Source organism: Haliotis rubra, unplaced genomic scaffold, assembly GCF_003918875.1.
Source record: "Haliotis rubra isolate DU_JTF1 unplaced genomic scaffold, ASM391887v1 Scf567, whole genome shotgun sequence".
NCBI classification, from domain to species: domain Eukaryota; kingdom Metazoa; phylum Mollusca; class Gastropoda; order Lepetellida; family Haliotidae; genus Haliotis; species Haliotis rubra.
This window is the reverse complement of record NW_025767265.1, coordinates 384,213-510,000: the sequence shown is the minus strand read 5'-3', so window position 1 is coordinate 510,000 and position 125,788 is coordinate 384,213. Positions and strand designations below refer to the sequence as shown.

At 42.8% G+C, this 125,788-nt stretch overlaps 4 protein-coding genes and 1 long non-coding RNA gene across 5 annotated transcripts in view; 3 read left to right on the top strand and 2 right to left on the bottom strand.

Annotated features, from left to right (window-relative positions):
- Nucleotides 1-5,857, top strand: part of LOC124254153 (clustered mitochondria protein homolog) — a 47,114-nt gene extending 41,257 nt beyond the window's left edge. The window contains 10 exon segments of the mRNA XM_046688028.1: nt 1-6; nt 595-708; nt 711-788; nt 1,184-1,264; nt 2,157-2,282; nt 2,562-2,647; nt 3,162-3,291; nt 3,567-3,679; nt 3,681-3,773; nt 4,042-5,857. The exon segment at nt 1-6 is cut by the window's left edge and continues 181 nt beyond it. Coding sequence (XP_046543984.1) covers nt 1-6; nt 595-708; nt 711-788; nt 1,184-1,264; nt 2,157-2,282; nt 2,562-2,647; nt 3,162-3,291; nt 3,567-3,679; nt 3,681-3,773; nt 4,042-4,300 — 1,086 coding nt within the window. The 3' untranslated portion in view covers nt 4,301-5,857.
- Nucleotides 5,858-6,352: 495 nt separating this feature from the next.
- LOC124254154 lies at nt 6,353-7,052 on the bottom strand. Its single transcript, XR_006892406.1, has 2 exons — nt 6,713-7,052; nt 6,353-6,664 (listed from the first exon to the last, which is right to left on the bottom strand). It is a non-coding gene; the product is annotated as an uncharacterized LOC124254154 (long non-coding RNA).
- A 40,646-nt stretch (nt 7,053-47,698) lies between these two features.
- On the bottom strand, nt 47,699-57,643 carry LOC124254187 (RNA N6-adenosine-methyltransferase mettl16-like). Its single transcript, XM_046688073.1, is given in 9 exon segments — nt 47,699-49,277; nt 49,279-49,792; nt 50,430-50,561; nt 51,715-51,804; nt 53,952-54,021; nt 54,535-54,799; nt 55,279-55,419; nt 56,045-56,360; nt 57,472-57,643. Coding segments are annotated over 8 exon segments (1,761 nt in total). The 5' UTR covers nt 57,472-57,643; the 3' UTR covers nt 47,699-49,044.
- Nucleotides 57,644-57,689: 46 nt separating this feature from the next.
- LOC124254186 (lissencephaly-1 homolog) lies at nt 57,690-107,657 on the top strand. Its single transcript, XM_046688072.1, is given in 14 exon segments — nt 57,690-57,817; nt 68,635-68,762; nt 89,900-89,978; nt 94,310-94,384; nt 95,441-95,647; nt 96,419-96,515; nt 97,172-97,243; nt 97,911-98,013; nt 99,968-100,064; nt 100,965-101,096; nt 101,251-101,349; nt 102,006-102,107; nt 102,110-102,173; nt 103,476-107,657. Coding segments are annotated over 13 exon segments (1,233 nt in total). The 5' UTR covers nt 57,690-57,817; nt 68,635-68,730; the 3' UTR covers nt 103,550-107,657.
- A 4,082-nt stretch (nt 107,658-111,739) lies between these two features.
- Nucleotides 111,740-122,876, top strand: LOC124254192 (uncharacterized protein CXorf65 homolog). The gene is made up of 5 exons (XM_046688078.1): nt 111,740-112,093; nt 117,558-117,644; nt 118,165-118,281; nt 121,078-121,152; nt 121,371-122,876. The coding sequence occupies exons 1-5, from the start codon at nt 112,021-112,023 to the stop codon at nt 121,517-121,519; spliced, it is 501 nt and encodes a 166-aa protein (XP_046544034.1). The 5' UTR covers nt 111,740-112,020; the 3' UTR covers nt 121,520-122,876.
- Nucleotides 122,877-125,788: the final 2,912 nt, after the last annotated feature.

Here is a 125,788-nt window from a genome sequence, read left to right as displayed (position 1 = left end):
CCCAAGGTACGAACACGTCGGTCTTTTATATTAAATTCATGAAAATCAAAGGCATCCTGTCTCACATATGGGGTATTTTTTAGGCCAGCTGGTGTGGAAGCATTCAGTTGCCCAGGACAACAAATGAGTGAAACTGGTGTGTCTAATATGTATCAGTATTCAAGTAGATCGTACCAAGTTGACAGTAATTAAGCAGTTAATATTGAACAATTTGTGACTTTGAATGACACTAGCTCATGCTGATATGTTTCCAAGCATGTGTTAAGATGTTAAGAACCTGTGAAAATCTGGGTTAAAAACGGTTTTCAGCAACCCAGGCATGTCATCCATGAACATTCGTGTTAAAATTGGTCTTCCGCAGTCAGTGCTAGTTGTAAGAGGCAACTAATGGGATCGGGTGGTCTGGCTTGCAGACTTGGTTGACATATGTTATCATGTCCCAACTGGGTAGATCAGTGCTCATGATGTTTATCACTGGATTGTCTGGTCCAGACTTGAGTATTTACAGACCGCCACCATACAGCTGAAATGTCACTGAGTCCGACGTTAAACAGTAACCAATAACTAGATGCCAAACTGATGTTTTCCCCACAGGCTACTGATGCCTACCACTTCTTCACGAGCGGCCAGAACAAGATCCAGCAGGGCTTGTTACGAGAAGGGTATGAGCTGATCAGCGAAGCCCTCAACCTTCTCAACAACGTTTACACGGAGCCATGCACCCTGAGATCGCCGCCTGTCTCCGTCTCCTGGCACGACTCAACTACATCATGGGCGAGTACGGGGAGGTCAGTGACTCCACCCACTACATCAGTACACTTGCAGTACTTCAATGAATAGAACTAGAATCTGTACGAGCTCCCAAGTTAAGCTGGTGCTGCTTCCCACTTTATGTAGATCAAGGAGAATGGACAGGGTATAGGAGTGTTTGTTGGTTGATCTTGAAAGAAGAGGAGGTAGTTGGCTCTTGTAATTACTTGCAAATATTTGATTGATAATAATAAATGTCCTTCGGAACCCTGAACATTGTGACAAGTCTGAATGTAAGACCCAGGGGGGCCAGCAGTACTTGATTAATCCAGTAGTTGACACAAGCCGAGTGGGGATGTGTAATTTGAAACGTGCATTTGCAATATGTGAAGTGTTGTATATCCTACATGTGACTACCGTTGTTTGTCTCCAGGCACTGTCATTCCAACAGAGAGCTGTGCTGATGAGTGAGAGGGTGCTGGGGATTGATCATCCGAACACAATCACAGAATATGTAAGTCGGCCACATTGGGGAACTGGCCAGTGTTTTGGTGATTGTCAGGTGTGTTTTGGTGATTGTCAGGTGTGTCGTCAGTGATTGTCAGGTGTGTGTTGATGATTGTCAGGTTTGTGTTGGTGATTGTCAGATGTGTCGTCGGTGATTGTCAGGTGTGTGTTAGTGATTATCAGGTGTCAGTTGGTGATTGTCAGGTGTGTGTCGGTAATTGTCAGGTGTGAGTTGGTGATTATCAGGTGTGTGTTAGTGATTGTCAGGTGTGTGTTGGTGATTGTCAGGTGTGTGTTGGTGATTGTCAGGTGTGTGTTGGTAATTGTCAGGTGTGTGTCAGTGATTGTCAGGTGTGTGTCGGTCATTGTCAGGTGTGTGTCGGTAATTGTCAGGTGTGTGTCAGTGATTGTCAGGTGTGTGTTGGTGATTGTCAGGTGTGTGTTGGTGATTGTCATGTGTGTGTCGGTCATTGTCAGGTGTGTGTCGGTCATTGTCAGGTTTGTGTCAATGATGGTCAGGTGTGTGTTGGTGATTGTCAGGTGTGTGTCAGTGATTGTCAGGTGTGTGTTAGTGATTGTCAAGTGTGTGTTGGTGATTGTCAGGTGTGTGTTTGTGTGTTGGTGATTGTCAGGTGTGTGTTGGTGATTGTCAGGCGTGTGTTGGTGATTGTCAGGTGTGTGTTGGTGATTGTCAAGTCTGTGTTGGTGATTGTCAGGTGTTTTGTCAATGATTGTCAGGTGTGTGTTGGTGATTGTCAGGTGTGTCGTCAATGATTGTCAGGTGTGTGTCGTCTGTGATTGTTTTGTGTGGGTCAGTGATTGTGATGTATGTGTATCTATGACTTACCTGTAACTGATTGTATATGGCTGTAACTGACTGGCACGTATGTATGTTACAGGCACACTTAGCACTGTACTGCTTCGCCAACAACCAGGTCTCCAGCTCGCTTAAGCTGATGTACCGCGCACGCTACCTGGCCCTGCTGTGTTTCGGCGAGGAGCATCCAGAAGTCGCCCTCATAGACGTAAGTGGACAATATGCTCCGTATAGTTCGACAAAAGAGAATTGTCTTCACATCTATTGTTTCTGTACGTTATGGAATATTATCCTTATGTGTGTAACCCATTTCATGTCCAGGTATAAACATTGTCTTTAGTCACATGGAAGTGAATATTTATTGAATAATAACTTTCTTACTTGAATATTTGTTCAGTTTCCTAATATAATGTTAAACAAGTCGATGTGCTCTATCTGGGTGATATGGTGATGCAGATAACCTATTGTGTTTTCTGATCTTCTTCAGAGTAACATTGGCCTGATCCTACACGCTGTCGAGGAGTACGAGTTGTCCCTCCGCTTCTTGGAGCAGGCATTACAGCTAAATACAAAGTATGTGCTCCATAATGTGCTTTAGACATTCCAGGATCCTGTGGTTGTTTGTTCAGTTTGACATGATGAAGCTTTATTTGTACAGCCTCAGATATAGCACTTTTACCACATATGCCTTGACTCCATGAAAGAACGTCCAGAGTAAGTGGGTAGCCACTTGTCTAAAGCAGTGTATTCCAATATGCAGGGTTGCCTCCCTTTGGTGGTTCAGACTGACACTGTGTTGTAATAATATTTTTGGCGTTTCCATGGCAACAAATTTGACTTAGACTGAAATTGGTGGTAATGCTCTTTTCTGGAGCAGAACTTTAAAAACCTTTCAATACTCTCCTTCCACTTTTCTATATACACACCTAAATATTTGACATAATCATAACTCATAGACATAATCATGAAGAGTATTTTGCCATTGCGGGGGGGATGTTGATGACTTTGTCTTCTTGTTCTAACTGGCTTTGTACGACACAATTACTTGCTTACTTTAATTCAGTCCATGTTTGCTGTGTGTGTGCAGGTATTTTGGTGTGAAGAGTTTGAAAGTGGCGATGAGCTATCACCTGGTAGCCCGCACGCACTCTTGTCGTGGAGACTTCCGAGCCGCACTGCTCAGTGAAAAGGAGGCTTTCGCCATCTACAGGCAGACGGTAGGTCACTCGTACAACATGTCACTGGTGAAGACAGGCAGGTGCTTGCGAGCATCTTGGTGTACAGTAGCAGGCTCACTATTGGCCACTATGAAAATGAGTCAATGAGTGGTGACGTTTCGTTGCCATAATTGCAATTATTCGTGCCGACTTCAATCTTAATCACAATATCATTTTCTTCCTTTTGTTTTTTTTATATTTATTTTGATTGTTTTACTCTCCTTCATGTGTATTTATGTAACTAATTACACTCTCGTTATCGTGTGCTTCGACAGCTGGGCGAGGACCATGAGCGTACCAAGGAGTCGTCGGAGTGCTTAAAGCACCTCACACAGCAGGCAGTCGTGTTCCAGAAGAAGATGAACGAAATCTACAAGGGGAGAAGAGCATCACGTTCCCCCCATCCAGATCCAGACCCCCTCCCTCTCCAGCGTACTTGACACCCTCAATGTCATCAACGGCATCGTCTTTGTCCAGATCAGGTGAGGTCTTCATTGTGGTCACATGATCAGGTGAAGTAATTGTTGTCAAGGTTACATGATCAGGTAGAGTCATGGTTACATATGTGAAGCCATTGTTGTCATAGTTACATAATCAGGTGAAGTCATGGTTACATGATCAGGTGAGTATGGAATCCTGTCAGGGTAACCAGTATTGGAGCAATCTTGCACACTCACCATCCTCATTTCTTATGTTTAAACTTTTGCATATTCTGGTGATACAATTAAGATGATCCTGTTGTTGTTGTAGTCATGACGACATCGAGAAGTTCAAGCAGGAGATGACCAAGAGGACAACAGATCAAAAGGAGCTCCCGGAAATTACAGCGTGTGGTGACGCAAAGACCTCAAACTCTGACAATGCAAACACAAGCGCAATTGATTGCGCACCTTCATGTCAGGACTGTGCTGGAGATAACAAACTGTCCAGTGAGTCTGCTCAACTAGTCAATGGGGACGTGAAGCTCCAGGACCCCCTTCCGGAGGTTACTGTGACAGAGGGGCGATAAACTGGGAGACGTGTGCTGAACAATGGGGAACCTTTTCAAGGGAGACAACTCCAGGCAGCAACGTTACGGTCAAAGTTGAATAGACAGACTGTAGGCGATGTAGCTGTGTGTATTGTGAGAATTGAATACGGGACCCTGACTAGCTGTGGGTTGTCTCCCTTTGTATATAATATGGAGCCCAACAGGGCATTGCATATCATCTGCAGATGCAAATAGCAGACGCACCAGTCTTCCTTCATCGTCCATTCACCTGCATATGTGGTCGTCTTTCACTTGAATGTTGTATGTGGAGCGTGAACCTACGATCAAGGTCACGCAGAGAGCAAGTACAAGGTGTGTGGGTTTTTTGTGCCTCATAATTTCCATGGCAGTGTTTGCTGCTTGTATAATCAGAATGGCTGATCATAATAATAATGATGATAATTCAGCCGTGTCACACAGACCTACGTTGATCCAAGTGTGTTGAAGCTTTCAGTGTCTACATTGTCTGAATTGTGATCCCCGGAGAAGAAAGCGTTGAGACCCTTCGTCTTTACATCCGTGGACCAGCAGCTGATACAGTGCATTTATAGAATGTTTGACGTAGTTGTGATGGAAACGCTACCTCGTTATGTCACTACTGCTTTACTTGTACGTCAACCTCCTCCAGATTTCCCCTATATGCCTCACATCAAATCCACAGTGTGATAATTTTACTGAGAATATATTTGTTTTGTTTGAACACGATGTCAAAGTAGATGAATCTACTTGTTGAATGGAGGATAGTGAATGTAGATATGATACTGTCCGTCGTCAATTAGCCAGAATATATCTCCGTTCTTTTATGTTAAATACACTTGAACCCATTCACCGTCATAGCTTTGTAGTGATCCCGATTCTAGTGGCACTGTGCTTCAGAAATCAGGGACAGTTGTGATTAGGTAGTGATCCCGATTCTAGTGGCACTGTGCTTCAGAAATCAGGGACAGTTGTGATTAGGTAGTGATTGGAGAGATGTGACGAAACTTTGGCGCTTGTTTGTTCCAGTGTATTTATCATATCAGAGTGGATGTGTTTAGTCAAGGATGTTATGTCTGCGGATGTGTAACCAGAGCTAGTTTTTGTTGTGCCAAGTTTGAATCAAATGGTGTGGAGGGAAGTGAAGTTGCTGTTTGTGGTGAGAAACTGTTGACTATGCAGGCCGACGATGCCTTCATACTGGAATCTGTTCTAGGTGATCATCCTCCTGTATCCAGGGCGTAATATCTCCATCCCACTATGTAAACACCCTGCAAACTTCCGGCACCATGCCTTTGTTTGGAGCGTGAATATGAAGCTGTGCTATCCTGTTTCATTCACCTGAGCAATTCTGATTTGAAGGATGGAAATGTAACTTCACTTCCAAAACAAATCGGAATTAATCCAGGGTAGCATAATGGATAGGAGACTATCCAGTGGATAGTAAAGGATGCTGGTGTTTGATGTTGTTACTGTCTTGGTCATCAACATTACATTGTTGGCTGATACGAGAGTTATTCCACATGGTTACTGTATTAATGGATAACTCATAGTGCCAAATAGATCATTTTGTCAACATCATTCTACATGATCATCAGTAATTGGATAGGCTAATTATTTTATGTTATAAGAATAGATATTTAAATTTGTCTTTTAACCAAGAATAATTGTACCAGCTGGTGTAGTAAGAAAAGTAGTCAACCATTTCTGTAACAGTTGAAACATGATTACATGGCCATTTCTCCACCATGAGTATTGCACCATGGAGTGTCTCGTCTGGGAGCACCTGTTGATATGTAGTTTATAGACCATTCCATTAATTCTACAAATAGCATTCCTTCATCTGTAGCTGTTTTGCTGAAATTGTTAAAGTTATTTTATTAGAGCTACTGGCAGTTGTCTGTTCTGTAGAAATGTTAAAGATCTGTTTTGCTTTTCATAAATTGCTTATTTTACAGCCAGGACCATTTGTACAGTAGAATGAATATTGCACTTGTTTTTGTTATATTAATACTCAAGACTTTTTAAAAAACACAGGTCTCTTAAATCATTTGGTTTTTCAATGTTTAACATAACCATTATTCTGTGTAGACATGGATTACACAAGCAGTCATTCCTTGGTCAGGGTAATCTGGCTGGTGGCTTAGCAGAAATTTGTTCTTTCCTGTTTGGAAGTATACTACTAAAAAGAACTGAAGGACCACACAATTCTTTCGTATTAATGTAGAAAGTCATTGTCACTTCCGTGACATTGGTCAGTAACACTCACCATGTTGTCACTTCTGTGGCCGTGGCAAAGAACTCTGAACAGGGTCATGACCTCTGACCTTGGTCAATATCTTGTATCAGGGTCATGACCTCTGTGACCTCTTTGACCTTGGTCTAACCTTGGCACAATGTCATGACATCTGTGACCTTGGTCTATATCTTCTCAGCAGGGGCATGACCTCTGACCTTGGTCTATACCTTGGGTTAACACCAGTGATAGAGGCCGCATTTGTTAGCAAAACCAAAACCTTTATCCAATGTCAGGTGCAGACATGTCGTGTGTGATGTTGAGATGATGTTCTCGAGAGATGCATGCTGTATGTGTTATACATTAGCCGATGAGTACTAGGATAGCAAACATTCCAGCAGGTCCCTTAGTGTTCAGCACCGATCTACCCACCTATGTGGGAATTCTCAGATTGATTGTAGCACTCCAAATGTTGGGTAGGTGATTAAGATAGATCACCATATTACCGATCAGACTCAAACCCCCAGCTCAGATCAGGAAACATGTTGAGGTCAATTATCTTGAAATAACTCAGTAACTTCGTAATTTATTCTGTGTCTCTTTGGTGTTCTATTTGTCACGATTGATCACAATTGATCGATGTATCACCAGTTTACTCCTGGATACATGATATGCGTATCCATTCACCAATGCATGTCTAATTCTGTATTGACTTTCAAAACCAAACATTCAACACTGGTGCGTGAGGAACCTATCGTATTTAGAACTGAAGAGTTATGTCCTAAGTCTGAGACTGAGGATCAACTGCTGGCGTCTGTTTAGCTACTTCAGGAAACTAGTGGACAGATGGTGGTATGCAGGGTTATTCCCCTTACATGACAAGGATCTGCTGCACAAGGGACATGATCCATAGCCTCTGGGTTAAAACCTAAGATTTGTGAATGATTTACCCACACAATGTCTGGTCTTGTGGGTTTCACCAAAGCTGAACGTTACTTGCCATCTTGTGTCACCTATCGTCCCCGGCAACATGTGCTATTTGCAAGAGATGATGACAAAATGGCGTCAAGCTCAGTGAGGTTTGTTGCCCCCAATATCGGTCACAGTCACTGGGTTGTCTGGTCCAGATATGTCAAAAGAGCCGAGCAGCTGATTTAATGGTTTAATCAAATTCCACTGAGTAGGTTGATGCTCGTGATGTGAATCACTTGATTGTCTGATCCAGAGTCAATGATTTGGAGACCGACATCATAAAGCTTGAATGATGAGTGCAGCATTTAAATATCAAACCTCTTGTTTGAAATTGTATCTCATGCCTCATCTTTTTTGTTGCATAAAGAAACTTCATCAGGATCGAGACAGCTCAAAAGTGGTATTTTAGCCATCAGTATTTTGTTGGTAGTCACTATGAAATATAGACGAGTGTGTGGAAAATGGAGTATTTACAATATTTACAGAGAATGTTAGATTTTTAGAGGATTTATTTTTTGAGAGTGTTAGAAATATATAAATATATGTGATTTTGCTTGTATTGTATGCATGTGTGTGATTGTATCATAGTTGTCGGTGATTTCAGGGGATTAATTGTTTGATCGGCTTACTCACAGGATACATCGCATCTTATCCCTCAGAGGATCTGTTGACAACAAATTTGTCTTTCTGACATTCAGACAGATCCTGAACATATGTTGGCAGTTCGAGTTAAACTCACATCTTTAAACACAGCGATACTCATTCAAAATGTGGAAGTTGCCTGCTCCGATCAATTTTTCTGCAGGCCACGTAAGTAAAGTAGTATAAATAATTGCCTGCTTCTTAAACAGTTGAAGCTTGTATTTTAATTACGTGAGATAACATTAGCTGTGCCATTGTTGTGAAAGGTACCATTGTGTATGCGAGTGCGTGCGTGCGTGCGTGCGTGCGTGCGTGCGTGCGTGCGTGTGACGTAACTACGTCTCAGTTGATGATTCACTGAATGTCAATATTTTGGTGAATTGTTTGAAAATGAAGATCTGTTAACTATTTTATTGATAATAAATGAAATTATATTTGACAGATCAAATTACCTGGATGAAAACATTTGCAAAGTCTTTTTTTCCCGATGATCATTTGCAGTTTTGGACTTTTATTGGTTTTATCAATGAGGTCTTGGTCGAGACTCCAGTCTCTATGGTTACAGAATACTACACATTACAGTCTATATATGGAGTGTATCGATCCAGCCTCCTTTCATTCGTGGATGTAGGTACAGCTTGTTCAGCTTGACCTGATCAAGTGAATACTAATGAATTGCGTGACCGTGTCACAACTGGTTGGGTCTATTATTGTGAAGGGATGCACCTTTGTCAGTTGATTGTCAACATGTCAGAACAGCCAAGACAAGGTCGCCGTTTGACATCTCATTGTCGAGAAATCGTAAGCAATGTCCTAACTTTCTATAAAACAGATGCTACAGATGGTTTAATGTTCCCGATTCATGAAATAGAAAAAGTGATAATTGAACTGGGTGTAGAGGGTGATAGCGAGAGTGAATCGGATTGTGAAAGTAACTGGCGTCTGTACGTTGTAAAGTTAATAAACCAAGCTAGACTGTACAAGCAATGCAATTATAACATGAACTGATTATTTTATCAGAAGTGTTGTTTTCGGACAAGGTCTGTAACAAATCCATATATGCATGCTTCGCGCGAACGCAACATTAATTACATTATCTACTGCCCTATTTAATGAAGTTAACTCGGCCTGCTGTATTTGCCAATTGACCCTCCGGGTCATGCATATGTAGAGTAGGTCAGGTCAAGCTGAACAAGCTGTAGCGGCTGGCTTGGAAAATACTTCTAATCTAGCTCAGATGGTTTTCTTCAGGGAATAATCTGGTCTTTATTTCATACTCAGGTGCAAATTAACCTAATTATATCTTTTTCTTGTAATGTTTCAATGTGCTTGACAGTTTTAATTTCAAAACTCATTTGTACTATATCTGTTGTGGTTCTGCAGTACCTTGTTGCCATGGTGATGCATGTATTAATGGGTGGTTGCCATAGTAACAGGATAAAATGTGTTCTTCTTTCTGACGTTATATGGCTGCAGAATGTTTCTGACGAATGAGTGCATAGACAATCCAGATGTTATTGTGAAAAGTTACTTATTGCCGACTATGTATGCATGGACATGGTGACTGCATTTTGAAGATTGGATCTTCTGCAATGTTTTTTGTGTTTTCTCCTGCCGATCTTGTCTATTTTCTTCACTGACAAATTATACCAAGATAACCAGTTTAGTTAAAGCCTTTGTGATAATTATTTACACACAGTAGCAATAGTACTCAATATTTCTTTGTTTTTCTTGCCGTGTAGATGAATATTAAGTGATTGTTTCAGATAATCTTAACCAGTATGTGTCCTGTTTCTTCTGTAGTCCAGATCGTGTAACATAACACTTGATGTTGTAAGAATACACTTCATGTTCAACCAATCATAGTCACCATTTTACATTGTAAATTTAACATGTTGCTCTTCAGACTTTTTTTAAACATAATTGTTGGGTAGATTTCATTGTAGTAATGTACCAAATGTTTCCTCATCCTCAATATTCAAGGGTGTTATATCTTCATGATGAGGATATATATCCTGGACCCATTAGCCAGCACAGCTTTGTTCGAGGAGCGAGATCAGCATCAAAATATAACATTACACAGGACTGTTTGATCAAGTACCTGTAACCTGCAAGACCGTCCTGACATTTCTGACTGCACGGACCACCTGAAAAATACTTCCAAGAAATTTATCTCGTAGATAAGCTGACCCTCTTCTACAGACCGCTTTTTTCGGTCGTCATTATTTAGCTTATCTACGGTAGTATATGGTAGTTGTTTTGGGGGATGTCATTCACGGGATCTTGTAGTTGTGTTCTAGGAAAATATGTATAAAAAATGTATGTTGATTAATAAAAATTCCAAGATGCGTCACTAAAAGATCAAAAGCGATGACAGTACTTTTTATGTATACTTTTTGTATTACATCACACTGAATTGACATCACTACGCCAATCAAGTCTGCCCCCCTTATAATCAAACATACATTGGTAACCGATGTCACAATTCACGTCAGTTGTCACAGCCTAGTACAGTCTCCTACAAACAAGCATCTGTAGCGGCTGGGCCCAGGGTACATATCACAACCAAGGAGTTAAACTTCCCTGGATTGTCGAGGATGAGGTTTATCATGTTTATGATGGCATCATGTTGGATGAAGGATGGTTTATTGGCTGGTGCTTGATGGGAGCATCCAGCCTGTCGACATCATCACAGATTACTCAGCTAGGGACAGACAAAGCTTGTAGATGTGTTGATGTAGTCAGTGGTGTTGATGTAGTCAGTGTTTTAGTTGAGACAGTAGCACCTCTACTTCCTGTGGTCTGTAGGACTGCAGACGACACTTGTTTACACGACTCGCAGTCTGTGCTGAAAACACTGAATATGTATTTTGGCATATTGAGTACATTTTCATCTTTCTGTTTGGACTTACATAAGTTGATACTTCAAGATTTGATACATTTATTGGGGTTTTGGACAAGTGGCTGAACAGCAGCTATGGGACGTTTCTTCAATGCAATACAGGAAATGTCTTCTCCATCACTGAAAGTGGAGCTCTTTTGAAGGTGATTGATTTTGGCATTAGTTTTTTAACAAATCATTGGATATCTTTTTTGTGATTGAGTTCTGCAGAGCACAAAACTAAACGTGAAGACCAGTTGAAAGTGAAGTCCGTGTTGACAAGTGTTGTCATCAGTCTTGTAGACAGCTCCATGTTCGAGACCCGAGAATGAGCAGAGTAGGTTTTGTTTCCATGTGTGACGTGTGTTTGCCGAGATCTAGAACTGATGTACAGTAATGCGTGGTGAATGATATAAAACATTAACCAAGAGTTTGATAAGCAATAAACAAAATGTCCAGAACAATTATCGTGTTTGTTTGCTTTCTCTCACTGATACTCAAGTGGGACATCGAAAATATCGAGGACTTGGCAGAAGTCTTCTGTACCTGCATCAGCAAGCAGAGAAAGACATGACCACTCGAACAAGACTCATGGCTTATTAGAAAATATGAAATGGGTGGCCAACTTGTATTGAGGTTCCGAAATTAGCTGTGCAGAGTTACTTCCCTTGGGCATGTCTGCACCATGGGTTAAGGAGTACATCGATCCCTCATCAACACACCATGATAGGAATACTGGTAATAGCTGCATTAAAGCCCAAATAATTCACACGAAATATGTAGCTATTTTACATGAAGCACTTGCCCTGAATGAGCTTCCACTAAGTGTGGTAGCTGCACGGCGGGAGTTTCCAGAAAGACAAACCCCAGCTGAAGCACAAGACATGTTCAGGGGTGGATGTTATCATGTTCTATATGAGCCACCACTGTGTCCAGCAAATCTGCACTTGACAATCTACTCCGATCGGGGTATTGTTACACATGCAACCCAGCCTGTCAACCCCATGTAGCCACCACTGTGTCCAGCAAATCTGCACTTGACAATCTACTCCCATCGGGGTATGGTTACACATTCAACCCAGCCTGTCAACCCCATGTAGCCACCACTGCACTGCAGCCAGCAAATCTGCACTTGACAATCTACTCCCATCGGGTATGGTTACACATTCAACCCAGCCTGTCAACCCCATGTAGCCACCACTGTGTCCAGCAAATCTGCACTTGACAATCTACTCCCATCGGGGTATGGTTACACATTCAACCCAGCCTGTCAACCCCATGTAGCCACCACTGTGTCCAGCAAATCTGCACTTGACAATCTACTCCCATCGGGTATGGTTACACATTCAACCCAGCCTGTCAACCCCATGTAGCCACCACTGTGTCCAGCAAATCTGCACTTGACAATCTACTCCCATCGGGTATCGTATGGTTACACATTCAACCCAGCCTGTCAACCCCATGTAGCCACCACCACTGTGTCCAGCAAATCTGCACTTGACAATCTACTCCCATCGGGTATGGTTACACATTCAACCCAGCCTGTCAACCCCATGTAGCCACCACTGTGTCCAGCAAATCTGCACTTGACAATCTACTCCCATCGGGTATGGTTACACATTCAACCCAGCCTGTCAACCCCATGTAGCCACCACTGTGTCCAGCAAATCTGCACTTGACAATCTACTCCCATCGGGTATGGTTACACATTCAACCCAGCCTGTCAACCCCATGTAGCCACCACTGTGTCCAGCAAATCTCCACTTGACAATCTACTCCCATCGGGTATGGTTACACATTCAACCCAGCCTGTCAACCCCATGTAGCCACCACTGTGTCCAGCAAATCTGCACTTGACAATCTACTCCCATCGGGTATGGTTACACATTCAACCCAGCCTGTCAACCCCATGTAGCCACCACTGTGTCAGCAAATCTGTAGGCCACCACTGTGCACTTGACAATCTACTCCCATCGGGTATGGTTACACATTCAACCCAGCCTGTCAACCCCATGTAGCCACCACTGTGTCAGCAAATCTGCACTTGACAATCTACTCCCATCGGGTATGGTTACACATTCAACCCAGCCTGTCAACCCCATGTAGCCACCACTGTGTCCAGCAAATCTGCACTTGACAATCTACTCCCATCGGGTATGGTTACACATTCAACCCAGCCTGTCAACCCCATGTAGCCACCACTGTGTGCAGCAAATCTCCACTTGACAATCTACTCCCATCGGGTATGGTTACACATTCAACCCAGCCTGTCAACCCCATGTAGCCACCACTGTGTCCAGCAAATCTGCACTTGACAATCTACTCCCATCGGGTATGGTTACACATTCAACCCAGCCTGTCAACCCCATGTAGCCACCACTGTGTCCAGCAAATCTGCACTTGACAATCTACTCCCATCGGGTATGGTTACACATTCAACCCAGCCTGTCAACCCCATGTAGCCACCACTGTGTCCAGCAAATCTCCACTTGACAATCTACTCCCCCATCGGGTATGGTTACACATTCAACCCAGCCTGTCAACCCCATGTAGCCACCACTGTGTCCAGCAAATCTCCACTTGACAATCTACTCCCATCGGGTATGGTTACACATTCAACCCAGCCTGTCAACCCCATGTAGCCACCACTGCGCAACAGCAAATCTGCACTTGACAATCTACTCCCATCGGGTATGGTTACACATTCAACCCAGCCTGTCAACCCCATGTAGCCACCACTGTGTCCAGCAAATCTGCACTTGACAATCTACTCCCATCGGGTATGGTTACACATTCAACCCAGCCTGTCAACCCCATGTAGCCACCACTGTGTCCAGCAAATCTGCACTTGACAATCTACTCCCATCGGGTATGGTTACACATTCAACCCAGCCTGTCAACCCCATGTAGCCACCACTGTGTCCAGCAAATCTGCACTTGACAATCTACTCCCATCGGGTATGGTTACACATTCAACCCAGCCTGTCAACCCCATGTAGCCACCACTGTGTCCAGCAAATCTGCACTTGACAATCTACTCCCATCGGGTATGGTTACACATTCAACCCAGCCTGTCAACCCCATGTAGCCACCACTGTGTCCAGCAAATCTGCACTTGACAATCTACTCCCCATCGGGTATGGTTACACATTCAACCCAGCCTGTCAACCCCATGTAGCCACCACTGTGTCCAGCAAATCTGCACTTGACAATCTACTCCCATCGGGTATGGTTACACATTCAACCCAGCCTGTCAACCCCATGTAGCCACCACTGTGTCCAGCAAATCTCCACTTGACAATCTACTCCCCATCGGGTATGGTTACACATTCAACCCAGCCTGTCAACCCCATGTAGCCACCACCACTGTGTCAGCAAATCTGCACTTGACAATCTACTCCCCATCGGGTATGGTTACACATTCAACCCAGCCTGTCAACCCCATGTAGCCACCACTGTGCAGCAAATCTGCACTTGACAATCTACTCCCATCGGGTATGGTTACACATTCAACCCAGCCTGTCAACCCCATGTAGCCACCACTGTGTCAGCAAATCTGCACTTGACAATCTACTCCCATCGGGTATGGTTACACATTCAACCCAGCCTGTCAACCCCATGTAGCCACCACTGTGTCCAGCAAATCTGCACTTGACAATCTACTCCCATCGGGTATGGTTACACATTCAACCCAGCCTGTCAACCCCATGTAGCCACCACTGTGTCCAGCAAATCTGCACTTGACAATCTACTCCCATCGGGTATGGTTACACATTCAACCCAGCCTGTCAACCCCATGTAGCCACCACTGTGTCCAGCAAAATCTGCACTTGACAATCTACTCCCATCGGGTATGGTTACACATTCAACCCAGCCTGTCAACCCCATGTAGCCACCACTGTGTCCAGCAAATCTCCACTTGACAATCTACTCCCATCGGGTATGGTTACACATTCAACCCAGCCTGTCAACCCCATGTAGCCACCACTGTGTCCAGCAAATCTGCACTTGACAATCCCACTCCCCATCGGGTATGGTTACACATTCAACCCAGCCTGTCAACCCCATGTAGCCACCACTGTGTCCAGCAAATCTCCACTTGACAATCTACTCCCATCGGGTATGGTTACACATTCAACCCAGCCTGTCAACCCCATGTAGCCACCACTGCCATGTACTGCAGCAAATCTGCACTTGACAATCTACTCCCATCGGGGTATGGTTACACATTCAACCCAGCCTGTCAACCCCATGTAGCCACCACTGTGTCCAGCAAATCTCCACTTGACAATCTACTCCCATCGGGGTATGGTTACACATTCAACCCAGCCTGTCAACCCCATGTAGCCACCACTGTGTCCAGCAAATCTCCACTTGACAATCTACTCCCATCGGGGTATGGTTACACATTCAACCCAGCCTGTCAACCCCATGTAGCCACCACTGTGTCCAGCAAATCTGCACTTGACAATCTACTCCCATCGGGGTATGGTTACACATTCAACCCAGCCTGTCAACCCCATGTAGCCACCACTGTGTCCAGCAAATCTGCACTTGACAATCTACTCCCATCGGGGTATGGTTACACATTCAACCCAGCCTGTCAACCCCATGTAGCCACCACTGTGTCCAGCAAATCTCCACTTGACAATCTACTCCCATCGGGTATGGTTACACATTCAACCCAGCCTGTCAACCCCATGTAGCCACCACTGTGTCCAGCAAATCTGCACTTGACAATCTACTCCCATCGGTATGGTTACACATTCAACCCAGCCTGTCAACCCCATGTAGCCACCACTGCGTCCAGCAAATCTGCACTTGACAATCTACTCCCATCGGGTATGGTTACACATTCAACCCAGCCTGTCAACCCCATGTAGCCACCACTGTGTCCAGCAAATCTGCACTTGACAATCTACTCCCATCGGGTATGGTTACACATTCAACCCAGCCTGTCAACCCCATGTAGCCACCACTGTGTCCAGCAAATCTCCACTTGACAATCTACTCCCATCGGGTATGGTTACACATTCAACCCAGCCTGTCAACCCCATGTAGCCACCACTGCAGTCCAGCAAATCTGCACTTGACAATCTACTCCCATCGGGTATGGTTACACATTCAACCCAGCCTGTCAACCCCATGTAGCCACCACTGTGTCCAGCAAATCTCCACTTGACAATCTACTCCCATCGGGTATGGTTACACATTCAACCCAGCCTGTCAACCCCATGTAGCCACCACTGTGTCAGCAAATCTGCACTTGACAATCTACTCCCATCGGGTATGGTTACACATTCAACCCAGCCTGTCAACCCCATGTAGCCACCACTGTGTGCAGCAAATCTGCACTTGACAATCTACTCCCCATCGGGTATGGTTACACATTCAACCCAGCCTGTCAACCCCATGTAGCCACCACTGTGTCCAGCAAATCTGCACTTGACAATCTACTCCCATCGGGTATGGTTACACATTCAACCCAGCCTGTCAACCCCATGTAGCCACCACTGCCAGCAAATCTCCACTTGACAATCTACTCCCATCGGGTATGGTTACACATTCAACCCAGCCTGTCAACCCCATGTAGCCACCACTGCAAGCAGCAAATCTGCACTTGACAATCTACTCCCTCCATCGGGTATGGTTACACATTCAACCCAGCCTGTCAACCCCATGTAGCCACCACTGCAGCAGCAAATCTCCACTTGACAATCTACTCCCATCGGGTATGGTTACACATTCAACCCAGCCTGTCAACCCCATGTAGCCACCACTGTGTCCAGCAAATCTCCACTTGACAATCTACTCCCATCGGGTATGGTTACACATTCAACCCAGCCTGTCAACCCCATGTAGCCACCACTGTGTCCAGCAAATCTGCACTTGACAATCTACTCCCATCGGGTATGGTTACACATTCAACCCAGCCTGTCAACCCCATGTAGCCACCACTGTGTCCAGCAAATCTGCACTTGACAATCTACTCCCATCGGGTATGGTTACACATTCAACCCAGCCTGTCAACCCCATGTAGCCACCACTGTGTCCAGCAAATCTGCACTTGACAATCTACTCCCATCGGGTATGGTTACACATTCAACCCAGCCTGTCAACCCCATGTAGCCACCACTGTGTCCAGCAAATCTGCACTTGACAATCTACTCCCATCGGGTATGGTTACACATTCAACCCAGCCTGTCAACCCCATGTAGCCACCACTGTGTCCAGCAAATCTGCACTTGACAATCTACTCCCATCGGGTATGGTTACACATTCAACCCAGCCTGTCAACCCCATGTAGCCACCACTGTGTCCAGCAAATCTGCACTTGACAATCTACTCCCATCGGGTATGGTTACACATTCAACCCAGCCTGTCAACCCCATGTAGCCACCACTGTGTCCAGCAAATCTGCACTTGACAATCTACTCCCATCGGGTATGGTTACACATTCAACCCAGCCTGTCAACCCCATGTAGCCACCACTGTGTCCAGCAAATCTCCACTTGACAATCTACTCCCATCGGGTATGGTTACACATTCAACCCAGCCTGTCAACCCCATGTAGCCACCACTGTGTCCAGCAAATCTGCACTTGACAATCTACTCCCATCGGGGTATGGTTACACATTCAACCCAGCCTGTCAACCCCATGTAGCCACCACTGTGTCCAGCAAATCTGCACTTGACAATCTACTCCCATCGGGGTATGGTTACACATTCAACCCAGCCTGTCAACCCCATGTAGCCACCACTGTGTCCAGCAAATCTGCACTTGACAATCTACTCCCATCGGGGTATGGTTACACATTCAACCCAGCCTGTCAACCCCATGTAGCCACCACTGTGTCCAGCAAATCTGCACTTGACAATCTACTCCCATCGGGGTATGGTTACACATTCAACCCAGCCTGTCAACCCCATGTAGCCACCACTGCGTGCAGCAAATCTGCACTTGACAATCTACTCCCATCGGGGTATGGTTACACATTCAACCCAGCCTGTCAACCCCATGTAGCCACCACTGCGTGCAGCAAATCTGCACTTGACAATCTACTCCCATCGGGGTATGGTTACACATTCAACCCAGCCTGTCAACCCCATGTAGCCACCACTGCTGTCCAGCAAATCTCCACTTGACAATCTACTCCCATCGGGTATGGTTACACATTCAACCCAGCCTGTCAACCCCATGTAGCCACCACTGCGTGCAGCAAATCTGCACTTGACAATCTACTCCCATCGGGGTATGGTTACACATTCAACCCAGCCTGTCAACCCCATGTAGCCACCACTGTGTCCAGCAAATCTCCACTTGACAATCTACTCCCATCGGGTATGGTTACACATTCAACCCAGCCTGTCAACCCCATGTAGCCACCACTGTGTCCAGCAAATCTGCAAATCTCCACTTGACAATCTACTCCCATCGGGTATGGTTACACATTCAACCCAGCCTGTCAACCCCATGTAGCCACCACTGTGTCCAGCAAATCTGCACTTGACACTGCTACTCCCATCGGGTATGGTTACACATTCAACCCAGCCTGTCAACCCCATGTAGCCACCACTGTGTCCAGCAAATCTGCACTTGACAATCTACTCCCATCGGGTATGGTTACACATTCAACCCAGCCTGTCAACCCCATGTAGCCACCACTGTGTCCAGCAAATCTGCACTTGACAATCTACTCCCATCGGGTATGGTTACACATTCAACCCAGCCTGTCAACCCCATGTAGCCACCACTGTGTCCAGCAAATCTGCACTTGACAATCTACTCCCATCGGGGTATGGTTACACATTCAACCCAGCCTGTCAACCCCATGTAGCCACCACTGCGTGCAGCAAATCTCCACTTGACAATCTACTCCCATCGGGGTATGGTTACACATTCAACCCAGCCTGTCAACCCCATGTAGCCACCACTGTGTCCAGCAAATCTGCACTTGACAATCTACTCCCATCGGGGTATGGTTACACATTCAACCCAGCCTGTCAACCCCATGTAGCCACCACTGCGTGCAGCAAATCTGCACTTGACAATCTACTCCCATCGGGGTATGGTTACACATTCAACCCAGCCTGTCAACCCCATGTAGCCACCACTGCGTGCAGCAAATCTGCACTTGACAATCTACTCCCATCGGGGTATGGTTACACATTCAACCCAGCCTGTCAACCCCATGTAGCCACCACTGTGTGCAGCAAATCTCCACTTGACAATCTACTCCCATCGGGTATGGTTACACATTCAACCCAGCCTGTCAACCCCATGTAGCCACCACTGCGTGCAGCAAATCTGCACTTGACAATCTACTCCCATCGGGGTATGGTTACACATTCAACCCAGCCTGTCAACCCCATGTAGCCACCACTGTGTCCAGCAAATCTCCACTTGACAATCTACTCCCATCGGGTATGGTTACACATTCAACCCAGCCTGTCAACCCCATGTAGCCACCACTGTGTCCAGCAAATCTGCACTTGACAATCTACTCCCATCGGGTATGGTTACACATTCAACCCAGCCTGTCAACCCCATGTAGCCACCACTGTGTCCAGCAAATCTCCACTTGACAATCTACTCCCATCGGGGTATGGTTACACATTCAACCCAGCCTGTCAACCCCATGTAGCCACCACTGTGTCCAGCAAATCTCCACTTGACAATCTACTCCCATCGGGGTATGGTTACACATTCAACCCAGCCTGTCAACCCCATGTAGCCACCACTGTGTCCAGCAAATCTCCACTTGACAATCTACTCCCATCGGGTATGGTTACACATTCAACCCAGCCTGTCAACCCCATGTAGCCACCACTGTGTCCAGCAAATCTGCACTTGACAATCTACTCCCATCGGGTATGGTTACACATTCAACCCAGCCTGTCAACCCCATGTAGCCACCACTGTGTCCAGCAAATCTCCACTTGACAATCTACTCCCATCGGGTATGGTTACACATTCAACCCAGCCTGTCAACCCCATGTAGCCACCACTGTGTCCAGCAAATCTCCACTTGACAATCTACTCCCATCGGGTATGGTTACACATTCAACCCAGCCTGTCAACCCCATGTAGCCACCACTGTGTCCAGCAAATCTGCACTTGACAATCTACTCCCATCGGGTATGGTTACACATTCAACCCAGCCTGTCAACCCCATGTAGCCACCACTGTGTCCAGCAAATCTGCACTTGACAATCTACTCCCATCGGGGTATGGTTACACATTCAACCCAGCCTGTCAACCCCATGTAGCCACCACTGTGTCCAGCAAATCTCCACTTGACAATCTACTCCCATCGGGGTATGGTTACACATTCAACCCAGCCTGTCAACCCCATGTAGCCACCACTGCGTGCAGCAAATCTGCACTTGACAATCTACTCCCATCGGGGTATGGTTACACATTCAACCCAGCCTGTCAACCCCATGTAGCCACCACTGCGTGCAGCAAATCTGCACTTGACAATCTACTCCCATCGGGTATGGTTACACATTCAACCCAGCCTGTCAACCCCATGTAGCCACCACTGCGTGCAGCAAATCTTGCACTTGACAATCTACTCAACCCCATCGGGGTATGGTTACACATTCAACCCAGCCTGTCAACCCCATGTAGCCACCACTGCGTGCAGCAAATCTCCACTTGACAATCTACTCCCATCGGGGTATGGTTACACATTCAACCCAGCCTCTCAACCCCATGTAGCCACCACTGCGTTGCAGCAAATCTGCACTTGACAATCTACTCCCATCGGGTATGGTTACACATTCAACCCAGCCTGTCAACCCCATGTAGCCACCACTGTGCGTTGCAGCAAATCTCCACTTGACAATCTACTCCCCATCGGGTATGGTTACACATTCAACCCAGCCTGTCAACCCCATGTAGCCACCACTGTGTCCAGCAAATCTGCACTTGACAATCTACTCCCATCGGGTATGGTTACACATTCAACCCAGCCTGTCAACCCCATGTAGCCACCACTGCGTCAGCAAATCTCCACTTGACAATCTACTCCCATCGGGTATGGTTACACATTCAACCCAGCCTGTCAACCCCATGTAGCCACCACTGTGTCCAGCAAATCTGCACTTGACAATCTACTCCCATCGGGTATGGTTACACATTCAACCCAGCCTGTCAACCCCATGTAGCCACCACTGTGTCCAGTAAATCTGCACTTGACAATCTACTCCCATCGGGGTATGGTTACACATTCAACCCAGCCTGTCAACCCCATGTAGCCACCACTGTGTCCAGCAAATCTGCACTTGACAATCTACTCCCATCGGGGTATTGTTACACATTCAACCCAGCCTGTCAACCCCATGTAGCCACCACTGCGTGCAGCAAATCTCCACTTGACAATCTACTCCCATCGGGGTATGGTTACACATTCAACCCAGCCTGTCAACCCCATGTAGCCACCACTGTGTCCAGCAAATCTCCACTTGACAATCTACTCCCATCGGGTATGGTTACACATTCAACCCAGCCTGTCAACCCCATGTAGCCACCACTGTGTCCAGCAAATCTGCACTTGACAATCTACTCCCATCGGGTATGGTTACACATTCAACCCAGCCTGTCAACCCCATGTAGCCACCACTGTGTCCAGCAAATCTGCACTTGACAATCTACTCCCATCGGGGTATGGTTACACATTCAAGCCAGCCTGTCAACCCCATGTAGCCACCACTGTGTCCAGCAAATCTGCACTTGACAATCTACTCCCATCGGGTATGGTTACACATTCAACCCAGCCTGTCAACCCCATGTAGCCACCACTGTGTCCAGCAAATCTGCACTTGACAATCTACTCCCATCGGGTATGGTTACACATTCAACCCAGCCTGTCAACCCCATGTAGCCACCACTGTGTCCAGCAAATCTGCACTTGACAATCTACTCCCATCGGGTATGGTTACACATTCAACCCAGCCTGTCAACCCCATGTAGCCACCACTGTGTCCAGCAAATCTGCACTTGACAATCTACTCCCATCGGGTATGGTTACACATTCAACCCAGCCTGTCAACCCCATGTAGCCACCACTGTGTCCAGCAAATCTGCACTTGACAATCTACTCCCATCGGGTATGGTTACACATTCAACCCAGCCTGTCAACCCCATGTAGCCACCACTGTGTCCAGCAAATCTGCACTTGACAATCTACTCCCATCGGGGTATGGTTACACATTCAACCCAGCCTGTCAACCCCATGTAGCCACCACTGTGTCCAGCAAATCTGCACTTGACAATCTACTCCCATCGGGGTATGGTTACACATTCAACCCAGCCTGTCAACCCCATGTAGCCACCACTGTGTCCAGCAAATCTGCACTTGACAATCTACTCCCATCGGGGTATGGTTACACATTCAACCCAGCCTGTCAACCCCATGTAGCCACCACTGTGTCCAGCAAATCTGCACTTGACAATCTACTCCCATCGGGGTATGGTTACACATTCAACCCAGCCTGTCAACCCCATGTAGCCACCACTGTGTCCAGCAAATCTCCACTTGACAATCTACTCCCATCGGGTATGGTTACACATTCAACCCAGCCTGTCAACCCCATGTAGCCACCACTGTGTCCAGCAAATCTGCACTTGACAATCTACTCCCATCGGGGTATGGTTACACATTCAACCCAGCCTGTCAACCCCATGTAGCCACCACTGTGTCCAGCAAATCTCCACTTGACAATCTACTCCCATCGGGGTATGGTTACACATTCAACCCAGCCTGTCAACCCCATGTAGCCACCACTGTGTCCAGCAAATCTGCACTTGACAATCTACTCCCATCGGGGTATGGTTACACATTCAACCCAGCCTGTCAACCCCATGTAGCTACCACTTGGGAGGTAATATAATTATCGGACCAAGCTGTGGATGCATCCAGGGTGTAGTGGAGAGTGATCGTAACGTATACCCTGGAGATTATCGAGGATGATTGTACCCATGTGGGGAATCAAACTTGGGTCTTTAGAGTGACGAGCAGACACTTTAACCAGTGGACTACCCAACCGTCCCTGAATTTTGGAACAGATCTTGCTGTATCTTTGATCCAAGTCCAGACTCATCAGGTCTGGTTGCCGTTGTACAATACAACCTTAGCGCTACGCCAGTCGGAAGTCCATGTGGTATGGGAGTTACTATCACCCTTAGCCCTAACATCACTTTGTACAATACAACCTTAGCGCTACGCCAGTCGGAAGTCCATGTTGTTTGGGAGTTACTATCACCCTTAGCCCTAACATCACTTTGTACAATACAACCATAGCGCTACGCCAGTCGGAAGTCGATGTGGTATGGGAGTCACTATCACCTGTAGTCCTAACATCACTTTGTACAATACAACCTTAGCGCTACGCCAGTCGGAAGTCCATGTGGTATGGGAGTCACTATCACCTGTAGTCCTAACATCACTTTGTACAATACAACCTTAGCGCTACGCCAGTCGGAAGTCCATGTTGTATGGGAGTCACTATCACCTGTAACCCTAACATCACTTTGTACAATACAACCTTAGCTTCTGCACGCCAGTCGAAGTCCATGTGGTATGGGAGTTACTATCACCCGTAGCCCTAACATCACTCTGTACAATACAACCTTAGCGCTACGCCAGTCGGAAGTCCATGTGGTATGGGAGTCACTATCACCTGTAGCCCTAACATCACTTTGTACAATACAACCTTAGCGCTACGTCAATCTGAAGACCATGTGGTATGGGAGTCACTATCACCTGTAGCCCTAACATCACTTTGTACAATACAACCTTAGCGCTACGCCAGTCGGAAGTTCATGTTGTATGGGAGTCACTATCACCTGTAGGCCTAACATCACTTTGTACAATACAACCTTAGCTCTACGCCAGTCGGAAGTACATGTTGTTTGGGAGTCACTATCACCTGTAGCCCTAACATCACTTTGTACAATACAACCTTTAGCGCTTTCACGCCAGTCGGAAGTCCATGTGGTATGGGAGTCACTATCACCTGTAGTCCTAATATCACTTTGTACAATACAACCTTAGCGCTACGCCAGTCGGAAGTCCATGTTGTATGGGAGTTACTATCACCTGTAGCCCTAATATCACTTTGTACAATACAACCTTAGCGCTACGCCAGTCGGAAGTACATGTTGTTTGGGAGTCACTATCACCTGTAGCCCTAACATCACTTTGTACAATACAACCTTAGCGCTACGCCAGTCGGAAGTCCATGTGGTATGGGAGTCACTATCACCTGTAGCCCTAACATCACTTTGTACAATACAACCTTAGCGCTACGCCAGTCGGAAGTCCATGTTGTATGGGAGTTACTATCACCTGTAGCCCTAATATCACTTTGTACAATACAACCTTAGCGCTACGCCAGTCGGAAGTCCATGTTGTATGGGAGTTACTATCACCTGTAGCCCTAATATCACTTTGTACAATACAACCTTAGCGCTACGCCAGTCGGAAGTCCATGTTGTATGGGAGTCACTATCACCTGTAGCCCTAACATCACTTTGTACAATGGCACCCAGGACTTCACTTCTTATTAATATATCTGGTATTGATGTCTAGTCATATCATGGCAGAAAATGTGCATCAGATCGCAGATGCAGGAATAAAACCAAGATCTAAAGCCTGACGAGCCAATACAACAAAACATTAGGACAAACACAGTTTATTACAAAAGCAGTATCAACAAATTGTTAACAAATACCAGTAATCAAACACAACATACAGGACTGTCAACACTTCAGAGAGAGTGAGTGATGTTTTAACATTACTTTATACAGTATTTCATCAATGTCACTGCATGTGTGACTAACGCTAGGAGATGTAGATATGCTTTGTTTAATGCCACACTCCGCAATATTCCAGCTAATTGAGTCGGAATCGGACAATCCAATTGTCAACGTCATAAACATCGATCTGTGCAGTCGGTATACGATGATGTTAATCAACCAAGTCGGCGAGCCTGACCATCCAATCCCGTTAGTCACATCTTATGACAAGCATGGGTTGCTGAAGACCAATTCTAACCCGGATCTCCATGGATGCAGAAATGCCAACCACTTCAACAAAATCCACCAACAAGGGCAGACACAAACACACAAACCATCAGAATCTAGCACACCTGATCATGCTAATGGACACCGCTTTTTTTCAATAAGGACCCGTGAAGATCCAGGGTAGAATAGGTCTTCAGCAAACCAAGCTTGTCACAAAAGGCGACTATGCTTGTCATAAGAGGCGACTAACGGGATCGGGTGGTCAGGCTCACTGACTTGGTTGACACATGTCATCGGTTGCACCGCCATATAGCTGGAATATTGCTGAGTGCGGTGTATAACTAAACTCACTCACTGTCTCACTAAACAGAAGGGGTATAGCTACTTTGGAGAAGAGTGAAATATGGATAATGTGTCACATTACAAACACTTCAGGTTGATTGTTCAGTGCCTCATATTTAGTGTACTTCTTGGCAAGAATATCGGTTCATGCCCCCATATAGCTGGAATATTACTGAGTGCGGCGTAAAACTAAACTCACTCACTATTCAGTAAGGTATTGCTTCCTCACCACAGATATACATTAATCTGGAGGGGAACAAGAAAAACTCACAAATCCTCTTAGATGTGTGCTCAACTTGTATAAAACCCAACACTATACATGAAATGTGACATACTCCATATACATGTGGAAGTTTCAAGACGGGCACACCCATGATATTTCGGAACAAGTCTGATAATTTCACTTGCATATTTGAAAAAAACGCTAATAATGAATTTCATGTAAACTGGCTTTATCATGATGGATATGGATCAATGATAATGCTCCATTGGAAGATCTATGAAGAAATACACCCTCTGATCACTGATCCAACAAAAGGAATATTTGTGGCGGGCTAAGTCAGCCTGACTACAGAACTGTATCTACTTGGTATACACAGAGATGTCATGGATGTCCCACACACAAGATCCTGGCCACATCTGCCCCGACTACAGAACTGTATCTACTGGGTATACACAGAGATGACATGGATGTTCCACACACACAAGACACTGCCACATCTGCCCCGACTACAGAACTGTATCTACTGGGTATACACAGAGATGACATGGATGTTCCACACACACAAGACACTGCCACATCTGGCCCAACTACAGAACTGTATCTACTGGGTATACACAGAGATGACATGGATGTTCCACACACACAAGATCCTGGCCACATCTGGTCCCACTACAGAACTGTATCTACTGGGTATACACAGAGATGACATGGATGTTCCACACAAGATCCTGGCAACATCTGGCCCCACTACAGAATTGTATCTACTGGGTATACACATAGATGACATGGATGTTCCACACACAAAAGATCCTCGCCACATCTGGCCTGACTACAGAACTGTATCTACAGGGTATACACAGAGATGACATGGATGTTCCACACACAAGATCCTGGCCACATCTGGCCTGACTACAGAACTGTATCTACTGGGTATACACAGAGATGACATGGATGTTCCACACACAAGATCCTGGCCACATCTGACCCAACTACAGAACTGTATCTACTGGGTATACACAGAGATGACATGGATGTTCCACACACACAAGATACTGGCCACATCTGGCCCCACTACAGAATTGTATCTACTGGGTATACACATAGATGACATGGATGTTCCACACACACAAGATCCTGGCCACATCTGGGCTGACTACAGAACTGTATCTACTTGGTATACACAGAGATGTCATGGATGTCCCACACACAAGATCCTGGCCACATCTGGCCCCACTACAGAATTGTATCTACTGGGTATACACATAGATGACATGGATGTTCCACACACAAAAGATCCTGGCCACATCTGGCCTGACTACAGAACTGTATCTACTGGGTATACACAGAGATGACATGGATGTTCCACACACAAGATCCTGGCCACATCTGGGCTGACTACAGAACTGTATCTACAGGGTATACACAGAGATGACATGGATGTTCCACACACACAAGATACTGGCCACATCTGGCCCCACTACAAAACTGTATCTATTGGGTATACACAGAGATGACATGGATGTCCCACACACAAGATCCTGGCCACATCTGCCCCGACTACAGAACTGTATCTACTGGGTATACACAGAGATGACATGGATGTCCCACACACAAGATCCTGGCCACATCTGGCCCCACTACAGAACTGTATCTACTTGGTATACACAGAGATGACATGGATGTTCCACACACAAGATCCTGGCCACATCTGGCCTGACTACAGAACTGTATCTACTGGGTATACACAGAGATGACATGGATGTTCCACACACAAGATCCTGGCCACATCTGACCCAACTACAGAACTGTATCTACTGGGTATACACAGAGATGACATGGATGTTCCACACACACAAGATACTGGCCACATCTGGCCCCACTACAGAATTGTATCTACTGGGTATACACATAGATGACATGGATGTTCCACACACAAGATCCTGGCCACATCTGGGCTGACTACAGAACTGTATCTACTTGGTATACACAGAGATGTCATGGATGTCCCACACACAAGATCCTGGCCACATCTGGCCCCACTACAGAATTGTATCTACTGGGTATACACATAGATGACATGGATGTTCCACACACAAAAGATCCTGGCCACATCTGGCCTGACTACAGAACTGTATCTACTGGGTATACACAGAGATGACATGGATGTTCCACACACAAGATCCTGGCCACATCTGGGCTGACTACAGAACTGTATCTACAGGGTATACACAGAGATGACATGGATGTTCCACACACACAGATACACATCTGGCCCCACTACAAAAACTGTATCTATTGGGTATACACAGAGATGACATGGATGTCCCACACACAAGATCTGGCCAAACTTGTATCTAACTGTATACACAGATACACAGAGATGACATGGATGTCCCACACACAAGATCCTGGCCACATCTGGGCTGACAGAACTGTATCTACTGGGTATACACAGAGATGACATGGATGTTCCACACACAAGATCCTGGCCACATCTGGCCTGACTACAGAACTGTATCTACTGGGTATACACAGAGATGACATGGATGTTCCACACACACAAGATCCTGGCCACATCTGGCCTGACTACAGAACTGTATCTACTGGGTATACACAGAGATGACATGGATGTTTCGGGCATACACAGAGATGACACACACAAGATCTGGCCACATCTGGTTACTCTGGACACAGAACTGTATCTACTGGGTATACACAGAGATGACATGGATGTTCCACACACACAGATCCTGGCCACATCTGGCCCCACTACAGAACTGTATCTACTGGGTATACACAGAGATGACATGGATGTTCCACACACACAAGATCCTGGCCACATCTGGCCTGACTACAGAACTGTATCTACTGGGTATACACACAGAATGACATGGATGTTCCAGTATCACACACAAGATCCTGGCCACATCTGGCCTTGATTACAGAACTGTATCTACTGGGTATACACAGAGATGACATGGATGTCCCACACACAAGATCCTGGCCACATCTGGGCTGAGATTATGAGTTCAATAGAACTGTATCTACTGGGTATACACAGAGATGACATGGATGTACACACAAGATCCTGGCCACATTCCTGGCTACAGAACTGTATCTACTGGGTATACACAGAGATGACATGGATGTTCCCACACACAAGATCCTGGCCACATCTGGCCCCACTACAGAACTGTATCTACTGGGTATACACAGAGATGACATGGATGTTCCACACACAAAGATCCTGGCCACATCTGGCCTGACTACAGAACTGTATCTACTGGGTATACACAGAGATGACATGGATGTTCCACACACAAGATCCTGGCCACATCTGGGCTGACTACAGAACTGTATCTACAGGGTATACACAGAGATGACATGGATGTTCCACACACAAGATACTGGCCACATCTGGCCCCACTACAAAACTGTATCTATTGGGTATACACAGAGATGACATGGATGTCCCACACACAAGATCCTGGCCACATCTGCCCCGACTACAGAACTGTATCTACTGGGTATACACAGAGATGACATGGATGTCCCACACACAAGATCCTGGCCACATCTGGCCCCACTACAGAACTGTATCTACTTGGTATACACAGAGATGACATGGATGTTCCACACACAAGATCCTGGCCACATCTGGCCTGACTACAGAACTGTATCTACTGGGTATACACAGAGATGACATGGATGTTCCACACACACAAGACACTGCCACATCTGCCCCGACTACAGAACTGTATCTACTGGGTATACACAGAGATGACATGGATGTTCCACACACACAAGACACTGCCACATCTGGCCCAACTACAGAACTGTATCTACTGGGTATACACAGAGATGACATGGATGTTCCACACACACAAGATCCTGGCCACATCTGGTCCCACTACAGAACTGTATCTACTGGGTATACACAGAGATGACATGGATGTTCCACACAAGATCCTGGCCACATCTGGCCCCACTACAGAATTGTATCTACTGGGTATACACATAGATGACATGGATGTTCCACACACAAAAGATCCTGGCCACATCTGGCCTGACTACAGAACTGTATCTACAGGGTATACACAGAGATGACATGGATGTTCCACACACAAGATCCTGGCCACATCTGGCCTGACTACAGAACTGTATCTACTCGGTATACACAGAGATGACATGGATGTTCCACACACAAGATCCTGGCCACATCTGACCCAACTACAGAACTGTATCTACTGGGTATACACAGAGATGACATGGATGTTCCACACACACAAGATACTGGCCACATCTGGCCCCACTACAGAATTGTATCTACTGGGTATACACATAGATGACATGGATGTTCCACACACACAAGATCCTGGCCACATCTGGGCTGACTACAGAACTGTATCTACTTGGTATACACAGAGATGTCATGGATGTCCCACACACAAGATCCTGGCCACATCTGGCCCCACTACAGAATTGTATCTACTGGGTATACACATAGAGATGACATGGATGTTCCACACACAAAAAGATCCTGGCCACATCTGGCCTGACTACAGAACTGTATCTACTGGGTATACACAGAGATGACATGGATGTTCCACACACAAGATCCTGGCCACATCTGGGCTGACTACAGAACTGTATCTACAGGGTATACACAGAGATGACATGGATGTTCCACACACACAAGATACTGGCCACATCTGGCCCCACTACAAAACTGTATCTATTGGGTATACACAGAGATGACATGGATGTCCCACACACAAGATCCTGGCCACATCTGCCCCGACTACAGAACTGTATCTACAGGGTATACACAGAGATGACATGGATGTTCCACACACACAAGATACTGGCCACATCTGGCCCCACTACAAAACTGTATCTATTGGGTATACACAGAGATGACATGGATGTCCCACACACAAGATCCTGGCCACATCTGGCCCCACTACAGAACTGTATCTACTTGGTATACACAGAGATGACATGGATGTTCCACACACAAGATCCTGGCCACATCTGGCCTGACTACAGAACTGTATCTACTGGGTATACACATAGATGTCATGGATGTCCCACACACAAGATCCTGGCCACATCTGGCCTGACTACAGAACTGTATCTACTGGGTATACACAGAGATGACATGGATGTTCCACACACAAGATACTGGCCACATCTGGCCCCACTACAGAACTGTATCTACTGGGTATACACAGAGATGACATGGATGTTCCACACACAAGATCCTGGCCACATCTGGCCCCACTACAGAACTGTATCTACTGGGTATACACATAGATGTCATGGATGTCCCACACACAAGATCCTGGCCACATCTGGCCTGACTACAGAACTGTATCTACTGGGTATACACAGAGATGACATGGATGTTCCACACACAAGATACTGGCCACATCTGGCCCGACTACAGAACTGTATCTACTGGGTATACACAGAGATGACATGGATGTTCCACACACAAGATCCTGGCCACATCTGGCCTGACTACAGAACTGTATCTACTAGGTATACACAGAGATGACATGGATGTTCCACACACATAAGACACTGCCACATCTGGCCTTACTACAGAACTGTATCTACCGGGTATACACAGAGATGTCATGGATGTTCCACACACACAAGATCCTGGCCACATCTGGGCTGACTACAGAACTGTATCTATTGGGTATACACAGAGATGACATGGATGTCCCACAGACAAGATCCTGGCCACATGTGCCCCGACTACAGAACTGTATCTATTGGGTATACACAGAGATGACATGGATGTTCCACACACAAGATACTGGCCACATTTCGTCCGACTACAGATAATCTACTGGGTATACACAGAGATGACATGGACGTTCCACACACACAAGATACTGCCACATCTGGCCCGACTACAGAACTGTATCTACTGGGTATACACAGAGATGACATGGATGTCCCACACATACAAGATCCTGGCCACATCTGGCCCCACTACAGAATTGTATCTACTGGGTATACACAGAGATGACATGGATGTTCCACACACAAGATCCTGGCCACATCTGGCCTGACTACAGAACTGTATCTATTGGGTATACACAGAGATGACATGGATGTTCCACACACACAAGATCCTGGCCACATTTGGGCTGACTACAGAATTGTATCTACTGGGTATACACAGAGATGACATGGATGTCCCACACACAAGATCCTGGCCACATCTGGCCTGACTACAGAACTGTATCTACTGGGTATACACAGAGATGACATGGATGTCCCACACACACAAGATCCTGGCCACATCTGGCCCCACTACACAACTGTATCTACTGGGTATACACAGAGATGACATGGATGTCCCACACACAAGATCCTGGCCACATCTGGCCTGACTACAGAACTGTATCTACTGGGTATACACATAGATCTCATGGATGTCCCACACACAAGATCCTGGCCACATCTGGCCCGACTACAGAACTGTATCTACTGGGTATACACATAGATCTCATGGATGTCCCACACACAAGATCCTGGCCACATCTGGCCTGACTACAGAACTGTATCTACTGGGTATACACAGAGATGACATGGATGTTCCACACACAAGATCCTGGCCACATCTGGCCCCACTACAGAACTGTATCTACTGGGTATACACAGAGATGACATGGATGTCCCACACACAAGATCCTGGCCACATCTGGCCCGACTACAGAACTGTATCTACTGGGTATACACAGAGATGTCATGGATGTCCCACACACAAGATCCTGGCCACATCTGGCCTGACTACAGAACTGTATCTACTGGGTATACACAGAGATGACATGGATGTTCCACACACAAGATCCTGGCCACATCTGGTCTGACTACAGGACTGTATCTACTGGGTATACACATAGATGACATGGATGTCCCACACACAAGATCCTGGCCACATCTAGCCTGACTACAGAACTGTATCTACTGGGTATACACAGAGATGACATGGATGTCCCACACACAAGATGCTGGCCACATCTGGCCCCACTACAGAACTGTATCTACTGGGTATACACATAGATGACATGGATGTCCCACACACAAGATCCTGGCCACATCTGGCCTGACTACAGAACTGTATCTATTGGGTATACACAGAGATGACATGGATGTTCCACACACACAAGATCCTGGCCACATTTGGGCTGACTACAGAATTGTATCTACTGGGTATACACAGAGATGACATGGATGTTCCACACACAAGATCCTGGCCACATCTGGCCTGACTACAGAACTGTATCTACTGGGTATACACAGAGATGACATGGATGTTCCACACACAAGATCCTGGCCACATCTGGCCTGACTACAGAACTGTATCTACTGGGTATACACAGAGATGACATGGATGTCCCACACACAAGATCCTGGCCACATCTGGCCTGACTACAGAACTGTATCTACAGGGTATACACAGAGATGACATGGATGTTCCACACACAAGATCCTGGCCACATCTGGCCTGACTACAGAACTGTATCTACTGGGTATACACAGAGATGACATGGATGTCCCACACACAAGATCCTGGCCACATCTGGCCTGACTACAGAACTGTATCTACAGGGTATACACAGAGATGACATGGATGTTCCACACACAAGATCCTGGCCACATCTGACCCCACTACAGAACTGTATCTCCTGGGTATACACAGAGATGTCATGGATGTCCCAAACATTTCATCCCCACACATAAGACACTGACACATCTGGCCAGCAGGTGTTCCAAGGAAAAGATAAAAACCTCACTTGAAGAAAGATCGACAAAACCTGTATGCCAAAACCACTGTTGCTTCGAAATGATGGCATGACACCAACAGGGACTGTTGAACTAAAGAATAATACGCAATTATTACGTATTAATATATCATTTATCGATAAATCTAATTTATGTCACAATCCACAAGACATGTGACCTTGACATTCAGCCTATCAGGCAGGAAGGGGCAAGGAAAGCTGTGTCAGTGCCAGACTAAGGTTTGGTCGAAGGAAAACTATAGTCTGTTTGGGTTAAAATAATACCGATGAATCACAATCTAACTCCAAATCAGTTCATGATCAAACATTCATTTCAAAGCAGAATGTAATGAAAACATGAGACCAACTCTGGAAACAAGTTCCATAACATTTGTGACCAAAATACAAACGTTACTTAAAAGACTATCATCAAACACCAGTGGTCCACAATCGTCCAGAATTGACATGACAGACATAACTCCACAATACAAAGATTTGTTCGAGGGCGAAGGGAAATTGGATGGGGAACTTCATTTGGAACTGGATCAATCAGTAACCCCAGTTCAACTATGTTGCAGAAAAGTTCCTGTAGCCATGGAACCCAAACTAAAACATAAACTTGAAAGGCTTGTGAAGATTGCATTACACCTGTAACAGAGCCAACAGACTGGATGTTTGCCATGGTTGTTGCTGCAAAACCTAATGGAAAGATTCGTCTCTATAGGGATCCAAAACCACTGACTAAGGCTTCTTTGAGAGGCATTTTAGAAGCTGTATAGATGAAGGAAATCCAAAGTTTTATGGATAGTCAACTTCTTTATGGCAATGAGTGCGACGTTTCGGTGTAGGTACCAACACCGTTATCAAGCAAGTGATACAAAGAGTTGTAACATGGAGAATATATACACAGCTGCATAGTGAGTAGTTAGGGTAACGTGCTGCACGCTTAACCAGGGACTAGGGACCTGTCCTATAAAGAGAGCAGCCTGGGGAACACGGGCGTATGGACAAGAGAGGCCTACAGGAAAAGTTCTCATTCGTTCTACTCAGCGTGGAACCAAGAGAGAGAAGTGCAAATCGTGAGATAGGATAAGTTTAAAAATTAACCTAATTCAATGATAGGGAAGTTAACCTAATTCAATAATAGGGAAGTTAACTAATTCAATAATAGGGAAGTTAACCTAATTCAAGGATAGGTAAGTTATACTAATTCAAGGATAGTTAAGTTATACTAATTCAAGGATAGGCAAGTTAACCTAATTCAAGGATAGGTAAGTTAACCTAATTCAAGGATAGGCAAGTTATACTAATTCAAGGATAGGCAAGTTAACCTAATTCAAGGATAGGCAAGTTAACCTAATTCAAGGATAGTTAAGTTAACCTAATTCAAGGATAGGCAAGTTAACCTAATTCAAGGATAGGTAAGTTAACCTAATTCAAGGATAGGCAAGTTATACTAATTCAAGGATAGGCAAGTTATACTAATTCAAGGATAGTTAAGTTATACTAATTCAAGGATAGGTAAGTTATACTAATTCAAGGATAGGCAAGTTAACCTAATTCAAGGATAGGTAAGTTACTAGTAACCTAATTCAAGGATATGTAAGTTAACCTAATTCAAGGATAGGCAAGTTATACTAATTCAAGGATAGGCAAGTTAACCTAATTCAAGGATAGGCAAGTTAACCTAATTCAAGGATAGGCAAGTTATACTAATTCAAGGATATGTAAGTTAACCTAATTCAAGGATAGGCAAGTTAACCTAATTCAAGGATACGAAAGTTATACTAATTCAAGGATAGGCAAGTTTTACTAACTCAAGGATAGGGAAGTTATACTAATTCAAGGATAGGTAAGTTATACTAATTCAAGGATAGGCAAGTTAACCTAATTCAAGGATACGAAAGTTATACTAATTCAAGGATAGGTAAGTTAACCTAATTCAAGGATAGGTAAGTTATACTAATTCAAGGATAGGCAAGTTAACCTAATTCAAGGATAGGCAAGTTAACCTAATTCAAGGATAGTTAAGTTAACCTAATTCAAGGATAGGTAAGTTAACCTAATTCAAGGATAGGTAAGTTAACCTAATTCAAGGATAGGCAAGTTATACTAATTCAAGGATAGGCAAGTTATACTAATTCAAGGATATGTAAGTTATACTAATTCAAGGATAGGTAAGTTATACTAATTCAAGGATAGGCAAGTTAACCTAATTCAAGGATACGAAAGTTATACTAATTCAAGGATAGGCAAGTTTTACTAACTCAAGGATAGGGAAGTTATACTAATTCAAGGATAGGTAAGTTATACTAATTCAAGGATAGGCCAGATAACCTAATTCAAGGATAGGGAAGTTATACTAATTCAAGGATAGGGAAGTTATACTAATTCAAGGATAGGTAGCTTATACTAATTCAAGGATAGGCAAGTTATCATAATTCAAGGATAGGCAAGTTAACCTAATTCAAGGATACGAAAGTTATACTAATTCAAGGATAGGTAAGTTAACCTAATTCAAGGATAGGCAAGTTATACTAATTCAAGGATAGGCAAGTTAACCTAATTCAAGGATAGGCAAGTTAACCTAATTCAAGGATAGGCAAGTTATACTAATTCAAGGATAGGCAAGTTAACCTAATGTAACCGGGTTTTCTTGGCTTTATCTATTATTTTATACAGATGACACCAAGACAGCTACGGGGTGTGAGGCTTACGTTTATTATATACGATAGTCACCCTGTAATAAGAAACAACAGATAATATAGTATATGCATATTAAACATAATATAATATTATATATCATATCATCATCAAAGCAATACAATCATTTCTGTTACATTACTTACAACTATGTATTATTAGATGATACGATAGAAAATGCTTACAGTACATATTAAGTAAAATGGTTACACATACCCCATGTGTGGCACAAGGGTGAAAAACGTGATACCCTTGAAATGTCACCATTCATGATATGTCCTGCAGAAGAAAGAGCAGGAATAAATACTTAGAGTGACTAAATACACTGAATAACAAAAAATGCACAGCTTATGCAATTCCATTAATGTAGATATACTAGTAACTTAGCATGTATACAAGATAATATTAAAATACAGTATTGCTTAGGTTTAAAGTTCAGCCTCTAAACCACATTCATTCAAAACATTAATAGAAATATATAATTCAATGTAAATATAATTACTTCTTAGATGCTTATTTATAATGCATAATCTTTGATTACTATTTAATCCTATTTAGAAATAAAGATGAATTATAAACTAACCTTTTGTGGTGATCTGTGAATACTCCCAGTGCAGTGCATAGTGAAATGGCAATATGGAGTTAGTCAGAGCAAGAAGGTAAAGTTTAAATTTGGCCAATCACAGGATCGCTTGGGTGTGATTGATCAGCAGAGGGCTGGACAAAGAATGTAGTGGAGCTTGGGTTGTGATTGATCACTGAGGCCTGGGCTTAGAATGACAAACACACACCTCTGTTGAATAAAGTTCAACAGAAACAAAACTTGAAATATATTTATTTACAAAAATAAGACTAAAATACAAATATATACACCTGCTACACACTTCCCCGGGATGAAAATGATGTCCTCATCATTTGCCTAAAACAAGGAGAGAAATGCATTCTGTACATCAGTACTGTGGTTGGCCCGAGCATTCCAGCGTTGATAAGAGAACTGAGATACTCAGCTCTGATCTTCCAGTCGGGATGTGGAACTGCAGACATTACATACTCACCGCTAGACATCCACCGTGGCTGTGTCCGAAGTCCTCCCTGATCTTCTGGGTTGCTGTGCGGCACATCTTCAACTGACTCAGGATCATCTTCCACATTGGCAGGTTCTTCTGGGGCTGCACCAGGATCTCGTCCAGTGGTCTCCACATCTGATGTCCTCTCTGCAGCAGGATCAGCCTCAGCTGAAATATCTTCAGGCTGATCTGGCTGGCTCCCAACTTCGTCTCCAACTAAATCGTCTTCGTCCAATGCAAAGTCTTCAACTTCTGCTCTAGCCTCAGTTGGCCTATCAGCTATATCCGCAGCTGACACTGGCGGCTCAGGCGATGGGAAATATATGTCTGACTCGTCATCCTCTGGTTCCTCGACTGGAACAGCAAGTCTCTTTGATCTTCTTGGTTTCGGATAGGTCTCGGTGGCTCTGGTGCTAGTGAATCGGTACAGGAGTGCACCAATGGGAAGTAGAAGATTCGGTGTAAAACTCTCTTCCTACCTTCACCATTCTCCTTTCCGACCACATAGACAGGGATGGAGGGGTTCGGTTGACGAAGAACTGTATAAATGTCACCTTCCCATCTGTCTGCTAGTTTGTGTCTTCCCTCAAAGGCGACGGTTTTAACCAGAACTCGGTCACCAGTCTCTATAATTGCTGCTCTTGCCTTCTTATCAAAGTAGGTCTTCTGATCCTGCTGTGCCTCCTTGCTGTTCTGTGAAGCTAGATGATATGCCTCTTGGAGTCGATCTCTTAATGACTTTGTGTACTGCTGCAGTGACTTGGGCTTGCTTGGCTGGATGTCAAGTCCAAATGCTAGATCCACTGGAAGTCTTGGGTGACGCCCAAACATAAGGAAGAAGGGGGAATGTCCGGTAGACTCATGCCGAATGCAATTGTATGCATGGACTAAGGGTCCAACATGAGCCTTCCAGTCCCTCTTGGCGTCTGGTTCCAGAGTCCCCAACATATCACATAGGGTCCGGTTGAAGCGTTCACACATCCCATTACCCATGGGATGGTAGGGTGTTAATGGGCGACCTATTGATCCCAAGAAGCAGGCACAGCTCTGACATCAGCTTACCAACAAAATTGGCTCCTTTGTCGAATGAATCCTCTTGGGCAGACCGTAATGGATGATAAAGTTGTTGAAAAACAAGTCTGCTGTCGTCTTGGCTGATGTATTCCGACAAGGATAGGCTTGGCGTGCGGGTGAAATGGTCAGTAATGACCAACACATACTGTTGACCACCCTTGGGCGGCTCCAGAGTCAAGAAGTCCATGCAGACCAGTTCCATAGGCTGCAACGTCTGGATGCTCACCAAAGGGGCTCTGATGGATGTGTTTCCCTTCCTTTTCAGACACCTCTCACATATCTTCAGGTAGTCATCTACATCCTTGGTCATACCAGGCCAGTAGAAACGTTCCTTGAGTAGGGATAAGGTCCGATCTCTGCCTGGATGTCCTACCGCGATCATGCAAGCTTCTGAGTGCTGAAATCCTACATCTGGAAGGTAGCACTAGCTGTTCTTGATCACATCCATCCATGCTGGTGACTCTATATAACACACCTTCCCTCAAAGTCAAATGTGCAAATGTCTTCAATAAAGTAGTCATCTCTGGGTCTCCTTGGAACTGAGTTCTGTCAGGTCTTGTGGCATTCTCCAGATGCTCCATGATAACAGCAAGGGATGTGTCCTTCAGCTGAGCACGGCGCCAATCCTTTGCATTGGCAGCACACAAAAATGGTCACTTACATCTGCTTCAATTCCTGGAACCACTTCTGTAGACAAGCACAAACTCTCAACAAGATTAGGTGCACAAATCTTGTTACAAATAGCACTCACCACATCATCCGCAGAGACAGGTCTTCCATCTGGACTGGGTCTTTGCTGGGCAAACGAGACAACACATCAGCATCAACGTTGTTTTCCCCTGGTCGGTACTTGATGGTAAAGTTGTAACTTGCTAGAGCAGCTAACCACCGATGTCCTGTGGCGTCCAGGCGTGCTGTAGTAAGTACATCGTCAGGGGATTATTGTCGGTCATTACTCTGAAATCATTGCCATACAAATAGTCGTGAAATTTCTCTGAAGCGGCCCATTTCAGACACACAAAACTTCGAGGTTTATCGCTGAATAGTTCCGTTCAGATCGATTCAAACCCCTACTTGCATAGGCAATAACTTCGTAGGTGACCATCATACTCCTGGTATAAGACTGCTCCTAGGCCATGGGTACTAGCATCAGTGTGCAGCTCGAAAGGTCTTGAAAAGTCAGCAAACCCAAGGACTGGAGGTGATGAAAGTCTGTTCTTCAACTCCTGGAAAGCTTCTTCTTGAGCAGGACCCCAGTTCCAAGCAGTTTGGGATGTCTTAGACCTCGACTTCTTGGTGGCACACTTCGGCATAAGTTCTGAAAGGGGTCTGGCGATCTTAGAGAAGTCCTGGACGAATTTCCGATAGTATCCAGCAAATCCCAAGAATTTCCGGATGTCTTCTGGAGTAGATGGTGTTGGCCAGTGCTGAATCTTGTCTATCTTCTCTGGATCAGCTTCAATCCCCTCAGCAGACACAATATATCCAACGTACCTCACCTTTCTCTTAAAGAACTTGCATTTCTGTGGGGCGAGCTTCAATCCACATTCTTGTAATCTTCTAAAGACGCGAGCTCCAGCCTCTCCACATGCTCCTCGTATGTCCGGGAAAATATGATGAGGTCATCTATGTATATAAGGCAGATCTTCAAGTTGAGTCCCTCTAGGCACTTCTCCATAAAGGCTGATAGGTCGCTGGAAGCGTTTGACAAGCGAGCGGCATCCTGTTGTACTCGAAAAATCCGAGTGGACCTACAGTAAAAGCCGTTCTCTCCTTGTGGTCATCATCTATCTCAACTTGGTAATAGCCGCTCTTCATATCCAGCACTGAGTAGAACTTGTTCCCTCGAGACAATCTAAAAGTTCTTCAATTCTCGGGAGAGCATAACTGTCCTTAATTGTCCGGTTGTTCAGCTGGCGAAAATCTATACATAGACGTAAACGGCCATCTTTGCGCTTGGCTAACACAACGTTGGAAGCCCATGGACTATGAGAGTGTCTAATCACACCAGAGGACAACAGTTCTTGAAGATGACTCGAACCTGATCATACATTGCTGGTGGTATCGCCGATGTCTCTGCTTGAAGGGCACGTCATCATAGAGTTCTATCCGATGCTTGACCATGTTGGAATGTCCAAGATCTTTATCATGTTTAGAGAAGATGTCACCATATCTCCTAATAACCTCCAGTCCCTGTGCAGCTTCATCATGTGTAAGTCCATCTTCCTCCAACTCAATGTCGTCAATCCACTTCTCAGAGTCTGAACATCTCATGTCTGGTAGGTCTTCTATTGTCACAGGTTGAAGTTCACACAGCAGAGCCTTAGTTGGAACAATCATGGTCTGGGTAGTAACATTAGACACATGAACTTGTATCTCATCTGATCTGTCATGGCAGTATCTCACAACGACTGGTATGATGTCTAAGTCCTTAGAAATAGTAGAGTCTACAGTTGGCTGTATAAGGGCACACACTTGTGGATATGGAATCCCTTTGCACAGTTGTCCACGGATGATGGCAGAACCATTAGCAGGTATGATTACAGGCTTATATTCAATGGATCTAACAAAGCCCAACTTCCCACCATTCTTCTCTAACTCCTTCTCTCGAAGCATCATACATCTAAAGGCCAGGTACCAAGGTGTGTAGAGGTTGGCCGTCTGAAGGAATCGGATTCCATTAACCTTTCTGCAGGCATCCAAAAGCACTCCAAGAACATTAGTCCCAAGAAGAGCAGGAACTTTGGCATTATAGCTGGTGTCAGGCACAACAAGTAACAAACAAGTGATGTCATCTTGGTCATCACAACCATCACCAATACCCTTGACCTTAACCTCAATGTAACCAGAGTAAGGTAATGAGTTTCCGCCTGCACATTCAATATTAAGAAGGCTATCTACTGAATGTATGGGAATATGAGTGAGATACCTATCATAAAAGAGCTAGACACAATAGACACTGTGGCACCTGTGTCCACTAACGCCCTAACCGAATATTCTCAATAAGTATATCTACCTCATTTGAATTCCCAACTAAGTCAGTGTGTGCTTGAATACGAGGGCTAGATGTAGCACCCTCGGGCCCCGGCCATAGGCGTGGCCGAGTTTAAAGGCCTCTTAAGATGGTCAAGGCGTTACCACGACAACCATAATACAAATGTCGGGATAGCCACACCTGAAACACACAGGCTCATGATCCGATGCTTGTCCTGGTGTGAGAGATCTGTTGTCGTTAGCTCCAGCCCCAGGTTGATAGAAATAGGAAGGGGCAGCGGCATTCCTTCCCTCGGGAGATGGAGCAGGATACTTGCTGGATCGAGGATCATACATAGCTGGCTGATATCCTCGTCCTCCCCGTCCGCGACCTCTTGTTCTCGATGGCTCTCTCCCATACTGCTGTCCGTGGGTGGTAGAACCAAAGGGAGATTGTTGCTGGTACACTTGGGCTGACAGCTGCTGATGTTGGTCACGTGGAGTCGCATACACTCGTGGTCAGATCCTTGATCATCCCCTTCAGCTCAGCGATGTCATCAGGCTTAGAGACGGGCTGGTTACTGGCCATGTTGACGGATGCGGGCTTCGACTTAGACTTCTGGATATCTGATCTGGCTCGGTTCTGTTCAAATTCTACCTCACGGAGGCACAGTCTAAGCTCATCAAAGTTGGAGATACTCTCATATTTATGAGCAGCAAGACTCTTCAGTGAAGTCTTCAATCCATCCCAAAGTCTGGACCTCAACATCTCATCCTGCTCTGCTAAAGAAATCTGCTTCTGTTCCGCTAACTGGTATAACAGTCTCTCAAGTCGACAGCTCCAGGCAGTTACGTCTTCGTCATTTTGCTGGTAGGAGCTGTAGAACTCGAAAATAAGGAAGAACTTCGGCGAGTACCAAAAGCACTCTTCAACTTCAACAGAACATCCACAATGGAAGCATGATGACCAAGTTTCATCACAATAAGAGCAGCCTCACCCTTCAGTGACTGACGAATAGCCTGAAGGATAACAGAGTTGTCATGGGCCTTGGACTCCATCAGACAATTCACCTCATACCGCCAAACATCATAGTCAGCATCCTTGCCGGCGTTCCACTAAACAAAGGAAGTTTAGGGAAGTGACGATAAGCAACCTTAGAACTAAGTGGCACCTGTTCTGGCTGAGAACCATCTAAAGTGGAGGCTTCTTCCTTCTTCACAACTGGACCACCCTCGTGGCATACTGCTTCAACCAAGACTTAAAGTCATCGGGTTTATCGGCCTTAGGATGCAACCCCATCTTAGCAAAACTATCAACAAGACTAGCATATTCTTCTTCAGAGAAATTCATCTTCAAAGGCACAAGACTCCAAGTAAAGAATAAACAAAATCAGACATGGATCCAAGGCATGGATACAATGACTTGATGCAGTAGATGGTGGTTTGTGAATGTGTCAATAGCTACAAAGGCGATGTGTTAATCCCATACAAAAGTAGCACATACAGTGAGGGTACAATAATTGTATTTTCAGCGGCAAACAAACAAATTAAAGGACATCAGTTGGGTTTATGTGGCAAATGCAAGTATTACCCACATGGGTAATTAACAAGATTTGACCCTAAGATTAGATTATGCCATGGTTGGCAGATGCAGAATAATGAAATATGTGGACTACAATAACTATGAAGACCACAGTGTGTCGGAACAGCGTGACAATATGTACAAAAGCGGTGTCGACTCAAGGCAACGCCATCATGATGTAGACATTTCACGACAAACGCATAAGCGGAGCAAAATCATCATAAACGCAAAATAATCACGAACGGCAAACGGATACTAAAGCAAAGGATGATAATTACAAATGGACCCTACATAATGAATGAATATAGACCACAGGCAAAGAGGGAGACAAAGAAAGCGAATGAGCTGGTTAGATATTTGAACTAAGTGTAGTGCAGTGCAGTTAACTATGACATTTATATTCTAAGATAAAACTGAAGTTTAATGCTAAGTTTATTTAAAACTAAAGTTTATTTGGCTAAGTTTATTGATTTAAGTATATTCACTTAAGTATATTCACACAATCATACTCACACGTCACACCTAAAACAATGTAAATGATTAAAGAGACTACAATATGGAAATAAGCGAGAACACAAGTGAAGCTTGTACAAGCACAACAAAATGCTAACTAACTAAGCTGCAGCTAAGTATAAAGAAACGCAAATTGATATGGATATGTGTACACCAAATGAAAATAAATGCAGTTGACACTACATCTTATTGAGGGTAAATAACCTGCAGGTAATATGTAAACAAAAGCAATGCTACAAACCGTAAAGGTATTTAAAGAAACAACAAGGAGTTATGCCAGGCAAATATTTACAAGTTCATAATGGACAGAAAATTAAAGATGAATGTTTACAGACATGTCAAATGTAAACAAAGTCAAAGCAATATTGCAAAAAAATGTAGAAACAGTACTTACAGTTCAAGATGAACAATATAAATATATCCAATTAAAGGCGAGAAACAAAATAGTCCGGAAAATGAGTCACAATTCACAATCACCAAACCAAGTACAGCAAATTGTCAACTTGACCTGCCTTGGAGTCTCTGGGTCAAGGTCGCTGTCAAAGTTCAGTAAGTCCTAGGGTCACAAGACCCAACAACATGGACCTGACAGTCACTCGTGTGATGGCCAAATCGACCATAATTACAGTTCTTTCACAAACTTGCATTCCATGCGGGTATCCAGGCATCACATAAGTTCCTCACTGGGGGCTCCAAACATGTAACCGGGTTTTCTTGGCTTTATCTATTATTTTATACAGATGACACCAAGACAGCTACGGGGTGTGAGGCTTACGTTTATTATATACGATAGTCACCCTGTAATAAGAAACAACAGATAATATAGTATATGCATATTAAACATAATATAATATTATATATCATATCATCATCAAAGCAATACAATCATTTCTGTTACATTACTTACAACTATGTATTATTAGATGATACGATAGAAAATGCTTACAGTACATATTAAGTAAAATGGTTACACATACCCCATGTGTGGCACAAGGGTGAAAAAACGTGATACCCTTGAAATGTCACCATTCATGATATGTCCTGCAGAAGAAAGAGCAGGAATAAATACTTAGAGTGACTAAATACACTGAATAACAAAATGCACAGCTTATGCAATTCCATTAATGTAGATATACTAGTAACTTAGCATGTATACAAGATAATATTAAAATACAGTATTGCTTAGGTTTAAAGTTCAGCCTCTAAACCACATTCATTCAAAACATTAATAGAAATATATAATTCAATGTAAATATAATTACTTCTTAGATGCTTATTTATAATGCATAATCTTTGATTACTATTTAATCCTATTTAGAAATAAAGATGAATTATAAACTAACCTTTTGTGGTGATCTGTGAATACTCCCAGTGCAGTGCATAGTGAAATGGCAATATGGAGTTAGTCAGAGCAAGAAGGTAAAGTTTAAATTTGGCCAATCACAGGATCGCTTGGGGTGTGATTGATCAGCAGAGGGCTGGACAAAGAATGTAGTGGAGCTTGGGTTGTGATTGATCACTGAGGCCTGGGCTTAGAATGACAAACACACACCTCTGTTGAATAAAGTTCAACAGAAACAAAACTTGAAATATATTTATTTACAAAAATAAGACTAAAATACAAATATATACACCTGCTACACTAATTCAAGGATATGTAAGTTATACTAATTCAAGGATAGGTAAGTTATACTAATTCAAGGATAGGCAAGTTAACCTAATTCAAGGATACGAAAGTTATACTAATTCAAGGATAGGCAAGTTTTACTAACTCAAAGATAGGGAAGTTATACTAATTCAAGGATAGGTAAGTTATACTAATTCAAGGATAGGCCAGATAACCTAATTCAAGGATAGGGAAGTTATACTACTTCAAGGGAAGGGAAGTAATACTAATTCAAGGATAGGTAGCTTATACTAATTCAAGGATAGGCAAGTTATCATAATTCAAGGATAGGCAAGTTATACTAATTCAAGGATAGGCCAGATAACCTAATTCAAGGATAGGGAAGTTATCATAATTCAAGGATAGGCAAGTTATACTAATTCAAGGATAGGCCAGATAACCTAATTCAAGGATAGGGAAGTTATCATAATTCAAGGATAGGGAAGTTATACTAATTCAAGGATAGGCCAGATATACTAATTCAAGGATAGGGAAGTTATACTAATTCAAGGATAGGCAAGTTAACCTAATTCAAGGATAGGGAAGTTATACTAATTCAAGGATATGGAAGTTATCATAATTCAAGGATAGGCAAGTTATACTAATTCAAGGATAGGCCAGATAACCTAATTCAAGGATAGGGAAGTTATACTAATTCAAGGATAGGTAACTTATACTAATTCAAGGATAGGCAAGTTATCATAATTCAAGGATAGGCAAGTTATACTAATTCAAGGATAGGCCAGATAACCTAATTCAAGGATAGGGAAGTTATACTAATTCAAGGATAGGTAACTTATACTAATTCAAGGATAGGCAAGTTATCATAATTCAAGGATAGGCAAGTTATACTAATTCAAGGATAGGCCAGGTAACCTAATTCAAGGATAGGGAAGTTATCATAATTCAAGGATAGGCAAGTTATACTAATTCAAGGATAGGCCAGATAACCTTATTCAAGGATAGGGAAGTTATCATAATTCAAGGATAGGTAAGTTATACTAATTCAAGGATAGGCCAGATATACTAATTCAAGGATAGGGAAGTTATACTAATTCAAGGATAGGCAAGTTAACCTAATTCAAGGATAGGGAAGTTATACTAATTCAAGGATAGGCCAGATATACTAATTCAAGGATAGGGAAGTTATACTAATTCAAGGATAGGCAAGTTAACCTAATTCAAGGATAGGGAAGTTATACTAATTCAAGGATAGGGAAGTTATCATAATTCAAGGATAGGCAAGTTATACTAATTCAAGGATAGGCCAGATAACCTAATTCAAGGATAGGGAAGTTATCATAATTCAAGGATAGGCAAGTTATACTAATTCAAGGATAGGCCAGATATACTAATTCAAGGATAGGGAAGTTATACTAATTCAAGGAAAGGCAAGTTAACCTAATTCAAGGATAGGGAAGTTATACTAATTCAAGGATAGGTAAGTTATACTAATTCAAGGATAGGGAAGTTAACCTAATTCAAGGATAGGGAAGTTATAATTCATTTCTATTTCATCAGACATTTTTCTCGAGTTACATGTGTGTGCCATATCATCTGATTAACATCTTGAACATTGTTTTCCTATTAAGAAAATATTGGAGTAATTTCTTCTCTCAGAGCAATGTTTGATATGTTACTTGTGTAGGTCAGGTAAACAGTCCCATGTAATGTAACGTTTGTTTTATTTTGGAGATTTCTATCACAGAAATCAGGAGGGGAGCATAATGAAACGTGCTGAAGAATTTTAGTCATAATTTTTGTATATGAATCTAAATATGGTACTCAGTATTGTGTGCACTTATTCACAAGCCATTCCCCTAATTGTGCTATACTTTATGGCACTTCGCATGGGCCTGGCCAGCCACGAGTTACGTCCCTTAGCTTCTTGTACTTTCGGCATGCAGCCAGGGTCAGCCATGTGCTCTCCACCCACGACAATGCTGTGTTGTCTGCCAAGTTACCAAGATGGAATACTACTAGTTCTTTTGAGTAGTATATGGTCAAACAATCTGGCAGATCATAGAGCTGATCGACAAGACTTCAAAGTCTTGGGTCTGACATACTGGCAATGCTTCTTGACAAGAATCATGAGAAATGATGAAGATGAAATAGAAGCAGAGGAAACGAGAGAATCTTCTAACACTACCGATTTACAATGTCTTTGGTGTCCTATTGGAATAAAACACACATCATCAATCTAGAAACATCACTTAGCGTGTTATAATTTCTATCCAACTTTCAGACAAAAGCTTTGTGGAACGGCTTAGTGACCAAAACTTCGCCTTCATTGGGACTTGTCGGCTGCTGGTTACAGCAAACAACTGAGAAAGGGAACTGCACTCAACATGGACCACAGTGTGTCCGAGGCAGAAACGTTGAAGACAAATCAGACAAAAGACGAGACGCTGCAACTAACTGACTGAGTTTGGTTTTACGCCACTTTTAGCAATATTCCAGCAACATCACGGCAGGGGACACCAGAAATGGGCTTCACACATTGTGGGGATTTGAACCCGGGTCTTCGGCGTGACGAGCCAACGCTTTAACCATTAGGCTACCCCACCACCCCGCAACTAACTGAAGGAGTTTTGTAGGGGGAAACGCGAACTTTTTCTCTCCTTGAATTGTCTCCTTTGAGGTCATTTTCCAAATGAATATATAGTTTATATGAAATAAAAACAAGCTGATGTAGTTTCAGTCTCTTTTAATAACTGACAAACAAATTGAAACCCAGATCATGTGTGTTAAAGAGGTAACACGGGCGGATAACTCTAAATCAAAGCGAACGACTCAGGTACTTCCTGTATTTTGCACTGCGCAATTATCAACAGAAGTCAATTACTAAACTATCGATAGTCCCACATACTATCGATGCATCAATAGTTTTTCGTTTCCACCATCGACTAATTGCTATCGAAAACTCAACAATTGCAATCCATCGATAGTTTGATGCATCGTTACAGCCCTAGAGTCTTGTCAACACAGCTTCAAGACTTGTGGCAGGTACCCTGACAATTGCTGAACTTGCAGACAACAGTTGTATACAAAAATGAATAAAGTACACTTTCATAAATTTAATATTAACATGGTGGCCATACCGAACATGACATGCGAACCTCTTAAACAAACTAAGGTGTCATTATAGTGGGAGTTGAGTGTGAAGTTTTAGGTCTCAGAGGGAATGGTTACAATGGACGATAAACAACGATGACGGAGAATCATGTCATGATACAAGCTAACTTGTCTTTCAGTCATGTGAACCGAAAGTCTTGCCAAGAAGTACACTGAATATGAGGCACTGAACAATCAACCTGAAGTGTTTGTAATGTCCACCATTATCCATATTTCACTCTTCACCAAAGTAGCTATACCCCTTCTGTTTAGTGAGACAGGGTGTGAGTTCAGTTATACACCGCACTCAGCAATATTCCAGCTATATGGCGGCGGTCATACCAGACCAGACAATCTAGTGATCAACAGCATGAGCATCGTTCTACGCAATTGGGATACAATGACATGTGTCAACCAAGTCAGTTACTGAAGGCCAATTCTAACCCAGATCTTCATGGGTCACTTCTGTTCAGATTTATTCACTATGTACAACATTATATCATCAAGGTCAGGTTGTATGAAGGCAAGGTAACCAGAAAATAAATGTGTGCTGGTCGTATGCCACGAACAAGGACGCTACACAACTCTACAGAGTGAGGCCCTGAGGGGTCCAGGGAGTGTTATAGCTCTTCATACAGTATTGCACATCAATCTTGATGCGACGCCAAGAGCTGGGTGGAAACAGCTACGTGGGCGGTTTCAAGGGTGGCTGCGTGGGTGGCTACGTGGGCTCACGCAAGTCTCCATGGCCGAACGAGGACAGACGACTGGATAGAGTCACAACGGCGGATCAGTGTTTTAGAGAAGTCTGACCAACTGTGACCATTTTGAGTTGATGTAGGTCCACCCAGACACACAATGGAGGATCAGTGTTTTAGAGAAGTTGAACCAACTGTGACCATTATGAGTTGATGTAAGCCCATCAACATGGCGGCTTCAGCTTGTTCTTCAAGTACTGCATGACCTGATGCATCAGCTCGCGACTGTCTCCGTCCCGCCACACCATCTCCAGGACCACCTCCGGCTGCCCTGCCCGCTTCTTCAGGTTCACGTCACACTTCAGGATGTACCGCTTCTTGCCAGAAGTCGCCACATCTGGTTTCTTCCCATCTGCCTTGATACTTGTTGCTTCAGATCCAGATTTAGTCAAGCCATCATTTCCCGTGTTTGCTTGTATCACAATTGTTTGATTTGCTGTTATCAGCTTGAACTGATTCAACATCTGTGTTTTTCACAATTTCCGTTTCCTCGACAACTTTGATCCTTTTGCTTTCACCTGATTCTTCTGACAGAGTTTCTGGCGCCTTCCTCTTCCTGTGTTCAGAATCTTCCACACCACCATCCACACCCATGTTGTTGTCGCCACTGACGTTGAGACAACCACTGTCATCAGCTCCCTTCATTTCCAACCCAGAGTCATCTCCCTTCATTTCCAACCCAGAGTCGTCTCCCTTCACTTCCAGTGCGGAGTTATCTCCCTTTTCATCTTTCACGTGTTCACCAAGCTTGTCCTGTATGACAGACATATCACTTGTGGGGCGGGTAGAGTTGTCTGCCCCTTCTCGCAGCTTCTGTCGACGTTTACGTCTCTGGTTGGACCAGGTGTTTTCATGCGCTACGACCGCAAGGCTGGCAAAACCCTTGTGACATTTCTTCTCTCTGTGCTGAATCTGTTTAAAAAAGGAAATGTTCAAATCAGCATTGGCTATCATTCTGAATATTAATATCAGAGTACCAGAGTAAACAAGCTGGCTTCAATGCCACTTTGAATGACATTCCGATACGTCAGTTTAACATGAGAGGAGCACCATGTGATATAGGCCTAAGATGGTCAACCAGGTTGGTGAAACCCACAAACACATGGCGTAGGGCAGACAGACCTACAACATAATCAGGGGAACTGGAGTGTGAACCCACCATCACAGGTTGCTGGCATGCCCAAGGGAGGCAACTCTGGCACAACACACTAACGTGTAAAACCTTGACCTTTATTCCAGCAAGACTGGAAGACATTATTTACAGATACTATGACAGAAGCTTGATTTACAGTGAATCAAAGATCAGAGATCCTGGATTGAAACAGAGAAGTCAACTTATACAGATTTGATTAACATAAAATATAACTACAGATGCTTGACTGATAGACCCTGGATGTAGAGATCCTTCACTTAGATGCAACATTGACAGATCCCATACTTAAATATTCTAATCTTACAAAACAAATCCTTTACAGAAAACTTCGATATTTTCAGATCCATAATTTCCACATTCTAGATCAACATATCTATGTTTATTCCATGCATTCACCTGAAGTCCATTAAGTATAGTCTTTACATGTTGCGTCAGATGTGGCACATCATAGATAGCGCCACCAGCTGCAAACGGCACAACGTAGGACAGAGGTGGCTTCTCATTCTTGGAGGACTGGAAGGGAGACTTCTGCAACGATAATACGACAGCTGACCAGGTCGTTACTCTGATCCAGTTCACTACATACTAGGCTAGGTAGGGGAGGCAATTACATGTAGGCGATATAGGTGTGGAGAGGATAAAGAAGAACAGAATGGAAGATGGTGTTAATCAAAAGACAGGGTAGTCCCACTGTCTTTGAATGATTGCTCTTCACTGAAAATGTATTTTTCAATTGTAAAAGTACTACTTACAGAGGTACAGATAAGCTGCGTATCTGCGTAAATTACGCAAATATTTATGTGAAAACTCAATTCCTATTACGTCTGTTGCGTACAAGTACGCTTGTATTTTTGTAAATGCTCAATAAATTTGATCGTACATGCGTACACAGAAAACTGTCAAATCTTAGCTTGCGTACCAGTGGATAGATAAAGCAACTGAGGTATATTTAGATGTTCTGTTTCGGCACATGAACACTCAACTAGCAGTCTTTCATATCGTTTCTCATATTACAGATCAAATATAAATAACAAACACTAACATTTAAACTTTATTATATTTTTACAATTAATGGAAAATGGCAAAATACCCAATTGATTTTGAGTGAGGTGAGTACAATTTGTTTGGTTACTCAAAGGAAAATTAGGATACCCAATTGAGATGAAGACAAGCGGGTACATAACTCAATGACCCAAAAAGTTATCTGTAGCTCTGTACTTACCATGTTTAACAAGTGTTAAAGGTTCAAGTACATTTACATCTAGATAAATACTATTGTTGTAAGGGAGTAAAAATGATTTAGAAGAATATTTGTGGTTTCCTATGACACACTAATTGTGTCAGCAGACAACCAAAACTCGGGTAAGCAGTAGTGGTTTGGATGACCTGGATTACATGTTTGAAACTAACGGCAGATTCGCAAAAAGTATATATTTTCTAAAATTGTGACCATTTACTAAAAAAGGTGGTGAAGTTCAGCCATTATTGAACCATTCAATTAGTTTCTTTGTCTACACCTTCACAAGTGTTGCAGGTGTAATATCAACAGCATCTATCCATGCCTACAACATGAGAATCAAACTTCTAAGAAATCAAAGATCAAACTTCAAACTTGAGAATCTCCACAGGGAAAGAAGCCTGAGACTGGTTCTGTGTTGACTGTCCTGAGAGTTACACTTACAGGGAACACGACACTTTCATCAAAGGACCAGGCTATCCCCCACCGCATTGTCTTGCCCTGACAAAACTCTGTCGTGGCGTATTTGGGAACCTGGAGAGAACAATATTAAATGTCATTAATGTGCATTCTGTCTTTTTTAAAAAATAGATCTCATTTTCTTTCCCCACCAAACACTGCAAACTGTTACTTTTGTGAATAAAAAGGAGAAAATGAATACAAAAATGTACATGGGATGCAATTTTTTTCCAATTAACACTCAAAGTGGACAAAATAGTAATGGATAACAAATTTGTTATCGTACCAAAAATACCAAAAACATTTCGAATTTATCTTTACCATTAACAAGCAAGTCCACCTATGAGCAGGATTAACATGAGTATGCTGACAACTATAATAACCACAGGAGGCCATTTCTACCTTTGATAAACGCACACAAAGGCTATTTCCTCCAAGCCGCCTATCAAGCAGTACTTCAAATCATGCCCTCTACGACCTTCTCCAACCAACAATCAACATCCACCTGTAGCACCATTCCACCAATCAACATCCACCTGTAGCCCCTCCCACCAATCAACATCCACCTGTAGCCCAACCAACATCCACCTGTAGCCCCTCCCACCAATCAACATCAACCTGTACCCGCTCCCACCAATCAACATCCACCTGTACCCCCTCCCACCAATCAACATCCACCTGTAGTCCCTGCCACCAATCAACATCAACCTGTACCCGCTCCCACCAATCAACATCCAACTGTACCCCCTCCCACCAATCAACATCCACCTGTACCCCTCCCACCAATCAACATCCACCTGTACCCCCTCCCACCAATCAACATCCAACTGTAGCCCCTCCCACCAATCAACATCCACCTGTACCCCCTCCCACCAATCAACATCCACCTGTACCCCCCTCCCACCAATCAACATCCACCTGTACCCCCCTGCCACCAAACATCCACCTGTACCCCTCCCACCAATCAACATCCACCTGTACCCCTCCCACCAATCAACACCCACCTGTACCCCTCCCACCAATCAACATCCACCTGTAGCCCCTCCCACCAATCAACATCCACCTGTACCCCCTCCACCAATCAACATCCACCTGTACCCCTCCCACCAATCAACACCCACCTGTACCCTCTACCACCAATCAACATCCACCTGTAACCCCTCCCACCAATCAACATCCACCTGTAGCCTTTACCACCAATCAACATCCACCTGTAGCCTTTACCACCAAACAACATCCGCCTGTAGCCTTTACCACCAATCAACATCCACCTACCACCAATCAACATCAACCTGTACCCACTCCCACCAATCAACATCCACCTGTACCCTCTACCACCAATCAACATCAACCTGTACCCTCTACCACCAATCAACATCCACCTGTAACCCCTCCCACCAATCAACATCCACCTGTAGCCTTTACCACCAATCAACATCCACCTGTACCCCCTCCCACCAAACAACATCCACCTGTAGCCTTTACCACCAATCAACATCCACCTGTAGCCTCACCCACCAATCAACATCAACCTGTAGCCTCTCCCACCAATCAACATCCACTTGTAGCCTCTCCCACCAATCAACATCCACTTGTAGCCCCTCCCACCAATCAACATCAACCTGTACCCCTTCCCACCAATCAACATCCACCTGTAGCCCCTCACTCTAATCAACACCCACCCGTAGCACCATTCCACCAATCAACATCCACCTGTAGCCCCTCCCACCAATCAACATCCACCTGTACCCCCTCCCACTAATCAACATCCACCTGTACCCCCTCCCACCAATCAACACCCACCTGTACCCCCTCCCACCAATCGACATCCACCCGTACCCCTCCCACCAATCGACATCCACCTGTAACCCCTCCCACCAATCAACATCCACCTGTACCCTCTCCCACCAATCAACACCCACCTGTACCCCCTCCCACCAATCAACACCCACCTGTACCCCCCTCCCACCAATCAACATCCACCTGTACCCCTCCCACCAATCAACATCCACCTGTACCCCCTCCCACCAATCAACATCCACCCGTTCCCCCTCCCACCAATCAACATCATCACCTGTACCCCTCCCACCAATCAACATCCACCTGTATCCCCTACCACCAATCAACATCAACCTGTAGCCCCTCCCACCAATCAACATCCAACTGTACCCCCTCCCACCAATCAACATCCACCTGTACCCCTCCCACCAATCAACACCCACCTTCAGTTTGCGTAGCTCCTCCTTCAAGGGAGATATGCTGGTCTTCTTGCCAAGCATGGTGGTGTACACCCTGTAACAAGTCATCATGAACTTAGTGTACCAGTTTAGGACACAGAAGAAATTACATTTCCACAACTCTTCTTCCATCATGTCCACAAACACTAAACACAAAACACAAATACCTTCTGTTTAATAACTTAAGCATTGGCGGATCCAGAGGGGGGTTCAAGGGGTTCGAACCCCCTGAAAACACACACACACACACAACCCTTTTCAAAATTCCTGAATCCGCCCATGTTACGGACACTAATCTATGTATTGATAAAGTTTTTTTCACAAAATTTGTAAACCATAATCCCTTTTGCTTAACATCCAAGATAAATAGATAAATCTCTGAAGTAAATATGGTTAATACTGACAAAGATTGTTACAGACAATAACACCTGTGTCTTTCTTTGTTTTGTTATCAAACATCGCACTAAGCAATATTCCAGCAATATGGCAGTGGTCTGTAAATGATCGAGCCTTGACCAGACAATCCAGTGATCAACAGCCTCACACCTGTGGGACAATGACGGCCTACCTTACTCTGGTCCTCAGAGATGCTGAGTCAGCAATCAGCTGTTTGACGAACATCACCTCCCCTCCAGGGGCGATGCTCTCCTTGGGGCTGGCAGTACTGACGGAGCAGGGCTCGCTGCGGTCCACGCTGCGGGATGTCGACACTGCCTGTGCCTCATTGTGGTCCGCAAAGAAAGGAGGATTACACATGCAGAAGTCGTATGTCACGTCCGAATCCTCATCTAGGAGAGCCCCGGTCATCAGAGCATCCTCTGTCACTTTCTTCACTGTAACCATGGTAACCAGGGGTAAACATCTTGGGTGTAAACTAGCACATAAATGTCAGACACTTTAACTGCAGATACCCTTTAGTGGCAATTCATGTGACTGACATCATGAGCATCAAAACATGCACTAAAATACAACGAAATGCATCAACAATGTGTGACCATCCCAGTCCATCAAGAACGGAACTGACGTTTAGTTTTAACATAACAAAATATTGTCATTGAAAATTCACTGAAACAGACTAATTCATTCTTCACATAAACCAGCAACTGTTTTGTGAGTGAGCGAGTGAGTGAATATAGTTTTACGCCACTTTTAGCAATATTCCAGCTATATCACGGCTGGGGACACCAGAAATGGGCTCCACACATTGTACCCAGGTGGGGAATCGAACCCAGGCCTTCGACGTGATGAACGAACGCTATAACCATTAGGCTACCCCTCATGTTAAGACAAGAGAAAGAAACTGAAAACAAACCTGTTATTGCTGAAGTCAAACTATTTTTCTCAACATTCTTCTTAGCATAGAAGACATTTTGAGCATCGATATCTGTTGCCAGGAAGGACCATTTGTTCATCTTGTTGCCTAGTAACGGATAAACGCAAGATGAACCAGTACCTGAAAAGGACGACATTATGACATTAAGAATCCCTGAGTACCGCATCATTTTAATAGTCACTTGAATACATCATCACTTGAAAACATTGTCACTTGAATGGACAGAACACTTCATGCAAGCAAATGAATGAATTATCATAATTGAGAATTCCGGGGAGCTTGTTTCAAAAATCCAAAACAACCTGTTTCCAAGGTGTCAAAATGTTTTCTGCTTAGGCGAAACAAGCGAGAATACTTATGGTGCTGTCAACTATAACAGTATACAGCAAACTGAATTCAAGCTCGTGAGTAAGTGAGTATGGTTTTATGCTGCTTTTAGCAATATTCCAGCAATATCACGGCGGGGGAGACCAGAAATGGGCTTCACACAATGTACCCATGTGGGGAATTGAAACCGGGTCTGCAGCGTGACGGGTGGACGCTTTAACCACTAGGCTACCCCACCACCCCATTCATGCTCATGAAAAAACATCTGGATCAGAGACTGAAGCCCATACTGCAGCAAGGAATATACCTACAAAATCAATAAAAGGAGTTTCTAAATCAATCTGATTTATCACTCAAAATGTAAATTGCTCATTTCAACAAAGTATGGAGCAGACAGATTTCAAACACACTTACTTACCAATATCGATTCCTCGTACACCAGATTTCTTCCTTCCGATGATATCTTCAACCCACAGCAGGTAATTGAGTCTCAGCGGGATCGTTGGAACCAACCGATCCTGAGGCAACTCAACATCAAGGTCAAAGTCTTCCTTCAGCAAAGTTTTGGTGAGAATTCGCAAATCTTCAGGGTTCTTGAAGTCCAGGAACACCTTGCCTGCTGTGTCCTGAATAACGTGGCTACAAAACTCAGGGTACTTGCTGGCCAGAAGTTGGAAGTCTGGTTTCTGGCGCCTGTAGGGGTTCCGTGGGTGCATGTATTTGTTGAGAGACATCTGGGAAACACAACGAGAAATACCTGTGGCAAACCTTTCTGGTTCATCTCTTACAATGACTTGTTTCAAATATTAGAACACACGCCACTTCAACAAGAAGTTCCCTGAATAGCAAGCATATATCAAAATGTCCAATTATATATTTTACATTATAATAATGCAAGGTTTGCAATTAAATATGGATTTTAGCTCTGTGCATTAATAATTTCAAATACAGATCGCTAAGTCCTTTGAATTTGGTATCCACCAAGATAACCAGGTTCCTTTCAACTATCTATCAGTATTTCATTGTATTGTTTATCTTCACAATGTAAGTAGATACACATATAAAAATGCAGACCAACATACTTCACATTTCTGGAAAAAGAGCACCCGAAATGTTCAAAGGGAGCTTACTGACACGATGAGGGTGAACACACATATAGAGAGAGACATTTCGAAAAATCAAACATTGTGAAATACCGATTTTTAATACATAAGCTGGACTGATTGAGTAGACTTGTGGATAATCTTTGTAAGGAAACATATGCTCCTGTATATATAACTGATTCAGCACACTCCTGATTTCTTCATAACAATGAAGGGGAAGATTTCTCAGTTGGATTAGTGAGGTAGGTTCCTGTGGGACGTGGCTGTCATAAAACAAAATCTGAAAATTACTGAGAATGTTCTGTTAAGATTAGTATATCCCACTTTCAGAAATATTAGTGCACCACAAACCGACAGATGAATATGTGAAGCATGTGTACAAGTTCTTTTTAGTTGTCTCACATGATTTTATCCAGCTGAGTGACGTTCACTAAGCGTGGCAAGCTGGGAGACGTTTGTCCAATAAGCAGTGTGTAGCTATAGTCTTCGAAGCTAACCACTGTACCTTTTTTTCTACTGTGGACTGGACTTCAACTCGTTGCCCACCTTAATCACTTTAGGGTCATGCTCTTTTTGAGCATAAGAACTAAAAAGCAGAAATTTGCATCCGGTTATTTTTGTCTATTTGGGAATACAGATATACAATGGCATCAGTGGAAGAATTTAGACAATTGTGGTCTATATTTATACCCATGCTTGAAAAACGAAAACAAAACTGAAGAAGTAGGACACACAACCTTACCTTCAGTCATTCACAGGCGATTTGTCAACCGCTGCAGAACATAGGAAAATTTAAACCAAGTGAAAAACAATATAGAAATTATGTTGCAACCACTAATAATAACTTTGTTCTCGATAAAACGTTTACTGAACGTTTTAACTCATTCAAAGAAACTTGTGTGAGCCGCCATTGGATCCACGTGACATCACTTCCTACATGTGAATCGCATCACTTCCGGCAGCGTGTGGACATGCGCAATATAAACTTCAAATTGGAAGGGGATAATACGTGTTCTTGCTCTTCAAGTTCGTAAAATTTCGATTATCTGTGTTGGTTGGAGGAAATTACTTTCTCTGACACATCTCAGGTAAAAGCCCTATTCACATTTTTACCCCATTTTTGAAATCATATGAGTATCACGCGTGTTAGAAAGACTTTTCATTGACAGTTGCTGTCACTTGGCTGATAACATGGCGGTCAGATGAGAGAGAGCATGCAAAAATTATCATTCATAATTATTTAACAATTTCGATGTGTTTGATAATGGTAACCTGTTGTTTTGTCTTTCAGTTGGAAACATATGTTGTGAGGCTCCTTTCATGTTCATAAAATATGCGCACGCAATGATGTCATCGACATAAAACGATCGATCTGCTTCCTCATTTTAATTCCAGACAAGTCACACGCATATCTATTCCAGCATCGATTCACCATTACGTCAACACACAATACTGATGCAGGCGGATATTTGTCGCAAATGACAAACGAAATAGATGTAGTTAGTGAAATTAACAGATCACTTCTGAGCAAATGACAAAACAAAAGCAAATAGGTCACTGAGGAGAAAATTATAATACATGGCAGTTTTCAATGACATCAGCTGTGCTGATCATTCTAGACGAGTTCTGTGACTGCACCATGTCCAATAGTGGAATGGCGTTCAGCCAATTTTGTTTTCATTTGAAAATATATGTTTAGGGAAATATCTGTCGCCAACAGGCTTATTACATATGCCAATATATTATGCCATACAAGAACTAAACACAGACATGACCTCTGAAGTAGGCGTTCAGATGATCTATGCAACAGTACAACCTGAGTGTATATGTCCATGAAAAGAGAAGATATTGATTCTTCTATATTGCCAGCTACGTGATAATGGGTGTTGACGATGTTAAAGAAACGCCTACCCTCAAAGAAATCTTTTTGGGTTTTTAGTTTGCTTGGATAGTTGCATTGTGTGATATTACTGATAATTCCTTCTGTCCAATTGGTTTGCTGTATCAGTCATTTAAACTTGAAAAACTGTTGTCTCAACTTAATTGAATTTCTATTTGGCATCCTGTCCTGTAGATTGTAGATGTATTAAACTATTATTTGCCTCTTATCTCTTCTATGATGTCTGTGAACTGGTGTTATTTCACTGAAATGTAACTAGATTCAGACTTTGAAATTGTGGCCAAAGTTATTTCCTGCCATATGTGATCATAATTAAATCATAAATAGGCTATATGGACATGCTTCATAGCCATCAACACTGACATGTATGCATATGAGACCAATAGTAATCCATAAATACAGATAAATTATGTTTTCTGTTTGAAACTTATGAGATCTCTCATAATCATAATCAACAATAATGATAATCGTGATAATCCATATCACATAAACTTGTTTAGCAGTATTTAAAACAGAATACTCTGGTACACCTTATTTTCTAAGCCTGCATCATCACTCCAATTCGTACCCTTACATCCCAAAACAATTTCATGAATTTCAAGGTATTGATTGGCGAGTTCTGGCACTCTGTTTTGTTTTGTATTCTTGTGAAATCACAAGGAAATATAAGTTTCATATGATATTATTTCGCCCATAAGTGCCAAAAGTTGTTTATCTTTATGTATGCATTGCATTAAAATTGCTGACAGTATGGAATCTTCCCAATCTTCCCACACAATCCTACTGTTGGGACATGTTGAGATAAGGAAGTAAATCCAACCATGTGAGTCACTACCCTCAGTCATTTTTAGACTGGACTATTTTAGTAAAGTTTCATGATAGAAATTCAGTTGTCAAGGTGGTTTAGTGTTGTGTTCAAGATCACTGCAACTATAAGGCCAGGTGTTTGTGTGTGGAATTGGTTGCATCTATTAATCTGGACTAACACCAGTTTTGTTCTTGTTATGCCACTGACACACGAGGCCTCAGTTTGACATGGATACAGTATTATGTCTAAGAGGCAGCCAGTCCTTGGTTTTAAACCGTTTAAAGATATGTGCCATTCAGGGTAACAACTAGTACCACCTGGTAATGTCATTTTATGTGACAGAATTTTGTGTTTTTATTGACTTGCCTGGTTGCAGGTAGCAATTATTCATAAGGATGAACATAGTGATATTAACAGTTCACTGTAACATGTCCAGGTGGGTTCTTGTATGATGAACAGATTCAGCCATATGTTCAAATAGAATAGTTTACTTATCAAGGTCTTAGTATAAATTATTGCTTTTGTCATTAATATTGGTAAAAGGAATTGAAACACACCTCTTGTTCAACACACAAGATGAAATGAAATCATGAAAAAAAATTAAAAAGGAAAAAATACGCTAGTTCTTTTGCTTATGTCACAAAATCAAACTGTTTTTGCCACATGGTCTGAATGTTATGCAAGTTGTAGGAGAGCAGGCTGCCTCGTGATAAGTTGTATATTGGGTGTGCACTGCTCGCTTCACTCTGAACCTGATGGATGAAGGTCAGTGGGTCAGGATAGAAGGGTTGGGGCTTCAGTATAGTTCTTTTGTTTACGAATATTTTTAAACAGGGGGAATGACTTGACTAAACGTTTTAGATGTCAAATGTTTTTATCAAAACGCTTGATAGATGTTAGTGAAAAGAGATTGCTATGTAATAATATTGTACCTACTCTGTCAGTTTTTAGATTTCTTGTAGAGCGACTTGACCTACAGTGCATGGGAAACAGCAGTGTTGCAACGTTTGACATTTTTTTGACGAGTCCCTTCAGAAATTATTCACATGAATGCACTAGGCGATACATGTCCATGGTGTGTAGCCGGACGCTGGGCAACAGGTCCTTGACCCTTGTGGTGTAGCGCCACACACCACGACTTATTACAGTAGCCGGGTGAGATGGGGCCTCAGGCATACAGACAGTAACAAGGTGTTAGTACCATTGTAGCAGTGATTCAACTAATAAGCTTGATCATACTACAGGTGACCAGTCAAGTGCAAACCTGTCAATCATCTCAACAAATGCCACATGGAAACAAAAACACAGAACCAATATAAAAATACTTTTGTCAGTTATATTGGAGAAAGCATTTGCAGCAGAAACAGAATCGTATATAATTTGAATTGGTTATTGTCATGCATTAGTAGTAGTATATGAATTGATATGTTGACACAGTAGATGTCTTGCTCTGCAGTGGAATGTATAATCTGTGTAAGGGTCCTTCTCACAGCTGCCAGTGCATAAGTGGGAGACAAACAACAGCTCAGCTGATGAAGTAGACAAACATCTAGTCCCTGAAATGGACATATGTTACAGAAAACAACAGTTCCTAAATTATATTCATAAAATATCATAAAAAGGAACCCAGAGACTTCATTTTCAGGAAATGAAACTGGTAATCTGGACTTGCAACATATTCTAGACTTGCTTGTCCTGTATTAGGTATATTGGTTTCAGGGTGTGTATTACAGACTACTGATTAAGATTTGTGACAACAGAAGACCTGTGTGTCTACAACATGATCTACACAATGTCAGTGGCATTGTCTCATGGTACAAGTACTGTCTTTGGCTCAGTCCAAGTCATGTTGTGTCTGTTTTCCTCACAGTTTCCTCAGTGTTATCATGTTAGACTGAATTATGTTTTACATGACACTTACCATGCCTGTTGACCCAAATGTATTGAGTATAATTAATGTGAAACTTATAAAATGCAAGTATTCAGTATTTTGAACAAACTGTCTTAAATTTGGATAAGGCCATATTTTATAAGTTGTATGCTTCTCTCGAGGGTAATACGGTCTGATGTACGCCTCTTTGTAGCAGTGTTACCCGAGCCGGTAGGCAAGGGATAACACTGTTACAGAAAGGCGTACATCAGACCGTATTACCCGAGGGAGAAGCATACAACGTATTTATCTTACCGCGATGTTAAATGTACAAAATATCATTTTATTTTATTTTGAAGATCGCCACTGACTATATGACATGTGAGGTGAGGTGAGGTGAAATTGGGTTTAACGTCGTGCTTGAGAATATTTCGCTCATATGACGACGTGCATGCGTGTGTATGTGTATGTGCGGCTGCTTGTACTAGCCCAGACTTAAGCTGGTTTTATAGTGCCAGCCTACTGAGATACCATGCCGCAGTGAAGCATGAATACCCCACTCAGACAAATTATACTGACTCCGAGCCGCCCAGTCCTTGTTGTACCCATTAATGCCGAGCGCCAGGCAGGGACCAACAAGTACCATATTTTAACGTCTTTTGGTATGACGCGGTCGGGGATCGAACCCACGACCTTCCGCTCTCCGGGCGGACGCTCTAACCACTACACCACGGAGGCGGTTTCTATATGACATGTAAACAAAATGGCGTCTGCCTCTCGACTGGAATTTCAAAATCAGTGAAACATATTCTGACAAGCTTAAAACTGCAATAAAAATGGTTAATTATGTTTAAGTTGAGTGTGCAAACAATTCAATGCATAAAATAGTTTAAAAAGCAGTGAAAGTCGGTAAAATATATCTGTACATTGTAAACTCAAAAACTGCTGATCCAATGGCTTTCGAACTCCGGCATTGCATGCGTCATATTATGACGTCATACGATTGTTAGCGATACAGCTACTCGGCGGAGAGTTTGGCGGGTAATATTTTTTCAATTTATCACCTTCCTGGTAGGGGTGACACGGAAACTTGTTAAAGCGTCATTGACCAATGACATTAAAGTATTTTACATGAAGGTAAGATAATAACTAATGTAGGTTTTCGAGGGTTCAGTATCTAACTGCTGAGTTTCTCCCTTTGCTGCCAGTAACTAGTGCACACTGGTTCGAATCCAGCATTTGACTAACATTTTTCATGGGTGACATATTTACATGTTGCCCAGTTATCAAAGCAGCAGCATTTGCCTGAGCAGTGTATATGTCCATTTGTTGTACCAGACAGTTAGGAAGTGCAGGTCACTGTTTGAAATCCAAACTAAGCCATCAGCTTGTTGATGGTTTCACATATACAGCACACTTAACTATGTGTTTTGTTACTAATATGTGACAAAACTGACAATAAGTCATGCAATACAACAGTTCTAACACAAAATATTCAAAATATATAGGTTGTCTGTTTTAAAGGTTGTCAATATCTGAATTAATGCTTGACCATGTTTAGTGGTATTCATGTGGTTTGATTAAACGTAACATGTTTTTTGTGTCAGAATACTAACAATCTGTCATTAACCCAAGTCATGTAGCAGTCCTGTTTCTATTATGATGCTTATGCAAAGTATGTTGTGTGTAAATACTGATCCAGGTCAGTGTGGAGGAGGACATGACTACAGGTGACTAGGTGGGAAGACAAACACTGTGGCAGGTACAGTTACACCGTGGGTGAGGCTACTGATGTATATGTATCGCTGACAACATAGGGCAGGTGGGTTTATCAGTGTGAGACTGTGTGGTAACCCTTGTCAGGTCAGCCTTGTGACTGACACATGATGTGCCATGGATCACTGACACCACAGGGAAGATAGGTACTATGTGATGCTGGTACTATAGGAAGTATGGGTTGATGAGTGGGGTTCACTGTATGTTAACCCTTGTCATGTGATCATCACCCAGGTTACTGCCACCACAGGGAAGATAGGTACTATGTGATGCTGGTACTATAGGAAGTATGGGTTGATGAGTGGGGTTCACTGTATGTTAACCCTTGTCATGTGATCATCACCCAGGTTACTGCCACCACAGGAAGATAGGTACTATGTGGTGCTGGTACTATAGGAAGTATGGGTTGATGAGTGGGGTTCACTGTATGTTAACCCTTGTCATGTGATCATCACCCAGGTTACTGCCACCACAGGGAAGATAGGTACTATGTGATGCTGGTACTATAGGAAGTAAGGGTTGATGAGTGGGGTTCACTGTATGTTAACCCTTGTCATGTGATCATCACCCAGGTTACTGCCACCACAGGGAAGATAGGTACTATGTGATGCTGGTACTATAGGAAGTATGGGTTGATGAGTGGGGTTCACTGTATGTTAACCCTTGTCATGTGATCATCACCCAGGTTACTGCCACCACAGGGAAGATAGGTACTATGTGATGCTGGTACTATAGGAAGTATGGGTTGATGAGTGGGGTTCACTGTATGTTAACCCTTGTCATGTGATCATCACCCAGGTTACTGACACCACAGGGTGCCAGCTGGTTATTTGGTGTGAGTCATCTCACTTGTCAGCTTTTAGGGTCAAGTTTGTCATTCATGATGAACAAAACAGATCTAAAGAAAGTCATGAACTTCTATTATGAGTGAACATTAGGTTTAGTTTGTTTTATAGTGAGAATTGTATGTCCGTTACCCTGCCTGTTTAGTTGGTAGTGCTGAGTCGACTGGACTCTCTCATGTTGAAGTTTGTATACATGATGTAGATAGACTTCTTGTTTGTGTCAATGTGTGTTGCCTGTGTGTATGTGCAACATATTCAAAGAGAGTCTGGGGCGGTGGGTTAGCCTAGTGGTTAAAGCGTTTGATTGTCGCGCCAAAGACCTGGGTTTGATCCCCACATAGGTACAATGTGTGAAGCCCATTTTCTGGTGTCCGCTGTCGTGATATTGCTGGAATATTGCTAAAAGCTGCGTAAAACTCAACTCAACACAACAAAACACTGCTCAGCTCAGCTCCACTCGAAGAGAGTGTATTTTCTATTTGTAGGAACAGACTTTGGTTGGAAACTCGGGAAATCCATTTTTTAGTTATGACAGGAGAGATTTCTACATCAGCCATCGGAAGCACTTCAAGTGGTCACAGCAATTGCTCTGTATGATCAGAGTTGGTAGCTGCCATGAAATATTGTCAGCTGTGACCTCAAGGATTTTTTGTCTACAAACTGAATTTGTGCTCATTTTATGGACCATTGACTTGTCTGGTCCAGTAATTAGAATAACTACAATCTTCTTTGCTGAAGCTGTAAAATGAGAATATTACATCATGGATTTTATCTGCTGAGAGGAAGAAAGTCTGCACCAAGGCTGCAGCAAATGTCAGTGAAATTCTCAATTCAGAATTTTAAAAAAAATCCAAATGTATTTAAATGTAACTAATAACATATTTTCTGGCTTTATGGAGCTATCCTGTTTAAGACTGATAGCCAGACCAGTAAATAAGAAGAGGTTTTAATATATTATTTTATATTATTGCATTGAATTCAATTTCAAAATTCAATTTGAAAAATAGCAAATTAAAAATATCCTGGTTTTCAACAAATTAGTTTCTTTTTCCCTCTTTGCCTATTCAGAAAGCTTGAATGAAAAAAAAACAACCTTGCACCATATTCACGCCCAGTAGCATGAGCATGGCTCTGTGTATTGGTGTGCATGGCAATGCTTCTCAGCTCCCTGAGGACTATAGAACCCATACCACCTGTTAGGGGCCGGAAGATTTGCATATACGGTATGATCTCAGTCAGCGGGGTGTTTGTCTGATATCACATAGACTCCAGCATGTCTAGAGCATGTTGTACATGGTGACTAACATATGATTGGAGGGTTAGAATGGCCGATAGAGTGGATGAGCAAATCTCACCTGGAACCAGGATGGTTTACTGTCAGGGGAATCGATGCTCGCATTAGCAACTGGCAGTTTGTTGTTTTGTAGCTAAGCCATAGCTGACAAAGATTGTTTGGTTTTGTAAAGTTTGTTTAACACCGTACTCAGCTATATTGCGGTAAATGATCAAGTCTGAACAGACAATCCAGTGGTCAACAGCATGAGCATCAACCTACACAACTGGGATACATTGACGTGTCAACCAAGTCAGCAAGCCTGAAGACCCAATACCTTTAGTTGCCTCTTACGACAAGCATTGGTTACTAAAGATAAATTCTAACCCTCATCTGTTCTGTTACAAAGCAATCCAGGGATATGGTCAGCCATTGAATAAAGGCATCACAGTTCACTGTGTAGGGTTGTGTCCTTACTTCTGCCAGGATTCACTGGCCCTTCAGTTGAGTCCTCAACTTGTGTCAATAATTCTTCGTCAGAGATTAGTGTCCATGTTTTGTAGCCCAGGTACATTATGAATACACACACACCGACACAGAGGGTGATAACACCTGTATTACATATAGTCAAAACACCTTGCATCATATCTATACACCACAATCTTACAAACATGACATTTTTCTAAAAATAGGAATTAATGAAGCACTGGTTTGAAGGCATGTCAGCATGATATACAGGTGGTAATGTCAGTGATATGTCAGCCTGATATACAGATGGTAATGTCAGTGATATGTCAGCCTGATATACAGATGGTAATGTCAGTGATATGTCCTGTGTACTACATGTGGAGGACATCTATATAGAGCAGGGTCTCCCATTGTCATGTTGATGTGATGAGGAAGACATGATGGCTGGATATAGAGCTGATTCTAGCCTCTGTTGTCAAGAAACAATGAACAAAGGTTGAATAGTGGGTGGGATTTCTCACACAGTCATGTGATAAGTGCGTCCCGTTTTTGTTAGTATCATATACATGATATAGCCAACAAGGCAGTATGTTGGAATAATCCAATAGTAACATAGCTAATGTAATTTGTGTGTTCTTGATCTTGTTTATTTTGTAACTAATCAGCCTGCTTCTTCGGCCACTATCTTAAACCTTTAGATAAGAACAAACTTTGTGGATGAACACCATCTTTATTCTGGTGTTGCGACGTTTTGATATAGATTCATGAATTGTTGTCCAGCAAGTATGTGGACTTGCACATATGCAAATCATACTTGCTGGACAACGATTCATGAATCTGTATCGAAACATCGCATCACCCGAATAAAGAAGTTGTTCATCCATAAAGGTTGTTCTTATCTGATTCACCAACTTCTATATATGCCACTCAAAGAAGTTATCTTAAACCTTGTCCAATAAAATTCTGTTCAGTTTTGCATGTTAGTAAGCTCAGAAAGATTAGTCCATATAATATCACTAAAACTGAAAATTATGTCGAGAGCCAAGTTTAGTTAGTAGCCTATAAATGTTTCGACACCGACTGTCGGAATTCTGAACTATATGCATGACATAGACTTGGAAAATTGTACCTATTTCAAGCCAGCCATGATGGCTGCCAGTAATGGGGATTGGCCAGGGATAATGGCTGGTTGGTGTGGACCCTCAACTGTTGGCTGTCCACCACAGAGGATAGATACCATTTATCAGTCTGTATATCCCATCAGTCATATTAATTTTGTCATAACCAACCATTTCTGAAGTTAGAAATTCTGACAGTCACTCTAGTCAAACACTATGATCATGCCTCAAAGACCTCAGAACCAGACAAAATCTTGAACACAGAACAGTGATTTACAGATTAAGCTCATTCATGTAGCAAAGGTTTTACTTGCTGTTCAAAAAGCTGTTTGTCAAAATATTTAATATCATTTTGCATATGCGGGGTGACAATATAACAAAATTAATCAATGATTGTTTGCTTGCCTCCATAATGATTGATGATGGTTTTAGAAGCAACACAAACGGTGCTGGTCATTCTGCTGATTGTGTTGTTCTGCTGTACTTAATCTGGGCTGATAGCAGTACTCCACAACTGCTTTCCTTTGTTGCTGATTCTGGTTCATTGGAGTATTGACAGGTGTCACAATACATTTATCATTTTGATGCTATTTCAAGGCAGAACTTGAACCTGATCCTTGGACTGCTGGAGTTGACGCCAAGCCGTCCTTGGCAGAATAACCTAAGGCGTTATAAGGGATTTCTCTTTTGTTGAGACTGACCCTAAAGAAAAGCTGGAAATAAAGACCAAATAAGATAAGCCATTTTGGCCCAAATAATTTAACTGACTTTAGCAATTTGGTGACTTGAAAATAAAAATAATTTGAGATTTTGTTACTGCTGTTTTGTAAGTAATGGTGAATAGGTATGTATAAAAAAATCTATATTTGAGGTAAAAATCCTATCTCATAGCCTTTGAATCCTTCTTGTTTTCCATCACCAAATATATAAGGCCTATTGTCCGTTCATCAGTGTTGCATCTACTGAAATAAGAAATGGCTGTTTTGACTCACAATGGTTTGACAATGAAAGCATCTGAAGTATTGTCCATGTTATCAGATGAAGTACAGGAACTTTCCCATAAGTTAAAGTGAATGGTCTGATTCCATTAGTATTGACCTAGTATACTCTTATGCCCTGTCGTCACAATATGGCTGAGATATTGCCGATATGACGTTAAATATTAACTCACTCACTCTTATGCCCTGTTTAGACATGAGGCTACCACAGAAGAGTCTAAATTTGGCTATTATAGGAGACCTGTAACTTTAGTGTAATCCAAGAAGTTATGTGATGTCTTTAATTAAAACAAGAAAGTATTATCTCGTGTGTGTTAGGAGGCGGTGGGGTAGCCTAGTGGTTAAAGTGTTCACTCGTCATGCCGAAGACCCGGGTTCAATTCCCTACATGGGTACAACGTGTGAAGCCCCCACATGGGTACAACGTGTGAAGCCCCCACATGGGTACAACCTGTGAAGCCCATTTCTGGTGTCCCCCGTCATGATATTGCTGGAATATTGCTAAAAGCGGTGTAAACCCAAAGTCAGTCAGTCAGTTGTGTGTGTTAGGGCTTTCCCCATCCCTCATGTTTTACCCTAACCCTGACCCTGCTGGAAATATGAGGTTAATGAACAGTGCTGAAATAGAGTGGAATACTGTACTGTTACATTTAATACAAAGTTTATTTTCAGGACCTATATATTTCTTATCAGAAGCTTGTTACAGTGAACATGGAGAATATATCAGTGCATGCTCTATGTTTGTTTTGTCCATGGTGTTTTAATGACATATATGATAGCCTCCATCATCTTGTCTTCATGTAGTCAGTCTATTACCTTCACTAATACATTGACGGTTCCTTGTTCCAGATGAAGTAAGCATGGACTAGCTTACGAAGCGCATCACCCCAAAGTCAAGAACAAGTCAACAATTTATATAGAGGTTCTCACATCAAAGGATTCAAAATGGTTTTATCACAAAGGCAGAAAGATGAGCTGTGAGTATTCTGATTGTTGTATAATTCATGTAGCTGGAATGAAACTTGCAAACTTGTATAACATCCACAGGGGCGATGGGGTGGCCTAGTGGTTGATGTGTTAGCTCGTCACGCGGGCTCAATATTCCCCACGTGGGTACAATGTGTGAAGCCCATTTCTGTTGTCCCCCCGCCGTGATATTGCTGGAATATTGCTGAAAGTGGTGTAAAATTAAACTCACTTACATGACATTCACAGGGATGTGTTATGGATACAATGTGTCATTGGAAGGCAAATGATTTTAAGGGCATAAATCGGGTAATGTTTAAGTTCAATTGCTGACTAATGGTCATTGAACAAGTGTAGATCATTGCCTGGTCCCCTGGCTCCATGCTAACACATCCGAGTGTAGTCAGTGGTACATCACAGCTAGTAACACAAGCAGGAAGTATACAAGTTGTTTACATGTATAATGCACTGCCTCATTTTCTCAGCTTGCTTTGAGAACGATAACATACCTGCAGACTTAAAACAATATCAGTATTTCTTCGTTCCTGAACTTGAAGGATGACCTTTTGAAAGGGGCAGATGGCTTCAGGCCAGAAGTAGACAAGCATCTGTTTGATACACATCTGGTGTATCAAGAGGATTTGTGTTTTTCACTCCAGAACTGCATATAAGATAGTAGTTGTTTAGTTATGTTAGCAAGGGTGTATTTATGGTAGATCAAACTTATCAGTTTAACTTGTCATAAATTAACATATTTCCCTCACACATTTCCCTCCTCTGTAAACAATAATTGTGATGATACTTGCTGCTATAGCCAGACTTACATTATATATTTGTTATTGGTTATAGTTTCATAAACAACATAGGACATACACCTTCATGTTGAGTGTGATCTGCGGCCAACTCTGGAACATGGCGATGACACCTGTTCACTAGTGTTGCACAGGTGGCATCAGAATCAAACTGATTCCAAATTGATCCAAATGATATTCAAGTCAAAACAGATTTCTTTCAAAACAAAGTGTTGTTAGGTATGATTTAATAGATTTTGAGAATGAAAAGTCATGTTGTTCAAACACCTGTCAATGTAACTGTACCCTTGTGTAGCAGTGTTTCTTACATGATGATGTAAACATGCCTGTTTCTTGGAGATTGAGGATAACAAGTAAATCACAAGAAGTGATGTTGTAAAGCACCTGTCAGCAGGAAGATAATGAGTTGAGGTGTGATGGGTAGCATCTACTGATACTGATGCTGTCTACATGTAACCCAGCAGAGTATGTGTGAGGAGGGGGGATCCAGGTCTCGTCAAGACGTGCACCTCGCCATACAGCACAACACATCATTTCTCACTTTGTCTACACTGACAAAACTGCATCTATAAACAATCCTTCTTTTAATTGATGAGAGAATTGTACAGCACTGTGTGATCATTTGTAAAACAGATCAGGCAAACAAAGAATATAGATACTGAACCCCTTAGTTTCTAGGTTGTGGTGTAGGGTGTTTGTAACTGACGAGGTGGATTACAACAGATGGTTTTGTCAGTGCTGCGGTGGGACTTGCATAGGGGAGAAAATAGTGTGTTTTGGGACTTGCTTTTCTGTGAAAATATATGATTCAATAATAGAAACAAACAACTTCTTTAGAATTGAAAAGTACCCCCCACTAACATGGGAGGATTCTCAACCTGTGGAAAATCTATGTTGCTTCATTATAGGCTTTAGTGTTAGGGTAAGGGCTGGCTGGAGGGGAACAGCATGGTTGAGGGCCTGTAAGTTAGTGTAACACAGACTAGAGTGCTCCTCCCAGACACCAGGTGATTATAGATGGATCTCCCAGTAAATCATGCATGAATTGTCAGACGATGGACATGATGAAGAAGCAGTAGATCATTTAATAAAAGGTCATGAATGAGAAAGGGAAGGTTTCCATGGAAATCATTCATCCTATACCAGCAACCATACAGTCAAATATATTGTCAGGATTTGATTTGTTTTATTATTGGAACATTTTCTGTGTGAAAACCAATTGCAACAAGAACCGACATTGAAGCTATGTTCATTTTGTATGTGCTTTCTAATCTGAAGACTTTCTGGAAGTAAACTACTTTGCAAAAACAAAAAAAGGCAGATTACTTTGGTTTCAGTTTTCAGTAAATGAATCAATAATGAGGATAGGCGCACCCACTGGTCGTTTAGTCTGTGAAGATGAACAGATCGATGTCTCCCCAGATAAAGTTGTCTAACCCTTATCATACGGTCATCAGTGAAAATCATTTTAGAAGCTGTAGTGTTTATGGAGACGGATTGAATCATGGATTCACCCAACTTGGAAGGAGATATTTTGTTTAACTTGGTAAATGTCACTCACTGTATAACCATGTATGTCTCAGTAGATCGCTTGCCTCATTTAGTTTTCAGCAACTGTATGAAAACATTGCTCTTAAAGAATAAAGAAACTGAAATCCAGAAGTTATCTTCAGGAAAATCAATTACTTAGATGAACACTTCTGTCCAGAGGTTAATGTCTGCATGTATGGTAACCACATGTGTGGAGTTTGGTCAGCTGTAGACAGGAGAATGTATGAATACAGTCAGCCTCCTTGGGACCTCTGCAGGTCAGCTGTAGACAGGAGAATATATGAATACAGTCAGCCTCCTCCAGACCTCTGCAGGTCAGCTGTAGGACCAGGTGATGGGCTGCAGGATAATCACTTGAACATGCACACAGACAGGTGCTCTCATTATCAAATTGACAAGCTGGCAGCCATGATTGCCTCAGCCATGCTTGAGTGACTGGGGCACATGGGGCATGACTGCATTCCTGGTGTGTAAAAACTGGAACATTTCCCTCATTTCTGGACAATATAAGAGGATAATGGTGTTGTTACTTGTGACTGTTACACATCCGGTGTTGTGGACGTTGTGCTGAGCCTCGTGTCTGATGTTGCTTCTGTCGGGTGTGTTTTGATGACCATGTGTCATTGTTTTCCATTTTTACCAGGTTTTGCAGTAGTTTTGTAGTACATGTAATATAGTTTTCACAAACAGAATAACTATCCAAATGTGTGATGTAGATGAGTTAGTATTGTTTGTCGTCTTAAAGTACAGTCTTATCTGATTCCATATATACTGCCATACAGAACTGTCGATACTGTTGTCACTGCAGGGTTCGAAATACCCCATATATTAGTGTGCCATGGCACGGTAATTATTGAAATGGCACAGCTAAAAAATGTTCTCGTGCCCTTTTGATACTCCTGATTTTTCAGAGACGTAACTCACATTTAGTCATTTTATCCCCAAAACAATTATTTTTTTCCAAATTGAATAATACCATACATATTTGAATGCTCATAAACCTATTTCTTTATTGAACAATAAATTTCAAATGAGCATCATCATTGTCATTTATTCTAAAAACATGTGGGCATACTCGATTTCTGAAAGGCACACCTAAAATATTTGTCTGGTACCCTAAGGCACACTTAGAAAAAAAAGTATTTCTATCCCTGCACTGAAAGTACAGAATAGCCATGTCAGTCTTATCTGATTCCGTATATACTGCCATACAGAACTTTCGATACTATTGTCACTGAAAGTACAGAATAGCCATGTCAGTCTTATCTGATTCCATATACACTGCCATACAGAACTGTCGATACTGTTGTCACTGAAAGTAATTTTCATTGATCACTGAGTTTAATTAAAGGTGTTTCTAGGAATTACAGTTTTGAAGGAGAGAGAATACACTGTAGACAGTGCCTGAGTGCTGTAGATCCGGCTGTGATCCTGTGATATTGGTAACTGTGTTATATCAGTAGTGTTTGTCTGCTGGTTTACACTAGGCCAGTGATATCAGTGACCACAATGGTGAGTCATTGTCCTGGTATTCCCGATACAGAGGCTGGCCAGCCAACCAGCACACATCTTATATTCACTGCCCACTAGGTGGAGTAACTGTTTCCCTCCGCTAGCTGGACTATCCTGTGTGCTGCAGCTAGTGCCCAACAATGTCATCAGTATCTCTGTGTTTGAGAAATATTAAATAATGCCTGTAGAGATGATGGTTTGCTGCAGAAAGAGAAATGCTAATGAAAGCATACTTGTGGTTGGAGCTTATGCACATTAATCGGAAATATTTGTGTTTTGAGGAAATTTTGCCTTACAACTGATCTCATTGCTTCATGACTGAGCACACAGATACCCAGAACATGTGGATGTATCTCATTGTAGTGGTGGCACTTGGGAAAGGAATACGCTACCTGGCAAACATATTGACAGTAATACATACACTATTTGTTACTTTTGCAAAATACTAGTTGTAGTTATAAACAACAATTATCTTCTCCCAAAGGGTGAGAGCATTTTAATGCTATATATGATGAAAGATGATTCACTCACTCACTCATAATGCACACGAGTATATTAGTCATCAGTTAAACATGTTTATGTCGAGATATTGATTGCTTTGTGCGAGATTTGAATGTAATGAAAAATGTAACATATTCCTTCGACATTGTACATCATTTAACAATCTGTGTCTCGTGGTGTATTCATTTCCATCAGTACGAGGATAAGTGATTAAATCTATTTCCATGACTTCCAAAAGCCTCATGTCCACATTCCATTCCTTAATGATATAGCATTAGGTTTGATTACAGTAACATGGATTGACAAAGATGAACGTCACGCTGCCTGCCCCCATCACCTAGTTGACACTACTGGTTTAGTCGGTGTACTTGTACAGGTGTGTACAGGTGTGTACAGGTGTGTTCAGTAGGGGATGGATCTGGGTACTCGGCAACCAGGCCTACATGCTCAGCCAACTAATTCATCGCAGCGTTGGTACAGAATGCGTTCCTTGTGAGACTGGTATTTATCGATTACCAGGCTGTCGATGCCTGATTGTACTGTGGCTGCTGGTGCCCTCTGATGGGGCTGGTGTGACAGCCTTCAGTATGTTGGTCTCCCAACACAGCGTAGAGTGAACATTTGCATCATTGATGGCAGCTGTACACGGGAGGACCACAGACAGTCTATAGGTTTTCTGAGATGCTTGTTGATCTATGGTGTTGTTTCATTAATCATCAGGACTCACTGGGGATGAGGGAAATAACTGTAGGTGCTTGTAGCTCTGGGCCTTGGGGAAACTGAACATAGAAATTATTGCTGTGGGCTTGTACATTTTTATCCCCCGCAACGCATTTTGCGGGGGGTATTAAAATGGACTCCGTCCGTGCGCATTTGTCTTTTCTGGAGCAGAACTCTAAAACCGTTCAATATTTCTTCACCAAACTTGGCACATACATGGATCTGGTGGTGTACTGGTGCCTTTCGGTGGTTTTGGATTCTGAATAAAATACTTTTGACGTTTCCATGGCAACAAGTTCGACTTTGACTGAAATTAGTGGTAGTGCTCTTTTCCGGAGCAGAACTCTAAAACCGTTCAATATTTCTTCACCAAACTTGGCACATAGATAGATCTGGTGGTGTACTTGCGCCTTTTGGTAGTTTTGGAATTCTGAATAAAATATTTTTAGCGTTTCCATGGCAACAAGTTTGACTTAGACTGAAATTGGTGATAGTGCTCCTTTCTGGATCAGAACTTTAAAAACACTGTCAGATGTTATTTCATACAAGCTCAACCTCCACAAATCACACGACTGCACATCCCCAAACTTGACCTTGTCATCCACTACTGCTGTTGCTGCTACTGTTGTGAGCTAGTTGACCAATGGGGACATTCCCTACTTTGAGAAGTTAGAGGAAGTACGTCAGTGGGAGTGTCTGTCCATAAGGCCACCATATTAATCTAAATCTCCTGTATTTTATGTATCAGTATTTTGTCCCCTTGTTTCTTTGACATCCCTCTGTGATACCAGATATTGATATTCATTACGTACGGGCTAAGCAGAGCTAACCTTAAATAAACCAGGTGTGTGTACAGAAACATATGGATTTGCCATAACTCTTGTAAAGCAACACATACTGACAAGCCAGTAATTGTGTTCAATATCGCCAACTACATTCCCCTAGTTTAGTCACAGCCTAGAATCCAAGCAATATCAGACAATATTGGCCTACCAGTGGTCACGTGGTCAGTGTATCAGGGAGGAGCATTACAGCGGATCCGGGGAATTCCGGGAAGTTCTTCTGAATGTGCTTCAGTAGATTTAAAGTTTTTTAATGGTTGCTGTGTTCATGATATTGTCATTTCTGAGCCTGTTTTAAAGGTCTAAAATGCCTAAATGTCCGGAGCTTCGAGGAGGCTTTGCCCCCCTTGTCCCTTCACAGGGTGCCGCCCTGGACCCGGCTAGTTTTCAGAGTTTTTCTCTGGACTTCCTTCTCCAGTATTTCCACCAGGGCTCCAGTACTGCATGTGGCCATTGGTATACATAGATATGATTACACAATGCCGTTTAGAAAGTGGTCAAATGTAACACATGTTATACTTTCTAAATGGCATTGTGTAATCATAGCTTTCGGCCGTGGGAGCCATGCCAATTAACACTTATCAGAGGGGTACACAAAGCCCGCAGTCTAGACTACCAGTTGTCCGACTTCCATTTGTGGAAGTCGCGGTAGCTGAGCGGGTTAGGCGGCTGACTTTGTGTGCTGGCGATTAGGTGCCTGACTCAGAGGGTGTGAGTTCGAATCCCGGATGGAGCTCAACTCAAAAAGTACTAGAATTTGTACTTTACTAAGAAAGTGTAATCCCAAATATAACATATGTTACATAGATATGGCCTGACTGTCTGACTTGACAATGCTACAAAGGCTGACTGCATGTCAGTCTCACAGCTCACAGCATGAGAGGAGGGACACAGTTTGTGATTATGCCAACCTGTAGAGGGTTATAAAATTGTCACATGTGACATTAATGTGTATTTTATAACACATGAGCTGAGGTGTGACAAGCAGCCAGTGCAGTAAGCATGGAGTTTCTGTCAGAAACAATTTGATGTATGAGAGATCTACAAGTGTTATTGTCTTTAAGGAGATCCCGTGTGTAATGTGGACGAATATGTTTGCATTAAGCATGTTAAGTAGTTGAATAAACTCTATAGGTGTTCTCACCAAGTGTGTTGAGACAAAAATCACCCCTCCACGCATCTTACATGTTTATAAATATTAGTATTATTACCTCCAAATGATTCAAGGGCATAATATACTGCTAATGATGTTTAACCAAGTGTGGGAATTGGGTGTCGTACTGGCTGCTAATGATGTTGAACCAAGTGTGAGAATTGGGTGTCGTACTGGCTGCTAATGATGTTGAACCAAGTGTGAGAATTGGGTGTCGTACTGGCTGCTAATGATGTTGAACCAAGTGTGAGAATTGGGTGTCGTACTGGCTGCTAATGATGTTGAACCAAGTGTGAGAATTGGGTGTCGTACTGGCTGCTAATGATGTTTAACCAAGTGTGAGAATTGGGCGTCGTACTGGCTGCTAATGATGTTGAACCAAGTGTGAGAATTGGGTGTCGTACTGGCTGCTAATGATGTTTAACCAAGTGTGGGAATTGGGTGTCTTACTGGCTGCTAATGATGTTGAACCAAGTGTGAGAATTGGGTGTCTTACTGGCTGCTAATGATGTTTAACCAAGTGTGAGAATTGGGTGTCGTACTAGCTGCTAATGATGTTGAACCCAGTGTGGGAATTGGGTGTCGTACTGGCTGCTAATGATGTTTAACCAAGTGTGAGAATTGGGTGTTGTACTGGCTGCTAATGATGTTTAACCAAGTGTGAGAATTGGGTGTCGTACTGGCTGCTAATGATGTTGAACCAAGTGTGAGAATTGGGTGTCGTACTGGCTGCTAATGATGTTGAACCAAGTGTGAGAATTGGGTGTCGTACTGGCTGCTAATGATGTTGAACCAAGTGTGAGAATTGGGTGTCTTACTGGCTGCTAATGATGTTTAACCCAGTGTGGGAATTGGGTGTCGTACTGGCTGCTAATAATGTTGAACCAAGTGTGGGAATTGGGTGTCGTACTGGCTGCTAATGATGTTGAACCAAGTGTGAGAATTGGGTGTCGTACTGGCTGCTAATGATGTTGAACCAAGTGTGAGAATTGGGTGTCTTACTGGCTGCTAATGATGTTTAACCAAGTGTGGGAAATGGGTGTCGTACTGGCTGCTTCATACAGTGGACCTGCAACATTGAGGTTGACCATCTTCGTTTATCCAGGGAATTTTGCCATTTAGTTTTCATGGGACACCGGGATTTGATTGGTTGAATATTTGTAGTGTCATGCTGTTTAATAGAACTCAATGCATAGCTATAGAAGTGAAAGGGGTAGCGGATACTTGTCATAAAGTTGGAGATCACGTGAATGAAGATTGTCTGTCTAAATGCTTAATTTCACAGTTTGGCATGGATATTACTCACTGAGGTCAACATCCATTTACTGTCAGGAAAAACATTTCCTTGTTAACAGAAATCTGTTGTAAAATGGGACATATAGTTTTGTATGTATTAGGTTTGAGGAGTCCAACAAGAGACTTGCAGAATGGCATGGTGACATTTCTTGCATTTGTGGCTGTAAATTGAACAAAGCCAGGTTTTTAGTGTCCTGGTCTTGCTTTGGTTAGAATGTGAAAGATATTTAATGCAGTATCTCGCTGATGAATTTTGAAGAACCTGAAAGTAATGTTTGCTTATTCCACTGTCTTGGAATGCAGGCCACTAGTCTCAAGACAATAATACCCTGTCCAGGCCTTACAATGCAAATGACGAACAGTGCTGACGCAAGCAGACTGGGATCAGCATTAGTGGTAGCGATCTGCCATTTGCCGTACAAGGCTTCACGTTTGCTATTCACATTGGGGATTGTGATATTAGAACAGTATTGATCTGCTGGAGGAAGCTATGTCACACAGACCTGGATCTCTACCACTGATGCCATGGTCAGGTATAAAGAGACATCTCAACCACTGTATAGATGCCAGGGATCTCAACCACTGATGCCATGGTCAGGTGTAAAGAGACATCTCAACCACTGTATAGCTGCCAGGGATCTCCACCACTGATGCCATGGTCAGGTATAAAGAGAGATCTCTACCACTGATGCTATAGTCACACCCTGCCAGGGATCTCTACCACTGATGCCATGGTCTGGTGTAAAGAGAGATCTCTACCACTGATGCTATAGTCACACCCTGCCAGGGATCTCTACCACTGATGCTGTGGTCTGGTGTAAAGAGAGATCTCTACCACTGATGCTATAGTCACACCCTTCCAGGGATCTCTACCACTGATGCTGTGGTCAGGTGTAAAGAGAGATCTCCACCACTGATGCTATAGTCACACCCTGCCAGGGATCTCTACCACTGATGCTATGGTCTGGTGTAAAGAGAGATCTCCACCACTGATGCTATAGTCACACCCTGCCAGGGATCTCTACCACTGATGCTGTGGTCTGGTGTAAAGAGAGATCTCTACCACTGATGCTATAGTCACACCCTTCCAGGGATCTCTACCACTGATGTCTGGTGTAAAGAGAGATCTCTACCACTGATGCCATGGTCTGGTGTAAAGAGAGATCTCCACCACTGATGCTATAGTCACACCCTGCCAGGGATCTCTACCACTGATGCTGTGGTCAGGTGTAAAGAGAGATCTCTACCACTGATGCTATAGTCACACCCTGCCAGGGATCTCTACCACTGATGCTGTGGTCTGGTGTAAAGAGAGATCTCTACCACTGATGCTATAGTCACACCCTTCCAGGGATCTCTACCACTGATGCCTTGGTCAGGTGTAAAGAGAGATCTCTACCACTGATGCTATAGTCACACCCTTCCAGGGATCTCTACCACTGATGTCTGGTGTAAAGAGAGATCTCTACCACTGATGCCATGGTCTGGTGTAAAGAGAGATCTCTACCACTGATGCTATAATCACACCCTGCCAGGGATCTCTACCACTGATGCTTTGGTCTGGTGTAAAGAGAGATCTCTACCACTGATGCTATAGTCACACCCTGCCAGGGATCTCTACCACTGATGCTTTGGTCTGGTGTAAAGAGAGATCTCTACCACTGATGCTATAGTCACACCCTGCCAGGGATCTCTACCACTGATGCTTTGGTCTGGTGTAAAGAGAGATCTCTACCACTGATGCTATAATCACACCCCCTGCCAGGGATCTCTACCACTGATGCTTTGGTCTGGTGTAAAGAGAGATCTCTACCACTGATGCTATAGTCACACCCTACCAGGGATCTCTACCACTGATGCTTTGGTCTGGTGTAAAGAGAGATCTCTACCACTGATGCTATAGTCACACCCTGCCAGGGATCTCTACCACTGATGCTTTGGTCAGGTGTAAAGAGAGATCTCTACCACAGATGCTATAGTCACACCCTGCCAGGGATCTCCACCACTGATGCTTTGGTCAGGTGTAAAGAGAGATCTCTACCACTGATGCTATAGTCACACCCTGCCAGGGATCTCCACCACTGATGCTTTGGTCAGGTGTAAAGAGAGATCTCTACCACTGATGCTATAGTCACACCCTGCCAGGGATCTCCACCACTGATGCTTTGATCACGCCCTGCCAGGGATGTCTACCACTGACGCTATAGTCACGCCCTGCCAGGGATCTCTACCACTGATGCCATAGTCAGGTGTAAAAAGAGATCTCTACCACTGATGTCTGGTGTAAAGAGAGATCTCTGCCACTGATGCTTTAGTCAGGTGTAAAGAGAGATCTCTACCACTGATGCTATAGTCACACCCTGCCAGGGATCTCTACCACTGCCTGGTGTATCTCTACCACTGATGTCTGGTGTAAAGAGAGATCTGCCACTGATGTTTGGTCAAAGAGAGATCTCTGACCACTGATGATGCCATAGTCAGGTGTAAAGAGAGATCTCTACCACTGATGTCTGGTGTAAAGAGAGATCTCTGCCACTGATGCTTTAGTCAGGTGTAAAGAGAGATCTCTACCACTGATGCTATAGTCACACCCTGCCAGGGATCTCTACCACTGATGCTGTGTCTGGTGTAAAGAGAGATCTCTACCACTGATGTCTGGTGTAAAGAGAGATCTCTGCCACTGATGCTTTAGTCAGGTGTAAAGAGAGATCTCTACCACTGATGCTATAGTCACTCTACCACTGCCAGGGTATCTCTGCCACCACTTTAGTCATGCTTACCACTGATGCTTTGGTCAGGTGTAAAGAGAGATTTCTGCCACTGATGTTGTGGTCACGTTCTGTAAGGGATCTCTACCACTGGCGTAAAGTCATCATTTAGGACTGAGTGAGCCAGCTGCCATTGGAATGATCCCTGATTCACCTAGTTTTGTCCATCATACCAGGACTTTATGGTTTCACCAACATGGTGTACCTGCATCACCTCCAATATCAAACTGACCTGCGGGGATATCACTAGAATACACTCACTCACGCTAACCTTAATTCACAAAGCTGAGTCAGAAGCTGAAAGATACTACACAGAGTTATTGCAGCTGAACAGTCCCGCCCACCTCTGTCTGTCAGGACCTACATACAGGTGAATTATTGATGCTTCTTGATGCCATTCTGATTCTGTGACACGAAGCCTGGTGATCGACCTAGTGTGGTGACGCACATGTGGTGACATCACACCAGGTCCGTATAATGAGTGCCAGGAAGTTTGTGAAGAACCACCTTTGTGGTAACTTTGGCTGACCTTGATCAAACACTGTGTTCATCATACCTACTGGATCCATTCTGGCCTGTGTTAGATGCCGACCTGACACATCACTGATCATTCATAGCTACCTCCCAAAGCAGTGAAGAAAGCATGTTCCTTTTGTAGAATTACCACACATGGCTAGCCAGAGAACAAGGTTTCTTCTAGCTGTCAGATCTGGAGATTTACTAGCAACAATCGATGTGAACCTGGCATGTCATACTGCAAAAATAACATATATCGTCGGTGTCATACTGCAGATATCGTGGGTGTCGTACTGCAGATATCGTGGGTGTCATACTGCAGATATCGTGGTGTCATACTGCAGATATCGTGGATGTCATGCAGCAGATATCATGGGTGTCATACTGCAGATATCGTGGGTGTGATACAGCAGATATTGTGATGTCATACAGCAGATATCGTGGTGTCATACTGTAGATATCATGGGTGTCATACTGCAGATAACGTGGGTGTCATACTGCAGATATCATGGGTGTCATACAGCAGATATTGTGGGTGTCATACAGCAGATATTGTGTCATACAGCAGATATTGTGGGTGCCATACAGGAGATATTGTGGTGTCATGCAGCAGATATCGTGGGTGTCATACTGCAGATATCGTGGGTGTCATACTGAAGATATCGTGGGTGTCATACAGCAGATATCGTGGGTGTCATACTGCAGATATTGTGGGTGTCATACAGCAGATATTGTGGTGGATATCATGTCATACAGCAGATATCGTGGGTGTCATACAGCAGATATTGTGGTGTCATGCAGCAGATATCGTGGGTGTCATACTGCAGATATCGTGGGTGTCATACTGAAGATATCGTGGGTGTCATACTGCAGATATCGTGGGTGTCATACTGCAGATATTGTGGGTGTCATACAGCAGATATTGTGGGTGTCATACTGCAGATATCATGGGTGTCATACAGCAGATATTGTGGTTGTCATACTGCAGATATCGTGGGTGTCATACTGCAGATATCATGGGTGTCATACTGCAGATATCATGGGTGTCATACAGCAGATATTGTGGGTGTCATACAGCAGATATTGTGTCATGCAGCAGATATCGTGGGTGTCATACTGCAGATATGGGTGTCATACTGCAGATATCATGGGTGTCATACTGCAGATATCGTGGGTGTCATACAGCAGATATTGTGGTGTCATGCAGCAGATATTGTGGGTGTCATACTGCAGATATTGTGGGTGTCATACTGCAGATATCGTGGGTGTCATACTGCAGATATCATGGGTGTCTTACATTCTTCCGCCCCTGTTAACAAGACCAGAGGGATGAAATGTCATCAAGTCCGTCATTTTGTTTGAGCCCTGAAAAATAGCAACATCAACCAAATGACAACAGTCATCCGAAGTCATTTGTTCTTTCTCAAGTGTGTGCAATGCATCATGATTACATCTGACATTACATTTACTGGTCTGTCTGAACATGCCTGTTTCTCACACAGGAATCTGACCCGTGGAGGACACCTGAGGGTGTGTCCCAGGAGATACCTATGTGAAACAACCCCACTATCAGGCTCACACAACTACAATGTGTGTGTATTCAATGTCCCACCTTTCCCCTGCCCTCTCATCTGCTAGATAATTGAAAAGGCCACTGTCTGTCCCAGTAGACACTTACACTGGCTGGGCTACTCCGCGGAGGGGTTACAGAAGTGTGTAGAGACTGGAATTAGTCCTGATCGATGATGGGTATTCCTGGTCCGGACCCTGAACACCTCGTCTCACCTTAAACATTCATGAGCTTTCTGTCAGCAGTAGTTGAAGGCTTCAAGTAGGATTTAGCTGTGTAATTAGCATCTTGTAGTGATTTTTAATGGTTGTTTGAAGGGTAAATTCCCCGCGTCTCTGTGAGGGTTGCGTGGTTTCAGCGACAGGTGGCACCCTGTACATGCTGTAGTTTGTAATCATCTTTGTTTTCACTTCCGCCTCAAGGGTTACCTAACTAATGAGGATTCTGGGTTAGAATAAGAGGCTACCACATGGGTCATGTGGTTTGGCTCTGTCACCTGGTTGATAGAAGAGTGCTCATAATATTGATCACAGGATTATCAGATCTATATATGATTATTTATAGCCTCACATATAGCTGTAATATTGCTGAATATGGCATTCAACAACAAACAAACAGTTATTTACGTAAGCATATTTAAAGATATTACAGAAAAATACGTTCCAATTTCCCAAGTTAATTTGGAGAGCAGTAGGTGGGTTCAGTCAGTGTCTTGCTTGCCAGTGTCTTGGTTGAGAGTGTCATTGTATCACATGTCATTGTATCGCAGTGTTGGCAACATAACCTTAAAGTCACGTCTTGATTGTATGATGTAACTGTAAAATACATGACTTAAGCAAAATGAATACAATGACATGTTGACCTGAAATTGTTGAGTGTGTATATCATACACCTTCCTGTATGTTATGGTGCGTATTCCCTGCTAGTCTGTTGGCTGTTGACAGTGGAGTGATCCTGATTGGTGGGGATTCAGGGTCACCTCATTGATTTGGTTGACAGTGTGTCTGTGTTCTACAACTGCAGGTATTTTGGTTCAGTATCAGTCCCTGGTTTGTCAAGTCCAGACTTGATTATGTATAGGTGCAGTCATATAGCTGTAACTGGTGAGTGTGGCGCCAGGCAGTACCATCAGACAGTGGGACGAGGATGTTGTGATGCAGGGTTGTTGTTGTTGTAGTCTCCACTTCCTAAGTTACCAGTCAGGATGTGGCAGATGAAGCTACAGTTGAGTGACACTGCACAGTTTCCGCTGGACAGGAAAGTAGCTAATCCACAGAATCAGTGGTACAAACATACATCCCAATGATATCAACTGTGATTATTGGTGATGAGAAGGATATTGATAATAACTTCAGCCAATTATCTGATAGTTTGCTGTAACATAATGAAGTTATGCCCCTAATCTGATGATTACAAATTCACACTCACAACCAGACATGTTGCTACATAGTGACATAGAGTAATGTTGGGTCAGTTTCAGGAAAGTCTAGTTGTGTAACAGGTTACAATCACTGACTGGACCTATCACTGTGTGATATAGCATGGTCTTCCTTCATCATGGACCCTGCAAGGTGCTATGTAATATAGTATGGTCTTCCTTCATAGTAGACCCTGCAAGGTGCCGTGTGTTATATAGAGGATACTAAATGTAAACTCATTTTTATTAAACGAGTTAATGATTTGGTATCAAACGAGCGAAAGCGAGTTTGATGCTAAATCTTTCACGAGTTTAATAAAAATGGTATTTCACGGAAGCGAGTTTAGTATTCTGTTTATTACTGTCCAACATAAACTGATAGAAACTGCCTACGAAGTGTGATGACTCTCAGCTTTCCACGAGTCAAGCAAGGTCTAATACCATTGTGACAGAGGTATTAACATTGTGACGTCATAACTGTAAACCATTATGACGTCATACATCTAGAGGTATTACACTAGTGTAATGTTGCCGTAAAAATATTACACTGCAGTATCTTCCACAAGCGAGTAATAAGGCATGGTATTCCCTTAAGGTGGACCCTGCAAGGTGCTATGTGTTATAGCACGGTATTCCCTCAAGGTGGACCCTGCAAGGTGCTATGTGTTATAGCACGGTATTCCCTCAAGGTGAACCCTGCAAGGTGCAATGTGATATATTGTGGTATTCCCTCAAAGTGGACCCTGCAAGGTGCATTGTGATACAGTATTGTATTCTGGCAATCTGGCTGGCTGGACCCTGTGATGAGTCATGCTGTGTAGACCATAGGCTGTCCACACCCACACACTCCAGGAAGCTGCCAGATGGCTATAGCAGCTCCAGCGAAGGAAATAGAAGGAATGTCATAAATAAGACAAGTTAAACCTGCCTTTGGAGGGAGCTAAGTGTTGTATCCCCCGAGATGTTGGTGGTGGGGGAGGGAGATCAAACAGGGGTCGGTAATATTGTTAATGTTGTCTCTTGACCTTGTCACTCAGGTGCACCAGCCAGTTTCTTGTTGATCAAGTTCAAAGAGTGATGGAGACTTACTTCATCAAGCCAGTTTCTTGTTGATCAAGTTCAAAGAGTGATATGAGCATCACTTGAAGACCAAGAAGTGGTGGTGTTGCTAGTTCTAGAAAAAGACCAAGTGGAGTGATGGTTACTGTCAACATCAGATGCGTACCTGCTATTTTGATGCTGATGTCTATGCCTACCTTTTGTCAGTGCTGGGTAAATTGTCTCCAAAATGAGCATCCTGCACTTATAGTTATACAAATCAGTGTAGGTAAAGCATCCAGATGAGAAAACCTTCAAGCCTGAGCCTGAGGTGGATGGGGGCATTAGGAGCCCAACTGTAAGTGGCTAGGTAATATATATATACATGCACATATCTATTTATATATAGATAAGAATGGAATTTTGATTGATTGATTGTAATAAGAGTACTAATCAGTGATCAATGATGTTAACCTATATGTGCAGCCTGCCCAGCTGTTGTTGTTGTGGTTGTCACCATCTACCACCAGGCTGTACTGACCACATGGTGCCCAGGGTCATCACACAGATGCTTCTGCCATTGGGAGGGACCATGTGTTCAGGCACATGCTTACCAGGATGTGTTCAATAGCTGCTGCTCTTTGATGCCTTGATTACAGACCATATGTTGGTGTTGGTAGTTTGTTAATTGCAAGCCAAAAGTGTTGGTGATATTTCCATCGCCTTTTCTGTACTCGTATCTTCCCTATCTGTGTGTTCCATACCCCTAAATACACCGTTGTCAGTATTCAGACAAGTTGTTTCACCGACAGCGGCAAGTCGAAGCTGAGTTGTCCCTCTGTTGCCAGTTTTGAGTTATCATGGATGTCCCTACCAGGATAACCCTGTAGAGAGACAGATTATCATAGAATGTGATCAGTTGTTACACATGCATTACATATGTTTACTCTCTGCAAGAAGGTTACAAACTACTGGTACTAACAATGGATGCAGAGACCCACCCACAATTTAAACACAACATAACCCGGATTGGAAATCTTGCTTTCTCAGCCATCGCTTCATTACTTGGGCGTGATAATATCTGTAGAAGTGTTCACTGACTAGGGTAGGGTTCCATGTTGACTGGAGTAGGGCTCCACACTAACTGGGGTAGGGTTCCACTCTGACTGGGGTAGGGTTCCATGTTGACTGGAGTAGGGCTCCACACTAACTGGGGTAGGGTTCCACTCTGACTGGGGTAGGGTTCCACTCTGACTGGGGTAGGGTTCCATGTTGACTGGAGTAGGGTTCCACACTAACTGGGGTAGGGTTCCACTAACTGGGGTAGGGTTCCACGCTGACTGGGGTAGGGTTCCACTCTGACTGGGGTAGGGTTCCACTCTGACTGGGGTGGGGTTCCACTCTGACTGGGGTAGGGTTCCACGCTGACTGGGGTAGAGGTTGAGGAATCAGGCAGTGTTGTTCTGTCTGCCAACCACTGTGATGTACTGCACCAATGTTGGTTTCCCAGCTCCAGTTACTGTTTGGGGAAGAAGTTATGTTGACATTATTTAGTCACGGCATTTGCTCTTGTGGAAATAAATTATCCACGTGGTATGCTTGGTAGAATAATTATGTGCCTGAACATGCTACAACTAGTACAAGTGAAATCTCTCAAGAACAGATATGCAGCACATTCAGTGTTTTGGATGAATGTGGCAACAGTTGATTCCACATATGATTGTTGCTGTAGCTTATATGCAGTGCAACATTCAACTAACAGCAAACCTAAACATTCTATGAACAAAATATTAAATTGTATCTCCTGAACATGCAATCCCTGTTACCTTAAATAGAAGTATAAGGGTTTCTGATGGCACCCAGGTAGGTTACAATGTCTGATTGTGTGCGTGGGTACATACTAGTCATACTACATACCAAATACTGCCCAGGTGTAGGTTTGTCGTACATTAGTGATCCCTTGGATGTCTGAAATCCTTGTCCACCCTGAGTGTTTCTAGGTATGTTACAACTATATCCGGGCTTATGAGGTCCATCAATGTGGGTAAACATTCGGAGACCTGCATACTTCAGGCCCACTACACTCACACTTAATCTCTGAATGTATAGATGTTATATAGTAACAATTGATCCCAAATTGAAAAGAAGCCCTAGTGAGATGGGAGGTTGAGAACTTGTGGAAACCTAGACTTGCTTCATTGAGGACTTTAAGTTTGCAGGGAGGTCTAGGCTGGTTCAGGGACTGTGAGAGAGAGTACGAGCCTACCTCCTACATTGAGTTCCACGCCAGAGACAACTGAAGTACTGCTCAGAGCAGTGGTAGAACCAACTCACTCACTCACTAATGTGTCTCTAGGTAACTAAAGAGGGCCATTCTTGAAAACCAAGCTCTATTGGTGCAGTACATACCCTAACAGTTTTTGTTTAACAAGACAGTTCCTCATAATAAAGGAGCTGACATCGATAAAAACTCTCTTCTTTAACTTCTGTTTATGAAATTTCATTTTATTTGCAACGATATATGAGTGACATTAATATTCAGTGGTAACTGAAGCACTCTGGCTTAGATCATAAGCAAGCATCGTGTTTGAAGTGTACTTGAGGATGTATGGAATGGGTGAAACTGGAATTGTGGAAGTGTGTTTATGTATGTCGTCAGCTGATACCAGCAGTCAGATGACACGGTTCAGTGTCCCTTGTATAACTATCTCATGTAAATATGACATGTCAGTCGTCTTATCAGCCGGCGGCTGCCTCACATGACCAGGTGGTGACAGACGACCCTCAGAAATGTCAGGAATGTCTGGGAATTATACACTCATGGCTGAAATACAGTTAGTAGAATCCTGCTGAGTTCCTGGAACAGTTAATACCTGTACTAGATTGTCAGACTGATTGAAACTTTGAACAGGAGTATATGAGAGGCTGGCATTAGCCTCCCCAATTTGTCAGTCAGGTTTTGTTGATTGGAACTATTTTACCTTGTCAACATCCTCAGTGCCCAGTCATGTTTGGCCATGCAAGTAGTCTGGTATGTTAGGCCAAAGCAACAGTTCTATGGCTGTGGTGATTTACATGACATGAATAGCATTCAGACAGTTTCTCAATTTCTTGATATTCATGGATATTCTTATAAGATATTTTATTGCATAGCATTCCGTGAAGGAACAATGGCAATATTCTATAAACTACAAATATAACACAGTAGGTACAAAGATGTAGAAGTACACAGATACATTCCACATACAAATGATGTTCATCGTAGCAGCAATTTCACTTGGAGAAACCTGTAGTATAATGACATGGAAACAATATGAGGAGTGAGGAAACTGGTAATACACAGTATTTAGTTAGGATTGTAAATATCAGGACATATCTTGGAGATTGTTTCTTAACACTGTTTGTAAATTGTTAGGAATTGTTCAATTTTACAGTGTAGCAAATTCTTGATCATGATTAATGATTGTTTGTAGAAGGGGTAGCCTAGTGGTTAAAGCGTTGGCTCATCCGGGTTCGATTCTCCACATGGGTACAATGTGTGAAGCTCATTTCTGGTGTCCCCCGCCGTGATATTGCTGGAATATTGCTAAAAGCGGCGTAAAACCATACTCACTCACTTAATACAGGATATCAAACCAATTCAAAATTTAAAAAATTCTAGCATTTTGGATGACAGTGAGCTAGTGTTTTTGAAAGTGGACAGATCTATTGCCTACTGCTGTGACTTGACCTTCCTTCAAGTACAGCCAGGGAGGGTGACATGCACTTTGTGGGAAGGACATGATGTAGATGTGGCCATGGCCCCAAGTACTGCTGACTCGGGACAATGGTGCAGTAGACTGGGACTCAAGAGGTCTTTGTCCACTGTTGACATTATACTGCTGTGTTGGTCCATGTCATTAGTGAGATAGTCAGATAACCCTTTGATGCTGACTGTAGGCTTAGTGGTCAGTTGATCCTGCAGATTTGGTAGAACATGACCAAGACGTCTTTAGGTCAAAGTAAATTAAGTCACAATCCTCTGTCACTTTAATCTGTTCTTATTGCTTTCTTTGACCACGGTGGGGATTCTGGGTGAGAATAGATCCCCAGCAACTGATACAGGTCGTAATAGATCACATGATCACTGATCAGGTTCTGGGACTTTGTAGATTGTGTCATCATGCTCAGTCACTGGATTGTCTGGTCCAGACATTCCTCATGATTGTGGATATGTTAACATAAACATTATTATGTTAATGTCTGACACAAATAAAACTGCATTGACTGAAATATTTGGGCCATTGTTTGTTAAAACAATAAATTATGAATATGGAATGATTCATAGTACATTCTTGTATTTCACAAAGACAAAGGCATATGCATTTTCTATGTATAATGTCACCATAGAAACATCATGTACTCTAGCATGTGCCTGCTATCAGATTCAGTAAACTAGCTTCCCTTGTTAGCATGGTTAGTGACAAGAGACTGACAGCTGCTCCATTGATAGTCCATGTTCACTGCACTGTGTAAACCCTGCAGATCCTTTCACCTAACTTGACACACATTGCACACACATTCCACACACATTCCACACAAACCATCACATTCTCCTGCATACCTGTATTTCTGGTTTCAACAGGTAAGATTTTTTTAAAAACTGGCCCTATTAAAACTTTTAATCTATTGGTGTATGGTCTTTCTGTGAATGAGGAGGACATTTATGCTGTATGGTGTCTGCATCATTATAAAGGACTTGTGAAATGTTGTAGATATTTGCAAAGGGAATGTTTAAAAATACCCTGTACCAGGTTAAAGTGTAAAGCGTGCTGCCTGACTCTCATAGTGAAGGAATCATGTAGGCAGGTCCTGGAGCATTGTGTCAGTGGGCGTGTTGTACATTGTTTCTTTATTGTTGAGAGCATGAAATGTGGATGGTTCCAATATACACACAACTCATAATATCTGAATATTGTGGGTCTTGACGAGTCTATGCAGCTTGAGATGAGTTGAGAGCATGTTCACGCATCAGATCACTTTCCACTCACATCAAGTTCACACATTGTGATACAACTGTACAAACAGGTGTTAAACTCACTCACTCACTCACTCACTCACTCACTCACTCACTCACTCACAATTTTCTTGATGCAGTGGTGTAGCCACATGGGTGATGGTTTTGTTGTGATGTTGCTACATAATGCACTTTACTCCACAAGTAGATTGATCAGGGTTCAGAATTAACATGGATCTAAAACTGATAAAATTCATAAATACCTAATACCATTTGATCTGCTACTTTTACCAGGTACAGGGGGGTACGGTATTAATAAAAAAAATATAATTTTAACCCTGATCAATACATTTGGTATCATCCTCTGAGTTGCTGAGTTATTAGCTGGCTGGCTCAGTGATACCTCTCTGTTGATGTGTGTAGAATGTTGTTGACAATGGATTTGTTTATTTCCAGGAACAAGGCTATTGCTGACTACCTCAGTTCCAATGGCTACATGAATGCTCTCGGGGAATTCCAGAAAGAGGCCTCTATGGTAATGTATAAAGATTTTAGTCGAGGACACAAGGCCATGTTTGTCGCTGACCCTCCGTGTCCTCACCACAGGGAAAATATTTCTGATTACCACAAAGCCAATATAAATCTCTCACTGGAATGTGCTTGGGGATTAATTTTTCTGTGAAAAGGGTCGCTTGTGTGTATGTTAGGAAGGGAATGTTTGAGGAAGGTAATTCTGTTTGCACCCAGAGTAAGCTGTGTTTGCCATGCTGAAAATACTTGACATTTGTCATGGACTCAGATGACACAGATTGTCCTACAGTGACTTCCTGTAGTATCAGTCTCTGTTAGAGCACTGTATTCCACCTTGGGTCAACACCTCCAGTACCTATCCATACTACAGTGACTTCCTGTAGTATCAGTCTCTGTTAGAGCACTGTATTCCACCTTGGGTCAACACCTCCAGTACCTATCCATCCTACAGTGACTTCCTGTAGTATCAGTCTCTGTTAGAGCACTGTATTCCACCTTGGGTCAACACCTCCAGTACCTATCCATCCTACAGTGACTTCCTGTAGTATCAGTCTCTGTTAGAGCACTGTATTCCACCTTGGGTCAACACCTCCAGTACCTATCCATACTACAGTGACTTCCTGTAGTATCAGTCTTGGGTAGAGCACTGTATTCCACCTTGGGTCAACACCTCCAGTACCCATCCATACTACAGTGACTTCCTGTAGTATCAGTCTCTGTTAGAGCACTGTATTCCACCTTGGGTCAACACCTCCAGTACCTATCCATCCTACAGTGACTTCCTGTAGTATCAGTCTCTGTTAGAGCACTGTATTCCACCTTGTGTCAACACCTCCAGTACCTATCCATCCTACAGTGACTTCCTGTAGTATCAGTCTCTGTTAGAGCACTGTATTCCACCTTGGGTCAACACCTCCAGTACCTATCCATCCTACAGTGACTTCCTGTAGTATCAGTCTCTGTTAGAGCTCTGTATTTCACCTTGTGTCAACACCTCCAGTGCCTATCCATCCTACAGTGACTTCCTGTAGTATCAGTCTCTGTTAGAGCACTGTATTCCACCTTGGGTCAACACCTCCAGTGCCTATCCATCCTACAGTGACTTCCTGTAGTATCAGTCTGTGTTAGAGCACTGTATTCCACCTTGGCTCAACACCTCCAGTACCTTTCCAGGTATACTAGCTGGATGCTGTATTGACCGTCAGCTTGAGGGTTGGAGAACCATAACATGCCTGTTCATCCTCCCATTCTTCATCACACGCTTCAGCAGCTTCAGTCCATTCACTGAGAGACACCTGTTGATACACACACACGACTGGTGTGGTTCTATGATATGTTGAGTTACTGGGTAACTACTGCTGAACATAGGGTAGGCTTCAAGTATTGACAGTGCAGGTGGAGGATGTCTTTTACACTTATACACCTACCTCCATACCTACCTCAACATATATTTATGACCATGGCAAAACACTTTGAATAAACAAACCTATGTATATCTTACAGCCATTCATTTCTGTAGACTTTAGACTGAGCTTATCAACAATGAATCACTAACCGTTCTCCACGTTCACACAACCTGCAGTGTCAATCAGCAACTTTGCAGAAATGTGCGTTCACTATTTGGGTGTTTTCTCGAAATTTAAGTGTTCTGGGGAAAAAACACATAACTTGAGGGGTGTTCTGATCATGTTATTTGACTAAAACATGCCCCATGATAGCTCGATACCCGATAAATGCATACCCATAGACATATTTCTGGTATGAATGCAAGAAAGGAAATATTTGACCTGATAAATTAGGCAGACTAAGAAATTTATTATATTTAAGGAGCCTTGAGGTTTTCCACTATAATATTTGAAAATTTCATTTGACCAATTTGATCTTCAAATTGTCACTTAAAAGGATTACACTTGTGAAGCGGCAGTTTGCCAGCCAAACACTGACAGCACACTGGTCTGTCCCGGAGACCCAACACAATAATGTTGAGTAAACCCAACTAAAGCCTTTAGGTGTTAGGCAGGTCAGATTGTCTCAGTGCTCTGGGCTTCATTTTGACTTAATAAAACTATTTTGGGTCTATATATATGTATAGAAGTAAGTAAGGCAACTTCATATCTGGGACTAACTTTGTCTCACAACACCGGTATAGTGATTCCTCTGTAATATTGTGAGCCATGGTGTGTACAGCAAGGTTATGTATGGTAAGTACTTGCTCCCCACTGACAGCCTACCACCTTAAACATGCACTTCTAAGGGTTGTTCTCTTGGGTGTAATCCTAAACTTTTGAAGAGTTTGGAGTTCCTTTTATTAAAACACTTAAGTGCTATAATCTGTGCTATTAGAGCAAACCTCACGGACCACAGTTCCCCAAGATCTCTACGATTCCAGATGAATGGCACTTGGTAGCCATTTGTGGAATTTATACTGGAAAAGCTGCTTTTCTCAAATTGGGATGTTTTTAGATTAAGAGATATTTATGCAGTTTAGGCAATGCAGTTAAGTCAACAACTAAAGAGTAATATTTAAATTTAAGGTATGATAAAAGTATACAAGTCACTCTATCTTACTTGACTTGTTATCAGTGATACGCTACATCTCTGCAATAATCTAATTTATGATAGCAAGAAGGAGGAAATTTCTGATTCAAATCTGTGGCCAGAACTATCAAGGCTTCCAATACATGTGCAGCATCTGACAGTTAACCTTACATATTGCCACGTGTTGTTGCACCACCCGATCAGGGCCCCCACCCTGTGTGTTGTGTCCATGAAGTAGATCCTGGTGGCATTAGCTCCGATCTAGCTGCATTAATCCATCTCACAGAGATGTATCCACGAGATGTCACTTTCCTAGATTAGACCCTGAATGTCAATAATTCCAGTGTACTTCCCTTGGAGCATACACCAGGACACTCACAGTTGCAGACAACAAGAGCGTTACAATCTCTTAGTCACTGATGAGTATCCAGTCTGATAGCTCTGAACCATGCTGCTTATAAATGTTAATATTGAGGTGATCCATGCTTGCAACCAGTGTCATATAATGCATGTGATTTTACAATAATTTGGCTCAAATCAAGACAAATAAAACAAATAGCTAAGATCCTCACTGTTAATGTCAGTACGTCCTTGTATTGAACGCAGCTGGCGAAGCCCCATGTTGCTGATATCACCCATTTCCTGAACAAGTTCGTGTACAGCAGTTCAGATGAATTGTAGCTGCACATGTGGAGATCTTCATCTAGGTGTACATTCCCCATTTTATTGCAGAAAATGAAGGCGATAATAAGCTGTCTACTCATATTCCCCCTGCTAACTGCAGTTATCTCCAGACTGATTGCCCACTGCATGCAGCATGCCACCCGAGGCTGCTGGCTACCAGTCTGACAGTCTTATGTATTCTAGGGGAAGGGAGAATTGCATCATGCACTGTACTGGGGCGTTAGCTGCCTAATGCTTGGCGTAACTTCAATTTTCTATCACAGTTGGAAGATTAGTTTTAGAGAGTTAAGGCCCTTCTGTGTGTTCTTTGATCTCAGAAAAAGTGGAGAGAAGATAATTTGTCTCGTTAAAAATTCAATAAGACTGGGGTCAGCTCAGTGAGGTATCTATTCTCATCAGACTGAAGACTTGGGTTTTGACTCAACTTATTTTAAGGCATACAGCAGAATGGGTCCCGAGTAACCCATGCTTTTCCATTGTTGCAATTCAAGGTCAGTTTAGTACCCCATTACCACAGGCTTATCCCACTGTGGGGTCAGACCAGTACCACAGGCTTATCCTACTGTGGGGTCAGACCAGTACCACAGGCTTATCCCACCGTGGGGTCAGACCAGTACCACAGACTTATCCCACTGTTGGGTCAGACCAGTACCACAGGCTTATCCCACCATGGAGTCAGACCAGTACCACAGGCTTATCCCACTGTGGGTTGAGATTAGTACCACAGGCTTATCCCACTGTTGGGTCAGATCAGTACCACAGGCTTATCCCACCATGGGGTCAGACCAGTACCACAGGCTTATCCCACCATGGGGTCAGACCAGTACCACAGGCTTATCCCACTGTGGGTCAATACCTCAGTACCCCATGTAGTTGGCTGTTTGTATGTCATCTTTACCCAAGCACATGGACAACTGTTCCTGATTCTGTAACTGGCTGTCATTAACATAATAAGTTCAAATCTGTGTTTGTGGGGTTCACCATGTGGATAACATTGATGACTTGTGTCCCTGTGGGATATTCACCCTCTTTAATCTGATGAGATTGAAGAGACACCTTGTTGACAGCAATTCCTTCCCGGATGATGTTAACCCTGCTTTGTTTCCTCCACAGTCCCCTGAGATAGAAAAGAAGTATGCAGGTCTCCTTGAGAAGAAGTGGACCTCAGTCATCAGACTGCAGAAAAAGGTAGAGTAACTGATAACTGATAAAAGAGTAACCACCCATGCAAGACTTTCTATTGATCAGTGAGTAGTATACACAATGGGGCTACGGGACCAGGTACCCCCCAAGGGCTCAATTTAAAAATTGAGCCCTTGGGATGTCCCTAATCCCTAATCCTCGCTGTCATCTCAGTATTGGCTGGCTGTGGAAGAGGGTGTGTGTTAATCTCGTCGCGAGTGTGAGTTGTCGCCGTGTGTGTGTCTCGGCTCGGCTATTCACCTACAGCTCGCTGAGTTGGCGGGCCGGCTGGCTACGTTATGTTGATGTCCGCGAAACAGTTTATTGTGAATCTCCTATGATTTGTTTGGTTTCCGTAATGAAGGCTTGTCGGGCCTGTTGCTTCCCTTGTTCTATGGAAAAAAAATTCTCGTCTTCGCAAATGACGGCATTTTTACGAGTTTCATTCTGTGATATTTTGCGATTTCTGATAGCACCAAATGAAACTCTTCTTTGGAGATTTTAGAGTCAGTGAGCGTGGTGGAAATATGATCGTCTACCCCATGCTCACTTAAAAGTCAATATTTCAGAAACTATTCGACCGATTTTCATCAAATTTTGCATGCACCCCGGTAGTAGTATACACAATGGGGCTACGGGATGAAAAGGACTTCCCAAAGGGCTGCAATTTTTACACAATGGGAGACTCGCGGGATGGTCCCAGTAGCCCCATTGTGTATACTACTCAGTGGAATCTGTTTAATATGATCTGGGGTTTTGTAGCATATTTTTTTATTTATGTGTGAAAGTAGTAGTATGTTTGCGGATGTTCAGGTTTAATCTGAACTTTAGATTACAGGAGATTCCGAAACTGAAATGTGTTATCACCTTGACAATTCCAGGCTAAAATTGGTTCTCAGTAACCAATGCCTGTCATGAAAGTTGGCAAGAATGAATTGTCTCGGACATGGCTGGTTGTGTGCCATCAGGGCTCCAGGAACATATATCACTGCATGGTTTCAGTCACTGGACTGTCAGATCATTCACTCACTCACTCACTCACCTGTAATCTCTGTACTGCAGGTCATGGACCTTGAAGCGAAGCTCTCTGAGACAGAGAGAGAGTACAATGCAGGTGCCCCTACGCGGGACAAGCGCAGCCCGCTGGAATGGATTCCCCGCCCCCCGGAGAAGTACACCATGACCGGACACAGGAGTCCAGTCACCAAGGTCATCATACATCCTGTCTTCGCTGTTATGGTGTCGGCTAGTGAGGACGCCACGCTCAAGGTAGACAACTCTTACAAGTCCTAGAAAGTTAAAGTGTGTGACCTAAGTCCCAACCCCAAGTCAAGTAAATTTCTGTTCAGTCTAGGTCAGATCAGCTCACCTTAGGATAACACTAAAATGTACAAGAAATAATTCCAAGAATCAAGCTGGGGCTCGTAGACCTGAAGGTTTTGGATTCAAACTGCTGTAAACCATGTAATTAATGAGAGAAATGTGAGATTGCCTTCTCACAATAATATAGCGACACACTTGTATCAGGACATGCCGTGACATTGTGTGTTGAGGTGAATGCACGCACATCACTGCTCCTATACACTCAAAGACATGTACTTGTGTCACAACACCTTTGTCGTCAGTCACCAGACCGATCTCATTTATATGTCCTGATTGGAATTACCTGATTTTGATTTCATGGAATTGAGGTAACAAGTCAAGCAGTTCCAGTTATTAATGAAAGTGAGTGGTATACATCGAGCTTTCATTGTTCCATGGATTTCTACTTGTGGGTATTTCGGCCAAAGCATAATGAATTATGATTATAGAACCAATTAGTGTTTTGTTTGTGGGCAGGGGAGATGAGATTTGTTGTCATCTTTATAAGTGTTGTAATCAGATGATTCTATGTGGGCATAGTCCTCATGATTCCTGTGTTCAAAATGGTAAATTCTTCCCAGATGAAAATGGTTTGGATGTCAAAGATTACTTGTTTGTCATCAGTCTTGTAGTGTGTACTTTATGAACGAAAGATGATGACAATATGTATTGTTCCAGCTGTGGGACTACGAAACCGGGGACTACGAGCGGAGCCTGAAGGGACACACAGACTCCGTACAGGATATCTCCTTTGACTCCACAGGAAACTTCCTTGGTGAGACACAGACACTACTGTGGTGTTTACTTTAGACATGGGGCCAAAAAGCTGACATTTAATTTTGTTCCAAGACCTTGTAACTCCCAGTGTCTTGAAACGATGGTTAGAGACAGTTTGGGGTTTCTAGATAGAGGAGTATTGGACACCAACTTTCTCTTAACGTGTTGAAATGAGGGCCTACTGAGATGTGGTGAAGTCTGCTGATGTGTGGACACACTGGAAGACGTGTTCTGGGTTATCCTTCATAAAGACATTTTCTATGAAATCTCTATATTGCTTCAAACAGCACAATGTGTGAAGCCCATTTCTGGTGTCCCCCGCCGTGATGTTGCTGGAATATTACTAAAAGCGGCGTAAAACCAAACTCAGTCAGTCAGTCAAACAGCTGGGTAAAGCTACACTCAGCAATATGCTAGTGGCTTGTACGTTATCCAGCCTGGGTGATTAATATTCTGAGTACCATTCCATGCAATGTTGGCCTGGTGATATGTAATCAACTAAATCAGAGACCCATTGCAGTTTGTTGGCATCAGTTGTAATCCGTCTCAGCTCAGAATCCACACAAGGGTCAGAGATAAATGAAAGTTTTTAGGTTAGGTAGAATTCTGTATGTCTGTAAGCCATATCTATGTAACGTGTCGCTTTGGTTGCAGCCTCTTGTTCAGCTGACATGACGATCAAGCTGTGGGACTTCAAGGGCTACGAATGCATCAAAACCATGTATGGTATGTACCACCGTCTTCCTCATGCCAGCACTGGTGTCCATGACTTGACGTCTACTCCTCAGTTCCACCAGACAATGGCATGCACTGTCCAGCAGGAGAACGTCAAGTCACGGACTCATGATGTAGCATGTCATTATACAAGACAGCGGCTCAACACACTGATGTAGCATATTGTTGTATAAGTATGAACATCATGGGGCCTTTGTTATAACCTGCAGACCATCCTTAGTTTCTAGGAACTGTGGAAACTACAAACATTTTATTATTCTATTTCTATAAATGTTTATGTTGCCAGTGGGGTAGTTCCAGTTAATAGCTGTTTGATATGTGTCCTTGATAGACCAGTACCATTACACCAACTTTTACCTCACGAAGCGACCAAAATCATCAGTCCGTCACAGTATACTGGGTTAGGAATTAATGTTGCCCAGAGCATGTTAATGTTTTCTCTTATTGGTGTCTATACCATATGAAGATTCATGACCTGAGTAGGTCTTCTTTTATTGACCTGAAGAAATATTGTTAGCTTCCTGGCCCTGAAAAAGTCTGACCTTACAAAAATATTTTACCTCTGCTTTCATAATTCTATTCCAGTGACAGGGATGTCAATTGTATATGTTTAATAAGATGTACATCCAGCTGATGTTTTCTACACTTTTACAAACAGGCCACGACCACAACGTTTCGAGTGTGTGTTTCATGCCAAGTGGGGATTTCGTTGTCTCGGCTTCCCGAGACAAAACCATCAAGATGTGGGAGGTGGCCACCGGGTAAGTCATGGCTGTCGTCATCACGTGAACATCGACTACATTAACAATTTGAACCTGGAGCTTTAAAGGTTCATATCAAGGAAGTCAGAGAAGACTTGCAAATTGACTCCATCGCTTGATTAAGGCACCAGTAACTTAAGTAAAGGTCACCTTCAAAGATTCAAGAAGTTTTTTTCCTATTTATTATTGCTGAGTGCGGCGTAAAACTCAACTCAACTCATGTGAGGGGTGATGGGTAGCCTAGTGGTTAAAGAGTTCGCTTATCACGCTGAAGACCCAGGTTGGATTACCCACATGGGTGCAATGTGTGAAGCCCCTTTCTTCTGTCCCCCTGTCGTGATATTGCTGGAATATAGCTAAAAGCGGCATTTAACTAAACTCACTCACATTCTGTTTCATGTCTCATGTTTAATAGATTACTTCTTTTCCTTAATTTTTTTTAATTATCAACATTTTTTCTTTTATTTCTTTTTATTTTGTATTGATGGATTACATTTGATAAAGATGCCGCCACGTACAACCATCCAGAAAATTGTACATGTTATCACGCTCACACGGTTTGTGAGTCTAAGTTGTTTAATATTCTTATTAAAGTACTGTCGGAAATGCTAGAAAAATGCTTTTTAGCCTTAATATCTTTCTAAAGGTGATAAATGTACTATGTTGTCAATATGTCAACCGCCTATTGTCTACCTAATTTTTATTTCAATCGATTTAATATTCCCATGCATTTAAAGGGCAGTTTACAGGAGAGAATTTGGTACCAAAACAGCAACTTAAGAGTTCAACAGAAATCTGAAATAGTCTTTACATTTATGCTAATAATGCAGGTAGTGTAAAATTATGAATTAACGTTTTTCCCAAACAAATAAATGTTTAATGTTTGTGTTACTTTACTTAAATTATCGTTTCGTTATTGAAGAAATATTAATATAAATGTTAAGTCTTGATAAATAAGTTTCCCGTCATGCATGCACATCTTTATCACAGCGTCCACTATGGCCAACGATTTGCAGTCGATTGTTGCAAAGGTTTATAGTTTTTTTCTGCTTAAAAAAGACAGAGGTAAACCTTTCATTAGTTTAGAAATGGTTTATTACAGAACTTGTAGAGCTGTTGGCATGTCTCACCAACACGTTTACAATATTGTAAACAAATCAGACAAGACAGGGACCGTCTCAAAAGCAAAACCGGGACGAAAAACCATCCTTGACAACTTTGACAAGAGAGTGCTTAGACGGGCGGTCTACAAAATTTATGAGAAAAGAAAAAATATATATATTCTAAAGAAGCTACACCAGTGACTTCGTTAATTCTTTGGCCAATGTTCACAACTAGATTAAACTGACCAAATTACATCCATATTTTTTCAATGAAATATACTGTTGACATGCAAAACATTTATTAAAACGTTGCACATTTCTACAATCAATCGATAAGATAACACAAGTGATAGGATTCTTTCCAATGTACAGTAATTAGGTATGTTTATTTCATAAAACACACATACACAAATGATCCCTTACATAACTCATTATACTATCGTTACACATATTCAACATTTTGCAGAAAAACATTTATTGAGATGACCCTCAAAGACGGCGTGTGCTCAGGTGTCAATTTCACCTGTCGATATCGTGGATGCTGATGACGTAACACAGGCAATTAATGTTTGTATCAAATAACGTCCCACTACCCCTTATTTTTCTAAGTTTTTGGTATTTTCATCAGTAAAAATACATTTTAGAGCATGTCTCAAAATTTATTCCCTCGGTCTACATTAGGTAGATGTTTCTTGAAGTGATATTTGTTATTTAAGTAACTGTAATACCTCTGAATTTTACATATAAGTCAAAAAGCATTTTTCTAGCATTTCCGACAGTACTTTAGTCCATAATTTTATTAGGGTTTGTTGATTTCCACATCCTGAGAAGATCTGTATTGGTTGTTGTAGGTACTGCGTGAAGACGTTCACCGGCCACCGGGAGTGGGTGAGGATGGTGAGAGTGAACAATGACGGATCTCTCCTGGCCAGCTGCTCAAATGATCAGGTAACTCATGGAGTTGGGGTTTAGATACTGCCAGTAATAACACCTGTGGAGATATGATGTGATCAGCCCACTGCCCCGCACTTAAAGCACAGACTGAGGGGTATTCAAGATACCAATGTGTGTTGACTCTCATGTTGTGGTGCATGGATTGTTCCTCATTATTATTATTTATTATTATTATTATTATAGGATATTTATATAGCGCACATATCCAGGCTACTAGTGCTTGCTCAAGGCGCTGGTATTTTTCCCCTCCATCATTGGATGTCAGTATCAACGGCACATCGTGTTATCAATCTCAACTCCCTGGGGAGCATACAACTCTTGCAGCCACTAGGCGCACCGAGTTATTGTGGCCTTCTCATCCTAATGAGGTACCCATTCACAGCTGGGTGGACTGGGACACATAGTCACAGTACTTTGTCCAAGTTCACTGCACGTTGCTGTACCCGCAACTAGGTGTATGTATTGGATCACTGGTTTGTCTGCTCAGGCAGCTGTGATGTAGCTGGAATATTTTGTCAGCTTGTAAAGCAACATTCTGTTCACAACTAATGATTTTAGGAATCCAAAGGTCTGAGCAACCCATTGGTTGTAGTTGAGTCTCTGATGTGCCCTGATTGTGATCATAGACCCTACCTGGTACCCTGTACATGACCCAACCTACCTGGTACCCTGTACATGACCTTTCCTACCTGGTACCCTGTTTATGACCTAACCTATCTGGTACCCAGTACGACCTTACCTACCTGGTACCCTGTACATGACCCAATCTACCTGGTACCCTGAACATGACCCAACCTACCTGGTACCCTGAACATGACCCAACCTATTTAGTACCCAATACATGACTTTACCTACCTGGTACCCTGTACATGATATGATCCTGTGTATCTGCAGACTGTCCGTGTGTGGGTAACAGCCACAAAGGAGTGCAAGGCCGAACTTCGGGAACACGAGCATGTGGTGGAGTGCATCACCTGGGCTCCGGAGTCAGCCCACCCTGCCATCAACGAGGGAGCCGGCATTGATGTATGTATCACGCCATTCCTTAGAGACTTACCTCAAAGTAGGTAGAGAACATGTTTAATGATCTGTGAAGAAGTGTTTATCAACCGACATGGTTGCAACTAGAAGAAATAAGTCCGTAGACTGTGTGAGTGATGACCTTTTGTTTGGTATTTAGGCCAAGAAACCCCGCAGTGGCCCCTTCCTGATCTCCGGGTCCCGGGACAAGACCATCAAGATGTGGGACGTCAGCGTTGGACTCTGCCTCTTCACTCTGGTTGGTTTCAGTCAGCGATGGCATCATACATTCCCCTCTTGCTATTCCGAGGCAGAAATACTCTAGCAACTAACGCCTGTTGCACTAGCCATTGAAAACTGGACAACTGTGCTGTTTACACAGGCTTGGAAAGGTCTTGAATTTGACTTGATTTTGTTGCAATGATTGCCTTGAAAACTCCTTAAACTTTCTGATTGTGTGGACCCTTGAAGATCCAGGTTAGAATGGGTCTTCAGCAACCTATGCTTGTCGTAAAGGGGACTATCAGGATCGGGTGGTCAGGCTTGCTGAATTGGTTGACACATGTCATCATATCCCAGTTGCATAGATCATTGCTCATGCTGTTGATCACTGGATTGTCTAGTCCAGACTCCATTATTTACAGATCGCTGCCATTTAGCTGGAATATTGCTTAGTGATGCATTAAACAACAAGCAAACAAACAAACAAAACAAACAAAGTCTGATTATGTGTCATGATGCCCCAGTTGGGACTACTTGTTCATACTATCAACCACTGTACCCAGGACTGACTGATAGCGTGAGTCCAGGATTGTGGTCCCGGTTTGATTATAGTGTGCTCTCAATGGCTGTGAAACTCCCAAGTATCACTGCAGTGTTCAGTGTGTACAGTTACATGTATTTATCCCCTGCTAGGTTGGCCACGACAACTGGGTGCGTGGACTGGTGTTCCACCCTGGCGGCAAATTTATCTTGGCCGACAAGCGGATGACAAAGAACAAAGCTCTGCGAGTGTGGGGCACATCAAGAACAAGCGGAACCACAAGACTCTGGAGGCTCACACACACTTTGTCACGTCACTAGGTGAGTGGCAAATGTAATTCCGTCATGTCACTAGGCGAGGGATAAATATCACACAGTCTTCATCATCTGTCAAAGTAGATGACAAATAACACTTCATCACATCACTAGGTAGTCTTCACCTCCTCTCAAAGTAGATGACAAATAACACTTCATCACATCACTAGGTAGTCTTCACCCCCTCTCAAAGTAGATGACAAATAACACTTCATCACATCACTAGGTATCTTCACCTCCTCTCAAAGACAAAACACTCTTAGTCAAAAATAACACTTCATCACATCACTAGGTAGTCTTCACCTCCTCTCAAAGTACAAATAACACTTCATCACATCACTAGGTAGTCTTCACCCCTCTCCTCTCAGGTAGTCTTCACCTCTGTTGGTGACAAATAACACTTCATCCACAAATCTAGGTAGTCTTCATTCCCTCTCAAAGTAGGTGACAAATAACACTTCATCACATCACTAGGTAGTCTTCACCTCCTCTCAAAGTAGAGGTCAAATAACACTTCATCACATCACTAGGTAGTCTTCACCTCCTCTCAAAGTAGATGACAAATAACACTTCATCACATCACTAGGTAGTCTTCACCTCCTCTCAAAGTAGATGACAAATAACACTTCATCACATTACTAGGTAGTCTTCAGTCAAATAACACTTCATCCACATCTCTCAAAGTAGATGACAAAACAAACACTTCATCACATCACTAGATAGTCTTCACCCCTCTCAAAGTAGATGACAAATAACACTTCATCACATCACTAGGTAGTCTTCACCCCCTCTCAAAGTAGATGACAAATAACACTTCATCACGTCACTAGGTAGTCTTCACCCCCTCTCAAAGTAGATGACAAATAACACTTCATCACATCACTAGGTAGTCTTCACCCCCTCTCAAAGTAGATGACAAATAACACTTCATCACATCACTAGGTAGTCTTCACCCCCTCTCAAAGTAGATGACAAATAACACTTCATCACATCACTACATCGCATCACTTCACATTGGGGTTTAAAGCATCGGCTTGTCAGCCGAAGACCTGGGTTGATTCCCCACATGGGTACTATGTGTGAAGCCCATTTCTGGTATCCCCCGCCGTGATATTGCTGGAATATTGCTAAAAGCGGAGTAAAACCATACTCACTCACTCACTCTAATTGCATAGGATTCGTACTGGAAAGAATAAGCTGCATCATTCCACCAATATTTCGCAGGTAAACAGAAGAGACAAGAGAATGTCACAGATTTAGGCTACTTTGATGATGTAACTATTATAGAAATCCATCTTGTGTTTCCAGATATGCACAGAACTGCTCCGTATGTAGTGACCGGAAGTGTGGACCAAAATGTCAAAGTATGGGAGTGCCGTTAATAACCAATCAAAACATAGGTACAGAGGAAGGAACTATCTGATTGGTCATTGCTGTGGGTTACTAGAGTCCGCAGATCGGACAGAAGAGTTATACAGACAAACGAGTATCTTGTTTTGTGGTTGCGTGGCTCCGCAAGAGATCTTAGGCATTACATATTTATTATTCTCCAACACAGGGTTGAAAAGCTGTCTATGAGAGAGTGCTTTCAAAACTGTGCTCATTCTGATGGCCTAGGACTTGTCAAATGCATTTATTTCAATGATTACAGAAATTTGCAACCTTGTCAATGACAACAACATACTCAACAGGGAAAGAGAACCTGTTCAGCACTGTGAGATATCTGGGAAAATGATGGAAAAATGACCTGTTGCGTAGCTAGCCAAGCCATACGAGATCAGCAAGCATAATCTGCAGTGGCTGTTGCCATAGCTAGAGGAGACAGACGAAGGAGGCCTGTTTTGAAGCCACTTTCTCATACGACCAACAACCCTGAACCTGTGTGATATTGTGCTTGTCTGTGCCGGCTTGACGGGACGATTCTACAGTGCACTGTCCCCTCACTGTTTGGCTGCATACATGTGTATTTAAACAACCTCTTGTGGTCTTCTGCATAGTTACCCTCACTTGTCTAAACAGGCTGCTTCGATAGTTGATATTGTCACATACGTGAAGTACGTGTAATGTTGTTCAAGTAATTTTTGACCAGTTCTAGACAATGTATTCAAACTCATCATATCCTATCATCTTAGGTCACACGGAATATTACTTCAGTTGTGTTGGAAAATTTTTAGAATTAATACTTGTGCTCATATTTATCCTCTGTCATGGATTTCTACCTTCTTTTCATGTTGAGTGCATGATGCATATGCATGAGCATTGTAATGGCCGTGTGTGTCCTAAGTGTTTGGTAGGGCTACCAATTTTTTGATGGTGTCAGGTCAAGTTTGAAGACTACAATCTAGGTGAGTACATGACTATATTTTCATCTAAAGTATCTTTACTTATTCAGCATGTTTGGATTTTTTGAAGCAGTACTGCGCGGTCGTGATCAAGTTTGAATCCTTCAAAACTTAAACCACTTCATTCATTTGTTATTTCGCCTGTCGAGAAACTTGTGACGGCAGAGAATGCTGCTTCCTTTGTGTTTGTCATTGGTGATATTAAGAGCTTGGACAAGTTAGGAAATTTGCACCACAGTTTTTTGTTTTTATGATAGCCTTCAGCCCACCAGGGATAAAAGTTGTCTCCGTTGCAACTCACATGTGACTAACTCCCTCAGATCATTAAGTGCTATTCGTCTGTACATACTAAATATCTCTGAGAGATTCTTCGCCAGTTTGCTGCTAGCTAAGAACCACAGATGCAAAGCTACGGGTGTTCTGAGGATGCCCAACAGATGTCAGCCAGTTCTGCCCTTTCGCTCTCTCTTGCACGAGCATCTAGTTTCCCACAAGATTGTAAATTTCCAACTGGTTTTGTACAGATGTAGAAGTAAGACCTAGAGTATTAGTGAGCTGTCGCCCAGGTTAGTTGACAATAACGTACCCTGACCATGATGTCAGTATCTGATTCAAGGTGTAGCGGTTGAAACCAAAGTAACCACTTTGTTCCGTGACCCACTTTCCTCAGGTTTATTTTGTGAGCTTCATGCTTGCACCACCAGTGCTATGTTTGTTCACCCTGTGTGTTACCAAGACATTCTCATATACACAGTCCTCCTGGGATCCCCCTCGGCCGCACAACCTCGAGACAGACACGGCCAATAACAAACAGAAAGGTTGGCTAAAATTATTTGTTATCGATTACAACGCTGTCACTTTCTGGACAGTTGTGACAAGGGAGATAACTCTACCCTTCATCGAAATGGTTTTTGTTTCGCTTTAAGTGGTGATTAACTGGTGGTCTGCTCCCGAAGGGAGTTAGGACTTGGAGGAACTGGTTCCATACTCCTCGTGTTGGGTCGTCTTGTGGACTGCGTGGAGTGAGGTGTCTGAGGTTGCCTGCAGCAGTACTGACGGGATCCCAGTAGACTGACATATTTGTTACTGTACATACATCCTGTTGTTGAGTTTGTGCTCGGCTTTGCTATAATTGTAATTTATTTACGACCTAGTGGTCCCGTAGTAACCTTGTGATAGCACCACATTTGTACAGATGTCTATACCAGGATATATACATGTCTGTCTGTTCACCACTCGTCTCTATACTGGAGTTCAAGTCGTACACATTAACTAAATGTTATGTTTGTTCCAATTTCAGTTTAAAAATTAACATAATCAGAGTGGACAGTTGCTTTGTCTGGTTTATCTTTCTGACTGGTAATTTTGGAATTCTTTGAAAATATGTTCGATTCTAACAAAGACATGGAAACATTGTCTGAAGCCTGGGCGTGTGTTATGTCGGTGGTATTATAGACAGCGTGTGAGATGGCTTCTAGAAGAGTTAGTGTGCGACATAATAACATAGACATATATACTAACCATGACTAGGATGGCGCTTGTCTTACAATCAAATAACATTCAAAAGTTTTGCAAAATCCTACTTACAAAATGCAGGTGAAAAGTTGGGAGATGTGTTATCAACAGAAACCGATCAAGTTATATTTTATGTTTCACAGTGCTTTATTTATTGTGTGTTTAATCTCAAGTCAGTTGAGTTTAAATCAAAATCATTTCCGTCAACACATTCCCTCCTGATATTTCGCAAATAGTTAAACTTGATGAAGCAAACATGTCCGATTTCCTCACCTTTCGTACTTTCTTGCGCTGGAAATGAACCAACCAATCATCTGTGAGTCTCTGCTTCCCTGCACAGCCATCTTACTGTCTTCCCGGGCAGAAGTGGGCTAGATCTAGGGGTTTAATCTGTCTGCAGGGATCACTCGCCTCAACACACTGAGACAGAATGAAGTCTCACAATGCAAGAAATTTTGCCTGGAAGAAGAGAAATAAGTTTTGTTGGGGGAAATTGTATCAGACTTGAATTTGCAAAATCCAAGTGTATGTTAGGTTAAAATGTTTGGCTGTTACTTGAACAGATTAATTTGTAGCGTGAAGATGTTGATTTCTCAAGCCTTTCATTCACATCCATTTTGCAGGTTTAATTCAAGAATGTTTGCGTTTCATCAGTCATGACAACAGCACCATTCATTTCCATTCAGACGTAATGTTTGGTTTTGTAGAGATCTAGCTGGAGTGTTGAAGAAACTTGCTATGTGCATTTAATTAACCAAAGCATTGGACAGATGCTTCATGTTGACGTGTTGATGCTCAGCTAATATCTAAGTCACTTTCTTGCATGACCAAATTGCAGTAGCAGGCGACCGACAACAGGGCCCGCATTCCATGGAGCGAGCCATGTGGTTGATGACACGGACGAGGAAAGAATGAATCACAGGGTCACTCCATGGAACAAGGACCTGATCTGTGCTGTGTTTTTGCTATGCAGACCGCTAGCTGATGTCATACAATTATGTTATATTTTCATATGTGATTTGTGTGATACTTTTATAATTACTGTTTGTGAATCTACTCCAGACCATCTCTTTACATCATTTTAGAATTGAGTTGTCTCCCTTCAATCACTGCCAGACTCCAGTGAGATGTACTAGTATGTAAAGACGTTAACTCCATGTTAATTTACTAAATTTTATGTAATCTGTCGAAGTGTGGAGGTATGGGGATGGGTACATGATTAAAATATAGATTATATGTAAAAGGAATTTGTTATTAATATTTGGGTAATTTGAATAATTGTTCTTGGTCTACAATGATGGCGTACATAATTGTTCCTTCTGAATCTACAACTTGCACATTATTCAAAGATCTGCATTCAGACCGTACACATAAACACTGGTACAGTTTTATCTGTCAACGTTACCAAGTTTTGCCATGTATGTTTTAGTGAGTGATATTTAATATACCTTTAGGAATTTGTGAGAGAAAGTGATTTTTTGTTTCTTTTTATTTTAAATGGATCGCTTTCTCTCTGCACTGTGTATTCCATAGTGTCACCAATGCTTCGGAACATCAGATATTTAATGTATGTCATGATATTGTCGCCTACCTGCTGACTAGTAATATGGTGAATTAAAACCTCAAACACCAAGGCCAATCTTGTCTTGTTTGTGCCCAATCTTGTAAGGATTTCCCTTGGTTCTCTCTGAAGTTGTGTCTGGGTTCAGATCCCAGGTCCACCCTGATAATGTTTCTGGGTTTCTCTGCACCGTACTTGTGCTCAAGGGTTTCACCCAAGTGGGAACATCTAATTTCTGTACTACTTCGGTCAAAACTTCTGCTTGTCGAGGACCGCGTTTCCCCACATGGGCACAATGTGCAGCCCATGATGGATATTGCAAATTGCTAAAAGCTTCTGCTTTATTTCTGCTACTTCGAAAGAGGGCGCTAGGGCAGTTGACATTCTGCCGACTGAAGACCCGGTTGGATTGGCCACGTGGGTACAATGTATGAGCAGATTTCTGGTGTCCCATCGTGATTTTGCTCGAATATTGCTAAAAGCCTTTAAAACCATACTCACTCACTCTCTTTCCTCCAGCTGCAAGTACCCGTGAAGGTCCGGGTTAGAATATTGATCTTCAGTAACCAATGCTTGTCGTAAGAGGCGACTAACGGATCGGGTGGTCAGACTTAGTTGACAGATTACACAGATTGATGCTCATGCTGTTGATCACTGCATTGTCTGGTCCAGACTCTATTATTTACAGACCGCCGCTATATAGCTGGAATATTGCTGAGTGCAGGGTAAAACTAAACTCACTCACTCACTCCAACTGCAAGTTCACCTATGAAATATCTGGGATACTCTTCAGAGTGCTGTTAAAGCATACCCACTCAAGCTGTCATCAGTTAGTACAACTCTCCAACTTCCAGTCCAGCTTTTTAGCTGGTAGTTCAGTGGGTAGAGTTGCTTTCCTGAACTTCAATAGGCTTTGAAGGTGGTGAGTTTAAATCCCAGTGTGAGCGTGCAGGGTCTCCACGATGGTTTGAAACAATACAGTATAACAACAGATATTGTGTCAATAAGAGAGCCGTCCCAAGTCCCATACCTTGGTTCGAATCCCATACTAAACCTGATTGTGTCCATGTTTGAGAGCACCATACAACTGACTTCTTACCGAGGTATTTAGAAGTTGGAGCAAAAAGGAATAACACTATATGGAGAACGACCGTGTGTTGGTTCGAACACCGTTATCACGCAAGTGATGAACAGAAAAAGGTTTAAGAGGCACGTATACAAGTGTGACGGAGTGTTTGTACTGCACAGTAGGAACGATGGCTGCAAGAGCATGGGGGGGGGGCTAGTCACCATACAAGGACAACAACGTCCAGAGAGCGGAAGGTCGCGGGTTCGATCCCCGACCGCGTCATACCAAAAGACGTTAAAATATGGTACTTGTTGGTCCCTGCCTGGCGCTCGGCATTAATGGGTACAACAAGGATTGGTTGGCTCGGAGTCAGTATACTGTGTCTGAGTAGGGTATTCATGCTTCACTGCGGCATGGTATCTCAGTGGGCTGGCACTATAAAACCAGCTTAAGTCTGGGCTAGTACAAGCAGCCCCACATACACATACACACGCATGCACATCGTCATATGAGCGAAATATTCTCAAGCACGACGTAAAACCCAATTTCACCTCACCTCACTTATTCCTATATATTCATAGGCTTCCAGACCCTTTCTGATTTGCCACCCACACCCACACCCACAATATATAAAATAAATTCAATTCAAACAACAGAACTCTAAGAGCTGCTGATTCGAGCCGCCCAAAACGGGTCGGGTGGGAAGACTTCGTGGCAGTCTGTCTGTCATCGCGCCCGATGGTTTGGTCGTTGATCATGCTGTCAATCTCTAGTTCAACCGGACCAGTCTCAAGTAGAAAAATCAATTCTCACAGAAAAATCAATTTTCATTTCGCTTCACATTCAAGATTTGTACACCACCCAGTGTTTTAATCCCTTAAAATCACATTACCACCACATCAAAGGGATTATACTAAAACTACCCATTCTTCCTCTCAAGAAGACCACCTCAAGTATCTGTGGTCCCGACGTCAACCCGTGGGTGTTCAAGGCTAGGTTGAGTCTCCAATAATCTAAGCTGGACGTTGCCGGCGACCAGATTTTTAGCTGTGGCTCGTTGCTCTCATATCCATCCAAGGATTACCTGGGTCGGACTCGAACTGTCATACTGCAGAGTGCGGCGTTAAACAACAAACCAGCAAGGGACCGTCGTAACTTAGCCGACATTTAGGTGGTGCATTCAACAAATTCTCAAATTTCAAAACTTATAACAACTTTAGATTTTAACAAAAACTTCAAAACAATAATCTGAATTCTAATGTTACGTGTCTCACTTTTATTTGCAAATTGAACATTTAGTTGAAAAACATTACTAACCTCATTTCTGTAGACCTAGAAATGTAACAAATAACGAAATGTAATCTGGTGTGCACTGTCTTTGTTATCGACCTGTATTTGCCGAATTGAGATCACCCAACGAGGAAGATATAGTCCACTATAGATACAAAGGTGTCTTCGACATGGTAATTCTCCCGTAAATCCACTACAATGGCAGGCTGATGTGATAGATGGGGCACAACAGTCCGCATACCACGGTCTACACACTCACATTAGACAGCCAGGTCATTGTGTATGTACATGGCGTCTCATGTAGAAAGACTATACTTTATAGGCTCCATACACCCCATTAACGTATCGCTTTCCTATACAGCTTTAATAAGAATGGTTGTAATAACGTAGCGAGGAGTCTGTAAACAGAGCCAAACAACAATTAGAAAACACACGAGTGAGGGGTGATTACTGAGGGTGCCCACGGCAATGGGGACATGCCTGATTTCCTTGGTTGGTTGGTTGTTTAACGCCCCTCTCAGCAATATTCCAGCTTTATGGCTGCGGTCTGTAAGTAATCGAGTCTGGACCAGACAATCCAGTGATCAACAGCATGAGCATCTGTCCACGCAATTGGGATACGATGACATGTCTCAACTATGTCAGCGAGGCTGACCACCCGATCCCGTTAGTCGCTTCTTACAAGTGTGAGTGAGTTTAGTTTTACGCCGCACTCAGCAATGTTCCAGCTATATGGTGGCGGTCTGTAAATACTGGAGTCTGGACCAGACAATCCAGTGATCATGAGCATCGATGTACGAAATTGGGATACGATGACGTGTCAACCAAGTCAGCGAGCGTGACCACCCGATCCCCCTAGTACCCTCTTACGACAAGCATGGGTTGCTGAAAATCAATTCTAACTCAGATCTTCACGAGTACCTGTTTTTTCTGGAAGCGTGTAGAGTGAGTGAGTGACATGAAATGTGACAGGTCTCACACGTTTACCGCTCTGGTGAAACCGATGAGCGTGGTCATTATGCTGAAAAACTAGCATAACAGCGGATCCTGCTGAGGTTAAGGTATGCAAGTCTGCATGACCGTAGACCACTGACAGACTAACGACGTTATACATCCAGAAGCGCCGTGATGGACTTGTCAAGGTGCTGTATTTGGAATCACTCACTACTCCGACTTCAGCGAATGCTTACACTAACCCGTATAATGAAAGAAACTTGTGCATACTACAGTTTAGGTTTTACCATTGCGTAGGTTGCGTATCGACATGTTTATACATCTGTGGACATGGATTGTATTGTTGAGGTCACCATCAAAAGAAGGTAGCCTAGTGGGTGAGGAGTGGTTTCGTTACACTGAAGACCCAGGTTCGATCCCCCGTATTACGGCTTGAATATTAAAAGATGTGCATACAACCAAAGTCACTCACTCAGTAAGTCCACTAGGTTCAGATTTTAAGGTAGAGTTCTGCGTAGAATAAAATATAAAATGGGAAAAAAATGAGCTTTACCAATTGCCCCAGAATGCATTATTTCTGAAAATTACTTATACGTTTTCAAAATATCATTTGTTGCAATATAACACAAAAATAAAATATCAAAGAATAAAACATTAAAATAAACTTTTCTAATTACATTTCAGGTATTAGGTCATAATTAATCTGTTATGAGGTCTTCAGATTTAACTTTTAAGCTTCGTCATAAGAGGCTCATGTGACAAGGCCGGGCCTGCCTGGACATGCCCCCGGTGGAGAGCCCCAATTGACTTGTGTAGATCTAATACCTGTGTGTTATGGCTCCTATTCAAACACGCTCTACACATGACATGGCACGGCATTAGCCCACCTGAGCCAGCAATGTCAGTAGCCAGTGTGGACCTACCCGGGGTATTAGCGGAGAGAATGCTGCTTATAGATTATTGATCAAAATCAAAAGTCCGGAGCAGTGTTATTGGTGGGACGCTGTAAATCTGGCTTGAGAGAAAACCTGTGACGGCGGCAGGCACGACGTACAATAGCTCCGACATCGTGCGGTGTAGTCACCTGTAGGTTTGGAGTTGAAGAACAAGTGGAAGTAGTGAATGTTGACTTGTTTACAGTGGGACTATTGTACAAGCATGGCCGACCAGTCCTTTATCATTGTCAAATACGGAGGTGAGTAAACACGCCTGCAGCAGGTGTACGTTAGTGAATGTCAATGATGGGGTGTTGTGGAATCTGTGTTATTGTTACCTAGGTCTTGTCGGGAGAGACAAATAGTGTATATCAAACACACAAATCAATGTTTTCTGTTATATTACATTATATTACATTCATATTACAGAAATTATTTAATACCCACCAATTATTATTAATCAGCGTGGCCGGGTAAACCACACAAACTGATGATTTAGTCTCACGTTGGTTGTGCCGTTACACGTCCGTGACTATTAGAGGACTAAACGTCAACGCTGTGTCCATGGAAACTGGAAATGTAATGAAAAATTGCTTTACAGAATTCCTTTACACAAACTGTGATATAGTTGGTGTAGCATCATCAGCAACCACGGCGTACCCGCCGTCGGTGCAGGTGCATCGTCGTTTACAGGACTGCACATGGCGCACGTTTATCCAGATATTTCTTCTGAAAGTGTAAGGAGGAATCTGTTCCAGAGGTTTAGTGTTCCAACATTCGGACGAGGGTCTTCTCCTACACCTTTCCCTCACCCGGTTTCAGAGACGGGAACTGTTTATCCACAATTCTTTTACTTTTCTATTAATATAGATTGTCGTAATTTTATCGTGGAACTGACGAAGATGTCTAATGAAGTAATCATTAAGTAATATATTCTGTCATTTAGGGCAAATTTTATCATCGGCTTTCATCCACGGTATTTATTGTTGTCATGACAACCATCTGGACAAACGGCCATTAAACAGTTTCACTATGAATGGGCTCATAATCAACCATTTACTCGACTTTTTGACACACTGTTCTTAATTACACCCATTCGACACGTGTATGCATGACGAAGCACAGGTTAATCCCTATGTTCAAACATCTACCCAACCGTGAACGGAGTTTTCCGATCGAACGCGCCCGGTCCCGTAATATGTTACCAAACAATCGATTGTTTTTATGATATGATCGAACATGGCTGGATCACCGGGTGGGAGTGGATTTTATTGATTTTAGACAAAACACATGCAACCCTGGCCGTTGTGTATCAATACAGACGAGACCACCGGATACTGGCGTTTGATTAAACAAGGTCTGTCAGACATAGCGTCTTACTGGCTTAGTGTGAGCTCTGTCGTCACGGACCTGGTCACCTACAGTATGTAATGGTAGTCACGGCGTTCTAAAACAAACAAAGACCTTATAATATAATATTTGTGTCGTTTGTTTGTTTAGAGTAAACATCGACAATGTATACAAACAGACATAGTTTATGTATGTTTCAAACATTACATGAGCTGTTGGTAAAAAAACCCATCATAGTCTATAAGTAACCTTCAGCCAGAAGGCTTATGAAACACAATAAGACGATAATTTCATATTGACTTAAAACATAAGGATACTGTTTGTAACCTGTACTAAACAATACTATATATGGTTATATACACCTTGCCCTAATATATTGTGCAAACATCGCTATTGTGTATGTGTACGGCCTTGTGAGATCTGTGTTAAAGAAAGGTTATATATGTGACCTGTTACCAAAGACGCCCAAATCGTCGAGATTCTGAGTTCGAATCCCACATTCACTTGCATTTTCAGCAAAATGTTCACCTTGTCCCACGAAACGGGTAATTTATTCCGTATTCCGACCAACGCAGTCATTTCCACTTGTGTCGGTGGTTTCATCCAGAGTGCAGCCATATCGCAATGATAGGACACCATAGGCGGATCCAGAAGGGGTGTGCAGGGGTGCGCATCCCCCCCCCCCCCCCCCTTTTTGTGCTGAAAGTTTGTTAAATGACCATTGAAACTCGGGTGAAAATGAAGTGTGCACCCCTCCTTTTCTCAATAGTGTGCACCACACACACCCCTTCTCAAAAGCTGTATCCGTCCCTGGATACAGGTATTACCCTTTTGGGGAATCGAACCCGGACAGTGTTCGTGACGCTCTCGCGTGTTACCACGTGGCCAATGCCTTCATCGTCAGATAGGACGCACCTGCTTTGAGAACAAAGAAGCTGAGCCGACACAGGGGTTGCCAGGGAGGTTCTTTCAACGTCTCACCAGTGCTAGTAGGCTCAAGTTTCACTGCCGTTATAAATATTTTAAACGGGTTTCAAAGACGTGTTGGCAGAATGTCTTCCCAGACATTTCCGGGGTGGCTGAGAGGGAGGAAATCGTCCACATAACTGCATCCATTATTTCCGTCTAGGTTCGACTTATCTGATTGCCTGTCGATCACAGGGTTCTTCTGAACAGAGAGATAAAAGAATAGTTCAATGTAAAAGTAATGTGCTCTTATTGAACCTTCACACGTACAGGAACCTTCAACTAGCTTTCTGGCTTCAATTATTCAAAATTTCACTGATTGCTTGAATACAATTTTTTTACTCTCAATAAACGTGTAGGATTATGTTGGGAAACTCCTGACTTGCATGCACACCAGAATCCAAGAGAGTATCTAGTCTTATTTATATATTAATGCCAGTTTTTCCATTCCTAGAGTGCACACCTTCAACATTACATTCCGGCAATATCACGGTGGATGAGTTAGACAAACAGGTTTCACACATGTGAGGAATCGAACCGGGGTTTTGATGGTAGTGTCTGCGTGGGTGCGTGTGCGCATGTGTGCGTGTGCTCTTCCACTAGACATTGGTCTCGTTGTCCCCAGGCTGTCGGCACCAAGAGCTCCCACCATGTACACGTTTGTATGAGTGTAAATCAGTCCACGCTTAGCATTAATCTACAGTATGTCAGCCTAAAAGTACTTCTACACCCCCACCCACCTTTATCTTATTTAGCTATGTTTTCAGGTCTAGCAGACATATATCAATAAAAGCTTATATTGGATATATTTTGCACAGTCTGATATGTAAATATGAAACTCAGTTCTCCTTAGCTGTACAAATACACCATTGTTTGTCTGTGATAGCACGCTGAACCGACTGTCCTAGAGTCTGATCAACATAGCCGTTTATACGCCACACCCGACATCAATACTTCATTCACCTGTACATTGTCCCAGGTACATAACAATGCATAATGGCCAAGGAACGCGCGTGTTTTCTGTTATTGTGGATTATCGTATAATCTGGAGATAATCCCGACAGCAGCAGGTGCGTGTTTACGTGCAAGGATCAGAGGTTACGCCTTAATTCCATGATGGTAAACAAAAATATGTTGATCTCATAAGTCATTTATTGATCAATATTTAAGATCAGGAAACAATAGGCTTTGAAAACAAACCATGGGTCTCAGCTAGCCTTGATTTAGTGCCCTGACCGTGCCGAGGCGGCAACAGACGCCATGAAATCTACTCAGTAACTTTGGGTAAAGGTGAGCTACAGGACCTGATGGCTATGCGTTTTCTCGTCATCCCCATGTAAATGTTTGGTACCAGAGCTCAGACGAACGGTCCGCAGCGCTGGCGTTGATGTTTCCCGTCGTCAATGCCATCTACAATGCTGAACGTGCATGTACAACTACTCAAACCTAAGTCAAGGTTTGTAGATAGGTTTGTTCAATGCGATGTTAATCCAAAATACTCACTCAAATCGAAAAGATCTCGGTTAGCTATATCGGAGAATAGGAATGACAAGTCTTTGTGGATGATCAGCTTCTTTACTGTACAATAGCGACTATTCGGTACAGATACTTATACCAATTTCAAGCATGAACACGGTATAAGTATCTATACTGAAAGTGGTCAATGTGCACTTTTCATTCTTTATTCCTTGAAAAATATACAACCTAAGCCGACATTCACACTCTCATCCTTCCGGGTACCCATACACAACTGGATGTCCAGAGGTGTATTTCTCTGAGGAGAAACCACATGTTTGCAATGATAGGGACACCGTCATGCATTTTTGTGCGTTATCCTCCTGAGATGCCTGAAGAATCTGGACATCCCAGCATGCACTTTCGTGTGTTTGGACAGAATATCGTTTTGAATTCTGTAACTAAATTTACCTGCAATCAGCCCGATGTTGAGTTGATACTGTTCAACACGATACTAGCTCGTTTACTGGCAATGTCACGCACTGTGAGTTACAATGTGAGACATACATCTAACAAATGTACCCCGAAGTAGCCCTATTTCCAGCCACCATTGCGTGTCACAGACTCAGTGAGGTGGCTTCATTAACTAGCCACCTAGTTGTTCAGATTGATATTCCACCCGCATTCCTACCCCGATCTGCCAATCTGACATGCCACCACGCGACATCTCTGGATCAAAGCCTCGTTCTGACAACAGCTATGGCGGCGTCCTAGCACCCGGTGTTTTCCTGTCAGTGGCGACTGGAAGTGTCATTGTTCCCAGGAGATAGTTTTGTATGGAGTAAGGGCGTATCTTGCATCAGGGTTCGGGGTGAGCTGGGGTGACTTATATTCATGGCCGGCTTGTAGTTCTTATGATAACCATCGCCATTTGATTCCACGCGGATTTCAGTCAGATGAATGAGTGAGGTATGTTTTAATGGCGTTTTGAACAGTATTCCAGCTCGATGTGATCGAGAACCAGAAGTGATGTGGGTCTCAGATATTTAGAATGTTGGTGAAACCTCGGAGCACAGTTACAGACAAACCTAGAGACATAATAGTGTCGAAACAGTGATTGGAAAACCCACTAGCACATGTTCTGATATGCTCAAGGGACGTAATTCTGCACAATTCCTAGACGGCTGGGCCACCCGATCCAAGGAGACCAACTCCTCATGAATTGATGATAATGTGAAAAAGTCGAAAATCACAGAAACACACACCAGATGGTATATATGGCAAGGATATATATAATTTGTTTGAGTGGCATTCTAGAAATTGGGGGTATAGGGATGACAAGACTTTATGGATGATCAATGCCGTTTTGTATGCTTGAAAACGGTGTAAGAATCTATACCGAAACGTCGCCATTGTCAAAATAAAGAAGTTGATCATCCATAAAGCCTTGTCATCCCCAAGGATATATATGTTTGTCTCTATATTCCTTGGTCTAGAAGAACTGTGTGGGGTCCGAATGGGTATTGAGTCGGTCCTAGTTGGAGGCATTTTGTAACGGAATTACAACCGTAACCCCTGGGAGCCACACCAGTACAACCCACATGTAGAAGTTGCACGAGGCGGCATGTATGACTCTGTCCAGAACCGCTGCATGGCGTCAAGCCTTGATCCAAGGCGGTACTGAATCCTGGCGGTACTGAGTCCATGGGTGTATAGTAATTCTATTCTTTGAAGAGGCAAATCTTGATAAGCTGACAGTACAAGGACGTCTAAGGACGCCAGTCTGTTAGGGGGACAACATCTTCTTGCTATTTATATATTTTTTTAACCAAAATGTCATTTAAACTATTATTTATTACTTTAGAGACTTGAGCAAGTCTACATGGCGTCTATCCATCTTACTTCTACCAGTCTCACCATCACCTTGACCTGACATACCCGCCTACATTTCAGATGACCAGCAGGCTCTCTTCAACCCCTGGTGCACCACCCACACACTCATCGAGTGGATCCGGCGGAAGTGTAACTGCTCGCACGACAGTAAGTGGTCTTCATGTTGTTTCATGAAGAATCTATTATATTTTCTGAATCTGATTTTCAATAAAATAAAATTGGGAATAGACTGTTTGAAAGAATGACTTAAAAGGTTCATGTTTTGTTGACGTTGTCTATGAACCTTGTGTTACGTTATCCCTCGGATAGGTCGGGTGGGATGAAGGGTGATGGGTTGGTTGGTTGGTTGGTTAACGTCACACAGCTATGTTCCAGCTATATGCCTGTACATAATCGAGTCTTGACAAGACAATCCAGTGATTAGCATTATGATGATCAATCTTCGCAACTGGGATACGATGACATGTGGTCAACCAAGTCAGCGAGCCTGACCACCCGATCCCGTTATAGTCGCCTATGGGTTCCTGAAGACCAGGGGATGCAGTTGGTGTGTTCCATGTTATTCCTGTATGAATGAATACATGAAATGTCCGTGTTGGAACCGTCCCTTGAATCTAAATCAACAGCTGTACCGCCAGTCATCAGCAAGCACCTGCATCTATTTCAGTTACCATTGATCTCATTGACCAAGACGGACAGGTGAAGAATCTCGCAGGAAGTAACGAAGAATATGCAAATGAGCTTGTAAATGGAAGAGAGACGTACATCTTAATACGGGTGGAAAGTAAGTACACACACGTGAATCTTGATACGAGTGGAAAGTAAGTATACCTACACTCCCATGTTAGTACGGGTGGAAAATACGTATACCTACACATTGATGTTCATACGGGTGGAACGTATATATACTTTCACGTTCATCTTAATACGTGTGAAACGTATGTGTACCTACACATACATCTAAATATATGTTTATCTACACGTGCACCTTAATACGGGTGGAACGTAATATATCTACGCGTGCATCTTAATACGGGTGGAACGTATATATACCTACGCGTGCCTCTTAAAACGGATGAAACGTATCTCTATACATACATCTTAATACGCATGGAACGTATATATATGTACATCTTAATACGGGTGGAACGTATATATATCTACACATACATCCTAATACGGGTTGAACGTATATATACTTTCACGTTTATCTTGATACGGGTGGAACGTATATATATACCTACACATACATCTTAATACGGGTGGAAAGTACGTAAAACCTACACATACATTACAATACTTCTGGAACTTGCCTACGCTCCTTTAACGCTTAAGTAGTACGTAAACTCAGTACGGAAAGAACTTACGTGTGCCGAGACATGCATGTTAATATTGACGGACACCACGTCCTGATACGGACAAGGAATCAGAGCACGCTGTACACCCAATTATCCCAACTCTGATCCACAATGCTTACCTACCCGACGTCCCGGCATAATTTACGGCCTTAAAATTCCCTCTATTGACTCAATTGTAAAGCCTGATTGCTCCTGTCGTATATAACCCTGGTTGTATGCACATGTCAAGTCGGGAATAGCTAAAACATGCACTTGTGGCTAAGATTTATGTCTTACACATACACGTTGATTATTATTCTAAAATCACACAGGTAGCCGTGTAATGGAAACAGAGAAAGGTGTCACACGAACCATGTACCAACATTCTTGGGGTGGTATCACACACAGATCAGATTTACCCCACGGGAGACCGCCTTTGTGTTTGACAGGGGCATGTTGCCATACATAGTGTTTCTATATACCTCAGTGGTAGTGTTCGTAGCCGTGGGATTAAAAGGTCAACTTATTTCAGGTTTCCGTTTCTATGTTTAGCTTACCTGTGCAGAATGGGTTCGTTAAAGGTAGTAACCGAGCGTACACCCCGAGCGTTGCATCATCCTGTAACTAGTCTTACATTATTTCTAGCGATACTGTTTCTCAAGTCCAAATTGGTGCTTTTCGCCGTTGTTTGCGAAAAAAAGGATTTGGCACTGTACTGTATTTAGGTCATGCGTTATATTCGTATCTTCCAGTCTTTAGATATCACTTGCTGTCTTTCTCTAATATCAGTATGGTTCGTGTCTTGTACATGCATGCATCTCCGTTATTTAGTCCCGTAATCGTCTGTAGTGTGATACACTGTGACTATATTGTGTGGAAATAACTTTTACGAATCCTGTACAATTCAATATTATACCTGTATAACTGACGTTTAAAATTAAAAAAAGAAAGAAAGAAATATTCCAGAACATTCATGTGAGCTACACGGCCTTGGTTCAATATTTCACCGTGTGTGAATTCTTTATACTAACCAAGGTACAGTACGTATCAGTGGTGAATCTGTATGAACTAAAGCATCACACATCACTGCCTGCAAGCCCTCCAGGCCAACACTCTGACGTGAACGAAAGATATTTTTTCATATGCATGAGCACACTCGCATTCAATTACCTTCAATCACCCGTGCATACATCGATATCGACCGAACTGTATATTTGCACACTATATTTATATATCTATTGGATTAACACGTAATTGTAGGGAGTTGTGAGGCTCCATGTGCCCCCGTGGTAGACGTCTGTGGGCTGTGCTCTGGCTGTACTCCCACGTGAGGGGCACCTGTCGTGACCCCTGTCGCACCCACCCTGGCTCTCCATCAGGCAATAGACGTTACCTGACGCTCGTCAGTGACGTCATAACTCCAGTGGCAAACCATTATTCACCGTGTCCCCGTTGACTTCCATCTGACTGCAGTGTAGCCAGGAAGTCAACAAACATGCACCGGTAATATTTTGTACTGTTGTTAAGGAGGTGGTCCAGTTCCGCCTAATGGAAACTGTAACTGGTTCTATTGGGTAGGTCAGTGCGTCAGTCCAAGGTTGACCACAAGTTAGTCCAAGGTGTCTGACGAACTGCAGAGTGGCCGAAACACCCGGGTGTATAGGGCACTAGTGGTGTTCCGATTAACTGAAATAATCGATGATTGGTCGCAGGGACCAAACGACCAAGCAATCGATCAAATTTTCTCATAATCGAACATAAACGATTTTGGAACTACTGTTTTAGTCTTTGAAATACTTGACAATGGAACATATCTTAGAAGTTGTCAGGGCCTGAAAACATGTTTATTTCTTAGAAAACTCACTCCACTAACTGAATATTTCTCTAAGACTCCAGGAAGTTTATGTTCATGATATATTAGTCATCACTTTAATGTAGCAAGTTGCAACATGTTATACTTTTCTGCAGTAACAACCTGGATAGGAAAATCTGAAAAATGACGCTAACCAATTTTTATCGATGATTGTTCGTTGGTAATGAAGCAATCATCAATTGTGAGATTTCAACCAATTTCGAACACAAAAGGGCACACATGCCCTATGACTGAAATACCGTCGAATGCTGGGTAAAACCCATCTCCCTCACTACCTAAACGTTTGTAGTATACATGTGCATGAAACTGTCATAAACCACTAGTCATAACCTTCACTATATTAAGGGGTGTGGTTTTCTTCGTGTTTCAGAAGCGGGGGAGAACGGCCAGAACCGATACGTGTCGCTGTTGAACAACCTGGAACACGTCAACCCGGACCTGATGGGTGAGTGAGTGAATGGGTTTCCAGTGAGTGAGTGAGTAAATCAACAAGCCTAAAAATATAAAACTCACAATCCAAACCTTAAATCTAAATGCCGCAGTTATGATGGTATCACATGCATGAACCATGTAACATGCTGTTTATTACAAGCACGTGTTGTTGCTGCTGGCTGGTTGTTCACTGGCTCACATGTTGTTTATGTATGTTATATGCTGTTTCAGTCAAACTTAACAACCTTTCACGACCAGCCACAAGGAATCGAAAAGACCGCTTCAAAAAGACAAACAAATCTGGAAAAAGCGCGTCAAAACCAGATTCCCCAAACAAGCGACCGACCAGCAGCGAAAGACGGTCTAAACTTGGCAAATAGATTGCTAGACATTCGGAACCTTCCGGCTAATGTATGTTTGTGTTTTGATAAACAATCGGAGCTGTCACGAACAGGTGCTCGTTAAACTGTGTATTGTGGGGATTACGAGCTCGAGCCTACATCCGGGGGGCAGAACTTTGCAAAACCAAACTATCGGTAACCGATTACATCCACCCGTCCAATACTGCAGAAACACAGACATCGAGCAATACCTCCTGGGTGGAACTGACACGTGACCTGTATACGTCACAATGGAACTCCATTTGTGCACACGACACGTGGTGTGAGTACCAGACTTATACGTGAAGGAACACACAGATAAGTGACGTAAGCAGCGCTTTTAATGAACGCTCGATGACTCCCTTTAAAAGTCGAACATTCGTGAAGAGACTCCAAGGGGCATTCTGCACGGAAAGGAACGAGTCGTTATGAATGCATTTCACGTCAAAGATGTATTTCTATAAATGTTCAAATCGTTTCAAGACTGTCGCAAGTATGGATGTGAACTTTAAGACGACCAAGGGAGTGTGTTTATTCATGTATGTTCTTGTGTATGTGCTTCTATTCAGATATACGTCAACAGTCATTGTTTCAAGGTTTACTGAAGCTGAATGTGGCTTTAAATTGCCTTTAGCAACGTTCCAGCTGTATCACGGGAACATCAGACATGCGCATGACCTATTACACTGCATGTGGGGACTCGAACCAAGAACTTCGAAGACTTTAACCACTTGGCTACCGAACCGCTCTGCAGGTTAAGGCATTCCCTCGTCTCGGGTTCGAATTCTACATGGGCATACAATGCATGGAGCCAGTTCTTGATATTACTGGACTATTGAATTATAATAGCACCGGCTCCAAACTTACTTGATTCCGGGTTCCAGTCGGCCCCCCATAATTATGTTGGTCGTTGGAGGCGACTAAGTGGACCAAATGGTTAGGCTCAGGTACTTGATTGGAGGTCATACTCTGACGGAGAGGGGCATTGCTCGTGATATCAACCACCGGTTTGCCTGGTCAAGACTGGATCATTTATATCCCGCCGTCATGGCGCCACAGTACGGCGTGCACTCACTCACACGGGATCATGTTTGTGGTGCTACTGAACCATCATTGTGTATAACACTGGCAAACGGACGTACTGCCATCATGGCACTAACGTCGCTCTTTGCAAATCAGACCCTAGTCCTGGGTTCAAATTCATTCTAAGTACACCAAATGAACACCAGAATGTCAACGTCTAGCTTAGGTTAAATGACAGTTTCAGCATTAACCTAAATACTCGTAGTTATAAAAATATTCACTTTCCTACCTGATTATATATATCGACTCCACTTTTGGATGGGATAACCCTATGTTTAAACATACTCTTGTAATATTTTGAGAATCAGTTTTGTGCATCATGAAAGGATCGAGATATATCAAATATTACCCACTCGGCAATACATTTGTGGGCATCATGATGTCCATAGTCTAATCCGGGTTGTCGGGGTTGTCTGTATATCACGGCTATGAAACCATGCTTCGGTAGTGTTTTTTTAATATTGTTTCTTAATTTATATATGTGCAAAATAAATATTTATTTGTCCTTAGATAATATTCTTTTAAGGTGTTGCTACAAACGTGCAATTTCATATTGCGTGTAATGTTTAGTTTGTAGAACAAATAGATATTTACCGATTTCTCGTCCATATGTCCATATCAACATTATATAACTTCCCCGTGTACTTTATATATAAGACCAATCCTTCCCTTGACTGGTCCCCTGTTGTCGCTGCGCTGTCAACTCCCTCCACAGACACCACCGTGTGGTAGACTAGGTGACTGTCTTCAAGCGACCGGGAACCAGTTTAACTCCTCTTCCATTGTACGTGGTGTGTAATGATTGTATTCATTGTCCATGCAATATATTTCCCGCGGTGTTACCTTCGTATGTATGTTCTTCTTGAGTTATTACCTTTTTTTAATAAAATGATCTCGAACATTATTCTTTTGTCGTGTATGTCGTAAACGTGTGAATATAGTATAGCGGTTCACGTGTTTGCTCGTCACGCTGAAGATCGGGTTTGATTCCCCAAATGGTTTTCATGTGTCAAGTCCATTGCCCTACCCATACTTGCATCACTAGGAGGGGAATGCGAGCCGGAAGTGTTGGGACAGACAGGATCTCTTTAACGGTGTATGTGCTCGCATCTGTGTGCGTGCCTGTGCATTGAGTCTCTCTGTATGCGCGCGTCTGTGTGTGTGTCTGTCTGCTAGCACTCGTCTAGACACATTCAATGGTTTTACAGATCCACAAACACTACACACAAAGGTTCAGTTTCAACTAACGTCTTGAAAACGAAAAGGAAATCTGATATGTCAATAATTTGTTCCCGAGGAATTAATGTTATATGTATATTGAAATATCATTTTCGGCTGTATAGGTGCACCTGTTAAATCACCGATATATTAAGCATATTTAACAGCCATACAGACCGCTAAATGTTCGGTTTTTAAATTACATTTGGCGGTCTTAAATCAACGATAAAGGACCGCGAAATTGAAAACCGAGTAGCTTTATCTTCTAATTTTCCGCACATTCCTGATATAGTAAATAATTACGCGGAAAAGACTGAGTGAGTGAGTTTTTCTGTAAAGAAATATTTTCAAACGGAGTTTATTCATATGGTTTACATTTCATGATCGGTGCCAGATGTGAAACTTAGGCTTCGTCACTTTGCATCATGTCCATTAATAGCCAATTTGGATAGTTTGATATAAACCTAATTAGCTTTACTGGACCTAAACATAGACATAAGGTTTTTCACGACGTCATAGTATAACAGGACCGCCTCCTTCGTCGAGTGGACAGAGCACCTGCCCGGAGAGTGGAAGGTCGCTGCTTCTAACTGAAGACATTAACATATGTTGTTTCCTGACATTAAGAAGATGAAACAAGGCCTGGGTTGCTCGGAGACTTTTAACTGTGAATCATTAAAATTACGACAGTGATAACTATACGACGTTAATTCCTATTTCACATCACCGTCCGCAGTTGCCTGACAAATTTCAATTCAAAATCCTCACTCATATTCAACTGAAAGCTGAAGTAGTCTTCTTACGTCACAGCTTGGTGAAAACAATATCCCCCGCAATGGCAAAACTCTCTCGAGGAATATATCTACGAGTTATGATTATGTCAAATGTTTGGGTGTGTATATAAAAAAGTGGAAGGAGAGTATTGAAAGGTTTTAAAAGTTCTGGGCCTAGATTTTCGACGCTCTCTTAGCGCTAAGATAGTCGTAAGTTAATGTTAATGTATGGCACTTACGACTATCTTAGCGCTGAGAGAGCTTCGAAAATCTAGGCCCTGCTCCAGAAAGGAGCACTACCACCAATTTCAGTCTAAGTCAAACTTGTTGGCATGGAAATGTAAAAATATTTCATTCAGAAATCTAAAACTACCAAAAGGCACCAGTACACCACCAGACCAATCTATGTGCCAAGTTTGGTGAAGAAATAGTGAACGGTTTTAGAGTTCTGCTACGGAAAAGAGCACTACCACAAATTTCAGTCTAAGTCAAACTTGTTGCCATGGAAACGCCCAAAATATTTAATTCAGGATACCAAAAATACCAAAAGGCACCAGTACACAACCAGATCTATCCATGTGCCAAGTTTGGTGAAGAAATATTGAACGGTTTTAAAGTTCTGCTCCGGAAAGACAAATGTGCACGGACGCATGGACGCATGCACGGACGGATGGAGTCCATTTTAATACCCCCGCAAAACGTGTTGCGGGGGATAAAAAGTACCTTGACACATCTTGCCGCCATTCCGAATCCGCTGTTCACTTGGCACTGTACATAGGGTCAAGATCACGCCCCTGCCCAGTCCAAGGTAAATCAAGGGTTGCCGTTAGATCTATACTATTTGATTCCCTATCAGTCATACATCCCCAGAAAGCTAAGAGATGCAAGAGCGAAGGCTAAACATATTTCTGAATGGTGATGGTGAGCTCCTTGAAGGTGTATAAACAGAACATCCCCGGTGATCTAGGAATTTCAAATCATCACATCATACTAATACGAAAAACGAAAAAGTTTGGTCTTCAGCAACCCATGCTTGTCTTTAGAGATCGGGTGGTCAGGTTCGCTGACATGTGATCGTATCTGAAATGCGTAGATTGATGCTCATGCTGTTGATCATAGGATTGTCTGGCCCAGGTTCGATTATGTACAGACCACTGCTATATAGCTGGAATATTGCCGAGAGAAGCGTTAAACA

Coding starts and splice junctions, on each gene's coding strand:
- LOC124254192 (XM_046688078.1), top strand. CDS start 112,021: ATGTTGACTTGTTTACAGTGGGACTATTGTACAAGCATGGCCGACCAG. Junction 112,094..117,557: donor TATCATTGTCAAATACGGAG/GTGAGTAAACAC, acceptor CCTACATTTCAG/ATGACCAGCAGGCTCTCTTC. Junction 117,645..118,164: donor GTGTAACTGCTCGCACGACA/GTAAGTGGTCTT, acceptor CATCTATTTCAG/TTACCATTGATCTCATTGAC.